Here is a 144,179-nt window from a genome sequence, read left to right on the forward strand (position 1 = left end):
CTGACAACCAGGGTCTGTCGGTATTACAGCAGCATGGAACTAGTCGGGAGAGGAGTTCTGGTGGAGTGTGGGAGAAAGAGTGGTTGGGATGGGCCATTAACGTAGGTAGGAGCAGAGCTAGCAGGTGCCTCCCCAGTAATGAGATGGTGCTGTGCGTTAATGCACTAGCCTGCTGTCTCTGAGGAGTCACGTTCAGATCCTTTCAGGTGGTTCCAAGTGCAATTGAATGAAGTGAACTCATTTGACTCTTTATTGAAAATGAGTCTGCAGCCCCCAAACATCCCTCCCAATAAGGGCACAATTGAGACTGTCATTGTCGGGGGTAGGAGGAAAGCCTGAAATATTGGGGAATAGGAGATTGCAGGTCAGGAGTAAGAGGAGTGCTGGAGGCATTTATGTCTGGGGCAACCCTGCATTATCTGCCCCTCACTGCTGCAATCAGCCAAGTTTTCTGGGTATATCCTCAGAGACTCACCCAGGGCCTAACCCTGCATTTGCCGATCAGGTTGAAAATGTACCTTGACTCTGTTCTGCTGTCAGCATTCACCTCTAGCGCTCTCCCATTTGTCACGTTATCCAAGATGATTCAACCCCCCCTCCCCCCGTATTTTCTCTTCCCTGCATGTTGTTTTTGGCACTTCTTAAAGGGTTCTAACCCTCAGCTTTGCTTTCAGCCAAAGCCTGTGTTGTCTGGGCCAAATGGCAGCTATAAACGCACACCCTTGGATGATTATTGCCTCTTTATATTCTCTTCTAACAGTTATTTCTCCAGGAGATGAACGATATCGGGTCAGATTTCTTAATCTCCCTACTGTGAAAAAACTGTGCATTGTTCCATGTCTCTGAGTTGTGCAGCAGAGCTGGAGGAGTTTGTGAAAACTGGCTTTGTGGTATCAAAAGCCAGATCCTCCCATTTACACCACCTGAGGATCCAGCACCCTATATGCATTTAAGGAAGCAAAATAAGTTCGTCTGATTTGGGAGCCCAGGGGGAATGGATAGAATAATATCATTATCATCAGATGAGAAATGAAAAGAGAGAAAAGATTTGGATGGCAAATAGGGCAAAAATGGCAAACAACAGGCGCTAATCCATGCCTCTCAGAGGCAGAGATTTGCCAGGAAGTAGGGTGTGGAGATAGGAAGTAGGGTGTGGAGATAGGAAGTAATGGCACTCTGAGCTGTACAGGGGGAGCAGTGAGTCTTAGCAGACTTTGAAAAGGTTGGACCAGTGCTCTGCCTTTCTCCTGGTGATAATTCATATTCATAACTCCTTTCCTGACCCTTTTAGCGTAAATGGCAGGAAAACACAGGACCATGCTTGATATTAAGGTGAGATGGTACACAGGATCATCTCACTGATCTGTTCTGAACTCTCCCATCAAACTACAAACTATATGTAAAATCACTTCTCTGGGTCCCCTCCCTGGCAATGGGCTGGGCCCACATCCTCAAAAGTACTGAGACTCCTAACTTCCACTGAAATCAGTAGGAGTTAGGTACCTAAATAGCTCTGAGGACCTGGGCCCTGCTCTTTAATATAACTAGACAGCTTGTTTCTTTAAATGCTGCGCTCGCTGAGCTCTCAAATCACAGTAAGAGGGGCCTGATTACACTAAAGTCTCTTTACACCATTTGTTGCAGTGTAGCAGCACGTTACAGTGGGAGTTGGATTCCCACTTTAAGGCCCCTTTGCACGGTGACAGCAGTGTAAAGGGGAGGGGGAGCTTAGCATGAATGAGAATCAGGCCCAGGGTGTTGAATAAAAAGATAAATTGCCACTGATCTGGCATCATAAATGATAGATCATTTGTCTGCCTTTCAGCTTTCAGAGCTGCCCGGTTGGACTCGGGGAAGGAAGAGAATGAGGGTGTGTGTGTGAGATGGGGGGGGGGAGGGCTGGCTGGGCACTGGAGAGAGATGAATTCCCTGGCTCTGTTCCGTGGAATCTTAATAACGTGCTAAGTTATTGTGCAGTGGAGGAATGCAATTAGCGCAGCGGCCAAATCCTCCTCCAGCAGGTCATTACTGCATTAGTAAATGGAGGCTGTTAAAGCACACAGCATCCCTAAACATACCAGAGAGGCCGCTGGCCCAACAGGACCTAGGATTGATGAGAAAACTCCTACCGCTCACTCCCCTTCTCATTCCACTTTTCATTATTGCTTTTCTGATCAAGCATATGACCATATATACTTGCTGGTCCTCCCCCAGCCTGTTCCTGAGATACTCTCCCAGGAGGCCTTTCTTGAAAATCAAATCACAGCCCACTGAGGGGTATCTGTGCTGTATGCAAAAGTGACTTCCAGCTGTGAAAAACTTAGCAGAGTCAGCAGGAGGCTTCACCAGTGGAGTCTGGCAGGCAAAACTGAGACATGAAGGTGCACTCTGAGCTAACCCACAGAAGCAGAGAAAGACTGCAGTGTACCTGACTCAGTTAAGGGGAGGTGATGCCCTCTTGTCCACTGGGCTTCTCAATGACTTGGCCTGCTGCAGATCCAGCTGCAATACCCGTGTAGGCTAGGAATACAGAGTGAGTTGGGTAACCAAAAATAAGAGGGATTGCACTAGTTGGCTTCACAGCCAGAAGCCATGCTGCAAAAGCAGCCTATTTTGGGCTCTTTTTCATATATGGATCAACAGCAATGACAGAGAAGAGACAGCACTGAGCTGTAATGAATAGAAAGAGCTTTCTTTACTGTTGCTACTAGGCACAGACTGACCGTATGCTTTTCTTGGTCTAACACATCCTTTGATATTTAGTGTCACCACCACACCTGGCCTCTCTAAGCCCTGAACTGGACAAGCCTTCTGACTGAACTGCAGATAATATAATGGATGATCAAAACCTGGTCATTCCTGGTTTTTACATCTGTTTTAAGCAGATTCTGAACTCCACTCCCCAACTATGCTCAATGGACATGACAGAACTCAGCTAGAGAGACTTTATTCATGTTAAAAAGTAGTATCCTGATATTAGACTGAATGTAGATGGGAAACCACATTGTGCTAATTTAGGGGATTCGATCACACTAACAATAGGACAGGGTAGTACTGACTGCTGCAGGCAGCTAATACTGTGTTTTTAACCCATGTACAGCATTTCGATACTTCAGCAGTAAGCACTTCAGAGATGCCAATAGACAGACAGAAACATGTTGTTATTATTATTATTATTTGTATTACAATAGTACCTAGAGACTCCAGGCAAGAACACAGCACATTATACTAGGCTTCTTAGAAATATAGTGAGTGACACTGTCCTCCAAGGAGTTTACAGCCTTAGGTTGGGATAGTCAAAGACATTTAAGATAATAAGCAACCGACTCTTATTGAATTTTAACAGGAATCAGGCACCTGACTCCCTAAGGCAAGACAGGGAAAGGATAGGAGAAAGGAAGTATTATTATCCCCATTTTACAGATGGGAAACTGAGGCAGAGAAAGGTGAGTGACTTTCACAAGGTCAAACAGGGAGTCTGTGGCAAAACTGGGAACTGCACCCAGATTTTCTGAGTTCTAGTCCAATGCCTTACCCACAAGACCATCCTTCTCAAATAAACAGATAAAACACTGTCATATGTTTAACAAGGTACTTCAGTCATGTTCAGGCACTGAAGTTACCCCGGCACTGCCTTACATTAGTACTGATGTCACTAGTAATCACTGTTCATCAAAGACCAACACAAAGCAAATTCTGCTTCTTATTTATTGTACATGCCCAACAAATGTGGAAACTTTTTGTCTGGTTTTAATGGTATAGGTAATAAGTTCCTCAGACACAATAAAGTATATACACCCACTTCCCTGAAAATTATAGTAGATAGTATATATTTATAATTTAATCATTACTTTAAATGTTTAAAACTGTAGTTCTAATATTTTTTACTGTAGCATCATTTCCGGCTTTTCAGCATTATAGAACATATTTATATTCCTATGCAAATTATTCCTGGTAGAGTTTACAAATTTCATGTTCATTATTAATAGTGTTCTGAGTTTCCCCACTCCCCCATTCTGGTCTATCTACATTGCTCGTATAATACATAATTAATGCAAACTGCCGTGCACCGATCTCTGTGCCAGTTTCCATTAGGATATTTTTCCATGTCTTTTGTCTCCGGATGATGGAAATTGGTCTTCAGTGTGAATAAAACAGCCAGTTTAGTTTGTGCACCCCCTCCCAGTTATTTCCTCTGCTTGACTGAAGGGATGTGGGTGGATTAATTCACTAGTCTCTCACCTTTGGAGACCTGGGTTCAAATAAAGTCTAAGTGCAAGTCTTGAGGGCACTTGGAGGGTTTTCTAGTGCAGACTAAGGCTTATAGTATCTAATAGTCACCTTACAAAATCCACCAATTCAGACTAACTGGCAGTCTCTGCTTAGGAGGCTGGAATAAACGGGAAGGGGAATGTTTGTATGTATGTGGTGGCGGGGCGGGGTGGGGCAGAGGGGGAGGGGATGTATTTCAGGTGAGGACTGAGATTCAGTGACAGAGCTCTGTGTGCAGTGGAAGACCCCTGCACCGATTCTATGGCCCCAGTCATGCACTGTGAGCTGCATGCATGCTGCAGTCTCCCTGCATAGCTCAATGCCAGACTGAGACCTACGTCTAGTGCTAGCCAGTGCATCTACCAGTTTCATGAATGCCAAATCCATTCTGAACAAAATAGCTGCCTGATAGAGAAGAATCTCAAAGCTGACAAGAGATATAAAGAGATCAAAACATAAATTTTGGTAGGCTCTGAGATTTATGATGAGAGGGCCTTCTCCATCAAATATCAACAGTTTTAGAGGCAGGGGAAATGGAATGTCCCTTTGTAGTGTCTGAAAGAAGATGACAGCAGAGCTGCTAACTGTGGAAACCTTTCCTGCTTGCGCTCTGCCTTCTGCCAATCCATCGAAGTTGCTAATCAAACTCTGGAGTGCGTTGTTGTAGTCAGCTAGACTGGAGTCAGATACATTCTGGAATGGATTCTTAGTTCATTGTGTCTACAGGTGTGGTATTGGAGCACCTGTCAACTAAACCAGGAGGTTTCTACTGAGGAGTTCAAGAAGAAGCCACTCTGCTATCACAGGAAGTTGGGTAAATCAAACTAAACCAAACCTTAAACTGAGCCTCTATCTGGTGCTTCTAATTTCCTGAGCAGGCACCTAGTTGAAATGCCATCTATTCTAGTAAAATTATCAATTTGAATGGAAATGCCAAGCTGACATGCCATATAGTGCTTAGCCCAAAGCAACAGGAATATCACATGAATAAAATAGTGTGTGTATGAGAAGAGTCCATATTTGGGATTGTCACTGTGCCCAGCCCCTGCAGAGATTGGAAAGGCTCCATGACTCTCTGCTCTCACCCGTTGCACACCTACAGAGCATTGGGCACCGCTGAGCCCTCTGACTTTAATACAGAAGGGATGTTCTCAGATATTTAGATACAATCAAACACATTTCTTTATCCACGTTACAAATATCCTCTTTGATTTTTTCAATCCAAAAGGATTTCAAAGCCCATTTCCCATCATTTATTCTGATGGTTTCCTTTTGCCTTATGACAATGAAAATTACTTTGAGTGTTGCCCATTTGCAGTCAATTTCTCTTTCGGGTTCTCTTGCACTAGACCAACCTGCTTTTGGCTTCTGCAAATCACAGGAGAAAATGTATTGGTTATAAATGGCAAAGAATAAAAACGTTCTGTTCCCCTCGGAATTTAAAAATACAATCATGGAAACATTTCGTATTGCCCTTTGGTGCTGCAATAGCTCGGATTTTACCTTCTTTTTAAGAGAAAAAATGCCTCTTTTGTTAAAATCTTGTGATATTCTTCATCAATATAGATCACAGCAAGGGAAAGTTGTGGGGACGGCTAAAGACCCAGGTGAGAGTCTGTTCTCATGCAGTGATGTCACGGATATACTTGATACATGGGAGTAGCTATAAAGATCACAGTTATCTATGTTGTCTCTCCCTGTCTCTCTCTCTCATAGTCCATGTCATGTTTGCTCAATTTACTACACAACAAGAGTTTCCACTTCTTACCCTGAAGGGTCAAGTGAGCTCATAAAAAAAAATCTGTCGGTCTCCATGCATCATCACAAGGAGTGCCCATCAGGCTGAAATCAGAGCTTGTTTTCTGTTGCCTAGCAATAGGTGATGATGTATAGAGTAGACAGGAGACAAAGGTTAATCCCACAGGGCTGAGAGAGTACCAGTGATATGTTTTAACTAGTAAGAGGAGCACCTACTATTTGGAAGCTTGTGAGTGAGTGTCTGTGTACATGTGAGAAAACAACATACACACACAATTACTAAGGACCAGATTAAGTCATGTGGCATATGGGTGCAGCTCCCATTGAATTGAATGGGAAAAAGTCTGCCCTCAATTACATCCAGTTCATCCCAATTTACACTGAAAGTAGAATTTTACCAACTGGGAGTTGCTGTGGTTGATTTTGGGCCAACACAGCAAACTGATTTTGTGAATGTATATAAAATGTTTGGATTTATCAATAGTTACCACTTCCAGCTAAGCCTCCTCTGGTGGTCTCTCTTTTACCAGCTAGAAACTACTCTCTCATAACAGACTTCAAAACTAGGGCTGACCGGAGAACAATCATTTCATTTTGTGAAAAATTTCAAGGTTTCAAAATTTGTTTTCATTCTGCATCAGAACAAAAAGGAGACCTTTCACCGTTTTTAATGAAAATATAAAAGAGAGAGACAATGACCCAAACCCTCCTCAGAATAGCCAATAGTTCAGGAGTTCATCACTGGGCTATCTCCTATTCTAGAGTGGCTTATAATCTCTTCTCCTTCCCTCTCCCTCTCTTTGACCAGAAATTCCATAGGAGATCTGAGGAACCTTCCTAACAAAACTGATACATTTCTGTGAAAAGTTGCAGTTTCGAGAAATTGTCATTTTCCAATGGAAAAACATTTTGTCCAAAAATTCTCAATCAGCTCTACTCAAAAACTGTTGCCCCGTTCCTTCTTTTTCTTCCAATGATATAATTATTCCAACTGGAAGTTACCGAGATTTGATTTTGCTTAATGTTACTGTCATGCATGTTTGTTTGAGGTTTGGACCATCCTGTTTTCTCCCATCAGTTGGCATCATCCATGCTGGTTCCATTCTCTTCTCCATGCTGGTTCCATTCTCTTCTCCATCCTGCATATTGGACAGCAGAATGCTGCCTTGGACCAGATTATAAACCCATTATAAATCCCACTGATTTCAGGAAAGAATCTAGTCCCTTAAATACACCCATTGATTTTCTAACCTCATGGTGGATACGGAGCACGACACCATGCACTGCTTGTAATTTTACCTTAAAAAGAAACCTAAATCTGTCTTCTGAGGTATTTCTATGGCTATAGTAGCTGGGCATCTCAGAATCTTTAATGCATTTATCCTCACAACATCCCCAAGAAGTAGGACATTTTATAGATGGGGAATTGAGGTACAGCGAGATTAAGTAACTTGGCCCTAGTTACGGAGGAAGCTTGTTGTAGAGCAGGGATTTGAACCTGGGTTTCTCAACTTCCAGGCTGTTGCCCTAATCAGTGGGCTCTCTTTCCTCTTTCAAAGGCTAAATAAACATACTTAAAAAAAAAAACACTTGCTAGCTGTGTAGGACAATCCTTTCTCAGTATGAGACAAGTTACTGCTCTCCTGGTATCCTGTCAGCTGAGTGTGTGACTGTGGGAGACAGATATTGCGCTGCTTATCTCAGTTGGAGAAATTATTCAAAGGCACCCACAGATGCTGAAGGATGTTGGGCCCAGGGCCGGCTCCAGGCACCAGCTTGGCAAGCAGGTGCTTGGGGCGGCCGCTCCGGAGAGGGGCGGAAGGTCCAACTATTCGGCGGCAATTCGGTGGACGGTCCCTCACTCCTGCTCGGAGCGAAGGACCTTCCGCCGAATTGCCACCGCAGATCGCGATCGCGGCTTTTTTTTTTTTTTTTTTGGCTGCTTGGGGTGGCCAAAACCCTGGAGCCGGCCCTGGTTGGGCCTGTGTTTGAGGTGTGGTGTTCCTAGAGTGTGCATGGGTAGAGCAGCCCCGTCCTCCAGGGGAGGTGATTATTGAATCTCTACTTTTCAGGGAGATGTCAGAGACAGAGCTAGCAGCCTCTTTGTTCTCAGAACATGAGTGAGTCAGTCTCCTCCTGTAGAAAAGGTACTAAAGGCCAGCTCCACTTGGAGATTCATTTTTAGTGGGCAACTCAAAGCAGAGCAGATAAGCTGGAGTAAAAGAGTAGATTTTGCTGTAGGCAAAGAGCAATGGGATGCTGTGCATTAGAATGTCAGTGTTGGCAATTCTCTTTCTTTTATCGTGAGGCCTACAATAATTGGTGTTTATGGTTAAAGCTCCAGCTTCTGAAGACAAATATAGATGTGAGAATCTCAGTTTTCTTTTTTTTTTCTTAAGTAGGGTTCTAGTCCTCATGGCTGTGGAGAAAAGCTTTCCAACATGAAGCGAGTGTGAACCAGAGGCTCAGAAACAAGAAGGCAAAGAAAAATAACCCCAAATTTATTATTTTTAAACAAATCTCATGATTTTCAGGGCCTAGGTCATGATTTTTGAACATATGGGGTTGCTACACTGGGATTTCTTCCCATCACTCTGGGGCTGAGAAACAGTTCTTGGGATTTGAAAGATAACTGCATCATAATACATGGAAGTTTTGTTGGGTGGGAGCTTTTGTATGGATTTGTAAAAGAAATCATTTGGTTTATGAGCCTTGCTCACTAGTTTGGAGCAATTCTGTGCCTATTAAACCCACAGCCAGTCAGTGAAGGTTACAACAGTGAAGGTTACAACACTCTTAGCCAGAGATAAATAAATATCAGCAGGGCAAGCTGCAATGACTTTCTCGTATTTTGGAGTGTAGGGTCTGTCATTTACTAGATGTTTGTACGATGAGGTCCTGATCTGAGTAAGGCCTCTAGTCGCTACCATAATATAAATGTTAAAATAACAACAATAATAATACAGAGTGGTTAGACTGAAAAATTAATCCTATATTTCATAATTTTCATGGGGTTAGCATAGTAGAATCCAACCCATTCTGGCCACCAGTCAGCCCATCTGGCATTCCACATACGGATGGGCTGGGAAAGAGGATGCTGCTGTTACGAGGATAGGGTTAGAATAATAGTGCTTCAAACTTTTGCTAATGTACATGCAAATTCTTTAGCTGTGTAGAATGGATGTCCTGGGAAAGGCCTTCCCTTATGGAGAAGACCTATAGAATATGAAAGGGATGATCCTAATAGGAGTGTTTAGAAACATGGCAGGGTTATTCTAGAAACCTAAAAGGTTCAGTTCTGAGTTAATCAGTGCCTGTGTTTGGGGCAGGTGTGGAGAGCGTAGGGTATAGCTGGCTTTAAGCCATCTCGATGCTCCATATATTCTCAGGCTTGTCTGGTCCCTGAGTTTACATTAGAATAGTCTCAGACCCTTACGAATCCTGGGAATCAGAGGACAGCCACAGCATAGTACATCCCAGCCACGCCCTCTACACCAAGTGCTAGGACAGGATCAGCGCAGAGCATTTATGCCAGCTCAGTACCAGCCAAAGAGAACCCTTGTGGAACGGATAGTCTCAGAGCACCATTTCAGCCTCCTTTAAGGCCCTTTCATACCATCAGAGCAGTGTAAAAGGTCCTTAGGGTAACTGAGATTTGGGCCCATTGAAAGAAAAAACATTTCTGTACCAAATCCTAAGGAAAAAGGTAAAGAAAGACTTGAGGTGACCCTAAAGGAAGCTTTGCCTCCTCCAAAGAAAGGGAGAGGAAAAATGGAGATCACTCATAAAACAGAGAGCCATGTCTTAAAAAGATGTAATAAGAGATTTAATGCAACAATCTTGCAATCCCAATCAGCTGATGCTACCCAAATGCTCAGTGACGTACTTAGGCACCAGGAGAGAATCATTAATTATGTGTCAGGACATTATGTAATAAGTTTAATGTTGTGTAAAAATATCTCAGTAACAGGGTAATGTACAGGAATTAATTACAACATCAGCTTGTGTTTGGAGAATTGGGAGGGGGAGAGGCTTTCTATTTAATTTTACATTTAAACCAAAGGGGAGGAAGTCAGCAGTTTAATAGATAACTTAATCATCTTGCACAATAAAGATATATTGTCGGGGTGCGGGAAGGGGTTTATATTTTCTCTTGTAAGTAGCTGGCTTTGGTCACAGTCAGAGACAAGATATTGGGACAGATGGCCCAGGAATCTGCTGTGTCAATGCTTCTGAAACTGGTCTTGGGGCACTTGATGATGGACCAGAGGCAGTTGGCTGGTCACATGATACTGGCTCCTCCTCCTTGTTCCTAGATACTAAACTGCATTAAAAGAAATTAAAAGCACATTACATGCTTTCCTAATACACCTCTACCCCGATATAACACAGAAAGGGATCTAGGGGTTATAGTGGACCACAAGCTAAATATGAGTCAACAGTGTGATGCTGTTGCAAAAAAAGCAAACATGATTCTGGGATGTATTAACAGGTGTGTTGTGAACAAGACATGAGAAGTCATTCTTCTGCTCTACTCTGCGCTGGTTAGGCCTCAACTGGAGTATTGTGTCTAGTTCTGGGCACCGCATTTCAAGAAAGATGTGGAGAAATTGGAGAAGGTCCAGAGAAGAGCAACAAGAATGATTAAAGGTCTTGAGAACATGACCTATGAAGGAAGGCTGAAAGAATTGGGTTTGTTTAGTTTGGAAAAGAGAAGACTGAGAGGGGACATGATAGCAGTTTTCAGGTATCTAAAAGGGTGTCATAAGGAGGAGGGAGAAAACTTGTTCACCTTAGTCTCTAAGGATAGAACAAGAAGCAATGGGCTTAAACTGCAGCAAGGGAGGTTTAGGTTGGACATTAGGAAAAAGTTCCTAACTGTCAGGGTGGTTAAACACTGGAATAAATTGCCTAGGGAGGTTGTGGAATCTCCATCTCTGGAGATATTTAAGAGTAGGTTAGATAAATGTCTATCAGGGATGGTCTAGACAGTATTTGGTCCTGCCATGAGAGCAGGGGACTGGACTCGATGACCTCTCGAGGTCCCTTCCAGTCCTAGAATCTATGAATCTATGAATCTATAAAATGCTGTCCTCGGGAGCAAAAAATCTTACCACGTTACAGGTGAAACCGTGTTATATCGAACTTGCTTTGATCCGCCGGAGTGCACAGCCCCACCCCTCTGGAGCACTGCTTCTATTATTATCCTTCGGAGAAAAAAAATAGGACCTGGTACTGTCGAGAAATTAGGGTTCAAATATGGCTACTTTCTGGACTGAAAGAGCTGATTCCAATTGTGACATTCCTGGGATACTCCCAATCTTCTTGTGTTTCATATGAGTTCTGCAAGATCAGCTTTACAATTAAGTTAAACTGCACTGGCACAATGTCACATCCCAACTATTATTTCTTGTAGTGAAAGGTTGACCTAAATCTGTGATGCTGCAATTTATGGCTTTGCCACCCTTTGGCTTTTCGCAAATGAAGTGCTTATCATCTCCAGTACATAGCTTTTTATTTCCCACTTATTTCTTCACTTTCTGAGCGCCATAAACCTGCTAATAATAATAATGATACAGTACTTTTCATCCACAGATTGCAAAATATTTTACAAAGGTGGGTAAGCACATTACTATCCCATTTTAACAGATGGAGAAATTGAGGCTCAGAGATGTTGAGGCCAACATTTTTCAAAGTGGCTTCTGATTTTGGGTGTGTCATATTTTGAGTGGCTAGTCCTTAGGCCTGATTTTCAGAATCCCTCAGCACCCTCAGCTCCTGTGGCTATGATTGCCAACAGTGACTAGTGATTCTGGGTGACCTACCTGAGAAACTTTAAAAAAATCCTGATTTTGCTGAGCAGCTGCTCTCTGAAAATCAGGCCCTTTAAGGTGTACCATGTACATCATCCAAAAAATCCTAGTTACTTTTGGAAATCTTGGTCATTGATTTTAACTGTAGTTATTTAAATCTCATATGGCCACATTGTGACTTCAGACAGAAGTTTAGTGCATGTACAATTTCTGAAGCTGGAATATGGCCTGTTGCTTCTGCTACTTTCCGCACTTACATCCCCAAAGACTTTGCAATGCTAAATCTTATTGATTAGAAACATGAGCAGTAATTTCCCCAGGACTCCACTGGCTAATACTTCCAGCTGTGTTTTTGCTCTCAGTGATGAGTCTACAAGGCCTCAGGCCACAGAGCTATATAGCTGATCATCTTTCCTCCCCCTCTTGATGCTGTTTTGAACCACACAGACTGGGAACATTTTCCAGTTGCATCCGGAACTTTCTCCCCAGTCTGTCACAGGGAAACCTGACAGGGCTTGAATAGGAAAATACAAATAAGGTCATTACGGTTCCTGCAGAATTCCCTTAGGGGAGACTTGGGCCTGGTCTACACTAACCCCCAAATTCGAACTAAGGTACGCAACTTCAGCTACGTGAATAACGTAGCTGAAGTCGACATACCTTAGTTCGAACTTACCGCAGTTCAGACGCGGTCCACACGCGGCAGGCAGGCTCCCCGTCGACTCCGCGGTACTCCTCTCGCCGAGCTGGAGTACCGCAGTCGACGGTGAGCGCTTCCGGGATCGATATATCGCGTCCAGACCAGACGCGATAAATCGAACCCGGAAGTTCGATTGCCAGCTGTCGAACTACCGCGGTAGTGTAGACCTGGCCTAAGTGTCACATGTTCAAACGTTAAAGGGTAAATGTAAAAGATTCTCCCTGCAGATATGGAAGGAACTAGAGTTAGTAAGACACAGGTTTTCAAGGACCCCTCTTTTACTTTAAATGCAGCTGTAGTATGAAAAGCAACTGCAAAGACCATACTGTGATGTTCCAGACTTAATCCTTCTCCTTAACTTCAGATTCAAGTCTGCTCAGTTTATTAGTCAAAGGTTGATTCAATCAACGATGTGTAAAGCAGAACAGAATGCAGCTTGTTGTTCTGTGAAGATCTGATCCAAAGTCATTTGAAGCCATTAGAAAAATGCCCAATGACTTCCATTGCAGAGCTGGTTAGAACATTTTTGCCAAAATGAAAGTTTGGTTGAATATGTAGTTTCATCAAAGCCAAAATGTTTTGAAGAGCTGTGTTGGTTTCAACAAAACTTTCATTGGGAATTTTTTTTGGTCTAGGGTACAGAAAGAAAGAGAGAAGGTGACTCTATAACCTGGTGGTTAGAGCACTGGACAGGAATATATGAGTCTCTGCTCAAATCCCTGTTCTGTGTGATCCATAGCAGAGTTTTTCATCCAACTCAGACAGAGAAGGAACTTGTACCTGGGTCTCCCACATCCCAGTCCAGTACCCTGCCCCCCCCTCTGAATTGCCCCCAACATGGCTCCATTTTCACAAAAACATCTGCAGGTTTTGTATTTGTTCTATAGAGGAACAAAAACAAATTTCACAGTCTCGGAACTTACTGCGGAGTGGAATTGTCTTCCTCTGGTCAGCTCTATTCCATAGACTTAGGATCAGGGTCTGGGTGCAGGGCTAAGGGCATGTCTTCACTACCCGCCGGATCGGTGGGTAGCGATCGATCTATCGGGGATTGATTTATCGTGTCTAGTGTAGATGCGATAAAATCGATCCCCGATCGCTGTGCCGTCGACTCTGGAACTCCACCGCAGCGAGAGGCATAAGCGGAGTCGGCGGGGGAGCGGCAGCGGTCGACTCGCCGCCGTCCTCACAGCCAGGTAAGTCGACCTATTCGCGTAGCTGAAGTTGCGTATCTTAGGTCGACGCCCCCCCCCCCCCCCCCGTAGTGTAGACCCAGAGAAATAAAACCTAGTTTTTGACAGAAAGGAAGAAGGTATGACTGGACTCAAAGAGTCTCATTCTAATTTTACACCTGCTGCTGAAGTAAATGGAATGACAATAGAGTAAGAAATGGTGTGAGATCAGAATCATGCCCACACGGTGCAGACTTGATGAGGGTGAGTGAGGGCCTTTCATTACATACTAATTAGAGCTGGCCAGAGACCAATAATTACATTTCATGACGACTTTTGAGGTTTCAAAATTTGTTTTAATTCCACATGGGAACAAACAAACCTTTCCAACATTTTTACAAAATGGAACTTTGTTGAAACAGCCATTTTTGGAGTGAGCACCTGAGGTTTGAGTCACTGGTCAGAAGTGAGCAGAGAGCCCTGGACCTCAGAAACCTCCCTGTCAAAAACTGACTCAAAACTGGTATGTCTCTGCAAAAACATTCAGCTTCAATGAAACTGCACATTTTGACACATTTCGTAAACAATGTTCCAACCACCTCTAATACTAATCACTTAGTTGACTATGGATCTGATCCAATGCTCAGTGAAGCCAATGAAAGCCTTCTCATTAACTCCAATGGGTACTGGGTTGGGCTTCATAACTGTGGATTAAATTATTCTACAAAGTTTTCTCAACAAATCGATCTATCAAAGAGCAGGTGCCTTCTTTATTATTATTATTATTATTAAACAATTCTCTTTACAGTTATTACCTAATTCTTACAACACCTCTAGAATATGGGGAGATAGGTATTATCCCTTCTTTTGGGTTAAATAGGATATTTATTTGAGTCATGCATAAAATGGAGAAAATGTGCCAGAGGGCTGAAGAGATTAGCTCTTGGACACACAGTGGGTCAGTAATGGAACACATAGGATCTCAGGTTTGGCAGGACAGTGGTAAACTTGAATAACAACCTTAGGAACCTGAAATAGGTTTGATTCTGCACTATACAATATTAGGCTAGATTTTATTTTTCAATCTTTGGAGCTGGTCAAAAATCATCATTTTCTTTTACATGAAAATATGGTTTGTTGACAAAAAGGAAAATTCCATTTTTGTCCATCGCCCCAAAACCTGAAATTTTTCAGTTAAAAAAATTCAGCATACAGTTGTTGAAAACCAAAACATTTTCAGTTTTCAGATTTTCTATAAAAAAAATAACAATCAACAAAACCAAAACATTTTCATTTTCTTCAAGATTTTTTGTAGAAAATAAAATACATTTCCCAATAAACTCCAATAATCTTTTCTTGCTATGAAAAAAGAGTTCTGTCTCTCTGTTCCAGACATGAATATATATATATATATACACAGACACACACGTTTAGATGACCTTGGTTTTTATGGCCATTTCTGTTAAGTGGAACTTCCTCAGACCAGAGGAAACCATTATATGTGCTCCATTTTCTCTTAACACCTGCACAGCATTTTTGATATAATTCAGCTCTATCAAGTGAACCGCTATGGGAGGAACAGGCAGTTGAGAAGAATACATTTCCTGTCCGCTTGAGAGGTAAAATGGAATCACCATTTTGACTCATTCAAGAAACAAACTTGTCTGAGGATCACATGCCTGTCGAGCCAATGTTATTTTTGGCAGCTCTCAATGGAAAGCCATGGATTTTGTTTTGCCACATCTGTTCTCTTGAACAGATTCTGCTTTAGATGGGGCTGTTTTACTTTTTTGGGGGGGAGGGGAAGGGTGCGTTTTGAATGTCGCACTGGAATAGCACGTTTTCATAGCTGAAACAGGCTGTCCCCTCTGGGCCTTAAACAGTATTTCCAGCTATGTGTATACTCCCATACCCTCACACTGATTCTAGGAGAAATTATTTCTTTTGCAGATGTTCAAAGAAAGATATATACACATAGAATTTGTGGATTTTTAAAATAAATAGGGAAAGAGGGCATATCAGATGCTCACATGTAAACTGGGCCGAAGAGGATACCTTATACTGTAACTAACATGGAGAACTTTGAATATCTGTTACACAGAATGAAAGTGGTGTTTGTTCACAGATCCAAGGTTTGTTGTCTCATTGAGTGCAGAGGTCAGGCTTCGTTAAGATGGGACCTTTTTGTTGCCCAGCAGGAATTTTACAGAGGCACGGTTCATTGAAAGCCACAGGCAGTTTCCATTCCTGGACTTACTGGACTTGGCGCACTCTTTGGTTATTAAAATGCAATTTTTTGAAGTTGCAAATCAATGTATAATATATATGTAACTGTGTGAGAGTATACGTGTGGGCATGTATGAATGTGTTTCTGTATGTGTTTGTGAAGGTATAATTACAATGCCCAGGATTTGTCAGGATCTTAGATTTCTCTATTCCTCTAATATATTTTATGTTTTAGATAAATGTTCCTTTTCATAGCATTTGCTGAATTATATCAGGGTTACTTCCCCCGCCACACATTTTCTTTTCAGAAATCCTAGCTCTCTACCCCCTGTTCTGATTCCTTCTCTTCTCCTTCACACCAAACATCCTTTCAACACTTTGCAGTGTAAACATTAGCCCTGTCTCTTGCTCACAAGATTATTGTTTTCATATCTCTCATAGTTAGACCCTGGGATAGTCCCACTGATAAATTAGGGGCTCTGTTGAATGAACAATTACATTGAGGCAGTATTAATCTGAGGCCTCGTGAGAGCAGAGCAGGTACCCAATTTCACTCTATGAGGAGGTGCTGAGAGGACATTCTATGTGTTCTCCTTAGATAACTGCACAGCACATACTGGTAGCACCTCATTAAGTCAATAATAGCTAGATATGTTCACACCAGCTTTTCACCAAAAATTGACTTTTTTATACCAAAAAAATTTCTCAGGAAAAATATAAATTCCTCTCCCTTCAGCACAAACAACTATACAGGACATGGTTTTATAGCCAAAAACAATCTCCCAAATGAGCAAATGTGTTATTGTAAGCCAACTACCACTTCTATTCCATCAACATTCCCATGGAAAGCTCCTGGTTTCAGGATATTTCAGTTAAACTATAAGACTAGAAGCCTGGTTTGCACTAGCCCCCAGAAGTTCTGGAGGCAATTGCTCCAAAGCGGGCCAGTTAGTCAGCGCTTACCTTATTTTCAGAAGTTGGCATAATCCATGAAAACTGACACCGAAAATATTTTCACATAAGCCCCTGCAAATCAAAACTGCTGAGTTTCCTATGGGTGTTCTACTGAACAAGTCTTCTCCCTGTTTGGGATGACTTGCATATCAGGAGAATTGTTAACTAAGAACTTGTCTACATGGGCAGTTATTTCAGAAGAGCTGATTAACTCACTGGGTGGACATCCTTATTCTAGAAAAAAGTGTGTTATGCCCTAAGGCTCTCTTATTCTGGAATCAGAGCATTTAAATTCACACCCTACTTCATTCTAGATTAATTTTCCTGTGTAGATAAACCCTAATTCCAACAGCAGAGCCAAATCTTGTCTTCATTTCCAGCTCTACAATTGCATTGGAGACAGTGGGATTATGCACAAGACAAGATTTTGATCAGCAGAATCTTTGGCCTTGGTTATTATCTCCAAGCCAGCAAGAATGCCTCCTGCCCTTCAGCTCCAAGGCTGGGGATCAAAGTGTAGCTGGCCTTGCACAGGTAAATGAGGGGGTGGAAGGGAAGGGAATTTGTACAAATACACATGCATTTGCATGCCTAATTTTTACATGGAATTACCACAATTGCATTCACAATTGACACTCAGATTCAATGGTTATATGGTCCAGGTAGATTGATAGATGCAGAAAGTCAGAAGTCAAGTACCTGAGAGCAAAAGTGAATAACAATGGCAATTTTGTGCTGGCATTTACCATGACTGTATACTCAACTGTTGCAACTGCACCTGCATTGGTGAGCACTAAATTCTGAAAATTTGAACATTAAGGACCTACATTTTTGGCTAGGTTGAGGCCCAACCTCTGGTTTTACTGGTGCAATTTCCATGTGTAAAATTACTCCCATAATTTATCATCCAGAAAACGAACTGTGGATGCAGATCAGAGTATCTGAGACTCTAAATTCTTCAGCTACATTTGCAATCTGGTAGTGACAGGCACACATATTTGGATTTGAAGAGCAGTGTAGCTAGAATGGCAATCCAGTTACGTTTTGATGCACTATTTGCATACTAGACTGAACAGGCGCCCTTTGGGTATATTTCAGAAGGAAATATTTTTATGCCATAGATGTGCACGCCACATGAGGCGGGCATATGGCAGTATTACCTTTACCTCTTTTACTTCACAGGCCTTTTCGGTCCTATTTCTTGCTTTAACCTCAAACTGAGATTAGAGCCAGACTCATGTCAAGTGTCCCACAGCTAACCTCTAAACTAATTTTTTATTGCCTCAAAGAGAAGGTTTGAGAAAAATATTTATAGGTCCTGGAAGAATAGTAAAAGTTTGCAAGCATTTAGGGCTTTTACTCAATAAACCTTTATGTGCCCTTCATGCACCCATTCAGGCTCTGAAAAAATAAAATAAAATAACACTGGGAATTTGTGCACTGACAGTAAGTCAAAAACTGTATAAAGTCCATATAAAGCCAGTACTATACCAGTCCAGATGTACAAGCCCCAAAGTAGAGAATGGGGTTAGAATGGTACACACCTTCCCAGATCCACACTGGACCTTGTTTTATCCCTTACTAGTCTGTCCAAAGCACTCCTGCAAAACTCATCTGCCTTCTTCCTGCCCCTCTGCAATTCCCTACACAGGCTCCCCTTTGCCTTTTGCATCATCTGGAAGCTCCTTGGCCTCACCTTCAAGCCCTGCGCTAGCTAAGCTTCTTCTCTGCCATAATCATTTTGTACTCCCTCTTGCCCACTCTGCTTCCCTGAACCTGCTTGTCTAACCTCATTCTAGCACCTCTTCCTCACAGACCTGTCTGCCTGGGACTCCTGGCCAAGCCCCATCTGCACTACCAACCTCTCCTCTTTCATAGCTGTCTCTTTAAAATATGCATCTGCCAGAAGGCGTGGGAACTCTCGGTCCCCAATAGAGGTGAGTATGTAAGTATGTATCAGAACTAAAGTCTGTATCAGCTCTACCTCACTTCACTCGTCTATCCCTCCTTTGTTCATTAGCCATTCAGGGTACAGCCACAGCCACAGCTAGCCCAGATCAACTGACTCGGGCTCACGGGGCTCAGGCTGTGGGGCTAAAAAATTGCTGTATAGATATTCGGGCTCCAGCCCGAGACTGAAAGTCTACCTAGCAATTTTTCAGTCGGAAAATTTTTCAGCCCTGCAAGCCTGAGTCAGCTGACCTGGGCCAGCTGCAGGTTTTTTTATCCCCGTGAAGACATAACCCTTAGACTGTCAGCTCGCAAAGCTAAGGACCTTGTCGCCTGTTTGCCTGTAAAAGGCCTAGCACACTTGGAGTGGCATATAAATAACATTAACATGATTATTAATAGTAGAAATTAATAAAAAAATCTTTCCAACCTCTCTGTTGCAGTGGAGCTGATTTCTCTGGGGAGGCACTGGAGGAGAAATGCAAGCAAAACCAGGGAAAATGAGGGAGAGAGTGGGAAAATAGGTATTTGTATTCATCATTATTAATTTGCATTATGGGAGCACCTAGGAGTCCCACCAAGCTCAGGGCACTATTGTGTTAGGTGCTGTACAAACATAGTTAGACCCAGTCCCTACCCCCAAGAGTTTACAATCTAAATACAAGACAGACAAAGGGTGGAGGGACAGGAGTATTATTATCCCCTCATTGTAGAGATGGGGAACCCAGGCACAGAGAGATTAAATGACTTATCCAAGGCCACACAGAAAGTCTGTGGCAGAGCTGGACACAACCCAGATCTTTCTTGGTTGATCTCTTTTTGTTTAGCTTGTGCAAAATCCAATCCAACAAGCAAATGTGAATTATTCAATAGCCGGAGAATCCCTCCATTTTGCATTGCCCCATATTGACCCATCAACAAATCATTTGGTCAGGCCGCCCAAGACCTTGCCCATGTACTGAAAATATGCTTTCATAATAATATGTCATTTAATGAATAACAATGTTCGTGGGGCAGATTCACTCCTGCCATTTCCTTTATGAAAAAAAGGGCTCAGTCCCTAATAGTTGCTGTTCACAATAAACATTAGAGGGGCTCAGGAGTTGCTCTAAAAGAAAATATGTCTAGAACAGATGCAGGACCCTTTTGTTGTAGCTCTCTTGTGCCCGCTGAACTTCTGCAGTTTCGCTGACTGTGGCTTGTCTGATCCTGTTACAGTTTCAAATGTGTCCTGGGGAGGGGGGATATTTTTTTCCCCCTGGGTAATTTCTCTGCTCAGCTTTATTCTCTCATTTGTCATTTGCAGTAAATATACTGAATTTCAATTCATATTTCTTTTGCAAACATACATCCGCAAGGCTCAGAAACCGACTATGGAGGGAACATGAAACAGGCTGGGGGCAGGACAAAAAACACCATCGTGCATGGAAAGGGAGCTCAAGTCAACTGGGGATGCAGGAGCCTGCCAAGCTGAAAGTCTAGTCAGTGCACAAGATTCATTTCCTGGCCTGGTAGTGGGTCTGAATCCACTGGAAAAGATTTCCCATGCAGCTGAGTCTGTGTAATCCACCTATCAGGACAGGCACCTGAGAAGAGCAGGTAAGTGGAATTAATGTCACATTAGCATTGCTTGGAGAAAGGATGTAGCCTAAAGCTCCACAGTGGATCCCGCCTCTCTCTGTTCTTTTCTTTCTTTGTACTAAAGCTTCTTCGTGAGGCAGTAGCTGTCTCACTGAGCAGGTTGGGAAAATAGAGTATGGAGGAGACTCCTGGTCACACTAGGAGAGTCAGTGTGACAGGGTTTCTGGGGGTAGGGTGTTAAAAATTCAGACAATCACTAGGGTGACACAAATCAAACTGGAAATAAGGAGCATATTTTTAACAGTGCGAGTTACCAAGGGGTGCAGTGGATTCTCCATGGACTAGATATGTCTTTAATTTAAACAACATGGGGTAAAAATTTCAGCTGTACCTACGTGATTTAGGAACCAAAGTCCCATTTTCAAAAGTGACGTTATGCACTTAGGTCCAGATTTTCAGAAGGGTGATTGACTTCAGTGAGATGTAGGCTCATAAAGGTCAGATTTTTAAAGGTATTTAGATGCCTAAAGAAGCAGATAGGAGCCTAGGGGTTTTTTCTGAAAGAAACTAGGCACCTAACTCCCATTGAAATCTGTGAGAGTTAGGCACCTAGGGCCTTTTGATAATCCCAGTAGATCCCTACCTACATCTTTAGGAGCCTGAACGCCTTTAAAAATCTGCCCCTTCGCTAAAAGCCATGGAGACTCCCTGCCAATATAGTAATAAGTTGTGGTAACACTCCTCAAAAAGTGATGCCAAACAGCCATGGAGAAGTAGCAGGGGAAGAGACATAATTGGAGAGAAGGGGCAGGAAAGGAGGAGAAGAAGACGGGCAAAGGACGATGCAAAAGGGCAGGTAGACCACAAAGAATAGAACAAGAAAATCTAGAGAGAATTCTCTATCTCCCTTCCGCTCTCCTGAGCCACAGAGGAGAAGTGGAGTTTTACAGCTGAGTCAGATACTGCAGGCTGTGGCAGGAGCAAGAAGGCACAGCCACGTGACCTGAGAAAACGCGAGAAAACTAAAACAGATAAAGGTGAAGCAGAGAAGATGATCATATTGGTGTGGGCATTACCGAGCTGCATGTGCTGGTGGATGATGCCTTGCTCCCTTGTGGGATTCAAAACTTGGACCAGATTTAGTTACTTCTCTTAGTGTTCTCTCTTTCCCACCTTCCTAATTTGAATGTAAAAAAGTGCACCCAATAGAGACATACCCACACTCTCATATCAGTTTATATATAGCTCAGTGGTTTGCGCAGTGGCCTGCTATACCCAGAGTTGTGAGTTCAATCCCTAAGGGGGCCACTTAGGGATCTGGGGCAAAATCAGTACTTGGTCCTGCTAGTGAAGGCAGGGGGCTGGACTCAATGACCTTTCAAGGTCTGTTCTAGGAGATAGGATATCTTTATTTATATGGTGTGGGCAATGGTGTGTATCATGCTGACCCAGGCCTTCAGAAAATGGATCTCTCCCTAGTTCTGACAACTTAATTTCAGCAGTGATCAAAACCCCATTTTCCTTTCCTCATTATTGATTACCACAATACTAGTGTAATAAGCAGGAGGGTACATTTATCTGCCTCCTCCAGATCTTCAGCTGGTATAAATGGACACAGCTGGCCAACTATGTATTTGCATTACCCCCATCACTGCAGTAAATTTAGCTTTCCTGCTCAAACCGTGCCTGCTTCAGAGGGTGTCAAAACAATCCACTGTGACAGCAAAATCACTTCCACCACAATATTGATGCCATAGAACACTGGACAAGGATCAGATAACAGGGACAATAGATTTAATTCTCCTCTCATGTACCCTGGTGTAAATTGGGAGTAACTCCATTATAGATCAATGAAGTTGCACCAGTGTAAACCAGGTGGAAATGAGAAGAGAACCAGACCCGTTGCATTCATTTCCATTTCTTGTTAATGGAAACATGGAGGAAATTTTTCTTGGCATTTTGCTGTTTCCAAATAATCGTGCTCAAGAATAGCATTAACACCACCAGCAAGTATAAGCCTAAAAATTATCATTGGCCCTGGCAGCCAGGTTGTCCGGATAAAAGTAGCTCAGATTCCAATCCCTATGCACTGCATGTCTTGCCTGAAGCATGGAGCATTTGGCCAACTCCCGGGGGCAGTCAAGTGAAAGGGTCTCACCTGCTACCTGCAATCAATCCTTGCCTAGAGTGTCAAGCCGACCTCATTGGGGGTCACTCAGCAAGGCAGATCCATTGCTCTCTGTTTGTCAGGGGGGGGATCGGTTCAATGCTTCCTGCAAGGGTCAGTGGCAAATGCTGGCAGTAATTTTCAGCTAGGTATGTGGGGAGGAGGAGGGAGCCTGAGGCATTACTGGCTTCAATAAATACTTAAGGAATTTAACAGTCTGGTGCAGACTGCATCAGTGCATGATGATGATGTGATGGAACGCTGGCACAATATAGCAAGCACCCTTGTCATTAAATATCCTTACTGCAGTGTGAGACATTGCAGCTGAGCTGCACTGGGGAATTGAATATGCATCTATTGGGTATCAGATCTATCAGGTTCATTCAGATGATTAGGTTAGGTACAAATCAGGACCAGTGGTGTCCAGCGTGCATAGAATTATACTGACTCATGTCAATGGAAAATAAAGGTAAACGCCGATGGTCAAGCTTAAATTGCACTACATCACAATAAAAGCATTACTCACAGCAGGTCATTTTAAATAAAGTAAAATTGTGCAATATTTTTAGGACTGGGGGCAAGCAAGGGCTCTCTCCCTCCCCATCAGGCAATCAGAGCTTTGGTTACTGTATAGATTTAAAGGGAGAGGATTTTAAATGATGGCTTCCATTTTTGCAAATTCCAAGCAAAATTAACTGCAGGAGGAAGGATGCTGTTATGAGCAAGGCACTGAACCAGGATGCAGGCAATCTTAGTTCTATAGACTGCTTTGCCGCAAACTTCCTGTGTGCCCTTTGGCAAGTCATTTAATCTACCCTGAAACTCAGTCCTGCACCCGTAAAATGGGGTGAGTAGCACATCCCTACCTCACAGGGGTATTGCAAAGGTAAATACAGTGTATTCACAGAGGGAAGCTATAGAACTACCTGGATAGATAGATTAATATAACTTGGATTTCTAAGTATGTCAGATGAGCTGCACAGCTGTCTAAATTACCTTAATGGTGCCAATTATTTGTACCCTGTTAAGACTGGTCAGAAAACTAGACAAAGTCAGTTGTATTTTTTATCCAGTACTGATATATTTTGCATAGCGATTTGATGATGGCTAAAACAGGGATAACTCTGCCGAAAGCAGCAGAGTTACACTGGGGTAAGTGAGGGGAGATCACGCCTAGTGAAGCTAGTGTAGTCTGAGGGAGGGTAAACTGATGTAATTTACACATAGGGAAGCCAGAATAAGGAATAAAGAGAGCAAGTTAAAGTATGGTCTACTTAAACCTTCATGTTAATTACTTTTCCTCCAGAACTTTCTTTCTGTATGCGAGTTACATCAAACTGGAGTCCTTTAGACTTGGTGGGCCAGATTTAGAGGGAATGCATAAGGGTTGTAGGTTGCATGGTGGTAAGTGAGCATAGCTATAGAGGCGTATATAAATTGGTGCAATATACGTGCAAAAGAGGCCAGAAGAAAATGTAAAGTACACCAGCTTTTAGCTTTCCTATATTAATTTACCAAATGAAGCTAAACCTATTTAAACGAGGGATTTAAGTGTGTTGGGTTGGCACAGATGCAACTCAATCAATTTTACATTGATCTAATTACACTACTGTGATTTTTCTCCAATATAGACCAGGCCATATTCATCCATAGACTCCCCATCCCCTTAGGTTACACCTCATAATTTGGCTCTTAAGGGATGAGTCCTCAACAGGATTTGTTTTAGACATGGTTTTGGATGCCTTTAATTATGGATGCCAGGTACAACTGGCACAAGACATTTTGCAAATTAGACCTTCAATGCAATAGTGATTTTCTCCTTTGCTTCTTTGTCACAGTGCTGATGGCAAATACACATACACTCACCCACACTGTGAACCAGAAAGAAATGAAATCTACACAGGGCCAAGGAGACACAGTAACTCACGATATTTCATTAGACAATATCTCCATTATGAGTATGACATTTGCATTCATGACTGAGCAGAGGGATAACTTCTGAGTGAGTTATCTCTTCTGTCTTTATGAGTAAAGATTAATGTCATAAGCGATCAGTAATCATATTATATATGCACATGTGATGTATATTATTTTCATCTTCCATGTTCTTTAGGAGTGAAAGCACTTCCGATGACAGTTGTGGGGAATAGGAGATTCTGAACGCTGTCAGATTTTGAATAAATTAAGTGACTGGTTATTTCATCAATTAAAAACTGACAAGTTTTTTCATCATTTACAAATAGGTGCATGTTAAACTAGGGACAATTCTGTTCCCCAGACTCTGGGTCTGTTACGTAGGTCTGGGACCTAAACAGCTCCTGGCGTAACTTAGAGCTTCTTCAAGAGCACAAGAAAAGTTATCACATCTACAACCAGCAATTGCAATGGCTGAGGATCTGCTGGATTGTTGTGTGCTCTGCCTCACCCCCATCCTGCCCATCTGTCAAAGGGGGGGAGGTGGTGAAGAACCAGCAATGCCAGTTTTGTTCCCCCTGAGGATTTTCCGTGAAATGGCTTTCTGGCTGCTTTGCATAGGCTTTGAGCTTGCATTGTCTGGGACTTGCTCATAGTGAAACTCCATTTATAGTATTGTAGCATGAAAATGCTGAATAAATTAGGGGTATCAAGCGATTAAAAAATTAATCACAATTAATCATGCAATTAAAATAATAAATCACGATTAATCGCGCTGTTAATAATAGAATACCAGGGAAGCATGTTCTCTGGAATGGTGGCCAAAGCATGAAGGGGCATATGAATGTTTAGATATCTGTCACATAAATACCTTGCAACGCCAGCTACAAATGTGCCATGTGAATGCCTGTTCTCACTTTCAGGTGACATTGTAGATAAGAAGCGGGCAACGTTATTTCCTGAAAATTGTAACCAAACTTATTTGTCTAAGCGATTGGCTGAAGTAGGACTTAGTGGACTTGTAGGCTCTAAAGGTTTACATTGTTTTGTTTGAGTGCAGTTATGTAACCAAAAAAAAAAATCTACATTTGTAAGTTACACTCTCACGACAAAGAGATTGCACTACAATACTTGTATGAGGTGAATTGAAAAGTACTATTTCTTTTGTTTATCATTTTTACAGTGCAAATATTTGTAATCAATAATAATGTAAAGTGAGCACTGTACACTTTGTATTCTGTGTTGTAATAAAAATATATTTGAGAATGTAGAAAAACATCCAAAATATTTATTAAATTTCAATTGGTATGTTGTTTAACAGTGAGATTAATTGCAATTAATATTTTTAATCACGATTATATTTTTTTAGTTAATCGCGTGAGTTAACTGCAATTAATCGACAGCCCTAGAATAAATACAATGTATCCCACAGCTTCCTAATTCAATACGGGGCTATCACCTGTGAGCTTTCAGATTTATAGTCATTAAGATGCTTGGACGACAGGTCTTACGTAAATCAACAATATTATTACTACTGGAAAGGTACTCTTGGATTATCCAATCCCACCTCATGCATTCCTGCAAATACATAGACAAGTTAAATGATTTGATACAAAAAATCACTGCCATGTATTGTCCAATATGACTGTTCCCTGAATTATCTACTAAATTGGGCTAGATTGTTGTTATTCTAGCTGATGCACATTTGTGCATATACAACTGGGCACACGCCCTGATCTGCAGCCCCCCCCCCCCCCATCTATTTTATGTGGCTGATAAATGTGTTTTGTTTGATTTCATTACACTGTACAGACATTCACTTCAAGGGTTTGAGGAGGAAGACAATAAAAAAACAAATACACAATAAACCCCGAAGCATGCACATTAAAGATACATTATCCCCTTTAATCATATGTTAGGCAAAGCAATCAACCAATCAAGAGCCGTGTGCAGGACTGGTTTTTTAATCCCACTCCCGTCCTACCCCACAATACCCATTCCCACCCTTATTGTTTCTTGCATTTTTGTCCAGCTCCCACCCACAAAAACCTTACATCCTGCAAATCCCGCAAGAGAGACAGGTTCCTCCATGCAACAAACAAAAACAAAAAGCAAAAAAATGCTCAGTTAATATTTTATATATATAAATGGAATTTCAGACATAATATTTACCACTAAAAGAATAAAACAAATCTTGCTTAAACTATGAAAAAAAAATTCCTGTTAGAATAGACATCAAATCTCTTTCTATCCCTTGCTTAATTTTAAGTATTAAAACCTTTATTTAAAAAAAGAAAAAATTGCTTTACATTGCTGAAATTCTATTGATGACAAACTGACAAGAGATTTAATATTTTCCCGCAAATTACCGCAGTCATATGGTTTTTTTGGTCCACCAAATCCCGCCTACACTTTAACCGCTCCTGCTATTATGGCAGCAAGTCCTGGGGGACCCATAGGATCCTGGGTCTACTGCAGGGCTCTAAACCAATGGTTCTCAAACTTTTGTACTGGTGACCCCTTTCACATAGCAAGCCTCTGAGTGCGACCCACCTTATAAATTAAAAGCACTTTTTTATATATTTAACACTATTATAAATGCTGGTGGCAAAGTGGGGTTTGGGGTGGAGGCTGACAGCTCGTGACCCCCCATGTAATAACCTCGTGACCCCCTCAGGGGTCCCAACCTCCAGTTTGAGAATCCCTGCTCTAAACCAACCACAGGACTCCTTAACAACTGAGAAAGAACAAAGGTCCAAAGATCCAGTAAAGCAACAGAAGTTCCTTCAATATTGACTAGCTAAGGCTTTGGTCCCAAAGTTCTCTATATTATTTTTCCACATACGGACCATTACCACATGACACCCTTCCTCAGAGCTTCAGGGCTTTAATAGAATATAGAGTTTCTCCACTCCCTCAGCCTGATTGCCCAGGGCATTATATGGGATTTTAAATGGTGGAACTCCATTGATTTCAGTTGAGTTCCCTCTTATGCTGACATAAAACTGGCGTAACTGAGTGGAGAATCAGGCCCTTTCTTTCCACCTACTTGGTCTCTTCTCTATGGGTTTGATAGAGCTTACTGTGTATTTTAGGAAGATTTAAGGGACAAGAAAATAATACAAGCGTCCCCTGGATTTTGCCATTTTTATATAGATGTACCAGCTACCTTTGAAAACAACATCCTGTCTGTGTTCAGGGTCCCTCTATAGGTTTCTAAGCCCAGTTTCCCACATCAGCCAGCTGCACTGGGAGACTTTCCCCTATCTAATGGGAATATCTCCAGCAGGAGGGGTCAGAGGCTCTGAACACTTTTCCTGTGTGAAATTAATTGAGCTCCAAGGGTCAGAAGGTTACCAGTAGGCTCATTATGACAAATGATTTCTGTTTGAGTAAAAAGACCTTTGGGGTCATTTCAGAATTCTACCTACATTTTGTAATTATGTCTGCCTCAGGCCTTAAGCAAACAAAAAGCGCTACGACATGTGGAAGAGAGGCAGTCTGGAGATTAGGGAGCAGAGGAAAACAAAGTGGCTTAGCCCAGTAGAACAGGTTTTTCAGCTGAAGCTGTTAAAAAAGCCTGACCCGCTCAACAGACTTGGAGCCAAGCTTGCAACGGGATGGGGAAAGATCTCTGTTCTAGTGTGACTTCATATCCCTGGGATGATTACCATGAATGAGAGTGACCTCCAGCTGGGAAAAGCTCAGCAAAATTCCTACTGGGATGCTTTCCCTTGCAAAACCCAGTAGAGATGTGGAACCATCTTATATGTGGAATTGTTAGTCACCTTATGGGCTAGATTGTGTTTCTTAAGACACAGTCCTGAGTGGGGAGCTGCACTGGAGAAATGGTGGGCCAGATTCTGGCCTCCCACAAGATGGCTTTGTACCACTAGTGAGATCTGTGAAAGAAAAGCACTATGTATGGGCTAAATTAAGCTAATTTTAATTTCCTTAAACCCTTTTGTCCTCTTTCTCAATAGAGTCTGGGTATTCCACCTTCAGGAGGTAGCAGTGAATATCAACTTGTTTTATAATCAAACATTAAAGAATGTCATAGTATTTCACTTCTGGATACCTAGGCTCAGATCCTCAGTGGGTGTCAATTAGTGTCAATTCACTGACTTCAAATACAAGCGAGAAAAGAATAAGGTCTTTCTACCCAATAGTTCAATCCTTAACTGTGTGCAATAAACACTGTGCACAAGCGAGCTATCTGCAGCTTTCCAATCCTGTGGCTCGTTCGCCACCATTGTTGTTCCTGGCATAGGTTAGCGCAACCTCAGGGCTGCTCTAAAATTACACTGGTTCGTACCAGTCTGCAAAGGGTCAGCCAGGGATTTACACTTGAACCACGCCTCCTTATGCCCTGGCACACTTTGATGCTAGGTGTGGGGAGATCTGAAGGAAAAATCTCCATCCGAGTTTTGAGCACGATTGATCCTACTTGTTTTTTAAAATCTAACGAGCTCATAGTCCCTGTTAATTAACTTGAATTTAAATATGTATGTACAAGTATACTATTTATTGCTATATTTTTAGATATCTGTGCAATACATTTTACAAAACACACAGCAAACATGTAACCTTGTTAAAAAACAACAGCTGTGAAACACTTAACTTATCTGACTCAGCAACTTGAACACCACTACACAGTATAAAACCTGGATTTAGCAGTAGTGATGAACAGCTGTCTCTCTTCTACCCCTTTGGATATCCCTTTCCACTTCATTTTACTTCCTCCCCCTCCAGCCCCCGACTTCTCCCACCACAGTGAGTTTTTCCAGATAAGGCTGAGTATAAAAGACTGTAGTTCTGAATGGGGTACAGATGGAAATAGAAACATATACTCTACCTACAGACAGAAATGTATGCACTCTCACCATCTCTATTCCCAGGATCAGACCATGTGTTTTGGCTTTATAGGGGTAATTAACTTTTGACAGATTAAATATAAAATTAATTAAGATATCAGGCCAGATTCTCACCTGGAATGAATCAGCGTAGATCCATTGGCTATGCTGATTTACTCGGCTGAAAATCTAGTCCATCTTTTCTAGACAAATGGAGGCAAACAGCAGAAGGAATCTGGGGGCTCATGTCCTGTCACCAGTGCAGATTCACAATACATTTTTGTTACTTTAGTCCTCAATCCTGCTTATGTTTAACACAGGCATTTCCACTGAAGTCAATCGGGCTACTTGTGCTTAAAATTAAGCATGTTTGCATTTGCAGGATTGGTGAGTTAGTTTGCATTGACAGAATTCCCTTCTCAGAGATATTTCAGCTTTTTAGCATTTAAATCAGAAATTCTGAATTATTTGCCCCTCCATATTCTTGCTTGTTGTTGTACAATTCAGTTTTTATTTCTTTATACTAACGAGGGACCAATATTGTAAAATGCAGAAGTTCAAATGAATACGTCTACAATATTTCAGATATGTTTTCAGATATCTATGTCTGAAAATCAGGCTAGGCATTTCACAAGATCTGGGTGTCTTGCATGATTTTCAGTATTTCTTCATCTTTTGCGATGGTATTTTTTTCATCTGATCCTGAATAAAAACTAGAAGTGTAGATTTTCATGACATTTATAAAAGCAGCCATGTACATTAAAGGAACACAGTCAGATTAAAAACTACATATTTTAAGAAAATCTTTCCACCTTAGATTATAAAAGTTGAAACATTTTAAATGTAATTCATTTTTTCCACTGGTACTGCTATTTTATTTTAATTTACTCAACTTGGACACTTAAAATAGTTCACAGTCAGAGTCACTTTTGCTCTTGCTTATATTCCATTTCTAGTCAATTTCATTTTCGCGTTCTCTTGCATTAGTGTGGATTACAAACATGACCTGAGAATATTTTTAAACAACTGTTTCCAATGGAATTTAAAAAACTCAGGCACATTGCTCATAATTTTAGGCATTATCATGAAACCTTATTTTTAACAATGTCTAAAGTTTGTGCTAAATTTGACCTGACTTTTTTTCCTTTTCTTTTATTCTCAGAAAGGTTCTGGTTTAAGTTCATTTTGAATTTTTAGTTAATATTGGGACATTTCTTACATCACCCAGATTCATTTAATTTACCTATGTCATTTTTAAAGCTGGTGGATAAAGGGTAGAATTACTGCACATATAGTGAATAAACAGCCATTAAGAGATAGTGCAGTTGGTATCCCAGAGAACTGCTGTGGGTTACACATATCCTTTAAATATAAGTAGGATTTTTTTCTGTCAATAAAGATGACCTCAGCTGGTTTTGGATTTCACAGGAAATGCACTTGATTTATAGCATCCTTCCTGTGTTGATCCATAAAACGATACCCAGATAGGTTGGCTTCATCTTCATTTTTATTATGTTTTATTTAAGTTGGATTCATTTTGTTTTGGATTTTAGGATTGGTTGGGAAATTTGGACATAGGTGTACAAGTCCAAGGGAAAGGTTTATGGGATATGATTCAGCCTATTTTCTTCCAAGATCGAGAATGAGGAGGTGGAAAATACTACACAACATTCAGAAAGAGACGGTGTGGTCTAGTAGAGAATTGGAATGGTAGCTAGGAACTCCTGAGTTCTAACCCCATTTTTGGCACGGATTTTATTTGTGGCCTTGCACAAGTCATTTATTCAGAACTGCACATGTGTAATTGCATGTTTTATTTGCCTTTGTAATTACTGTGATTGTGCACGCAGTTGTGGTAATCGCATACACGGACAATCAGTAAGACGTCTAATTGGAAGGTGGTAGTTCTTGAACTGCCACCACAGCGTCATTCCCAAATATACATTTTGGCTAAGTACCTACAATAATACTTCTTTAATAACTGATGTGTCCTCTGTATTCTGGGAGACTGCATTCTTCTCCAGCAAGGGAATAGATGGTGCTCTAAAGTCTTTTCCGTCATTCCCAGGAAGATGCGTTTTCTGGAGGCAGCACTTCAGGGAGTGAATGGAAAAATATGCTCATGTTATGATATGCTGAAGTTGGAAACAAAAGAATTAAGCAGTAAAACTGTTCAGTAGGAAGCTCTACTAAGAACTCAAGGGAGAAGTTGCTTTCCTGATTACATATAATATGCATTATGTACTCTCTTAGCGTACCCAGGAATTCTAATACAACTCTCAGGAGGATTATATAGTTCACTGGACCTGAGCCAAACCCGTCACACTTAAAGTTCAGTTCTACTCTGAAAAGTGACTCTGTAAAAATGGCATTGTTGGGTCTCATGTTAATTGTATCTTAATGGTTCTATATCAAATGTGCCCCGTTTACAACTAGTAGTTGGGTTTTTGTTTGTTTGTTGTTTTTCTTTGCTTTGTTTTCCCCTAACTGCTAGCCGCGTAAACTCAAATTTAGGATTAGAGTGTCAAGCTAAAATTCTTTCCTTCTCATGTATCATCACCACCAAGTAATGTTCTACAGGCAAAATTAAGCCCTTAGTTAGACCTCTGTAACCCCTTTGACACTCCCATTCAGATCTGTTGCTATAAACAAGTTCGAACAAGTCTAAATGATTGGAACTTAGTGAACAATTCTGTTGCTGATGCACATGAATAGAATCCAGCTCACTGTCTCTTGGCTGTTGTCTTGGCAGAGCAAACAAGAGTTAAAAACAGTAAAACTTATGTTAGTTATGCAAGTGAAGGGATAAATATTTAAGGGAAGGCTACATCATTCTATAGAATGTAGGATCATTCAATAGAATGATGTAGGATGATTTAAAAAACTTAACAGAATGACAATTAAATTCTATATATAGGCTTTTTTTTAGAGTAATATAGAACCTTATTGGTGTAGAACCTGACCCAAAATCCACTGAAGTAAATAGAAAAACTCCAGTTGACTACAAAGAGCTTTGGTTTAGGCCTTTAGTTCCTATTAAATTCTACAGGACTTTTTTCCATAAGGAAATGAGTATTGGGAGTTGCCATCTTTTGGAGGACATTGAAAAACAAGATCCTAACCACATGTGGCCACTGAAGATCTGATGGCACATTTTGCAAGGATGAAGATGTTAACCGTGATGTCCTGACTTATTCTAATATGGGTATTTACATCCTTCCTCCCTGAATTCACCCTTCAATTGGATACTGTATTCTTCATTTCCTATCTTAAGCTGTTGTTCAGTGTTGCTGTGCCAAACGTCAAAAGTAACAGCACTTCAGTGACAGGTAAAAGATCAGGTAAGCAAAAATGATTTAAAGTTTAAAAAAAAAGAAATGATTCCTCATCTTCACCTCCTCTTTATATTCCAACTGCCCCAGCTGGAAACCTTCTAGGCCTTTTTAAAACAGGATTAAAAAGGCAGTTTTCTGCATTAGCACAGCCCAAAAGGATAACCTCAGCTCTTTTCTCTGCCAGCCGGCTTTCTAATCCCGAATCACATGTCACTTCAAATTATGAATATGATTTTCATGTCCCCCTCGGGCCTAAATTTCACCCAAGTAAATCCTCTAATTCAGCAGCTGGAGAAACGTGTCAAAAGCAGTGATCTTCAAGCACCAAGAGTGCTCTGGGAGAGATCAAACTGTCCCAGCCTGAACTCTGAGTGCCAGGCATCTTTCTCCCTCTTGCTTATCGCTGTTGACACCCCTTCAGCCCCACAGTCAGAAAGAGGAGGGGGCAGGAGGGAAGAAGGAGGGGAGTTCCTTCCTAGTTCTAAATATGTCTGGGCTTTGATTGTCTCTTCATTTCTGGAGAGGTGGGGGGGAGAACAAAGACACATGCATTGAACCGATTCCATGGCACTGAGAAATGAAACAACCTGACAAGCTACTGCTTTCTTTCATCTCTTATTACAGTGCTCTAAGGCTATGTTCAACCACTCAGATGATTGGCTCAGACTACAGGCATTCAGCCAATCAGGTTTCCGGATTGGTGGCACATTCTGTTTTGAGCAGAGGACACTTCCTAACAGAGGACTCTTTATGGTGTGCACTGATTAAATAACTTTCCCCCCTCTTTAAAGTGCTTTACAAATATTACCCCTCACATTACCCCTGGCAAAGTAAGCGTGAAGCATCATCCCCATTTTACAGACTGGGAAGTAGAGATGGAGTTTAAGTGATTCGGCCAAGGCTACAGAGGAAAGTCAGTATCAGAACTGGGATTAGCGTTCAAGAATTCCTGACTCCCAGTTTTTTATATATTTACACTTCAGGAGCCTTAAAAAATCTATTATTGGTGCTTTATGAGAAGTTTTGATTCTGGGTCTTTTAAGGTGAGCAATTTTGGGTATCATCTTTGCTTACTTCAGCAGTGTGTGCTGTACCAAACCTTGTGATAAGCAGACAGATCTTAGCAGGTCTGTAGCCTGATGCCTGAACTCTGCGCAAGCTACAATAGCAATGGGATAGCAAGCCAGCCACAAGGATTTGCACGCTTATTTCATTTGGGATCAGTGCTTGCAATGCAGTTGCTTCTCTGAACCAGAAGTTCAGACCTCTTTGGTTGAGAAACCAGACTGAATAACTCATGAGAACTTCCTGCTTTTGGATCAGTTAGAAACACCACGAGGGAAACCTCTCAATGGCCCACAAATTTGTTTTCCAGCTGACTGACTGGTTTCAGTCCTCAGAAAGACTGAGCTTTGGTTCAACTCTGGATGTAAAATGTATGTCAATTGTAACATAACTATTAATTATCTCCATCAATACTATATTTATTTCTAAGGTGCACCACTACATACTTTAAAAAGTTTATGACACCCCTCAACATAGAGGATCAAAGCTTCCCTCTCTCCCAGATTAAAGCCATTTAAGAGGAATCAAATCTGAAACTGGTTGCCTATTTCTATGCCTCAGAGTGAATTATATGCATGGGATCAAATTTTCCATAGAGCTGAATGCCAGATTCACAAGTGCTCAGCACCCACAATTGGGGCCAGATTTTCAAAGGAGATCAGCTCCCACTTAGACAGCCAAATAAGGGCCAGATGTTCACAGCTGCTCAGCACCCAATGTCTTGGGCTCTTCGGATGATCAGGCCACTTATTTGCCCAAGTGGGAGTGGAGAAATTCTGAAAATCTGACCCTCATTGTCTAGGGAACAAAAAAGGAAAATGTCTTGAAGAAAAGGTTGGGCAATCTGAAATAAAGCTCTGAGTTGTTTGCTTTAAAAACTATTAGAGGGAAGATCACAGACAAAAACAGAATGACCAGTGCAGCCTTCTCCAAGGAACCATGATAAAGAACAAACACAAAGAGAACGGCTCAAAGGAAATGGTTGTGGGTATGGTTTCCATTTGAGTATAGAGCCTTTATCATAGGAGACAAGGATGGAGATCTGCTGGTGGCATCATGGAAAATACAGATCATTCAAAACCACATTGCACTGCATTTCAGCACAGTCATGTCGCATGTTTTGATAGACAGAGTGACAAAACCATATCCTATTAAAAAACCCGTGACAAAAATGTTTGCAGAAGAGCAAACACAAATGTGGAAATGGGGATGAGAAGAAAATTTTGCCCCCCCCCCCCCAACCTTCCCAAAGATTATAAACCACGGGAGTTACTTCAGAATACTCACCCTTCACCACATTCCCATGGTCACCAACATGCTAGTGAACAGTTGTACATGATGGGAGGACTTTTAATTTGCTGGAAGACATACTTTGACAGAACCACAGCATGTTGCTTTTGAAGCTGCTGCAGCAAAACAGGAGCATAGTAGTTGGCTGCCAATAGAGCAGGGTGGGAAAGGTTTTTTCCATCCTATGAGAATTTTCAAGATTTCAGAAATTTGTCCCATCCCAGCTTGAGACAAAAAGTCACAATCTCTAACGTTTTCACAAACTAAAAATACAAAATAAAAGAAAAAAAAAAAGATTTGATCAATCAAAATGTTTTCACTTCCACAATTTTGAAACGTTTCAATTTGATTTCAACTTTTTTTTTGGTACACTTTTACTATAACAATTTAAAATTCCAAACAAAAAGTAACTTCAACTCCCCAAAAACTAAACTGCAATTTTGAAACCTTTTTTCACTTTTTTTTTTTTTGGAAATGGGATATGTTTCAAAACCAACCCGCAAACAATTTTGGTTTCAGCAAATTGAATTTTTCAAATGAAAAAAAAAAGTTCCATTGAAAACATTCCCAGCTAGCAAATAGCTGCCACCTCCATTTTAATGGCTGCCACATTCCAGCGCAGAGGTGGCACCATTTTGATGACAGGTAATGAGAAGTGATCCCTATGTATTGAGTTAGTAATTTCTTAAAAGTGCTTTGAGGCTTGCAACCAGGGGCGGCTCCAGGCACCAGCGCATCAAGCGCGTGCCTGGGGCAGCAAGCCACGGGGGGCAGCCTGCCGGTCACCGTGAGGGCGGCAGTCAGGCTGCCTTCGGCGGCATGCCTGCGGGAGGTCTGCCAGTCCCGCAGTTTCAGCAGCAATTTGGCGGTGGGTATGCCGAAGGCGCAGGACCGGCGGACCTCCCGCAGGCATGCCGCTGAAGGCTGCCTGACTGCTGTGCTTGGGGTGACAAAATACATAGAGCCGCCCCTGCTTGCAACAGACAATATGCATCAATCTTTAGCCTAACAATGAATGCAAGTAATATTGGCTCCAGTGCTCCCTTGAAGCTAATCCCTCCCTCAAATGCTTGTAGAACTGAACTTCGATGGAATTGTTTTGTTTTTCTTTTGGCAGAAGACTTTGTGAACATTTCTAAAAGAAACACTGAGGGCCTGATCCCATGGTTTATGCAAAGTCAATACTCCCAGGTCTCGTTCTCCATGGTCACTACTACTTGTGTAACCATTCACACTACTGCAAAGGGAGTGCATAGCAATGTAAAATGGCATTGTTCTGATTCGGCAGCATTTTTACATCATTTTGCACTGGTGTGGCTGACTACTTTAGGTGTAGAGCAATGGAGAATCAGTTCTTCAGTCCTTACTCAGATCTTGATCCTGCTAGTCCTAGGTAGTGCTCAGAAAGGGGTAATGCTGCATTGCAACTCAAGTGATGATAAAGGCTACATGTGCATGCAAATAGGACGAAATGCTTGGTGTACTTCCTCTCCACTCAGTTGTGATAAGTCCCAGGACTCCTGTGTATCTGATCCTTTTGCCTCAAGAGCACAGGATAAAAAAGCAGTGGAGTATGTTTGCAAGCTGGGAATGTATGAGAAGACAGTCTCAAGCTTGAGACTGTGTTAATGAAACACTTAGCCATGTGGGCCCTGATTTTTAAAGGCATTTAGGCATTGCTGCACTCAGTTTAGCAACACCTAACTGAATTAGGAGCCTAAATCTCATTTTCAAAAAGGATTTAGGCACTTAGAAACCAAAATCCCATTAGCAGTCAACAGGATTTAGACTTAAACGTACCTAAATCACTTTTGAAAATGTGACTTGGGATCCTAAATCTGTTAAGCATTGAAATGCTGAGTGCAGCAACACCCAAATACCTTTAAAAATCTGGCCTGTGGTCCCCACTGAGGCCTCACTCCTTCTAGTAGGTTGGTGAAATTTTACCATGAGCAAAAAAAAAAGTGAATTTTCTAAAATTGTGTATCGTGTTTTTATAAATAGCCGCCGTTAAAATATTTTTAAAAACCACAAATCTCTTAAGTTACTAGTACTATGGCCTAGCATCTTTCTACTCCATTACAGTAAGTGCAATTATCTTTTCTTAAAGTTCTGGACCAAATCCAGATTCTGTTTATTATGATTAAGGACTGGTCTTCTCGATTTTGTCATCTGCTGTTTGCAAGTTGTGTTTGGGGCTGGGGATGGGGGTGGGGGGGAGTAGGTGAGTTGAAGATGTGCAGAAGTGTTGTTGTTGTTTTAAAAAAGTGTGTGGCTACCAAAGCCATTTGATTCTTCATACATTTGCAGTAAAACTGGGGGGGTGGGGGGAGAGCAAATATAAAAAATGGTGGTGTGTTCATCTTCATGCCACACCAGCCTAGAGGAAAATCATATGATGCATTTCACAAAGGTCTACAAATAAATGGCTTGAGAAGAGCATACCCTATTCTAAATCCCTTTGGTCCAATCTGTGCCCTCTTGCAGTCTTTTGTGCTCTAAGGGAACACTTCTTTACTAGAGTTTAATCTTTTGGAGAAGGAATAGAATCATAGAATCATAGACTATCAGGGTTGGAAGGGACCTCAGGAGGTCATCTAGTCCAATCCCCTGCTCAGAGCAGGACAAATCCCCAGATACATTGCTGCTGCACAGTCCCTGCATTTTCAGACCATTTTTATCCACAATCTTAGTCCCAGTACCATTTAACCATCAGAGGCCCAACTAGGACTATTAGTATTTCAGCTAACAGAAGATTCACTAGTAATTCCAGGGCCTTGGAGCCTATTCTGAGGGAGGTAGAGAAGATCAGAACACCCACTGAAAACTTTACACGTACCTCCTTCTGCTGCCTCTCAAGTTCTTTCATTCGGATCTCTCGTGCTTCTGCTCGTGCTGCTCGCTTTGCTGCGAGCCTTGCTTCAGGTGTGAGTCTGACAGTGCCGAGAGGAGACAGGCATCACACATCTTACAGCCTGTCTACATAATCTTTGATCAATGCACTTCAATTCTGGTTTTGCCTGTCCTCATCACAGCTCCATAGACCAACCTCAGTCATGACTTGTAGCAAGACACTGCTATTCTTAGGTCCTCAGACAGCTCTGCAGTATCTCGATAGTCTAGTCACTGTCTTCTTAGGCAGACATAACCCATTGTGTCAAACTGTCAGGTGCAGGTTTCATAATGTAAAAAAATTGCCCAACCACCAAATTCATTTTGACTTGTGACTCAAGCAACTGTCAGTGGCCGGCTGGCCCTTTAAGATGGAGTCTGGAATGTGAGCTCTTCTAGGCCAGCTTTGGACAAGAGCTCTCTTCTTACCCACATGCTCTGGGGATGAACTCCAGTAAAACCACATCTCTGCTGGCTGCTTCCTCACAGATAGCCTTGTAAAGGTACCCGTATTAGGCTGTCCTGACTAGCTGTTTCTCGACAGCTGGCCATATCCAGCTGCCCATGCTTTGCCACGAGTGCATTGGCTCCTTATTTACTCATTATTAAAGTTCAGGTTCAGTTAGGTAAGTTTGGCACAGCCAGTTTTGGATTCCTGCCTGAACCACTTGCCCAGTCCTATGGAAAAACATAGAACTAGAGGAATGGTGAGGGGATACAGCAGCTATTTAACTATCATACCCCAGGGATGGTACTCCGTCACCAAGGTGATCCACAGGATGAAATTCACCCCTGTGCAGAAAGCCAGCACAAAGTCTAAGCACCATTCAACTCCCACACTGGCCCTATTTTGAGGGGTCTCTGCACATGGGCAAATTTCCAGTAGAAAAAAGGGCCAGAAATAGGACGGATGATGGACAGAATGGAAGAGGACACTCAACTGGAAGTAGGTGGTGAGTAGTTACCCTGAGCCTCAGGAGATCGTGAGAATAGAGTCTGACTCTGGCTCTCAGGCCTAAGTGGTATCTTTTCCTGAGACATCAAAACACAAGTGTTTTGTTGTTTTATTTAAAAGAAAAAGACCAACACCAACAGAAAGCAGAGAGTGGTTTTGCTATGTTATTTGTATAACGGTTTTATACTCAATGTGGTATTAGCATCACTATATACTATGCTAGCCTCGCATTAAACAGATGGCTGGGGAATTATGACATCTGAAAAACCCGTAGCATCCTTCACTTTTAGCTGGAAGTTAATAATACAGGTGGCTCTGTGTGGAGGGAAAAGGCTTTGGCAGAGCTTGGGGATTGAACTAGTCCACAGGGTCCAATTCCCAGTTCGATTGTACTCCTCTCCTCCCCCTTACCACACAGACATCTGGTGTTATTAAAAGCCATTAAAAGCACTATTTTCAGAGCTCGGTCTCCAACACTGCCTGTGTAGCCATATGTGCTAAAATAGCGTTACATTAAAAAAAATAAAACCCAGCCTGCTTATTGAAGATCAGCAATTTTATTTTTTATCGGTATCCTTTTTTTGCTCATGTGCTTTTCTGCTTCATTCTCAGAAATGCTCACATAGCCTCAAACTATTTCACTAGATGTGAGTCCAAATTCATTAAAATGGCTTGCCCATTCTGTTCCTAAGACATCCAGGGGACTTACGGCTGGAACCATCCCAGATCTATATATCTCCCTCCCTCTCTACCTACCTATAGAGTATGGGCCAGATTCTTCACTCTGCTACTCCCAATACACTCCTGCAGAGTAATGTGGTCAGTTTCTGTCCAGAAATGTCTCATAGGGAATTGCTCCTGCTCAGGAAAATACTTTTGCTGGCATGAAGCTGCTGGAGGTAACATAGCCACCTCATGGACCACGGCCACCCAATCCCCAGTGTGTCAGGGGAGTGAGTGGAATAGGGGCATGACGGAGTTGAGTTGATTCTTCACTAAGGTAAGGTCACTTAGGGACCTTGCATCAGTGGTGTAAATTAAAGCCACACAAAAGCAGGGTTGGGCAGTGTTGCAGGATCCAGAAGCCATAACTAACTCCTTGTAGGATCCCCTCTTCCCTGCATCAGAGAATGGAGTGTCCAAATCAAGGAGAAGGATGGACATTGGCAAAAAAGAATAAAAAGAAAAAGGAAGATGACAGGGACAGGGGAGATCAGACTAGAAATGAGGTCAAACTAAACTCCTGGTTGAAATCCTTGGTACAGAAGTGGATTTTGATTCAAATTTATTGCTCAAATCCCTTTGTAAGGGGTTACAAAACCACTCACCAAACCTGAACCCACCCTGAAATTTGGGAAAGTTCAGATTCAGATTTTTATTTCAACCCCCTGACCTGAAAGTATTTAGATCTGAAAGGGGAGGAGGTATTTTGCTTGGGCTAGATCCAGAGTTTAGCATCCAGGTTTTCCCTTCCCTAGAATAAACCGGAATGGTGAAGGAGAGAGAGAGAGAGAGAAAAGAGAACTATAGGAAAGGTAAAAGGACAAGAAAAGAGATTTAAACTCCTTGGGGGCAGGAACCATTTTTTGTTCTGTATTTGTACAGCACCTAGCATAATGGGATTCTGCTCCATGGCTGGAGCTCCTAGACATTACCACAGTACAAACACTACTACTACTAATCTCTCTGTGTTTTTCTTGCATTTGGAACTACTGCTAACAGATATAATGGAAAGAGAAATTAAAGATACCAGAGAGGTGGGGCTCAGTTCCACCAATGTAAATCTGGAGTGACTCCTTTGAAATCAATGGGTTTAACTCCTGATCAGTGGCACTCACAGCTGTATGCACGTTATTCATATCATTGGCAGGGCTTCCCGGGGTGGGGATGAGGGAGGGAGGTAAAGGGGCAGTTTTCCCCAGGCCACCCTCTGAGAGGGCCCCCAAACCTGGTGGCGTGGCAAGCTGGTGCACTGGGTTACGCCACTCACTGAAATTTGGCCTGGCAGACCCTCCATATGACAGAGGGGCAACTGGGTCAAACCTGAGTGGCACCGTGCTAAGTTAAAGTGAGCGTGGTTCAGTTGTGCACACCATGTGAATCATTTCTGGGGTCTCCCCTGCTCCTGATTCACACTCATGTAACCGAGACCAGAATTTGGCCTACTATGTTTGTTGGATTGGGGAATCAGGCCATTGTCTTAACCATGATGTCACATGATGCTATGCAGGAAAGCCAAGAATGGGAGCTTACTTTCTGAAACAATGACCCTAGGCCTGTGGAAGTGATAGCCCCAGGCTTTAATGGACTAATGGGAAATGTAAATCATCTATTTTCTAATGCTTCCTCCTGAGTGTTTGGTAAAGAGGAGTTACAATGTGCATTGGGAGGGGAGACAGGAGAAAGGGTCTTGGATTTTTGTTCACTGTGTGATTGAACAAAGTTGAATCTACAGCTCTACCATCCACATTTCAGGGCACGGGGAGAACAACAAAGATTTGCTAGTGCATTAAGAAATCTCCTTCACTGCGGACAGGATGTGTATAACAGGAAGGATGTGGATATTGGATAACCCATCTCAAGAATTCTCCATCAGTAAGGAAATGGAGGTACTGGAATGTGGTTTGGTTCACACGCTGTTCTTATGAAAAGCCATTCAGCAATAAGGTGAGACACTGCTATTCTGCTGTCTAAAAATAAATTCTCTTTCATTCTCTCTATCTTCCCCATCCACCTGTTAATTTCACCATCTACCGCTGTTTAGTTAGAAAATTAATTTTGTTTCATTCTTGGTTTGCTCACTCCATCACAGACATGGGGTCATCTAAACTCTCCACTGCATGGCACCAAAGGGGTGCAGCTTTGGCAAATACCAGCTAAATTCAGCTGTCACTCAGGGAAAGGGGAGCAGAGCCAAAATATCATAATATCTTTCCACCCTCCTTCTCCCAATCCCATAGCTGCTTCACTGTGTGAATGCTATATGACTGGGGCTGTGGAGATGTTGGGGGAGACTAGCCAGGGCAGGAAACAGCTATAGCTCAGTGGTTTGAGCATTGGCCTGCTAAACCCAGGGTTGTGAGTTCAATCCTTGAGGGGGCCACTTAGGGATCTGGGGCAAAATCAGTACTTGGTCCTGCTAGTGAAGGCAGGGGGCTGGACTCGATGATCTTTCAAGGTCCCTTCCAGTTCTAGGAGATGGGATATCTCCATTAATTTAATTTAATTTACTGTTTGTAGTAGTGTCCCCTGACGACAACTTCAGAAACATCTCTCTTTTAAAATGAAAGCAGAGATCCTCATGTAATCATTTGATTCCAGAAACTGGAGCTTTAAGAAAAAACCCCACCAAATATCATGAGACTTGCAAAAAGAAAGCAAAAGTTGGCTGCACTGTACAGTGCATGTTCCTTAAAGGGATCAGAAAACTGAACTGTACATTAGTCAGTTTCAAAATCTTCACGGTGATTATGTCTCTATGAATTCTCACAATGATGTGTTCACTATTAGTTCATAGAGTACAAAAACAACATCATAAAATTGTGAGTATATTTGAATGAATGAAGCCATTTGAGGAAAGGGCTGTTTGTGTATATTGCACAAGTAGAAAAAGCAGCTAAACTCACAGAGCAACTTATTTGCTGTGAATTATTCAGCTGCAATGAGAGGTTTGAAAATTTTTAATACACACAGAAACACACTTCTGGAAGTGTTATTGTTTTTATTTTGGAAGTGGGGGAACCAAATGAGGCTAACATTGCTGCTGACGCTCCATTTCTCATAGCCGATCAATTAGATTTTGCTTTTTATATGGCCTCTTGTAGCTTTATATTGTTAACAAAATAAATAGATGAATTAATAAAAAGAAAGAATTTACAGTGATATAACATCTTCATCCCAGAGCACCCCAAGGCACTCGACAAACTATTTCTATTAGAACCACATTAATCTAAATCAAATGGGGTACAGAGAACCTTGTTGTCTGAATACATTCTAATAAGAGAGAATTGTTCTCATGTAAGTGACTCACTTTGTGAGACAAAATCCTCACCCTGCAAGATGCCCTGCTCAGGGGCAGCTCTGTAGCCCACAAAACCCCCATAAAGACAGTGGGTCTAAATTAAGTCACCGACCCTACTTTGGGGAAAAGGAGAATTTTAGATAATGTGGGTTCTATATTCAATTGTGAGCTCTTTGCTGCAGGAATCATCTTTTTTGTTCTGTGTTTGTAGAGCACCTAGCACAATGAGGACATGGCCCATTACTAGGAGTCCTAGGCAATACCACAATACAGATAATAAATACTAATAATACCCGGAAATGAAATGCACCCACCTTTGGGGAGCTGTTTAAAAACATGCAACAACACTGCAAAGTATTTTAGGATGAGAAATAAAGAAGATCATATCCAGAAGAAACTGCATTTTAGGTAGGCAGGAAATAGTTACTCAAATCAGAATTTAACCTGGGCATTGGGGCTAAACCCTTCCCCTCTTAAGAACAGGGATGTAAGATTTTTACTGGGCTAAGTTTTATTACATCTTATCAGGAAAGACCTAAGTTTAGATTTGACCTCCAAAAAGCATCTTACAAACAGAGGAGGAAACCCAAGAAGCAGTAAGATGTAGCCTTCCGTAGGAAAAAGCTTTCCCTTCATTAATGATTCCTATTCTAGATATTTGTTGCATCCTCTTTTCCTTAACAAAGTCTCACATTGTCATCCAGCCCTCTTAAACGTACACTGTGTGCCCATTATCAAAAATATCATTTTCAGCTTCACTGAACACGTGTAATGTAAAAAAAACCCAATAACAAAGAAAAAGATAATAAACCCAGATTGTATTGGTGTCATTATCCTCCCTAGAATAGCCTTTTGTAAAAGAATATTTTTAATTTTTGTTAAAGTCATAAATCTAAACACACAAATTGTCACTGATTAGATTAGTAACTAAACAATTGAAACCTGACACTGGACGGCTGCCCCCTCTCCAGACTTGCTTTTAATAAAGACAGAGTTAAAATGGATAAAGGGCAACTTCAGGTGTCATTTCCAGATCCATTTTTAGGGCCTCGCTAATAATTCTACACATCCAAATGGGAAATCATTTGCAATAAATTGGAGATGAGAACAAAACAGAGGCTGTGCCATTTTCTTTGTGGATGTATGAGGATAAACCTACACCGAAAATGTCCAGCCCACAGATCATCATCATCTCTCTCTCTCTCTCTCTCATTCCTTGCTCTTTATTTCTTTTTACCTTTTCTTCATTTTTAAGTGAACTTTGGGCCTGATCCTGCTCTCCTTCAGGTCAATGACCAAACTCCCATTGACTTCAGTGTGGGCAGGATTAAGTGCTAGACGGCAACCCTGAAAAATGAAATCCTCCAATTACTGACTAGTTACATCACAGAAAGTTTCCCTGCTTTTCCTTCGTCTCCCTGCATCCAATGTGCTTCAACCCTGACCTGACCTCCAGGGGACTTCTTAGCCTTTGAGCTGCTGATGCTGCCAACAGGGTGGCCAGTTAACCGATTATTGGTTATTGGTTAGTGAACACCTGTCCACTAGGTACGGAACCGAGAAATAACTCAGATCACATTCAGGCACCCAACACCCGTCAGACGGTAACAACGTTCAGTCACTAACCCCTTGGTTCATTTCTATAAAACACATGAGGTCAATTCATGAAACAAACCAGCAGAATGAAAACTCTGGGTGTCCAAGGGAAGAAATGCCAGAAAAATGGTTGTATCAGTGCACAGCACTCATGGCCTTCACTTGACCAGGGGACCTAGAGCAGGCCAGCACAGTCCCACAGATGAATGGGGCCAGCTAGTAGGGACAGGAAAATCAGCTCTTCTCCAGGGGAAATATGGCCTGAGTCCCTCCTTGTGGTGCAGCTGCCACCATGGGTGTGCATGGGGGAGGAATGTGATTGGCACTTCTTTGCTAGTGGGAGTAAATTGGATGAGCCAGTTATAACTGAAAAGTATTCCCCTGGATTGGATTGGATGCTATTTTACATATCTCCAACTCACAGCCCACTGCTCAATTTCTATTTGTCTCTGTTCTCAGAATCTGTTCTTTACTATATTTTTGTTAGAATTTGCTTGATTCAAGACTCGTTTTGCAAAGAGAAATAGGAAGAATTCTTCTTAGGTCAGGCGGAGAGGCAGGACTGTCTTTTGTGTACATGGCTGAATTGCTATTTTAGGAGCTCAAGGGCCTGTTTAGTTTTCAGATGAGGGGGTGGACATATCATAAACACAATAGTAAGTCCATCCATGGCTTACGGAGCTCTGCCAATGGCAACTGGGATACCTGGCAGCAGGTTAGCAGGCAGGACAATTCTTCATAGCGGTGGGGGCTAAAATAACAAACTTGTGCCTGTAGAACAGTGACTCACCAGTCACCACATTGTGCTAAATCAGGATCTCCTCATCTGGTATCCCCTATCAGTAGCCACTGGTCCCTACACTGGTCTGCTTCTTCTTGTGACTTAGCCCTCCAGCCAGGTCACTATAAAGTCTCACTCCTTCCAGGATATCAATATCCTATACAAAGTGTCCCATGCAGCTGCAGACATCAGCACAGCATTTTCTGCCCATCTTGGCCTCCTCTGTAGTCCCATTCTTCTCTCAGGGTAGCAGGTTCCCAGGCTTCCCCCCAGCATTCCCCAACACAATGCAGAAAACCCCAAAGAAAGCAAACCCAACTACAGCAATCTCCACCCACTTGAACTTGAGCTTTTAGTCCTGCTGGGTTCTCCGCAGCTCCCTGTTGCAGAATACAGATTCCCAGGACTACTTCCCTGGAGCCTTGCCCCTTTCCCAGGGATTATCACCAGGAATAGCCTCTTTCCTTCAGCTTCCCAATGGTTTCTTTCCCAGAGAGAAGGAACTCTAACCCTCTATGTCCTGGGCTCCTTTCTGGAGTCTCCCCTGTAGTTTTCATTTCTTTCCTTTATGAAGAAGACTCAGCTCCTCCCCAGCAGGGTTTGGTAACAAATCAAGCTTGAAACATCTTCCAGGTGCAGCCATGAGGGACAGCTGAGCTTTCAGTCTCCTGTTAACCCTTTGTTCATCTGTGTGGGGTTTACACCCCATCACAACTTTTAGTTTTGACATTTCTTTCAATTTATAAAAAATTGCTTGTCTTTGTCATTAGTGTTTATAATTATTATGGTATCATAGTGTGTGGAGTATCAGAGGGGTAGCCGTGTTAGTCTGAATCTGTAAAAAGCAACAGAGGGTCCTGTGGCACCTTTAAGACTAACAGAAGTATTGGAGCATAAGCTTTCGTGGGTGATTGCCCACTTCATCAGTGTGTGGGGCATTCTACAGACAAGCAAATGAGAGCTCCCAGCCCTGAGGAGTTTATAACTCTTGGGACCAATTGTAACCTTATAATCTGACCTGAGTAAGGGGTGGCACAGAGCTGCATTGCCCTAGGAGAAGAGCAGGGCATGAACTGTGACTGAGTCAGAATTAATTATTTGGTTGCCCTTTTCCTCTAGGAGGAAATAATCTGTGCCAGCACTTGTCCAGGAACAGATTGCTTCTCCTTCTATGCTGGCTAGTCTTGACCACCTGCTGCATTGGGAGTGAGGAAGCAGAGTCAAACCCATTTCCCACCCACCTGCATAAAGGAGCTAGTAGTAATTGTTACAAGAGTGCTCTATGCCTATACATACATAAATGGAGCTGGGCACAAATTTTCAGCCAAAACTTTTTTTCTGGCAAAAAATGCAGATCAGTGACATCAAAACATTTTGCGTGAGTTTTGCTGAATTTTTTGGGTTGAAACCCCTCTCCCCCCAATTCTGAAAAAGCCCAAATGTTTTGTTTCAACTTTTTTGAAAGGAAGCATTTGGGTTTCTCCATTTGAAACAAGAAGTTTTGAAATGTCTTTCAATGTATCCATTTTCTTTCAAAAACCCTTGACATCAAAATACAACATTTCATTTCAGCTCAGACAAAATGTTCAGCTTGATCCAAAAGGAATTTTTTTAAATCGACATTTTGAATCGTCAAGAATATTTGCCTTAGCATCAACCACATTTTTTTCAGTTTTTCAGAATTACCAGTGAACTGAAAAATCTATTATTCATCTCCCTCACTATGTAAATAGTAGTTCATGGACAAGGTGCTAGGTGATGGTGCACATGACTATATAGCATAGTTCGTTGAGTTTGTAGGACCAATAAAACTTTTTGTTGTATCCAGCAAACTGCTTCCTTGTGCAGCTCTTCACACCAGCTGTTAATAGAAGTAGCCTCATCATGCCTGCTCTCTCCCCTGTACCACAATGTGTGGTCCCGATAAAGGTGAGAGAGTGCTTTTCACACTCTTACTCACCTATGGTGGTGCATTGGGCCAGCAGCAGTCTTTCCCTTAAGAAGATTTAACACAGCCAGGGACGAGGATATAGCAAGGTAGGGGCATGAGGTGCTGTATGGGAAGACAAGGGTTACAGATGTAAAAGCTCACAAGGGAACCTTAATTTTATATCCAAATCATGGCAGTTCCTCTAGATACTTTTGTTAAAGACATTCATCGCCTGTATTAGAGTTTGTAGATGCTGCTGCCCGGGATGAATGAGTTCAGTTCTCAAATTATCGTTCAACATGAGACGATGGCCCACAGAGCCCTAATAACATGTTTTTTCATCACCCACAAAATATGTCCTCCCCCACCCCGCTCCCATAAGAGAAAGGAATCCTGCCCAAACTCTCAGCTTCTGAACTTTTCACACAAAATGTCTTTCCAGGCAGGAAGCTTGATTTGCTTGCATTCTGGTGCTCGGTTAGCCAACACTCCCTGTTTTCACTAACCCCTACTGGTTTTTGGTCAAACTCTTCTGTGGCTTTGCATCACTTAAGGTCTTTTTGAGTCACAGTCTTTTAACAAAGGCCGATATTGGAGAGAGTCAAGCCATGATGGGAAGTGGAGCGGATGTACGCTACATAGCACCATACCCAGGGAAAGGTCGGGTGGGAACTCTTGCTGTGAGGTTTGTGTTTTTCCATGGTATTTGTTTAGTTTACTGATTTCTTCCTTTTTGCTGTGCACTGCCCCCAAAGCCTTTGTTTGCTAGGGTTTAATTCTAACCATGCTGGTTTAGAGTGGGGCTCTTCTAATTTATAAAGGGACAGCTAAATTGAAGAGTGGTTTTGGTTGGAGAAATGACTGTACAAATGACATTTTGCTGTTCAACATCTAGGGATGGATTACATTTACACTTATTTTAAGGCCCCTATACACTGCCAGAGTGGTGTAAAATATCCTTAGTCTCCATCAACATCTTTCCAGATCAAGTTTGCTCAAAACAAGATTATTTCAGCAGCCAGCCCTGCAAACTCAACCCACTGTCCTGAAACTGAGCTGTGTTCTCTGCTTTGAGTATCTTCCCTAGCAACCAATGATGATGCATGCAGCAGAATAGACTATGAATATCTTTGTGAGCTTTCCAAGGCAAGGCACCTTTGTTTTAAGAAATGGGCCAGATCCTCAGCTGATATAAATAAAGGGCTCCAATGAAGTGATTGATGTCAATGGAGCTACACTGATTTACACCAGTTGAGGATTTCACCCAATAATAGTGACAACCAGTAACTATATTGACAATGCGGTGCAGATAGGAGTGCAAACTAGGGATGGACAAAATAGCCAAGAGAAAAGCAGAAACAATCTTAGACCTAAACACTGACCAAACCTGAAAAGTAGGAATATGATTAGTGGTAAAGAGTCAGTCTCTGACTGAAGGAGGAATGGGGTAAGTCACACTTGTGAATTTAGATTTCATGGGCCAAAATTTCAGCCCATCTAGCAGAGTTTCTACACCCACAAAATTGGGTGCAAAGTTACACCCAGAATTATCTGTGCTAGCACATCAGCCCCTTGGACATCAAAGGACTCGACTCCTCCCATAAAATATGCTAATCAGAAAACTCTCTAAGGCAGTGGGGCCACATTTTCTCCAGAGCTCAGAACCAGATTTTCAAGGGCCCAGCACCCACAACTGGGGCCAGATTTTCTATGGAGTTCAGGCCCAGCAGCTCACATTGTGATGCTTATGGACAGATTTTTAAGAGCTTAGCATCCATCAATCTGAGCTGTTTTGAAAATTCTGGCCATAGGGTGTTTTCTGAGCCCACTGCCATTGGAAAAAGGTGAGGCAGGAGTGGCCATATGTTATGCTCAAAGCCAGTTAAGATTTCTTCATGAGAGAGACTATCTGGGGAAATTTGAATGGAGTCTTTACTGAGAGGGTTGTTTTGTTTCAGTTTTACAATCTCCCAGATTTACTCTCAATCCTTTCAAGTTCTCCCATTCCTGGTTTAAAAGGCTGAAATTCTCTGCATTACAGCCACAAATATCACAGCCCTGTTGCCAACGTCCAGGCAGCTCAGAGCTGCAATTTATTTAAAGCTAGCCCGAAGTGAACCAGTTAGTAAGAGCTGGTTTCCTATCACACCTCATTCCGACTTCTGCCTTTGAAGCCCACTTAACGCAGCTCTAGTATTCCTCGGGGACTTCAGTGGATTAAAGCAGGTCCCAAGACAATGCAGTGACTGTTCTAGGGCTGTTGCCCTTTCTGCATATGAAGAAAGAAAGAAAGAAAGAAAGAAAGAAAGAAAGAAAGAACACTATTAGTCAGGGCTTCAGTTAGCATTGCCAAGTAGAAGGTTTGCTTGTACCCAAAGTTATGAGTTGCTGAAGGCAAGAAAGCTCCCTCTGTATTAGAGAGGGTTGCATTTACTGCTGTTACTTTGCCTGCTCATGAAGATCCAGGTTTAAAAATCTGATGCAGAGTTCAATTTACTGTATCTGAGCCATTCAGAAGTCATGCAACTGCTGTGTGGAGATGTTTATAACAGGATTGATCACTTTACCTCACCCCAGTCTGCTTGTAGCTGAAATAACGCCGAGGCAGCGTATAGCCACAAAGTCCTGCAGTGTTAGCTTCCTAACAGCCTCTTATTGCACTTACATTAGAAAGCCTGGATAATGCACCTTAGGAGTCACTGACACAGCTACCAACACATTATATAAAACAGGCTTGTTCGCCCTGGTTTTTACTCTGACAGTCTCTGGAGTTTACTGTTGACATTTAGCAACATTTACCTTTCAGTGCTTCCCTTTAAGGTGATCATGCAGACAGCCCAGGGGGTGAGGCACCTAAAGAGCTATGGGTGTTTATCAAGAGGGATTTGTGTGGAAGAGCGAGACAGAGCCTGTATATGTGTATGGGGTGGAGGTATGAAGATGAAATATAGGGCCCCAATTGACCCATCGGAAGCACATAATGCAGCAGAGAGAAAAGGTCTCAATCAGTGCAGAGTACACAGCGTGGTGAGAGCCCCTGGCACAGTGTTCTCTGGACCCCAGAGCTTTAGAAACAATACATACATAGGCAATGAACAGTGGCAGCACTGGGCACCTGGTTTGAAAAATAGGAGCTTCCCTGAATTCCTCCCTCTGCCTGCTCTCAGGGGTTCACATTAGCAAAGTGAGCAGAGGCAGTGTAATGAAAAACTGTTCCAGGTGGCTCAAACGTCTGGGCAGAGCAAATAGCCATTTCATGAAAAATTCTATGGCATATAATAGAGAATATAGACTCCCATTGGCTGCTATAGAATCCCATTGGCTGGCATAAGCACTCTACGTGAAGAATATCCTTCTGTATTAAATTCTATAGAATAATTTCTGTAACAACTGATTGATTTCATCCCTATAGAATCTTAAACCGATACACATAAAGGCAGACAGCATGGATATGAGATCCATGTAACATGCTATAGTGCACCTGGCCAAACCATGGAGAAGGTTGAATGAGCTTACAACGTGTGGTGTATACCACATGGAGGAATTGGGGGGAGGGGCAATATGACACTGATTATAGTTGCCATGAGGCACGATGCATTGTGTTCTGATCTCCTGCACATCCTGTTACTGCCATGTCTTCCTGAGGCACTGTAGTGCCCTATATGATTTCAGCAGCCATTGGTCCATATACCTGTGTATTAATGAGGGCGAGGGGACACTGACTCAGAGGCATGTCACAATTATCCAACTGGTTAGGAACTGGTATCATCTGCTGGCATGACTGGCTACTATCAATTTTTGTTTCCAGCTCCTATGGTTAATGACAAGAGGTTATATTTGGTTTCCAGCACTACACTGTACTATGTTTCAGTAACAGAATGGGCCTCAAACTCTTCATGCTGCCCTGGTACACCATCCTCAGAGGATTGCTGCTGTGTAGGACTGACTGGTCATTAGCTGACCTCACAGTAGCATCCTGCATGGTCGTCAGGTGCCATAAAAAGATTGTGGTTTTCTGTGACTGCTATAACTCTGGGAACCTGCGAGATCAGCCTTCTTCCCTAGATGACCCTTTGTGGGAAAATTCATTTCCCGGTGAGCAGTCCCATGGCCCTGGAAATCGCAAGACAACATATTCCCTGGAGTAGTACTGTGGACTTTGCAGGGTGGTGGTGAGCATTTTGTGGGCATTCAAAACCACAACCCACAGACCAACCTTATTGGGTGAGGTAGATGGGTTTACAATGGGACTTGTTTCCCCTTTTAGTTTTACTGGTTTCCTTCAGTAATCTTTAAGGGTCATGGCTTAACCATGCTTCTATGGCTTTCCCATGTGCTTCTGACATCCTATTGTTCTCATAATGTAGGAAGCCCTGTATGGATCCCATAGGCTTCAAGGCAGGGTCATTTATGTCCTTGGAATTCCTTGCATGATTCTGAATGCTTTGTTCTCCATGGTGTTCACCAGCTGAGGAGCAGAACCGCATGAATTTTTGATTTTTTTCTTCATTTTCAGCAAATCAAAAAGTTGGGGGGAAATGGTTTGGAGTCAAACAAAACATTTCATTTTGATTTTGACCATTTTAAAATGTTTTTAAAAAAAATAAAATTAAAAGACATTTTGAAATGAAAAATCAGAATGTTTCATTCGGAAAAGGTTGAAATGAAACATTTCCATTTGTTTGGATTTTTTTCTGAACAATTTGGGGCAATCGACATGAATTCACAATTTGTTTCTTCGCGAAGAATATCCTTCTCTATTAAATTCTATAGAACAATGAGTGTAATATCTGTTTAAGATTCTGTAGGGATGAAATCAGACAGATATTCATTGTTGCCGAAGCTGCATTTTACATCAAAAAGTTTTGTTTTAAAATTTTTGCCCAGCAGCATTGAGGTGCAGTTCTGAGAACTGCTCAGTGCAGCTGAGACAAGGGCAAGCTGCAAAGCTGGCGCCCCTGACCTGGAGGCTTCTGTGAAGTGAGCCAGATCCCTGGCATAAGTTAAAACAGCCTGGCCTTAAGGGACCATTACAACACCCAGAGATTGTAGCACACAAGGACTCCTGGGACACATTAGTCACAGAGAAAAGGTACAGCGTTTGGCTACCCTTGGATCCTTGTTATGTAACACTTGGCCGGCTACTCTGGCTTTCAGGCAGTGGAGTGGCCCCAAATTTGCCTATACATAGCAAAGGCTCTAGCCCTGTATCTTTTATATGAATTACCACCCCGATCCTAGGAAATATAAGGAAAAGAAAATGAAAAGACACAGTCCTGATTGACGGAGAGTAAAAAGCAGCAGGCTTTGCAGGGCATAAAATCATCTGTGATTTGCTGGCAACTTAGCTGCTGTGTGACACAGCGATCATGAACTGTTTCTGGGTCAATCTGCACAGGCGCTTTCCCATTTATCCTTTTAGCAAAACCCAAACTGCCCATTAGGTACAACAAATGGCTTCACAGTAACCAAGGTAGTCACACTTATCCTTGTGCAGAACCACGAACAAGTCCTTGTTACTATTGCCCCGGGTGTCACTTCATTGGCTTCTGTATAAAAGTCAGTCTTGCTTCAAATCCAATTCATTTTCCTTATAAATGGGGCTGGATATTATGTTCCGAACTTCCTGCAGTGAAAAAAAGTACTAACGGCGTCCACTGGTGATATGAAAAGATCAAGGCTCCAGAGTTGCTACCCAGTCATCAATATAAGGCATGAGTAATCCAGCTCTGAGCTCTGACATGGAGTGACATGATTTTTTTGCGTGTGAGCGCAGCATGGATGACTGGCATTAAAATCTGCTTCAAACCATCCACCAAATGTATTTTAAACAACTAACTGAGGTCAGTTGGATCTCTGCTCATCCTTCCAGCAACCAAATGCCTTGTACTTTTGGCTATGCAGATGAAAGAGTTAATGTATTCCAGCTGGAGAAAATAAGCTGGATTCTGGTCTCACCAGTGTGAATCAAGGGCAACTCCACTGAAGTCAGTGGGCCAGAACCTCAGCTGGTGTAAATGGGTGCAGTTCCACTGATGTCAGACTCTTTTTCCTTTTTATTGAGCCAGGCATATTGTGATCAGACATTGTACAAGATTTCTTCCCACAATGCCTTGTAATGCACAATAGGAAAGGTGGTCCTGGGTCTTGGATGATATGAATTCATTTTACTGGCTTGGCTATAGACTTCTTGTGTGAGCTTGGGCAAGTCACAAAACCTCCATTAGTCAGTTCCCCACCTATAAAATTGGGACAACTTTCTCCCACTCTTTGTCTGTCTTGCCTATGTAGACTGTAGGATCTTTGGGGGCAGGAGCTACTCTGTTTATGTGCATCTCCTAGCACAAATGCGGGGGGGGGGGGGAGATGTTTCCTGATCTCAGCTGGTATAATGCACAGCTGTAATACAAATAATAAAGTAGGGCATAAGCCAGCCAAAGGCTGGCCCAGAACACCAAATCCAAATACTGCCAAACTTGGACCCAATTCTAGCCCTAAACTGCATAACACGAGCCCATCTCAACTTAGTCTGTTCCTCCCAAGTCTCTCCTGGGCAGAGGTTGGCAGCTATGTCAAAACTGCGGGGTGGTTTGTGGTATAGGCAAATAAACATCCACTAGAGGACTAGGCTGAGTCCTCTCAAACTTATTTTCTCTGGTAATGTAATCAACCAAGAAGACACAGAGGCGAAAGGCTAATGCACTCCTTGGCTACACAGCACACAGTCCCGTAGGGAAAACATTGTTCTCATGAACATGGCACACTGCATGGCCAGTGCCAAGTGGTGGACATGATGGAAAGTTTGCTTTCACATGCCTCTTTTAGCAAGTGGCACCTCCTCATAAAATAAAAGTGAAGACGCAGAGTAGAGATAAAAGCTACAGAGAAACTGTCTAACCATGTACATAAAATTGCCAGAGAAGTAGCTATTAGATATATGAGTAAATTCTAAGGAGATTTTGCTGAAAAAGTGCTTACATTTTTTTTCCCAACAGAGTGTTCATATAAACCTTATAGGCAATAGAGGAAAAGGATGCAGTGTATATAACCAGCTCAGGCTGTTTCTCCCTCTGGGAGATTTCAAGTGATTTGATTCAGCTCTCTAACATTGTTCAAGGTAGACTTCATCTCCCCCAGCACTCATCAAAGCTGCTAATAGGTACTTCAGAACTCATAAAGAGATGACCAAATCTTGGGCATTGGGGACTCTGGCTCATTTATCTTCCACAGGCAGAATCAGATCTGATTTTTTACACTGCCTGCTTGGATGCTAATGCAGTGCATGGTCTCTGCCACTTCATGGGAGCTTCTCTTGCAATAACTGTCTGCTGCTAAAACATGGAAGAAGCTGACTTTGTATGGCTCCTATATCTAGTTATAACTATATGCAGGATAGACTGATTGATTGATAGATAGAAATAAGTTGTGGTTAGTTGGTGGTTGGTTCTGTTGTTGAGAGGATAGCCCAAAACAACCCAAACCTTCACTCACACCAGTATTCCTTAGCCATATAAATATTCCCACCGAAGCCAGTGAGAATAGCTCACTACTAGCCTGACTGGGTGTGCAGGGTTAGGCTCGCAGTTAACATGTAATGAGTTTATCTATGTTCCTATAAACAAACGTATAGGTAGATGTTGCTGATGTCTGATTTGTGTCACATCTCTTGAGTTATGATGGCCCTTTCCTCACTTTGCAGAGAAGACAGAACTCATATTACTTTGCCCATCATAATATGCAACATCTTGATTTAGACCTAGATATACACAGAGAAGTTGCCACGGAGGAGTCACAGGTATGTGATACTTGAAATAGTTGGACATATTAGGGACAATTTCATGGCTAACTAGTGCAAGAGAGAAGTGACACTTAACAGTCCTTTTCAGCAACATGACTGTTTTGATGAAAAAATGCTTTCTGTTAACGGCAAATATGTGCAAATCCTCACTGCCAGGGTTGTGATTGGGGTTGACTTTCTTCAACCTTTTCTTCAGGAAAGCTCAATTTCATTTGATTGGCAAAACTTTTCAAACGGCTCTGACTGCTGCCTGTATTTTAAAATGCACTAGACTGTGCTCTGACAGTCTGCAACGTATCCATATAGTCTATCTGTACAGCATATTACACAAGACATGCCCTAGACCGGAGGGTCTTGGAACGAGCTCAGAGGCTGCAAACACCTCATGCCTTGTGTATAAAATGGGAGGGTATTCAAGTCTTTATGCTTTGTGCAATTCTAATTATGGGGGAGTGGGAAGAGGTTCAGAATTTTTGTGCTTATCAGATGTTCAAGGCAGCAACTAGAGATACCTGGGTTTTCCCCCCGTGTCTGTGGTTCAAAATCCATAGTTTTAACAAAGACCATTTCCTGAGTAAGAATTTGAGATACACTGGGATTAAAATATCAGTTTCAGACTAGCAGATCATCTGACTAAAAACCTCAGACATTATAAGGAGCTAAATGGTTTATTTCATATTGGGATATTTGGGTTCAAATCATGGCTTAGGCTGTATTGTACAATGGAAATGAATTAGGTAGCCCTTACAGGGCATTTGTCTACATGAAAGACAAGCTGACCCATGATTAGTGTTGTCTTCCAAAAAGAAGCCTATAACTCGAATAGCAGAGTGGGTTGCAGGTCACCACTGAGGCATTTTGATAGAACTGTGTGAAGTAAAGCTCTTACTTATGCTCTGATGGCCCGATTTCTGAAGCGACTGTGATCAGCACTGCTGAAAATCAATCACTTAGTCCCTCACTGTCAGTGCTTATTGTTTTTGTTCTGAATTGCATAACATTCTTATTTGTGTCTGATATGCTACCCAGACCATTTTTGGTCCCCACATTCACATTCAGCTCTGCCTCCCATGTGCTAGCTTTGCTGTTCTGAGCTGCAATCTCTGTAGCCTTTGCTAATGGTTACATATGAACACTGTGCACAAAGCTTGGAGCTGGTTTCCCTTTCCTAGTGGGATCCCATTGCAAAGACATTGCTTGCTTTTTGTGGAAAAAAAGACAGGAGCCAGCTGAAGAGATGTTAATTAGGTGAGACATGGTCTATGGATAGGACATTGGGGAGGGCATCAGAGAACCAGGGTTCTGTTCATATCTCTGCTTTGAATTGTAATCTGCTGTTTGGCCTGTGGCAAGTCATTTCCCCTGTCTCTGCCTGTAATTCCCTTCCCACTCCTTGTCTGGCTAGGCAAGCTCCACAGGCAGAAATGTCTCTCACATTGTGATAGTCCAATGCCTAGCACAATAGGGACTTGGGCATGGTTGAAGCCTCTAGGTGCAAGATGAATAAATAAAATAATAATAATAATCAACTCCTCACAGGCAGAAAAACAAATATAGGCTGGATAGACAGCAGTAGGAGTAAGGCAAGTCTGGGACAAAAATATATATACACATCAGGCTAATACTGGGAAGGATACCAGAGACAAAACAGAAGAGCTCTTGGACAAGTAGGCTATTCAAGAACAGTCAGCAGCATCCATTTATAAAGAGGAGGTCATCCTTAACAAGTATGATTAACTTCCAGGAGGAGAGGTGACAATGAGAGCTGACAGGGGTGAAGTAGCAGACGTAATTGACTTGGACTTCCGCAAGGCTTTTTTGATACTGTATTGCATAAAAGATTTAAGGCTAATAAGTCTGGCATGGATAGTGAAATTCTGAATTGGATAAAAAAAATGACTTGGTAAGTGAGGTTAGACAAGTTAGAAAGTGATGGTAAATGGATACGGATGAGGTAATAGTGGGAGGTGAAACGTGCAATACAGGGAGCAGTCTGGAGCCCAGGCTTGTTCATGCATCAGTGACCCATGGGTGAAGGAAATTGGAAGCGAAGTGTGCATGTTATTAGATGACAGAAAACGGAGAGTGTTAGTGAACAGCAAAGAAGAGGGAGCCTTCATTCAAGGGCACCAGGACAAAAACCATAAGGATTGGGTCAACATAGAGCAAAAGGGATTTTTTTTTTGAATGGACATATTGATAGTGATCAAAAAAAGGATGTGGAGTGACAGCAGAAAGAATCCATCATCTCAAAGCCTAGCAATAATAGGGAAAGCAAGCATGCTGGGTTGCATTAAAGGACCTATCTGAGTGGTGATTGTTATGGGAGTCTACAAAAGGCTACAAAAATCTCATCTATGTATTGGACGTTAGAACTGGGCAGACTATTAGCACAAAAGCCAAGTTTACAAATTCCGCCCCTTTATTCCGTGTGCAAATGGTCCACAAACAGACTAACAATTCAATGAATTTGTCCATTATTTAGTAAATGTTTCAATCTATCTACCTACTTGCTTATATAGCCCTCCCCACTGTAGACGGGTATAATGCAGCTACATTCTCATTGTGATCATCCTTCAGAGGAAACCAAAGTTGCAACCAACAAACAGAACCTATTGGATCCTGGTTACTGTGGATCTACACAAGAACAAGGAAATGCTGCAATCTCTCTCTTTTTCTCTCTGTATATATACCCCAGTAGTGTCTGAACACCTCACAGTTATTAATGGACCCCTCTGAATTAGGGAAGTACCATCCCCATTTTACAAATGGAGAACTGAGGCACTGAGAGATTAAATGCTGTGTTGCCAACTCTTGCAATTTTATCTCAAGTCTCTCAATATGTGGCTCAGAAACCAGAAGTCAAAGAGAAAGAACCCCGCATCCATTATTTTCAAGCCAATCTCATGACTTTGGGAGGGACTGACACACAGTTCTTGAATTCTTGGGGTTGGAAATATTGTAAATGTCTTGTCTAAGTAAACTCAGTGACTGTGTCAGGAACTGAACTCAGGTCTCCTGAGTATCGGTGTCATAGGCCATCCTTCCTCCCATGGTTTATAGAACTGCATTTCAGCCTAAGAATTACTTGCCAATTATTTGCTACAAGTATTGCTTTGAGTATTACTAAAGCTGATTGAAACACAGATTTTTCCCCCATTAAAATAATTCTGTCAGCATTCCAAAATTTCAAAACAAGTCTGTGTGATTGGTCATCTAAGTCACACTGCATAGTTTCGCCTCTTTAATGACTGAATGACTCCCAAGCCCACAAAGAACTTTCAGAATGGCCAAGTGAACATTTCAGCTGCAGTCTAAACAAATATTACTTATACAAACGCTTGCATAAAGCAAAAACAAAACAAAAAAACAAAAACAAAAAAGTGGTGTGAGGGGGAGTGCAAATAAATGTATGGGGTTTATTAAAGAAATGTCCATGAATATTTTTACAGTATGCGTCCAGCTCTAATTTTGAGCACTGTCATGATGGGCAGGCCACCCACTGACTGGCACCAGCAATTGAATTAGTGAACTCCAGAACTATGAGTCTCTACAGCTTGAGTTAAGGACTGGACGCAGGTTCTCAAACCAAGAACAAACTCCTATCATCCACGGATACATACATACGGGGGATATGTAACACACACTGAACAGAGGACTACATACGTCCTCTGCAGTGAAGAAGCTCGTCCTGAGTTCCTGAGACTCACAGCAGTTCAAAATCTCAGACTTTAAAAATCAGGGGCCTGATCTAGGTCCCATTGGAAGTTAATGACAAAATGCCCATTAACTTCAATGGAAGCAGTACTGGAGCCTATTGGCCACAGCCAGACAGGTGCTAAGCACTTGCTGCTGAGTTATTTGGACTGGAGGGTGGGATTTCAGAAGCAGTTGTCCTAACTCTGCTCCCCATGATGTCAATGGTAAAACTCCCAGGAGCCGAGTTAGGCCAGAGCTGCATACTTCTAATAATCTCACCTGTAGGGCCATGTTGTGCTAGGAGCTGATCAAAACATATAATAAGACAAGATCCCTGCCCCCAAGAGCTTATTATCTAACTTAGGACAAGAGGAAACAAGTGTAACACATTAAATGGAAGGTGGGATGGGATCAGAGTAACAGTAACAAGACCACCCAGTTCCATAGGCTACCTATGTACACAACATACTGGGTCAAACCACGGGAGGCTTTCCACCTCACCGTATAAAGGTTTCTCAGATCAGCACCATGACCCAATATTAATATATAGCAACGTTAAAAAAATCATCTCCTTAAACAATCATTACATTTCATTAACTAATAACAATCCTCAGGCAGGCCCCAATTCAGCCAAGCACTTAAGCACATTTATCCTGAAGCACATACTTTATGTCCCATCAATATCAATGGGACTTGAACGTGGGCTTTATGCTGAATTTGGGTCACGGTGCTGATCTGAGAAACCTTTTACACCTCTCCATGTTGTGAGTTCAGCTGAGACTAGGCGGGGAATATATGATCATACAGCATTCCCAGGTCTCGTTTTCTTTAGCAGCAAAAGCCATTATACTGATGTCATGTTTCACTGGTGGTTACTCTTTGTCTGTTCCAGGAGGTGTGCATTGAAGTTCTTCTTCCTCCCTGCTCAGCATTCACCTCCTGCTTCTGATCCCTGGCATTATTATTTATGGAGAAGGAAGTGGGGGGACTTTTTTCTTCATCTGCACATTTTGAGAGAGATTTTTTTCCTTGTGGTTATGCTTCCTAAGTTAAAAAGCCCCCTTGAACTCTTATTTTATAGACATTAAAAAAGCATAATTTTCTTTGTGTAACTTGACACATCCCAGCGGCAGCATGGCGCTCAATTACTTGATGAGACAGCTTTGTGGATCACACACACAATGGCCCCCTGAGAAAAATACAACCTCCAAGGCCTCAGATAGAATCTCTTTGATGTAGAAAAAGTTATGATGAATAATATGTGGAGACTCAGGTCAAATTCTAACTAATTTAGGGTGGTTTTTTTTTTATTTATGTTCTCTCAGCTGTTTAGGTATTGCTTATACTAATGCAACTGCTTGTACAAGGGGCAAGGACTTGATCTAGCCAATCATTTAAGCATGTGCTTAGCTTTAAACACATGAACATCAGTGACTTTGCTGGGACTACTGATGTACTTAACATTAAGAATGTGCTTAAGTGCTTTTACAGTATAAGTTACATTGTAGAAATTAACTAGTTTTACTAATTGCATTTATCCTTGCACTGTAACAAAATGTTAATAAATCCTGTACGCTACCCACCATTAAAAACTCAACATTTCCCAACCCAGGTACTTGCAGTAACTAGCACAGCAGGCTGAATTATTCATTATGAGCAATTTATTCACTGAATTCATCCGTTTTGCTTGGTTCATAACCTGTATGTGAACATACCATGATTTTTACAGATTTGTCCATTATTCAGATTTGTTCAATGAATAACTGATGCAAACAAATTGCAGCCAATGCTTTTGATCTGCTCAGAGAATTTCTTCAAAAGTTCTCCCCGAAAAGCTATGTATTTTGTCACCTAAGTCACATGATCTCTTGCTCTATTTATTAGAGCTGGTCAACAAAATGTGAAACAAACACAATCATACATCTGGGAATTCCTCTGACTTACCATTCAGAAGAATCATTACCTTTTTAAGATTTGCCAGATCACTCACAGCATTGTTGCCTGTCATCAATATTTTGTTTTTTCCCTCTCTGATGATGTAATATTTCTTTGGTCCAATTAGTCAGTTCTTAGTAAAAATGATATGAGATCTACTACTATTTAATAAGTCTCCCAGGAGAAACAATTTGAGATCAACATGGGATATGTCTGTGCTTATTATCACGTTGAACCTAAATAGTGCCATTCCTGAAAACTCATTATTCCAGATCATATGTATCAAGTTGCAAATGTTACAAATTTGGTTATAGCATACAAGTTATTTCTTTTTTATTTTATTTTATTTTACATTTTTACTAAACTATTCAGGAAGTGAAATCTCACAGGGGTTTCATGTAGCTCTGGAAGTTTATTCATTACAAGACTTGTAACACTGCAAGCACCGGGGTATACAGTGGTGACCCTTTGATTAAAGGTTCATATTTTGTATGTTAACAGCGTGTTCTGTGATGCAAGATCTCTTTGTAGCAAATGACGTATATACATAATAGAGAGCTTCCTCATTCCCTTTAGGGTCTCTCAAAATCTGCCTGCCTGCAATGGATATTTCCTACACCTTTGCTTGTTCCACTGTACAATTGTTAGAGCTGTACAGATGACAGAAGTTTCATTTTGCAAAGGATTTCAAGAATTTGAAATGTGGCTTTGTTGAGAATGGGAACAAAACCTGAACATTTCAAAATACTCTGTGAAGGAAAAATTTTAAAAATTGTTTTGAGTTGTTTGAAATGCTTTGTTCCAATTTTTTTTTCAAAATACTAATTTATATTATATTATACATTTTTTAAAAAGTAAGAACAAAAAGTTGTGACATTTCAACATTGTGAGAACCTTTTTCCCCTCTGGTTTTCTAACAAACCTGAAATCTAGCAAAATCAGCCTGATTTCCTGAAACATTTCAATTTCAATAGAACGTCATATCCAAATGGAATATGGTTCCATCAAAATTTCTTTGACCGCTCTAGCAATTATACAAGTATGTCATTAATGATGAAGCTGTCACTTGTATCTGTATTTGGAGAAAGAAAAACAGGAAGACAGAAAGAAAAAGTTTGATTAAATCCCGTGGTGCATTAGCTTTTGCTGGCGTATCCCAGGGCACAGAGCCCTGGCAATAGAGTGCCTGCTTGGAGGGAATTTAAGGTACGATGGCCAGGAGCCACCCAGCACAATCCCTAACAAAACATCCTTGGCTGGAGAAATTTCTACCTCAGTGCAGGTAGGGCATGTGCTGATTCAAGTGAGGCGCCTATGGAGTCCTGTCTGCAAAGCTCCCATTGACTTCAGTGGAGCCAGCTGGTAGCTCCAGGAAGAGGAGAGACAATCATTGTCTATGTCTACTTCTCTCAATCCTTTTATATTCAAGATGAAGAGGGAAGAAGTCACTCAGAAGGAAGAGCACCCCCATCACAAAGGACAAATACCACTCTAGTCCCTTGAACGTGAACAGAGACGTCTTCCAATAAAGGGATAACCCTGTCCAAGAGCTTTGATGGTATCTGCTAATCTCACTGCATCCTGACACCTGCAAGAAACACTGCTGAGAAGATACCAGTAAAAGTTTGCCAAACGAGGCTTTCTCAGAGCCAGCACGTCTGTTATTAGTAATTCATAGACTTGGCATAGACACCTAGGATTTTTTTTTAATGGCTTGTTTTCAACCCTGAAATAGAGTTCAGACTTTAAAACAAAATATGTTTTCTTTTTAATCTGCTATTCTGGGAAGAAAAGGAAATCCCTAGACAAAACCTTTGGGGTGGGATACAATGAGGTTGGGGTGTCAGAAAAATAGCCCAAACTCATACACTCTACTATCATTCTGGGGGTGTAATTTATTTGTGGTTCTCTGATAAGGTCATGTTCAGAATATTACAAACGGTGCAGACCTTTGCACTAGTGACACTAAACCAATGCACACAATATCTGTTCTACTTGTTTTTGATTCTAGTTTGAGTTTTTGTTTCCCTCTCCAGTTCTCTGACTGTGCAGCATCCTTTTACTGCATGGGTGAACAATATAAAACACATTGGCATGACCCCTGCCGAAGCCTGTACCAGGCATTGGTGGAAGCCAGGCTGATGGAAAGGACTACTTAGCTGGAGATAGGGCTCATTCTTTTATTAATTCAGACAAGTCAGCAGTGTGTGGAGAGCTCCTCCTAGGTAGATGCAGTTCTGAAGATCACAAGAAGAGTAGGGGGAAGGAAAGATGTGCATTTATGCATGCTCTTTTTGGCATTGCATAGATGAGTGTGTGTGAGAGAGAGACTGATCATGTAGGTTTGGCCATGCTAAATCATACACCTTTGGGGCATTTGAAAGCAGGGCATTCATCACAGTCTATGGATAAGTATAAGTACTGTGTGAAATTGTTACCTTCTTTTCTTCTTCTAACTAGTGTAAGCCCTGAGGCCTGAAGCTTGAGAGGGTAAGGAACTCTCTGCTCCCATCTGTTGGTGAACAGGTTACAGAATAACTACAGAGCTGTATCTTCTGCGTAAGATATTTACTCAGAACCCCAGATGGACAGAAGCGCTAGAGGAAAAGAGCTCTCTGCCCCATCTACTGGTGAACAACGGAGTAGAGCTACAGAGAACTTCATTTGCAAAAGCGTTCTACCCAGAATTCCTCCAGCAATACTTTGGGAGTCAATGAACAAACTCAGAATTAGTTAAGCAGTTGATCTGAACGGAGAGAAGAGAGAGGGAAAATGGACTGCTGTCTTTAGTAAAGAGTGTATGCCCAGTCACAAGAACTCTGCTCAAAGGTCCTATGTTACTGGTTCCCCTCTCGTCAGGATCCTGTGCTATTGAAAGGATTTTGCGGTGATGGACAGTACAGATTGAGGACTTCTCTGCAAAGTTACCAGGGAAGAGTCCGGATGAGAGATGAGACAGATAGAGGTGGTGCTTGTGTAACACTGACAGACCCCAGTTGTCGGCAGGTGGGATTGAACCCAGGACCTCTGGTGCTTAATGCGTGAGCTAAAAGCCACGTGGCTCTTAGCTAAGGCGGTAGCAGACTCATTAATCTCTAAGTGGTTTCGGTACCACTAGAGGGGACAGAACACCATGCCCAGGAGGTACGTGGGATACATACTTTTCCTAGCTGAGGAAGTGCATCCCAAGCTTCAGAGACTTCCCAGTTGATATCCTGGACGAGCCCCCACTTGTAACACTAACAGATCCCAGTCCTCGGCGGGTAGGATCGAATCTGGGACCTCTGACGCTTAATGCATGAGCCTCTGCTGCATGAGCTAAAAGCCACATGGCCCAAGGCTGTAGCACTCATTAATCTCTAAGTGGTCTCGGTGCCATTAGAGGGGACAGAACACCACACCCAGGAGATGTGTGGGTTACACTTGGACGGGGTTCAATGGAGGGAGAGCTCTTTGCTGCAGCTTCAGTGGACAGCAGCAAATCTGAATGGCCTCCAGTAAAGCCCCTCCCACCCAGCCAGTACATAAAGCTGAAATTACTATAGCTGTGTTAGGTGGTGGTGCCTCAATACAGGACCAAGCAATGCTTCCCTGGGGCCTGGAGACAGGCCTGCTTGTGTGCACCTCGGGACTTTGTGACTGCACTACCCACCGACACCAAACAATGAGTGTGGTTAGGTGGATGGGAAAGGGGAAGTGATGTGGTAAAGGGATATTTTCCTATTGGATGATCACTCTGGTGGGTGGGACACCAAGTTAACAGACTACTGCCAACATTACTGTTGGGGGTGTTTAGTTATTCATTTAGATATACAGTTGCTGTGTTTCCCCCAAGCACTTTCAGTGGTCCCTTTCTCTCTAGTAAAGGTTTTCTTATTTCATACACAGATTCAGTCCTTGTGAGTGGGGAAGTATTGCCTATAAGGGCACCCAGAAAAGATATTTCATGACCTCAGAAATTCTGGGTGGAGACTTGAACACAGGGGGTTTGTTAGTTTTAAAGTGGACTCCTGGCTATTTGAACCTGACCCTTGATTCTGCCAATAGCACCTGGTAGCAAGGTTATACTAGTATTACAATAGTGCACTTAGTCCCCGACTGAGATCAAGGCTTCATTTTGTTAGGCCCTTTACAAACACAAACACAGAGTGAGACCAGACAGACCTGCTCTGAGGAGCTTACAATATAAATAGAGAAGATAGACAAAGGCCAGGGAACCAGAGGCCCAGAGACTTGAAATGAGAGGGGCCTAGCTCACAGCAGGTTACTGGCAGAATTGGAAATGGACTCAGGTTTCCTGGACCAGCATTCTATCCTCCATACTTAGTTGGTTTTGCTTACCCACTGCTGCGATATCTAAGGAACTTAACAGTATTGTTTTGCACATGTTCTTGTGAAACTCATTCTTGCACTAGAGTTGGATAAAATATTCACCAAGAAATTATTGTGGGGGAAACTTTGCCTGTTTTTGACCAGGTGAAACTGTGACGAAGTGGGAAGGTTCTTAATGTTTTCTCTGAATACTGTATGTGTGCCTCAGTTTCCCCTATGCATTTCTTAAGTATCTATTTGGTGGTATAAGGGTGTGTGATTGTTGCAGAACCTTAGAGAGCCAGTGTGATACTGTCTGCACAGAGAATGGCCGACACCCCGTCTCCTGGCAAATGATGGCCTGGGCCCCTCCCCTGCAAGTGCCATCTGAAGGTGTTGGAGAACAAAGAGATCAGGTGGCCTCCTGGCCCGGGAAAGAGACAAAGGTCAGAGGAGGGGCTGGAGAGTTTCAGTTTGGAGCTGGCTGGGGAAAGAGAGGGAGGCCCAATCCGGAGTCTGGCCTCCCTGCCCCCAAGATGGACCTGACTTAGGGGTCCTGTTTCTGTACCTACAAGCTCTGTTTCAGACTGTGTTCCTATTGTCTAATAAACCTTCTGTTTTACTGGCTGGCTGAGAGTCATGTCTGACTGTGGAATTGGGGTGCAGGGCCCTCTGGCTTCCCTAGGAGCCCTGCCTGTGCGGACTCGCTGTGGGAAGCGCACGGTGTGGAAGGGGATGCTGAATGCTCCGAGGTCAGACCCAGGAAGGCCGAAGCTGTGTAAGCTTCTTGCCCTGGAGACAGTATGCTCACAGAGAGGAGGCTCCCCCAGAGTCCTGACTGGCTTCACATGGAGTAGTTCCAGAGCACTGCCCGGTGACTCCGTGACAGAAACATTTACAGAATTGGAGCAAATTACATTACATTTAAACAATTCTTCAACTGCACGTATCACATGAAATATTTTTCAATAGCTCACATGTTTGCAAACAAAACCCCATGAAAAGTCGCATTGTTTTGTTAGCAAAATTAATCACTGGACATTTGGAAGCAAATTCCAAAACAATGGATTGTTTTTTTTTTTATTAAAATGGTCATGATACTCCTATTTGTCATTTTATAGCCACTTTCATTCAAAGATCACTAAGCACTTTGCAAACTAAAGACTTGATCTGACAAGCGCTTCCTCATCTGAGCAGTCCCCCGGAAGTCAATGTGATCACTTGCATAAGTAAAGAGCAAGGACCAGCTAGATCAACCCTACTGACTAAATGCTGAGAGACGGTGAGCATCTGCGCCCCTATATACTAGTTTTAATTAATTAAGCCTTTCATCACGCCTGTGAGATGGGTTTTACTCCATTATACAGATGGGTAAATGGAGCCACAAAGCAATGGCTAAAGCCTGCTCATCTTGAACAGGCAATTAGTGCCCTTGTGGTGACTGGGTCTGATCATGTTACTAAGGGTATGTCTACACTACGAAATTAGGTCGATTTTATAGAATTTGATTTTTAGAAATCGATTTTATACAGTCGATTGTGTATGTCCCCAATAAGCGCATTAAGTCGGTGGAGTGCGTCCTCAATACCGTGGCTAGCATCGACTCACGGTGCAGTGCACTGTGGGTAGCTATCCCACAGTTCCCGCAGTCTCTGCTGCCCATTGGAATTCTGAGTTAAGCTCCCAATGCCTGATGGGGCAAAAACATTGTCGCGGGTGGTTTTGGGTACATGTTGTCAGTCTCCCCTCGCTCCCTCCCTCCCTCCATGAAAGCAATGGCAGACAATAGTTATGCGCCTTTTTTCCTGGGTTATCCATGCAGACACCATAGTACGACAAGCATGGAGCCCACTCAGCTCAGCGCTGCTGTTGTGAGCATTGTAAACACCTCACGCATTATCCTGCAGTATGTGCAGAGCCTAGCTAGGAGCTGCCAGCACGAGGACAATTGTGAGGAGGACATGGACACAGACGTTCCTGAAAGCACAGGATGTGGCAATCGGGACATCATGGTGGCAGTGGGGCAGGTTGATACAGTGGAATGCCGATTCTGGGCCTGACAAACAAGCACAGACTGGTGGGACCGCATAGTGTTGCAGGTATGGGATGATTCCCAGTGGCTGTGAAACTTTCGCATGCATAAAGCCACTTTCCTGGAACTTTGTGAGTTGCTTTCCCCTGCCCTGAAGTGCAGGAATACCAAGATGAGAACTGTCCTGACAGTTGAGAAGTGAGTGGCGATAGCCCTGTGGAAGCTTGCAACACCTGACTGCTACCGGTCAGTCGGGAATCAATTTGGAGTGGGCAAATCTACTGTGGGGGCTGCTGTGATCCAAATAACCAAGGCAATCACTGACCTTCTGCTAACAAGGGTAGTGACTCTGGGAAATGTGCAAGTCATAGTGGATGGCTTTGCTGCAATGGGGTTCCCTAACTGTGGTGGGGCAATAGATGGAACGCATATCCCTATCTTGGCACCGGACCACCTTGCCAACTAGTATGTAAACCACGAGGGGTACTTCTCAATGGTGCTGCAAGCACTGGTGGATCACAAGGGACGTTTCACCGACATCAACGTGGGATGGCTGGGAAAGGTGCATGATGCTCGCATCTTTAGGAACTCTGGGCTGTTCAAGGAGCTGCAAGTAGGGACTTACTTCCCAGACCAGAAAATTACCGTTGGGGATGTTGAAATGCCAATCTTTATCCTGGGGGACCCAGCCTACCCCTTTGCTCCCATGGCTCATGAAGCCGTACACAGGCAGCCTGGACAGTAGTAAGGAGCAGTTCAACTATAGGATGAGCAAGTGCAGAATGATAGTAGAATGTGCCTTTGGACATTTAAAAGCACGCTGGCGCTGTTTGCTGACTAGGTTAGACCTCAGCGCAACCAATATTCACATTGTTATTGCTGCTTGCTGTGTACGCCATAATATCTGTGAGAGTAAGGGAGAGATGTCTATGGCAGGGTGGGAGGTTGAGGCAAATCGCCTGGCAGCCGATTTTGAACAGCCAGACACCAGGGCAATTAGGAGAGCACAGCTAGGTGTGCTGCGCATCAGAGAGGCTTTGAAAACCAGTTTCATGACTGGCCAGGCTACGGTGTGACAGTTGTGTGTATTTCTCCTTGATGCAAACCTGCCCCCTTTGTTGATATTAATTCCCCGTAAGCCAACCCCTCTCCCCCCTTCGATCACAGCTGGCAAAGGAAATAAAGTCACTATTGTTTTGAAACCATGCATTCTTTATTTATTAATGTTTTAAAAAGTGAGATAACTGAAAAGGTAGCCCGGGTGGGGTGGGGGAGGAGGGAAGCAGGGAAGGACAAGGCCACATTGCTTATTGTAGCCACATTACAAATCAAAACTGTTTGAATGACAGCCTTCTGTTGCTTGGGCCATCCTCTGGAATGGAGTGGCTGGGTGCCCGGAGCCTTCCCCCCCCCCTCGTTCTTGGGCGTCTGGGTGAGGAGGATATGGAACTTGGGGAGGAGGGCAGGCGGTTATACAGTGGATGCAGCGGCAGTCTGTGCTCTTGTTGCCTTTCCTGCAGCTCCACCAGATGCCTGATCATGTCCGTTTGCTCCTCCATTAGCCTCAGCATCGCCTCCTGCGTCTTCTGATCGCGCTCACTTAATGCTTTCCTGGCCTCTGTCACTGATTGCCTCCATTCAGCTGTGCCCTATCAGTGCGGGAGGACTGCATGAGCTCGGAAAACATGTCATTGCGAGTACGTTTCTTTTGCCTTGTAATCTGCAATAACCTCAGGGACGGAGATGATAGGGGGAGCATAGAAACATTTGCACCTGTGGGGGGATAAAAAGGAAGAGTAAAATTTAAGATGATACATTTCTGAAAACAAATGGGAGACTCTTTCACAGTGAATCAAGCAATTCAGAGCAGACAGCACATGTGCTTTAGGTACAAGGTTGCATTTTGCCTTTTATATTGAGTGCCTGCCGGTATGGTGACACATCACACACGGCTGGGCAACAGAATTCAGTTTCCAGGCAGCCATGGCAAGCCAAAGGGTACGAGGGTTGGCTTCTTCTGCCTTCATAACATGTGGGAATGGTTTCAAACTGCAGTGCCCTCCTGTCCCATAGCAAGCAATGCTGGTTGGGTTTGCCATTTAAAAGGAGGGGCTGCAGTTTTGGGGTGGATGTGCAGCACACCCCTCCCCCCACCCCACCGCATGGCTATTCCCTGGGATGATCCCTTCACCCCTCCCCGCACCGCGTGGCTGTTCTCAGGGATGATCCCTTTTAGCAAAGCGCAAACAGCCCAGCACGAACAGGGTCCTTTTACTGTTCCCTTACAAAAATTCCCCTATTTCAACCAGGTGACCATGAATGATATCACTCTCCTGAGGCTAACACAGAAAGATAAAGATCGAATGTTGCTTGAATGCGACCAAAACTCAGGACCATTCACTGCCATGCTTTGTGCTGCAATGATTCCAGACTACTTACTACTGGCTTGGTGTGGTAAAGTGTCCTACCGTGGAGGACAAAATAAGGCAGCCCTCCCCAGAAACCTTCTGCAAAGGCTTTCAGAGTACCTCCAGGAGAGCTTCATGGAGATGTCTCTGGAGGATTCCTGCTCTATCCCCAGACATGTTAACAGACTTTTCCAGTAGCTGTACTGGCCGCGAATACATCCCAATTCTTCAGGGCAAATCAAACATTAAACACAATTGCTTTTAAACCCTGTAGTGTAGTTACAAATGTGCACTCACCAGAAGTGCCATCTCCGGCTTCAGGGTCCGGGAACCCGCCTTGGGAGGGTATTGGCTCCAGGGTGATGAAAAGGTCCTGGCTGCCGGGGAGAACGGATTCTCCACTTGTCTGCTGCCCATTCTCCTCCTCCTCCTCCTCCTCTTCCACCTCTTCCTCATCCACAAAATCCTCCTCCCTGTTGCGTGAGACTCTCCCCTGGCAGGTGTCCACGGACAGTGGTGGGGTAGTGGTAGGGTCCCCCCCCTAGAATGCCATGCAGCTGATCATAGAAGCAGCATGTATGGGGCTCTGACCTGGAGCGACCGTTTGCCTCCTTTGTCTTTTGGTAGGCCTGCCTGAGCTCCTTAACTTTCACGCGGCACTGCTGTGTGTCCCTGTTGTAGCCTCTCTCCACCATGCCTTGTGCGATTTTGGCAAATATATTAGCATTTCTTCTTTTTGATCGGAGTTCGGCCTGCACAGATCCTTCTCCCCATACAGCAATCAGATCCAGTGTCTCCCGTTTGGTCCATGCTGGAGCTCATTTGCGATTCTGGGACTGCATGGTCACTTGTGCTGCTGAGCTCGCCACGCTGACCAAACAGGAAATGAAATTCAAAATTTCCCAGGGCTTTTTCTGCGTACTTGGCTAGTGCATCGGAGTTGAAAGTGCTGTCCAGAGCAGTCACACTGGAGCACTCTGGCATAGCTCCAGGAGGCCAATTCTGTCAAATTGCATCTGCACTACCCCAAATTCAACCCAGCAAGGTTGATTTTAGTGCTACTCCCCTCACCGGGGAGGAGTACAGCGGTCAATTTTAAGAGCCCTTTAGGTCGACAGAATGGTGTTGGTTGTGTAGACGCATTGCCTATAAAATTGACCTAACGGAGCTAAATTCGACCTAACCTCGTAGTGTAGACCAGGGCTAAGGAAAGGAAGATTCAAGGATATGGCACCAAGTAAGTGACTGAGTTGCCCTCCCTTCTCTAATCACCCAACGCACTGCCATCCATTACAAATAGTGATACTGATAGTGCTGGAAGGGTAGTTGTGGTTTGTGTCTTGGAAAGGCTTGTTAAGGACTTGTGCCCCCATTCAAGGATTGTCCAGAGATCTGTAGTCACACTCACACCTCCCTGAATGCTGGTGCTCAGAACTGTGTCATCATCTCTAACTGCTAGACAGGTGCCGACACCACTTTGACTCAGGGTAGAGTCATATGCTGGGCTTTCTGCCTGGGACAATCATCTCCAGACCCATTTTTCTCCCCTACATCTTAAATCAGCCAGAGAGCTTGGCAGCGTGTTTGAGAATCCAAAGCATGTGGCAATTGCCTATGTAAACCGGGTTAATTTAATTACTTCTGGGAGACTGATGTCTCTTACTGCTGAGCCACACTGCGATTACTTAATGTCAGCCACTCCTGCTGCACACACAGGTTTGGACAAGAGCACTGGCGCAGACAATAGCACCAACTCGGTCACAGGGCGCAAGAGTTTATTGTGATGAGAATAGGCAGGATTTCTGGGTTTTGTCAGAGTTGAGTAAATCAGACGGGAAGATGATTCCCAGGCACAGCCCTGCTCTTCTAACTCTCATCCAATGCTCAGATGAAGGAAAAAAGCATGATGCTGTGATCCCCATTCCAATCACACCCACCTCTACACGCCCGGTTTGAGCATTAGCTTCATCCGAAAGACTCCATGCACAATAGACAACAGGGGATTCATTTTAGCTCCTGCAGAAGGTTCAGACTAGCTTGCTACTAAACTTGTTCAGACCTCAACGAAGGTTCCATTTGAATCCAGATTGGTTCTTATCTTCATCCAAACCAGCTTGCCCGTAACTCTACAAATATCAATAAAATACAAGAATCTGCAGTAGGGTCAGTTAGGTGCTGCCTCCTCCTCACCCCCTTTGGGATGATGTGTGGTCTGGAGGTAACAGGAGATTGTGCTGGGATCATAATTATCCCTGACACTTGCATAGAGTGTGCAAGGCAGGGGATAAGGCCTCTTATATGCTCCCATCCTGCAAACTCACTTAAGGGCTAGGGACAATCTATTTCCCCTCTCCATCTACCCTCATAACAGCACAAAAGCATAGAGACCATCCAGAGCTATGTCTACAGTGCAATTAAAAACCCATGGCTGGCTTGTGCCAGCTGACATGGGCTTGCAGGGCTCGGGCTAACAGGCTGTTTAACTGCAGTGTAGACATTCAGGTTCAGTCTGGAGCCCAGGCTATGGGACCCTGCAAGGTGGGAGGGTCCCAGAGCTCAGGCTGCAGCTATAGCCCGAACATCTACAGCACAATTAAATAACCCATTAGTCCGAGCCCAGCGAACCTGAGTCGGTGGGTATGAGACAGCTGTGAGTTTTTAATTGCACTGTAGACATACCCAAAATTCCTAGGCTCCAGAGAATGCAGTAGTTTTGTAGAGAAGGGGAATTTCCATGTAGTTTTTAAATTGCATCATTTTCCAATCAAATCAGTTAATTTGTTCCATTTAATCCAAGTTCTGGAACAATCTTATAAATGGAAATGACACATTTTTTCATGCTGTTCTCAACAGCAGTATCTGCTTCTCATCGTTTTTGCGTCCAAAGATTTCCTGGCACCCACAAAAGGGTTAAATCTAGCTCAACAAACTACTCCTTTTCTTTTTGAGTTTGATTAACTAATGGTTGAAAAATGCTGTGAGAAGTGGTGTCAGACAGACAGACAAGCATTTGGAGAAATAAGAGTCTTAAGTTCCTGAAGCAGATCTGAATGAGATCTAAATTGCACCAAATAATGTGCTTAAATAAACTGCTAGCAAAGGAAACAGCTGTCAGAATATTACACTTCTGTGGCTCCAACTGTATACCCTCCAGTTATGGAACAGAACATTAGAAAATGTAGACTTAAAATGACAAGTCGTGTGTGTGGTGGCAAAAGCAGGTAAAACACAAAAGTCATTTAAACTGACTGTTTAAGTGTTCCAGCCACTAAGTGTTGAAACTTTTCAGTAGCTGGTTTCTGACACCACCCTTCCCCTGCCCCTATTTCACCCCCCTCCCCACACACAGTCCATTGAATACAGCAAGGTCAGGATCACACCTACAGCCCTAGAACAACAGTTGAAATTGTATTTGCTGCTCTTAAAAGCCTGGTGTAAGGAATATTGAATTTCATTGAACTAAACTGGGTTTTTTAGAGTTTGTTTCAAACCTCTCTTGCCGTGATGGTAAATTCTGCAACACAGATACATATTGCCCAAGGAGTATCCTAGAGAGCATGGCTTTGGGCATTTTTTTCACAACCAGGGTAACTCCTTTCCAGAGTTATTTACAAATCAGCGGCTTGACACACAATATGACACATCAGGGAGTGACAATTGCTTCCTAATATACCACACCTAGGCTGTGTTGTGTTCACTAGGTTGAAAGCTGAGTGTCTCTACCCTCTTTGGGCAAGACAATATTAAGTGGTATCACCCTCATAATACTGTATTTTGCACGTCTTCTATCTGCAGCTGAGAAAGTGCTTTCCAGTCCCTTGAGAGATACAGTATAATTATCCCCATTTTAGAGATGGGGAAGCGGAGACGCAGTGTGTGGTTGAATGATTTACACATCTCCCCAAAGGTAGTGGCAGAGTCAGGAATAAAATCTAGGGGTGAAATCCTGGTGTGACAGATACTGCAGTTTCCTGCAATCTTTGTGGGAGAACTTACTGTATTAAGTTTATGAATCATTGTGGGCCGGAGATTCTATGTAATGCAATGGGGGAGGGTGACCACAGCTCCTCCAAGAGCTAATAACAGTGCTGCATAATTAGGAAAATTCAGTAAGGTTGTAACACCTCCAGAGAAGTACCTGCACCTGGAGAGGCTCACATACAGTTCAAACTGGGTTCTCCAAAGAGCAACAGACAAAGAAAGGATTTTTGGATAAATAGCCTGAGTTTAAACTGACTCAGGGCCTGCTTTCTGATCCAGATAGGACCTTCTGTCCAAGGGAAGCCCCAATACTACTTGAAAAGGGTTGGAAGGATTTGGGCCTACTGAGGCCCTGTAAGATTGATGGGTGACCTCTGGTAAGCTTTTAGCACATATATAGGAATTTTTTGTGTGTGTTACCTTTGTAATACTTTCACCTTAAGAATAATTGTGCTTGCTTAAAAGAGCTGTGCGGTAACTTGTAACTGAGGGCAATTACAGCTGTTCATAATCTTCTAAGAGAAAGCAAAGTGCATATGCTGGCCTGCTTAGGCAGTCTAACTTGCTGGGGATATCACAGTGTAGACAGGGAATTGTGCAGCCTGGAAAACTGGTCAGGAAGGAGAGAGATGTGTGTATCTGCCCAAGAGAGGTGAGGGCTGCGGAGCCAGGATCCTAAAGGGACCATGCAGAGGGAAATACAGGTGCAGTTGCCCCGAACTGTTGACACCTGGCTCCATTGAAATCAATGACAAAAGTCCCATTTACTTCAGTGAGGCCAAGATTTCACCCTAGGAATCTTGAGTATGTCTACATGACAAGTGAAGATGTGATTTTACAGTGGGTAGGCATACCCATGATAACCTTAATTTAGTTAGTGCAGGTAATAGCAGCAGTAAAGACATGGAAGCACGGACTTCAACACCAGCTAGCAACCGAAGTACATACCCAGGGTCCTGGCTGGCTTCTATTGGGACCGCTAGCCCATGCTTAACTCATGCCTCTAGTCTATACTACTGTTGTTACCTGTGCTAGCCAGATTTAAGCTAGTATGCATATGCCTACCCAAGCTACAATCCCACCTTCACTTGCAGTGTAGACATACCTTTAGTCCCCAGTTCCATACTCCAACCACTGGACTATACAGCCTCCCAGCATGCCTATGCCTGAGTCTTATCATAAAACGAGAGATAACACCATATGTTAATACCACAAGAATCAATGTATATCAAAATGAACTTGCCAAAGAGATGTATGTATAATATCCACAACAGGGCAAAACTTGCTAACACTTTAAATTACAGACATACTGCCTAACTCAGGATCTATGAAACTGGACAAACTAAGCATGTGCTTAAGTGCTGGCTGAATCAAGGCACGTAGCAGCCCCTTTGGATGGAGAAGTTCGGCGTCCTAGAATGGAGGTGGTCTAAGATGATTAAAGTTTGACCCTGCAATTTTTAATGCCTAGGAGAGTTAGGCTGTCATGCCTGCTAGGGGTACGAAATGATCTGTCCCCATGGCATTGTGGTGGCTGTATTTCTGGAAACTGTGCTTCTTTGCATTTCTATTTTCTCATGGCTCTGCCTGTGCACCTCATTAATCTCCACAGTATTTGCAACAGAACAATTGCCCCAATTCCATCTGACTGGAGTGTAAAAAGTTTGAAACTTTCCTTTTTTTGTTCTTCTTCCCTTTCCTTTCCCTCCTTATTCTGGAAATGCCTGGCAATTTAACACTTAGCTACTTGCTAATGATATTTCCAGAGCTAGGTTGGTCAGTACCTTTTGAGAAATGGGATGATTAATAGCTGGGCATATGGAAACTCTCTGCGGGCCAGGCTGCTACTGTTGCATTGACCTTGTTCCATAGCGGATGATCTTTCTTAACATTACCGAATCAAAATTAGAATCTAAAGATGTGGGGCTAGTTTTTTTCCCCAAAGTTCTTCTGCATTTGATGGACTGGCTTATTCTCTTTAGTGATGAATGTATGAAAAAATTCCCCCTTGGGAGCCAAAAATGAGGGATATCTGTAGCTGCCTGTGGATGTAAATTAGAAATGAAAGCATGGTGACCAAAGAGGCCCTCTTCTTGTGACAGACAACTTGTCATTCATCCACTACAAAAGGCAAAGGCCCAGTGCAAGAGTAGGGCAGCTGAGAGTTGAATAAATTTACCTGGGGTTAGTGTTGCTCAAGTTACTTTTGTGAGAGTTTAGAAAGAAGTGGGGGTTGGGGGCAAAACTTTTCTGATATGAAAAGGTTTCCCAGGACATCGAGACAGAGCCCAAAACTGCACCTTTCAAAAAAAAAAAAAAAAAAACAGGCCCAACAGTGTAAAATCACCCAGCCCTCCAAAACAAGCAGGTTGTAGTTATCTTAAAATCCACCAGCATCTCTGCATTGTCCCAACATGTCCCCCTCATACCTCAACCAACTCAGGGCTGTGCTTTTAATACTCTTTTTTTGCTACTTAGGTTCTCTTTAAACATGGGGGGGGGGAAAACATGTTTATTGTGTCACTATAATTCCAAATTAAATATGCTCAATTCAGACTCCCCCCCCCCCCCCAACTCTCCAAACTCATCCTGGTATCTGAAAGTCAGGCTGGGTTGTTTCCTGATCATTAATCACTGGATCGTACAGACCAGATTCTACCCTTAATTACACGTTCACAAACACATTGTCTTCAAATGTTGCCCTCAGTTTGGCCCTGCAGCTGCATCTAACCCAACAATTCTGTTTATGATGCATGAACCAGTTTAAAATCCAACTCACTCTCGCAGTGCTGTACTGCATGCACTTATGGAGTCAAAGTCTGCTCATAGTTACCCTCATGTAAAGCCGGTACAACTCTACTGATTTCCATGGAGTGACTCTGGATTTACAGTAGGGTAATTGAGAGCAGATATGTTCAATATGAAGGTGTCTTTTTACAGTCTTATTTCTATTAGATTCACACTTACAGAACTTTAGTTCTCTTGAAAAGCACTGGGGGGGGGCTTAAGCCAACTTCTCCTGTCTCTGAAGCTCACACAGCCTTAGCTCCTGGAGTGCTGCTGAGATGCCCTTCTGTTCTCTGCTTCTCTCTCTTATGGAGTTCTCCACCCCTTTTCCTCCTTAAACTTGCGATCTTCTGAGAGCAGTTTTGACTTTGCAGAGAGGTTTTTTAATTATTATTATTTTAACATGACAAATGTAAGACATGGCTTTCCTGAAGGGATGACATACTGGCCAGTGTTATAATTCTTTCAAGCCTACATTAATCCTTATTAATACCGTTAGCATAATGTATGAGCTGGGGAGACAGCATGGTAGGAATGCAACTTAGTTTTAGGCAATTGCTATCCCCATATTCCTATAATGAACTTACAGTCAGGAGGAGGCCCCCACAACCAAAGCCACGTAAAGACACAAGGCCACATACCATCTTTGGTCCCTGTGCCCAAACTTTATTGACGTTGGTGAAAGCTGCGTACGCACTTTGAAGGGTGCGTGTTGCCCAACATTTTTATTCTGCACCTACTCTGTTTTCCTGCGCCATTATCTTTTCATGAGGAAGAAGCGATTAATCCCTGTAGGGAGACTGGATGGTTGAGGAGAAGTTTAAGGGGGTTTACTGCAATGCCTTTTGCTTTTGGGTAACTTAGTTTGGTCTTCAGAGGTTGCACGTTATTAACTTTAAACCTGTGTGTAAGTCCATTCCTAGTCAGCAAAGCATTTAAGCATGTGCATATCTTTAATGTGCTTAACACCGACTTCAATGGGACTTCAACAAAACACTTAAGCACGGTCCTCATTGGGGCCATAGCCAATGTCTGTGTTAACCAAACTCTTCATATTTTGTAGTCGTAAGCTCCAAGGGGCAAGGATCAAGAGTTTGTTTTTCCACTTGCATATTGTCATTACTGTAAAGTGCTATCTGCATCTATTACACTACGTAAATAACAATGATTAATAATTATTAATAATAATAATTCTTATTGCTGTAAACCCAGAAAAGACTACTTATATAAATGGATTTACTTCAGATTTCCACTGCCATTAGTGAGAGCAAAATCTGGCTCCTAATCTACTTTCTATTTAAGAAACAGATAGCGATCCACTGAGGGGTGTTATAAGGAGCTACAAAACAGCATTTCAACACAGGAGACAGGGTAACCTCAAAAAGCTACGAGACAAACTTTGAATCCATTCATTGCAGCTCTGCTTTTAAGGTATGTCAAACAATACAAAACCAGTGCAAGGGAAAGGAAACTAAAGGGCCAATGTGCCCTTTCATGTACAATGGTGCAATTTCATTGCTACCACTGGAGTTGCACCAGTATTATTGAGAGGAAGATTTGGCCCAGCATCTGTACATAAAGAATTTCAGTAAATAGAAGACTCATTGCAGCCTTGTGCTGACATTTTCTAACCATAGTCTCATTACCCTTGCTATTGTAGAAACTGGGCCATTACAGACCAGAAATTAACTGAGACATGAGATTCAAGCATGAGGCATGCACAGACACACACACACAGGAATACAGTGAGAATATTAAATGCATCTTAAAACAACCCCTGGTCAGCAAAACACTTCAGCATGCGTTTAAAGCCCCATATCATCAAAGTACATAGGCTTTGACTCAGCAAGGCACTTAAGCATGTTCTTAATTTCCACTGATACTAAGCATGTGCTTAAGTGCTTTGCTGAATTGGGGCCTTTAATGATTTTCCATCTGAATAAATGCAGAAAATGGTTAAAATATTTATTGGGTTAAATTCACCACTAGCATATGTGGCACCTAGAGCAGCACCCATCTAAGCCAGTGGTGGATTTTGCCATTTGGGTGCAAACAGATGCTGCAGACTATGAGTCCATGAAAATGCTGCAGTTCTATATAACATACTGTCTGAGCTCCTGATTCAATTTAAGTGATTTTAATTATTATTTTATTTCCCTCTCTTTGAGATGTGGCATTATACATGGTAAGCACTGGTTATTTTTGACAAACTGTGAAATTCAAAATGATGCAGAAAGAAGCAAGTAAATCTGCAAGATGTAAAACTGTTTTTCTTCCCCTTCTTCTCTTCTAAAGGACTGGTAATGAGAAGGAACTAGTCATATTCTGAGCTGCCAGGGCATCAGAGGAATGAGATTTGAGAGGGGAAAAATTAATGGCATGCTAAATATGTTGTTGAAATGCACTGGGAATATCTTCACTTAAAATGATGTAAAAAGCAGGGGTCAGGCGTGAGCAGAAATGCATCCGTGGAGAATTGAAAGCTGCCCACAGATTCCAAAAACACATATTTAACACAGCACAATTAATCTGTCCAAACTGAACGTTTAAGAGGGGGTTTTATTTGGATCTATTGTGTCCTTCTTGCATTATTCCACGTTTCATAATTTATCACAATACTATATTCAGTGTCATAAGCAAATCAGAGGGAATGATTCATTATAAATATTGGCATGCGAGCAGGAGTGTGATAAGAACAGAGTTTTGATTTGTTTTTTTTAAAGCTGTTGATTTTGATAGTAATGGCTAGCATTTTTGGTAGTGAGTTTAGCTACAGTAAAAGATAATGGAGAGTCTGAAGCCTGCTTTTTAAATGGAGTAGCCCCATAATCTTCAAAGCAGTCTATGTAGTGATTTAGCCCTATGACTCCAACTGACTTGATTGGGATGATAGTATCATAGGACTATTACCTAACATATAATGCTTGGAAAATTTGCCTACACACATCTAACCCAAGGGAAAAAAATCATAATCACTTTTAAATGTCTGTGTAATGCTGGCTCTCACAGCACTTTATACAGAAGAATCAAACAGGACTAAATAAAAGAACATCCAAGGGTGAAGAGCAATTGAAGCAGAGGTCCAGGAAGATAGAAATCCCATCCATAGAATTATAAAAGCATATTAAGTGACAGTAAGCAAAGAATGAACTGTACAGATCAATTGTAAACCTAAACTTTTAATCGGCTAGAGAAATGGAGCCTTACAAACTTCTCTAAAAGAGGCAGTTCTATCACCATGCTGCCTAATAAACATGAGCCTCACAGTTCCCAAGAAAATGCCATTTTGAAATTGGAACCCTCATGAACCTGTCTCTAAGGAAAAGGGAAATGAAAAAAAATTAAGAGTTGTAGTCCATTTTCCTCAGCTACTGTAAGGCAATCTAATGCCAAAAGCATTCTGTTTGGACCTGATCCAACTCCCACTGAAATCAAAAGGAGGGCCAGATAGAATGATTTAAAAGTCAATAGGAGTTGGATCAAAAGAATGATCATTATTAGAGGTTGCAAATTTTCTGACAGAACATTTTTTCCTTCGGAAAATGCCATTTCACCAAAGCCTAAATGTTTCACAGGAATGTGTTGATTTCAATTAAAATTTATTTTGAACTCCCCCTCCCCCAAAACTAAGTGTTTACAGAATGTTGAAATGTTCCATTTCAACACTATTGGAACGAAGAGTTTTAATTTTTCATTCTGAATTTTTTTTTAAGTCAAAATTGGGAAAAATTTTTTTGATCAAACCTATTTTTTTTTCCAAGAATTTTTTCATTGGAAATTTTGAATTTATTTTGAATGAAAACCAATGTCGAAATTTCCTGCAGAATGGAATATCCTACTTTCAACCAACTCAAATGATTATGCATCCATGAGCTAGGAAGGGTGGAGAAGGCGTAAGTGTGTAGTGGTTATTAGACAGTCTGCGTGACTGCCTATAAGGAAGGGTGCTCATGTCCAGACAATAACGGCACCCTAATAACAGCCACATTCAGGGGGTCAATGGGAGAGTCCTTATAGGCATACTGTATATTTTACTTAGTGCTTTTAAACTGAAGATTTTTAGCCTGGCAAGCCAGAAAGGCTTTTTGCATAGTCTCTAGACTCAGCCAAGTCTGCTCTCTTTAAATTGTATTTATATGGATTTTCTTTCTATTTTCTATTTGCTCCAGTGTTTTAAATAAACCTGGCTTTATTTAAGATAATTTGGATTTATTGACTTACTGGGGTCAATTACTCTGAGTGATGCCCAAGATGAGGAAAATGAACTCTGGTGAGAGCAAGGGGGGCTTTACCCAGGTTCCATGGGTGCAACTGCACCCACAGAAATTAGGCCTAGGTCAAGCAATATTCACTGGGTGCAATTGCACACAGCTTCCATCTCAGGTTTGGTCTGGCTGCCCCTCCATCATGACAGAGAGACGGCCAAGCCAAATTTGAATGAGTGGCAAGGGGCGGCTAGGCCAAACCTGAATGGTGCTGTGACCCCATGCGCCAGGTCACAATGCCCAGAGCGAGGAGCCAGGCCCAGTCCCAATGGGCAGGAGCAACCACTGTGAGTGAATGCGGGCTCTCTCTCCAGCCCCCTTTTGGGCCTCCCCTCCTCACCAAGCCAAGATTAGGGTTGCAGTGCTGGGGCAGAGGGTATTGCTGTGGGTGGTCAGTACCCCCTTGACAGTTTAGTATAGTGCACCCATTGAACCGGGAAGCTACATCTGCCCCTGGATGAAAGGCAAAGCAGCCTAAAAGTACTGAATCTGACACTTGTGGTCAAAGGCAAGAGGCTTTAAGAGGAGGCGCTGCAGTTACCCTGGCTGTGGTCACTGCAGAGTGGAGCATGAGGAAACCCTACAAGCCAAGCCAGGAGCCACCCTTAGGGGATGTGAGGAAACACCAGACAAGAGGAAGGCAGATGGTGAAAGTGAGGGGCTCGTTTGAAAAGGGGAGATGGCTCAAGCTGTTATTCAGCTATGGATGGTATTCACATTCAGGGGCTTTATTACTCTGTTCAGACCGCCATGCTGAATATTATCTGAATCCAGATGCCAAAATATAAAACTGAGGCGTAGAGACAATCAGGGTCAAACTGTTGCAGAGAAAATACGAATGTCCTCCCCTGCCACAACAAAAAGCTACCCAAACCAAATGATTAATTTTGAGGTTCAAAAAAAGACACTGATATCTTTAGCTGCTGGTCCCAGAAGTACTGAAATACCACAAGAACATTTGTCCTTGTTCCCCGCTGCCCCTCAGAAGCAGGTTGTACCAGTGATTTCATGAGAGCCTATTCTTGTGAGACTGTTCATCCCAGATTTTCAGACCTGACACTTCTGACAGTACAGAAAAACATCCTGGGCCAGATCCTCAGGTGGAGTGAATCAATGTAATTCCATTGATTTCAATGGAGCTACATGGATTCCTACTATCTGAGGATCTGACCCTTTGAGGTTTGCTCACTGTTATAGAAGGTTACCCAAGAATGTACATCTATTGATCTTGAAGGATGGAATTACCGAAGAGACAGGGGGGGCTGAACATGCTGCCTTAACCAACACTACTATACCCTTGTCCTTCTTAGCCTGGTTGCAGGACTCCTGCATTTTCATTCTTTATGTGGTTGAACTTCTGATAAATAGTCGAGCTGAATGAAAATTTGCCCGGGGATAAATGCAACCAATAAATAACAGGAAGGCGGTGGAATTGGTCAGATTGTTAGCGAGGTGGCCTAATGCCCTTGGCACACATAGACTGCCATAACCACGCTCTCCAGCTCCTGCTATCTCCAAAGAGGACTTGCCAGTCAGCCTTGTCTCTCAAGAAGCAAGTGAAGTCAACCCAGAAGCCGACACTCTGTCAAAGCATCTGCTTTATGGTGCCAACTCAGAGAGGCTGGGCATGTCTAATGAATATCATTTTGTTTGTTTGTTTGTTTTTGTAAGGGCCTAATAGGATAAAATAGATGCCAAGGGAAAAAACAGAGAGCATTATTCAGACACTGGGATGTGAATACCACCGCTCTCCATTTATCCTTGATCAGTCAGTTATAAAATTCTCACTTGCTTAAGTCCTGCAACCAAGTAGTAGCAATGTAAAAAGGCATCAGATAAATCCCTGGCATGTGCTGACATGTCTTGGAACTGTGTGTGTGTGAAGGGGGGAGAGAGAGTAAATGGGTTGGGGGGAGGCAGGATTATTTTAGCTTTTTTCCTCTCTCCCTGGGGTGGGATGTCTGGGTGAGCTGCTGCTCACTTACTTACCGTTAGCAGAGCCAGGGAGTGGGGGAAAAGCGCTGAGATTTATAGTGGTCTGAGAAATACATAAATCAGGGCAAAAGAGGAGACGCCGTCAGAGTCCACAGACCCCTGATGGTTTTTCCCCTGTATTTTGATTCTATAGTTAAGGGAGCATTGACATTACTCCCCTTCCCCCTTCCCCCAAACCTCTTTCTGACACGGGATTGTGGCTGAGGTTTAAAAAAAAAAAAAAATCCAGTTCAGTTTTACACTTAGCCTTCAAGGCCTCACCTGAATAATATTTAAGACTTGCCCAGTGCCTCTTTAGCCAGATATTCAAAAGCTACCTCCTTTTTGCACTCAAAAATATGCAGACACAAATAATTGCAGGCACAGCTTTAGATCAGCTAGGTACCTAAGTACCGACTGGCGGGTTTGGCGTGTACAAACAGTCACAGACAGGGGTGATTTTAGAGGCCCAAATTGTGTAATGTAAATATTTAGAAGAGAGAACCCTCATGATTCATTGAGTGTATCGTGTGAATTTCAATACCCAGCTAAATACACACCCAGAGCACACTTCCCTCAGCCAGTTTCAGAGGTGGAGCTCTGCCATTTTTTGAAAAACTAATACAACGTTTATAAAATGTCTAGAAATCGGATAGCTCAGGTGGCTGGCAATTGAATACAATAGGGTACCTTTCACCACTGGGACATGGGTTCCAATTCAGTCTGGGCTAGCAGTGAACAATCAAAAGGTTTTAATTTCTGTTTGGCTGCCAAAGAGCAATGTGAAATCAGTTAGTGGTCTCACTCCCTTTCCTGCCTTAGCTGTGGACTGAACGGGCCTGAAGACTGAAGGTATGTCTACATTGCAGCCAGGTTGTGAATAGCAGCGCGTGTAAACGTATCCACTCTAGCCAGCTCACTAAAAGTAGAAGCGAGAATGCCACAGCATGGGCTCCACAAGCATGTACATATCCAGAGGAGTGTAGCCTGCGCTGCAGTGTCTTCATTTCTACTTTTAGTGAGCTAGCTAGAGTATAGCTAGCACATATAAGTCTACACAAGCTGCCATTCACTCCCGCAGCTGCAATGTACTTTGAGTCTAAGGTGTAAGGTGAGGCTGGGCTGGGAAAGCTCAGTACCTGGGCTATGGTTAAACAAGTCTCTAGGGTGGGATTTTTTCTAAAATAAATGTAGCATTGGCCTAACTCTGCTCCTCCTGAAGTTAGTGGGAGTTCTAACTTTGACTTCAGTGGCTGCAGAGTTAGGCCAGCACTGAGTGATTCTGGAAATAGCACCCTCTGATTCTCCGGCTGTCAACTTGGCACCACTCACCAACACTAGCGCCCTAAGAAATACTGAAAAAGTTAAACAAAATAATCTTACTCCATATTTCAATGATCGGCCATAACAGCTGCAAAGGCCGTGTTTAAATCTGTTCTCTTGGTGCTCAAACATTTTGGGTTTGGGATAAGAATTTCATTCCCTTTAATAATTTAAAAAAAAAACTGAACTAAATCAAAGCATAAAGCACAATAATACAGTTCAGTGGAGGGTCACTTAGACAAACCCCCTTAAACCAGGAAGTACAGAGTTAAGGGTGAAGCTCTGTCCACTGTATTCTTGCTTTTGTAATTCAACACATATGGTATATACAGTACAGTAAAATTGTGTGCTACTCTCACAGCACCATTATATATACAGTAAGCACAACAGGAGGGATTGAAGATAGAGTTTCAACTTGGACTTGGAATTTCCTGCCTTTTGGGATCTCATGATCTTTAACCAGAGCTGGGATTCAGCTGCTAATGACAAAGGGACCCACTTTCATTTATTCTGAGAGGCGCTGTGGCTCTTTCTTCAACTGCTGGGTCTCAGCACTGGCTAACATCCAACACTGTCCTTAATGTTATTTTGAGACAGCTTTTGCAATTCTGCACTATGTAAGCGTGTGCGCTATGCAAATACACTACATGCCAAGAAGCACTGTACATCTTGGCTCCTGAATGATCGTGGAGCAAAAGAGAGGGTATGCTCTAATCATGAAAGTAAAAGTCCTTTAAAGGGCTGTGGACGATGCTGCCCTAATTGTTGTATGTGCTTGTAGGGTTACATCAGGGATATTTAAGTGAATTTCCCTGAGGTATGGTGATTAACTTTTCCTGTGACCTAAATGAGTGGCCTCTATGGAGTTTGCCTCTGATGTCCATAGCTGTGTAGTCAAATCAAAGGCAAAGATGAAATGCTGGGTTCTAGTCCAGTTTGAAACTTTATTGTTTTATACATGTATTTTAACCTAATTTTATCCTCCTTTACATATTGCCCTGGTCACCATAATATCTGAGCACTGGACAATCTAATGTATTTATCCTCACAATGCCCCTGTGAAATAGCAAGTGCTATTATCCCCATTTTACAGATGGGGAACTGAGGTACTGAGAGAAAGAGTGATTTATCCAAGGTCACACAAAATGTGCGAGGCAGATCTGGGGAATTCAACACGTCTCCAAAAGTTACATTCTTCTGTCCATATCTCCCTCCCTATACGTACTCTTTCTCCCTATATTGCCTTGCAGCAGATATGGGGGAAGCCAGGTAGCTCTTTGTATCCTGAAGGGACATGTTTTCCTCACCCACTGTTTCATTCCAGGTTTTTAATCAGGAAACAAACATATTCTGTGTTTCTTTGCCTGGTATGCAGGAGGGAGGGATTCACTGTCCTAGAAAACTTGGGCAATTTAGGTTTGAAATGGGGAAAAGTGAGTCACAAGAGAAGCAAAAGTATATTGTTTGGGAAGTTTTTAATAGCAGCAGTGGATTCTGAACAGAAGCCCGGCAGGCAGAGAGATCCTGCACAGGCTGCAAAAGATACTGCATTGCAAAAAACAGATCCAGGCCCAGGCGAGTACCAGAAGACATAAGGGTTGCAGAGTGGGTAAGCGCTGCTCTCTGGACAACAAAATCTTTAAGCATTAAGCCAGAACAGTGAATTTTCAGCATTTCTGCTTTGTGCTCCCCCCAGGCAAGGGAAACAATCTTCATTATGCTTAAAAGTAAACAGAAGCAATCTCACTGAAACCTTTAAAAAACAGAAACACCATGGCCTAACACACCACATAAAGCACAGGACTGGGATTCTGTGCTTCAGGCATAGCCCAGAAGGAGGGCAAGCAAAGGTGGCTTTAAGCCAACCTTATGCTCTCCTGATTCTGGGCTGGTATGACCCCCAACATAAACTAGAGCCTGTAGGGACTGCTCCAATTTATGTTCGCCTCCTAAAGGCTGAACATTGAGTACCCTGCAGCCCAAAGCAGCCCAGAATATCTGTAACGGTAAGCGCTACAGAGACCACCATGACACATACCTCCCATCTTCAGCCTTGTCCTTGGACCTGGGGTTTGCTCTCAGTCCCTCTGTGCTGGGGGCTTGCCAGGGAAGAGGGATGGGAGGGGCAGTGTAAGATCACTTAGGATGGCCGAGTGCAAGGGGAATTCTCTCCCAGTTGGCTGAGGATCCCTGAGTGCTGCTGGAGTGAACTAAATAAGCGACTCTGTTTGCTCTTAGCACTGGCAGTAGTTGGAGCTTGTAATAGGCCATTGACTCCTTTGTAGACTAGTCTGTAGAACGGGCCCTGACTCCCTTAGCTGGCTATAGCAAACTTTCTTCAGTAACAGCCGAGCTAAGGCCCAATTCAGGAAAATACTTAGGCACATGCTGCACATTATTAGTTGATGCTGTTATCAAATGGGCCATTTGCAGGCGCAGTAACTGTGTGTAAAAACTGTAGTAGTTGTGCATGCAAATTATGCACATACAGTTCTGAAAAAATTGGCCTATATACTTTGCTTGGCTTGTAAGAAGTAGAAGGGATTTCTGTCTCGTGGTCCAGACAGAGGACTTGGTGTCAAGTGTGGGGCATTCTATTCCTTGCTGCGCTACTCATTAGATGTAGAAGTAGGATTTTCAAAAGCACTCCGCGTGGGCCTAACTCTGCTCCCACTGAAGTCAATGGGAATGTTACTACTGAACTTCTATGAGAGCAGAGTTAGGTCAATGCTGAGCGCAACTCAAAATCTCCCCCACCCCCCCGCCTTCAACAAATTGCATAACCTCTCTGTGCCTGCTTCCCAATCTGAAATTTGTCCACATACTTATATATATTCACTGCCCCCTCCTGGAGTATATACATAAACTGCCAATACATGCCTGCCATTAGATCCACATAGATCAGAATGCAGTCAAAGGGCGAAAGAAAGAGTTATCACTGTGCTAACTGTAGTAAAAATTCTGGTGAAGAACAAAGATCTTGCTAATGCATCATAAAAAATGTTGTCCCCAGGATATTAAAATGGTGTGTCATGGCCTGAGTGATGTACGCCCACCTAAACCCAGACCGATTTGCATTCTGTCCCCAGAGACGATGCCAGAGTCTAGTGCACCTGTTATTCTAATTCTGAACTCTCCAGCCGTTCCACCGTACAGCACAGACACACAGACACACACACATACACACAAACAAATGTGCCTGCCAACACAATTCCAGAAGAGATCTGAGCCCCATTCCTGCCATTTTACGTCAAGTGTCTTTTCTGTAACTCCTTCCTCCGTAGGTTAATGAAGACTTAAGCACTCCGTCTCAGCAGCACTGATGTAAAACGGCTGCTTATTGCTTGTTCCATCTAACTGACTTTTATTGTGATACTTAAACCAAAATGGTGAACTATTACACTTCATAGCCTGCAAATAAAAGTGGAGTGTTAAAAAGCAGAGGCTATAACCTCTGATCCAGTCAAAATTGCTATAAACATCTGAGGCTCATAATCTTGAGACAATTTTACTCAAATCACAAGTGCCAGGGATTGGTGTGGATTATCACACTCAGCATAGGGAGGTATTTAATTGTAATACTGCAGCATCTTATTATCCTACCTGTGCTCAAAGACAGTGAGCCAGAGCTCTAACTGCTATAAATCAAGGTATCTCCATTGAAGTTAGAGGAGCTAAGTGAATATGTACCTGCTAGGGATCTAGCTCATTAATTAGAAACCCTGGGAGATCTGCAGTAGATGCGAGAAATTCATTCTCCCTTTCTACATGCACTGAGAGCAGCCTCCGAGTATTACATGTGTACACACCTTGCTTTCTGTTCTGCATCATATTGTAGTCATATGTACATCTGACTCTATATTATTAGCAGCAGGAGGTTATGGGTGAGATCGTCTGTTCCCATCGGAACTGTGCAGAGCATGGGATTTGAATAGGTGACAGTGACCATGGTGGCTTTTGACCAGCTTTGCAGATCCCTGATTCTGAGGAATGTCAGGGATCAGTTCATCCCACCTGCACAATTTAGAGCAGCACTGGGGTTGCTCCAAGTTACACCTAGCTGTCTATGACCCCAGGATTATTTTTTTTTTGGTAGCCAGGGATGACCCAATGATAAAGGTTTAATACAATTTATAGAGTTTAAAACCAGAAAGGACCATTAAATCATCTAGTCTGACCTCCTGTATATCACAGGCCATTAAGTTTTATAGATTCCCCAGCTGTGTCCCATTTCACCTGGGAATCTCTCTTACACCAGGATTTCAAGAGGGTGGTCGTATACAGTAGCTGTGGATTTCCCCTGTGCAAGGAGAATCCCCAGGTAGCCTGGCTTTATACCAGCTTTACAGCCCCTTTGCAATGCCCAATTAGAACAAAGAGGCCATAGCAGGATCAAGAACATGGCCTACTACTTTTTTTCACAGTTCAGTTCATGGGACTTATTCCAATCTCACTTATTCCAGATTTGTAGCAGTATATTTCCACTGAGGGCAGTAGAGTTACTCCTGTTTCACACCTGTGTGATTGTAGAATCAGGCGTTACGTACTCTCTTACGTACACCCTATTGCATGTCTACAGTATGATAAATATTGAGGTATATCTAATGCACTGATGGCAAAGTGAGAGTGGCCAATTACTTTGTATGCTGAGTAACAATACAACAAAAGCATTTTAAATCACGTAAAGTTTGGTTTATAAACTGTTTTATGCTAATCCAGCTACAGTCATGTCCCTGAATCATATGCCAGACCTTCTAGATGGGTCACATATCTTACACCCAGTTCTGACTTGATTTAGTTCACTGTCCATCTTGGACCTGTGCCGTGGCTATCATGCCTTCCAGTCAGGAAGTGGGGATGTGTTTAGTTTTGAATTAAATGCAGTTTCACTAAACAGCTAAATTGTATGAGCAAAACCATTTTCTGATTCAGTTTAACATTTCTTTTGCAGCAAACCGGGGGCATAGAACTAGGGTCAAGTGAACTCGTATGGAAGAAAGCATTTAAAAGCAATTATGTTTTTAATTGTAGTGCTGCCTCTAATTCCTGTTCAGTTTGCAGACCCAAGAGGTTTTGAGAGTTTTGATAAAATTTCCAAGCTTCTGGCACTTCTATGAGCTGAGCCTTCTAGCCTCTTCAAGCATGCTCACAAATAAACCTGAGGCTATCATTGGACGCAAATAAGTTTGTGTGTGCTGTATAGGAGAGATAAATGTTATACTCTACATAAAGTGCTTCAGTTCAACAAGTGGAACCAATTATCTTAAATGTCACAGCCAATGTAGAGATGACCTTTCCTGGTTTGAGCATTGCCCTGTCCTGATGTTCTGTGAACCTTCCATCAGCTTCTTGACTAGGACTTTGGAACATCCAAAGGAGAGGACATCCCCTGGAGAATCTCTCATGGTTGAGCTTAATGGATATTGGGACAGGACTTTAATCAGTGCCAGGTGAATGATCGTGGCAGATTTTCAGAAGTGACCAGTGATTCTGGGAACCTCCATTTTTGGGTGCTCAACCTGAAACATTTCAAAAGGGGCCTGGTTTTCAAGGGGAGGTACTGAAAACTTTTGAAAATTAGGTTCCTTTAAGGTGTCTCAATTTAGTCACCCTTAAATTAAAGTCCCCCCAAACCACTGGCTACTTTTGAAAAACCTGACAAAATCAAAAATGCTCAAAGTAATGCACCTCATTATTATGACTCAGTGCCTTGATTGGAGGAGCTCCCTGTAACCAGGGACACACCACCAATTCCTGAGTTGTCATTCTGAGAAAAAACAACCATTTTACTGGCACATGCTCCCAGAATTATGGTCTTTGACAGTATTACTTCTGATAAGGACATTGCTGCATCAGTCATAGTGAACTGGTGAGGTCATGTAGACCAGTACCAATTTTCCGAGGTTGATTCTTTAAGCAACAGTATTAAATACAATGTCAGTCAGGTGCTCTTAGGATACCTGCACAAAGATGGCAAATGGGTAACATGGATTCTGGCCACTGGGTTTTGGAAACTGCTTGGTTCAAGATGGAGAACTACATGCTGGCTGGGACCAGTAGTCTATGTGACAGAGAAGGAATGTACAGGGATTGGACCATCAAGAACTCCCAGAAAGACTTCAAAGTAGTTTTGCAAACTTCAGAAATGTGCAGAGTTAGATCTTGGTTCAAGGTCACACCAAAAGCCTGTGTCAGAGCAGGTGATTGAACCTTTGTCCCCTGATTCCCAGACTAGAATTCTAGCCACTGGGTTATCCTTCCCCTTGGAGACTACACCCCTAGGAAGCTGAATTATCATTAACTCTGCCTGATTTTTCTGGCATCCCATTCCTTACAGAATAATCCCAGTTTCCTACTCTATGCTGCATTCACCACTGTGTGACCTGCCTGTTGTACAGCCGTGGCTCAAAGCCAAAGGAATTCAACTTTCTCTTGAAATCCTCTCTCTCTCTCTCTCTCTCTTATGGTAATGAGCACTTTAATCTATCAGGAAAATGTAGAGCTTCTTGGCACTGCTTTTTATTTCTGATCTGTGTTTTTTTCACTCTCTCTCTCTTTTAGGTTAATTTATCTGATTACATGCAACGCACTGCAGACGTGTTAAGGCACCAGTCGAGTTTCCACTTGGAGGCTTGGAGGAAAGATTACTATTAAAACGTGACTTCCATTCACTCAGCTGAAATTACTATTGATTGCCAAAGAAAAATATTTGTGCTGTGAAGCTGGGAGCTATGATGTTGAACCGTATTAACATAATGTTAGCATAGCTACGGGTGTTTAGTGGCACGCAATCAGATTTGAAATGAACGTTGATTATAGATTGAGATTAATGTTCACATATTCATAGGAACACAATGAAAAGAGCAATTTCCTTTCTACTACAGATCAATGGTTTCCCCATTCAATTATACAGCTGTAATAATTGCATTATGCGGAAATATTTCTTAATGGCTTATTTCATTCTTTTTGTGTGTGTGTGTTGTGTGTGTGAGAGAGAGAGAAATCTTTTGTCAGTGAAATCTGCTGAAGTCTGTAGACAATGTAAGATGCTTTAATCACTGGTACAAATTTGCAAGCTTTGGCTCTGCCAATAATCTCTCCTCTCTTTCTCCTCCATTTTCATGATCCTATAGCAAACCCCTTAACTTCCTATGCTTGTCTGGGGGTTATGAGCTGGACTCACACCATGCACATGTAACCCACTGGTCAGCGTGATTTCCTTTGTGCCCTGTCCACAATGGATGTGAGTCTGTTCAAGTGTCAGAGAGAGAGTCTGGCTCGTTAGCTCAAGCAGCAGAGACTCATGCTTTCAGCTCTAGAGGTCCCCATTTGAATCCCTAGTGGGTTGGCAAAGATGCCAGCTGTCACACGCAGGAACCAACCTGCTTGCCTCATACTAGTGTGTCATGCTTGTGCTGCAGTAGCCAAGTCTGGGTTACTGTTGCGCTCTCGGCTAGGGGGTTTACACTGTGACAGTTGGAGATCCTCGTTATGTTGGTGTTCTTCCACCTACTCATGAAAAATAGCCCCTCTAAAAACAAACAAAAACAATTGTTTCTCATGATCATCTTACCTTGACCTTGACATGGGCTGTGCCTCAGTTCCCCCTCTGTCCTTGAAGTAGGAAGCACCTGCCAGGCCTCCCTCCTTTCTCTCTCCCTCAAGAGGAGAACAGCAGAGAACTGGAAGTGACTTGGTTCTTCAAGGTGGGTATAAGGGCTAGGTTGAGAGAGGCTGCCCCTTCCTATTCCTCTTCAGGGGCAGGAAGAGGTGACCTCTCCCATTACTCTTCTTCGTAGAGGAGGAAGGATCAGGCCAGGAGAAGCCTCCATTTCTCCTCCTCAGTGTGTAGGGAGATGAGCCCCATTTCCTTTCTTCAGCCAGGCCACTTCTCATCTCCATGTCTCATGAGGAGGACAGCACACAGGGGCAGTGTGACTGAGGAAGGACATGAGTCTCACAAGAGGAATTTATCTCATGGGGGTAGTTGTCTCCCTAGGGGAGTCCAACAAGTATATGAGAGGGGTAGGCATGGGAAAGACGAGAACACATCGGAGGGCACGTGTCTCAGAGAGAGAGGCTGTCTGTGCTATGGGGGAAGCATACACAGGGCAACAGGAGCTGATAGGACACTAGTGGCCTGAGGCCTCTACCCCATATGTGCCCTAGAGCAGAGCCTAGTGGTGCATCCCCATCTGTTCCATTCCTGAGCCTGTCTTTAATGGACTGGTTTACAGATGTTGCTGCAGAGATCTTTTGTTTGAGGCTACCATTAATGTAGCATACGTGTGAAACAGGACAATAGAGCAGGTCAAGATCTGGCTCTAATTGTAACTATAGTGCATGGTATAATCCTCAGCTAAATACTTCGGACCTTGCACCAGGAATGGCACAATGAGGAGAGTCCTAACTTGCATGACATTTTCCCCTTCTTGGGGCTTGATTCCGTAAGGCACATATGCACTTGTTTCACTTTAAATGCAGCCTAGGGGCATTCCCCTACCCCTGCCTGTGGCCATGCTCCTGACACTGGGGACAGGGAGGGAAGAAGATGGAGTGCTCACCTTGATGGATCTATGCCACCATAGCATTTCCTCACACTCACTGGCTCCCCCAGGTCTAGTTACACTGACTTTATGGTCAACTACTGCTGGCAGCACAGCAGACAGCAATCTCAGCGCACCCCGGGATATGGCTGGGTCTTGTCTTACTTAGATTGCAAAGATTCAAGGCAGGGCTTACCTCTCTTGCTATGTGTTTGTCTGTACAGCTCCCAGCACAATGGGGCTTGTAGGCCAGCATTTCTCGCATGCGGCCACCAAGGGCTTTTCTTGTGGCCACAGCCTCCTGGGCTGTGATGGCGGGGGTGGGGAGGGCGAGGCAAACTAGACCCCCCTCCCCATCCCTGTTGCTCCTGGATGCACCGCCCTGGTGTCGGTTGCTGGGGCCAGCAGCAGAGGTTGGGTCCTGCCCCCCTCTGGAGTCAGCTGGGGCACAACGCTGTAGGAGCAGGCAGCCAGTGAGTTCCCCACATTCCCATGGACAGTGGGGCTCAGGCTTTGGGCTTCAGCCCTGGGGTGGTGGGGCAGCAAGCTCTGGCTGTCGGGCTTCGGGCTCCAGCCCTGGGCTCTGGCTGTGCAGAGGCAGGCCCCAGGCTCCAGCCACACAGCTTCAGGCTCCATCCCTGGACCCCATCCTCCGGCCATGGGGCTTCAAGCTCCAGACCCCCCACTGCCTCCCCCAGCCCCATCTCCCCTGGCCCCCAATGTCTCCCCCAACCCTCCATCCAGGGCTTAATTTGTCCCCAGGCTTGGCAGGGCTGATTAAAGTGATACTTGTATGTTTGTTAATATCACTTTTCACAACAGACTTACTATCTAGCAATAAATACATTACAATGAGTTGGACGTGTATATGTGCATATTAATTTGGTTTTCTGAAAGCTAATTATTTTAGGAAAACATGTGAGAGCGGCCACCAGCAAGAAATGGTGGCCGCACTCTGAGGCCACCAAAAAATGTGTCCTGAGAACCCCTGCTCTAGGCACTTGCACAGTCCAAATAATAAATACTAACAATCAATGTGAGCACCACAACAGGGAGTATCAAAGCTGGGTGTCAAACTGGCTACAACTGCAAAAAAAACCAACACCCCACATCTCATGTGGAAAGCAAGGGCTGCCAGACAGGGTTTGCCAGAACTGCAGCATCATCGTTTCCCCTTATGATGCTGAGTCATCAGTTGGTGACCCATGAGCAACAATGAAGCAACATAGCCCACAAACTCAGCACTAAAGCCTGCCTCTCATTTCCCCCCTCCCTGATATTTTCACATCTGCCAGCAGAAGTCCTTTGATTTGTTGCCCTTCAGTATTAGTCACAAGTCACAAGGAGGGACAGACACAGAATGCTTGCTGCTCATGTGCATTTTTAGCATCCAGCAATGCTCTTTCAGGGAAGTGTGATCTTGGAAAAGCCTCATCTGGGGGACAAGGAGACTCAAATAACTTTCATTTTCTTCAGTCAGGGTGTTATTTATTGTTCTCTAACTGCCCCTCGAAAAACGTGAAAGAAAAAGGATGTGGGGATAGCAAGTTATTCAAGGGAATGACATAAGCATTATGGCTGAGATTTTAAAAAGTAAATAGTGATTTTGAATGCCTCGATTTTTGGAGACCTCATTTGAGACATCATATGAGAGTTTGATTTTCAGAATACGCTCAGCACACAACCTCAGAAAAATCAGGGCCATTTAAGGCTTCTCATGTTGGACCCCCAAAAACAGAGGCACTCAAAATCACTAGCCATTTTTAAAAATCATGGTCAGTATGTGCTTCTACTAGTCCCTGTAATGCACTTTAATCCTGGCTGGTGGGGGGATGACTTTCTAGAAATGTGGCAAATATATATTTATCTATAGCAGCGGTTATCAAACTTTAGCAACCTGAAGACCCCCATTTTGATTTAAACATTTTTCTGGACCCCCAACCTCCCCGCTCAGTACCAGACCCCACCCCCACCCCTTCCCTCAAGGCCACAGCCCCGCCCCACCTCTTCCCACCCACACTCCACCCCTGCCCCTCCTCTTCTCCACCTCTTTCCACCCCCTCCCTTGAGTGTACCCCGTCCCGCTCCTCCCTCCCGTCCCCACTCCTCCCCCTCCCTCCAGGGCCGGCTCTGGCTTTTTGGCTGCCCCAAGCAACAACAAAAAAAAAAACCTGCGGCATGGCTGGATCCAGAGTGCAGAGGGACTCCCTGCCCTGCAGCTGTGCCCCAGCTAGCGGGGGGAGGGGGAGGAAGCAGGGGGAGAGAGAGAAGGGGTGCGGCCAGGGCTTCAGCGGGGCGCTGCCACGTGGCCCCTCCTGCCGTGCCCCCTGCCGGGAGGGCTCTGCACCGCTCCGGTCGGCTGAGAGGGAAGGACACGGGCTGCCCTGCCGGGCTTGCTGCAGGACACTCCCGTCCTCCACGCCGCTGCCCCCTACAGGGCAGCCGGAGCGGAACAACAACAACAACAAAAAGCGGCCGTGCCGCCCTAGGATTGGGCGGGATGCCGCCTCCTACAAGCTGCCGCCCCAAGCACCAACTTGCTCAGCTGGTGCCTGGAGCCGGCCCTGCTCCCTCTCAACCCCTCCTGCCCGCCGCTGAACAGCTGTTCCCTGCTGTGCAGGAGGCAATGAGAGGGAGGGGGAGGAGTTGATCAGTGGGACCTGCGGACCACCTGGAGTGCGCTCAGAGAGCCCCAGGGACCTGGGGACCCCTCTTTGAGAAACGCTGATCTACATGTAAAATTCTGCTCACAGAGATACCTGTACATAGGCTTTAATAGAGTTACTTTCGATTCCCACAAGCATAACTGAGACCAGAACAGGCCCTGTACATGTCCTGCCTAATCAACTTTGTGGATCATATTCAGCCCTGGTGTAGGCAAAGGCAACTCAATTGACTTCAAGGCCTCTTTAGAGCCGCACCCTGAAAATCTCTCTGTCACATCTAATGACTGTAGTTTATAGTGAATTATTAACTAAATTTCAAATTTGCTAGTTGTAGCTAGAGTGCTTAAATACCTAAAGTGTAGCAACAAATCTGTTGGAGAAATTATACTATAGATTATCTCACCAAATTGGTGATCGCTGATAAGAGGCTAGAATTTCTTCATTAATAAATTACTGAAAAGACATGATGCATTATAACTGATGATAGAGATAGTTTGGGCCTGAACTTTTATCACTCTAGACAAAGTCCCAGATTTGCCTCTCCTATGCCTGAATCCTCCTTGAACTTTGGGAAAAGATGGATTCGAATCCAGGACCCGATGCAATGTTCATTAAACTGATAAAAAGACTCCGATGTACTTCAGTGAGCTTTGGATCAGTCCCCTTGTGCCGATCCTTGCATCGGGAGTCTATCTCTGTAATGAACCTGTCCAAAAACCTTGAGTCTGGTTTACATAACATCCTGGATAATATGCATATTCAGAACATCATGACTGAGGCCCATCTTCATTAATTAGACCCCGACTTGTGGAGGCAATCATATGAAGAGCAAGCTTTTTCAACACCCGGTAAATGCAATATTTTCTGAAATTAATGAACTGTACTGTACTGATTCATTTCGTTGCTGTAAATTAATAAAGCCCCAACAAACAAAACCACTGGAGGTTTGCCTACAGATTACTCTGAAATCACAAACAATTGTGAGTTTATGGTGAAGCAATGTTGCTCAATAGGTAATTTTCTGTAGATTTACAGAGTGGGCTATAATTTGATATAACACTTGATCTTGGAAATGTGGAAGGACAAGGTATGACATTCAACACCTAATAGTGTAAGAGAAGCTGAAGTCGGACCACTTGAAGTCAACTGAGAGATCAGAGGTCAAATTCAAGACCATATTGCAAATCTAGGGGAAATTACTTTTCCAGTAACTTATGACGTGACCTCTAGCTCCTATTAGTCTGAGGAGTTCTTGTCTGGCCATTCATACATTCATGTATTCAGAGTTTCCACATTGCATATCAGGGAAAGGTTCTTTTAACATGTTAGCTATGCTGGATTGTTTTTCAGATTGTTTTCTTCTTTCTGGGGGGTAGTTCAGTTTTCTGTAAAACAATTTGTATGTTGATTATTTTGTCAGCCTACACAGAGCCTGATTCTGATCTCACACTGTTGTTACATCAATATAACTATTAATTTCAGTGGAATTATCATACTCCAGATTTATATTAGTTCAAAAGAGAATAGAATTAGGCCTCGTAACTGGATGTTTTTGGACACATTCACCTTGGAGAGTAATTTATTATTGAAGTAGGTCAAGAATTGCACATTGGAGAAATATCCTGACAGTTTGTGAATATAGCTATTGTAGAATAGCTTTCTAGAAGAATGTGAATGAATATTCTAATATTTCATGCTTTATTTTTACTTATTTATGTGCCGTATCTTGTCTTTTATATGTGCCTTATCTTGTCTTTCATATGAACTGGCCTCAAACTGTCTTAGCAAAGGTGAGGTATAATGCTGATAGAGTATGGGTTTTAATTGCTGTAATAGATTCTTTACATTTATATTTCTAACTTCACAAATTAAACTTGGCTGAAAACAGACTTTTTTCCTCAATGCTGGTATGAATCAAATTACCTGAATCAGTGAATAGTTCTGTTTCCCTTTTCTGCTTGATTTTGTTAGTGGATTTATCACCTTCCTAAAAATAACTACTGTCATTATAGAAATGTTTTAGATAGAAACAGATTTCTGAGTGGCATACATGCTCATTGAACAGTATAAATGTAACTATGTACTAATCATTCTGCTCACCTGTCATTTGTGGAGCAACTGCCAACAGAAAACCACCATGATCTTCTTGCTATGTTTAAACAAAACAAAAAAGACACCAGACATTTCTTTTCTCATGTAGAGTTGAACTAACATCACAAGATAGTCAAGCAGGCTCCTGAAGAGCTTTTTAGTTTTCCAATTATATTCTCAAAGGCAAGATCTTGTGCTCAGAAAACTGTCTATACAAGATCATGTGTGTAATAAGAGAATTTTAAGAGTCACGTTAAGAATGTGTTTTGTATTGGTATCATAGTCTGTGTCTCAAGAATGTGAACCACTGGTTAATGCTGCATAGAGGGGACAGTCTCAAGACTGAGGCTGTTGGAAGTGCATACAAGAGATGATAAACAGCAGCATTCGTATTGTAGCATCCTGTGAAGAAAGGAAAGCAAGAAGGGAAACCCACTGTCGCCTATATAGAGTATTTGATAGTAAAGCACTGAGGAATTCCAGATTCCAAGTAACTAACAGAGAACGTGGATGAGAAGGGTCTCATTTCTAGTGGGTGCTCTAGGGAGGAGCACTGAGCAATGCTATTCGAGAAGCTTTCCACAAATGTGTGGGAGACTAGGAGGCCCCACTCCAGCACCCTGTAGCATACCCATAATCACCACTAGGGACCCTCTTCTGTAACCACTACATGCACGCAGGGTAGAGCCAAAGGATGTACCTTAAATCAAAGCTGCCTTCCTTGGACATAAATCCCAAAGATGGGCAGTGACAGACTCACATTCAATCTTTCACTAGGCTCAGAGCTCCCAGAGAGCTGCAGCCTTACACATCTGTGCACCAACTTGGGTGACTCTGGGATGTTATAGAATGCATATGTTTATTATATAAAAATAAATCATAAAGGGTAAAAACCAAAACACCCAAGGAAAGCAATCTGTATGTTTATTTAAACTGCAAACTATCCAGATACGGTCCTCTCTTCCTACATCTCTTAAGCTCCTAGCCCTTTTGGGTATTATATAAATGATATTAATAGCAATAATATTAGTAATATTTAATAGGTGCAGTCCGATGAAGACATGAAGCAGTGCTTTATTAACAGCCCTCATGAAGACCCAAAACCTGTCCATTGCCATCAGAACTATTGCCATGTGCCTGTCTATACCCATGCTGGTGAATCCCCAAACTGGAAATTTCTCACAGCTAATACTGAAGAGTTGGTAGAAGTATGTCATTCACACCTGTTCATTGAATTATGGAAACAGCTGAGCTTATGTCTTATGAAAGCGAAGCTAATGTCACTAACAGTTTAAACAGAGTTTGAGGAAGCAAAGCTTTAGTCACATCAGAGGCAATATTTTTGTATAAGACAAACACAATCATTTCCACCCGTAATGAATTTTAGGAGATATGCCCAAACTAGAAGAGTAAATCAGAACCCTATTGAACTCTAGGACATTTCAGATTTTGATCTAGATCCAAACCTTACCACACAGGTGCATCTCTACAGGATGGATCCAAAGAGGAACCCCTGGAAATCTGGGGAATTTGAGGCCTTGCTCTGATTTGCTATCTGAATTTCATGGCTTACACTCAGCTTTAAAGAATGTTAAAAGGCTTGTTGATCACTTTGGTTAATAGAAGTCTGCAAACGGAGATTTTAGTATGTACCTACTGCATTAGATTTCTAAGGCAGTTGTTGAACATCAGTACAGCAGGCATTCTGGTTAAGAGTTATCTTTATTCTCAATAACATCTGTAAGTAACCTCTTGTATTGTCTTTTAACCTTTTGTATTCCTGACTTGAATGCTCTGCACTTCAGTTTGTGTTTTCTTGCTATAGAGTTGTTTGTTCCCAAATGCAAGGTTTTCTCCCAAAACATCCATTTGAAGGCTGATGTGCCTCAGACATCTGTCCCTTTGAGCCATTCCTACTTTGCATGTATATCTTTTGCCCCTTGTTCTGGGTATTCAAAGACACAGTGTCAGCTTTTGCTGTTATGCTGATACAACAGAAATACATGGCTTTTTAGTTATTGTCTCTTCAGGTTTCAGAGTTGGAAAGGGCAGGTTCAGTGTCTGCATGTGATGTCTTTCCTCCAAGCTTTGTTAGAGCCATTCCCAGGGGGTGATTCCTACTGCAAGAGTCAGGACCAGGTTGTAGACCCAAATCCATCTGAAGACTGACCTACCTCTGCCTGTATCCATTGCTGGTGATGACTAAACAAGTAGAGCAAAGAAGTATGAATGTAGCCCTGAAACCCAATGGGACCACTCATGAGCTTAAGTTAAGCATGTGCATAAATCGCTGTAGAATGATGGCCCAGGACAGCCACTGTCAAAGATCCGACTGTTGTGTGTAGCCAGGTCTGTCTTGCAGAATAATTTACTAGAGTCGAGGTCAATTCACTGGGATGGATTTGGCCTTTTGCCATCATTTTGCATTCCATGCTGGAGGAGAGAGGCCTGGGTAGGAGGATGTAATAAAAATTCAGGGCAAAACATTGTAGGTGAGGATGAAACTTTCAGAGCGTAGGTCAACACTATGAAAGAACAGCCCTTCTGCTGGAGTTGTACTAGCTAGCACCTTCTAACAGGAAGGGCTGATATGTCACACCACATTGAGTTATGCAAACAGTTTTCACCTCAGCTCAGTAAGTTCTTGGCATCAATCACAACCGCCTCCTTCTTCACCTGAAGTGGTTTACACAAAACTGCCCATAATTCACACTTTGAGGCTCAGCAGCTCAGTGAACCAAATCAAACCAACCCTGTGCATTCCAGGAGGGAGTTATTGTTCCCTTCCTGGCTCAAAAGTGCAAGTGGAGAGGTAAGTGGGAAGTATACAGGACAGATGCAAGGTGCATATTTGAACTGAACATGTTCTTGATTTGACATTAAGTTCCTGAGTTCTCCTTCTTGTCTATCTCCTATACACTAGAGAAAACTCAGAATCAGCTTCCCTTCCAGCAGGGCACAACAGATGTTGATGTGCTGCTTGCTTTTACAGCAGTATCTCTACTGCCCCCTGCACAAAGGAGATGAGGGCAGTGGTCCTGGCATGTTTTTTTTTTTTCTAATCAAGACTTTCTTCCTATCTTTTTTCTCTGTGCAATTTAGTCTCGCCCTACCCCACTGTCCATACACCCACAGTGTGAAAGCCATCACAGTCTATAGATTAAATCCTTAAGTCCTCACGCAGGCAAAACTCCTATAAAACTCAGAGTGAGGAATGAATAAAGACCTCAGGATCAGGCCCTGGGAATGGTTTGCATAATAAGTGAATTGCTGAACTGGCCAGGCACTTGCATGGTGAGGATTACAACTGACAGCTGCTGCAGGCAGGCATGAGAGAGCTCCAGAAAGCCCTATCGAGCCTCTCCCTTCAGCTGGATTGCAAGTGGAGAAGCGGGGCACGTGGAATGGCCAAATATGGGTCCTGATGCTTTCCAGCAATTGAACAAGATTTTCTGGAGCAAATTTAAAACAGAGAGGATCTAGCTGCAATGTAAGGGAGTGCAGAATAATAGGACATGCTCTTGTCCTTTCTCCCTTCTGATGAGCTTTTAGTTGAATTGTAAAGTACTGAAATAATAGAAAACAATTTCAATTTGATGACTACCTTGGCCAATACAATCAGCTTGGTGAGTAGAGCGGCAGGTACCTTCCGGCCTGAGAGGCAGTTTGAGGAGATCCATAGCGATTACCTTGACAAATTCTGGGGAAAGTAGGCTTTGACTCAGTGAGTACCAACATTTAATACTATTCTTGTTCAGAGAGACATTCCCATTTCTTATTTTCCCCCTAGACTCTCCCTGTGTATCTGGCTCTCAATAGGCTAAGCTTAGTAGATCAGGATGTTACTAGTACTTTCAAAGCAGGCAGGAAATAGAAACTAACAGCCAATAGTGCTGAAAACACCTAACTGAAAAACATATTGGGTGGTGGAGGGTGGGTTGGAGAAACTAGGTGATGCACAGGGTTAAATGCATTAGCCTATTGCCGCTGAAGACCCTACTTTGTTTGCAAGTGAAAATAAGATTTATATAGTCTCAGCCTACTCCCGAATGATCGTTTGCCTACCAATAAAAAAAAAAATTAAACTGAGCAGAGTGTCTTGCATAAAGAAAGAACTTTGATTGAAAAAGCAAAGAATATTGCAGGTCAGGCTTAATGTATACTGCCAGAGCTGTGTAGGGGCCCACTGCAGGAATGAATACAGGATCACAGCCGAGTGAGACATTTGCCACAAATAATTTAATCAATTAATTAAGTCTCTTGTTTGTTTGCAGAATGTTCCACTGGCTGATTGCACTTTCCTCAAATGCATCAGTTATTCAAATTCACTGATTTTTTTTTTTTTGCCTTTTTTTTTTTTTTTAAAGGTTGATCATGATCAGTTCACTGTGTGGATTTAAAATTAAAAAATCAAAATTCAGTCTGTACTGGCTAGCAACTGGCTGAAAATCACATGGTATAATTTCTGTTCTGTGACTGGAAAGTGTTCTTGTAATCCAGAAGAGGACTGGAAGAAAGCCACGGGGCTTTGGATCTCTCAGGGAGAAGGAGCAGATAAACAGGATAAAGGAGTTTTAGAGAGTTTTATACCTTTTCTTTGGACCATCTTCTTGCAAAAATTAGGCAACTCATTTCTTGATTGGGTGCAGAGTTTACATTTTGTTTTCTCTCATCGTTTGACCCAAAGGGTTAGATTCTGGCAGGGGCTACAGACTTACACAAGGAGTAAGAAACTCCCTTACATCTGATGTAGGTAACCTCAATGTTAGGCACAGGCACACAGAAGAAGGTGGGAAGGGAGTGGTTGGAGTCTTGGGTCCACCCCTGTACTCAGAGGTAAATTCCTGCCCCACATGGAAAGGAAGAAGTAGGGGAGGAACTGGCCCTCCAAAGGGTGTATGAAGCAAAATGCCATCCGTGGCCATTCCTCAGTGGCTGCAGCTTCCATAACACCCCTTTCTCAGGGGCTGTGGCTAAGGTCAAAAACCAGTACAAACTATATTGTGTGCATGCATAGCTTTAATGTTTGTTATCATCAGCTCCCACAGCAGTGAAACTTGGTTAGCCCAAATGGTTGCAGAAAGCGATGATGAAAAAGGGGCACGAGCATAGACCATGTTTCACTTGAATATGAACATGAGTTTGCAAGGGACAGTTTTTCCCCACAGTACTCACCCAGGGCTAGACAAAGGGCTACTGCCAGAAATATGTTGCAATAGCACTGAAAGGGTTGAAGAGGTGCTTGGGAGAGCTGTATTGAGAAGATTGCACATCACCTAAGTCTGGGGCTCTATAGGCAGTATAGTTCAACTTCTGTTAGGCTTAACTTTACATGAAATCCAAATTTAGCAGTATAAACAATATGATAAAAGCATATGGAAAATTCTCAGAGGCCAGGCACATGTAACATTATGCCCCAATTGTGGTATTTCGAGGCAGCTGTTAGATGTATGGGGTATGTATGCATGAAAATCCTTGAAGAAGGTTTTATGGTGAGGAACACGTGCTCTATTTTTGCAGTTTCACCCTTTTGTCAAATTTTATTTCTTCCAGCCCTTCACTTTCCAAAGAAAGCAAACATGTCCCATTTCCAGTTAAATGCTTATTCAGTGCCCGTCTTCCCCACACTAATGACTTTCTCAGATGGAAGATATCGTGCTAGACAGAAACCAAATAAAAAATCCCAGCAATTAATGTGCAGGATTCATTGGGGATTTTTTTCTCCTCATGTCTTCATATTTAGCTCTCCAGATTGGCAGCACCAGGGGAAACCCTGCACTTGGATGCATGTGGTGAACACAGTGGAATGAAGCTGTAAGTCAGGTAAGTGAGAGATGAGCTCTTTTTTTCTCTCTCCCCCTTCCTCTCCTTGTCTTCCCACCCTTCTTCTGGCAGCGATTTTAAAGTACATAGCAGAGTATTAAACACGGCCTCAGTGCTGGGGTTTTCCACCTTTGACTCTCAGACTTAGCAACTGCTCCAAATAGCATTTTAAAATCTTAGTTGTATAGATACAAGACCTCCATGTTTCCCTTGTGGACGAGTTTATTAAAAGCATTAAAAATATTTCTAATGAGTTTGAGTAAAAAACACCCAGCAGATGAAGGACTTGATTTTTTTTTTTAAACTGACCCCTAACTTTGCACCCAATTTTAATTGTAAGCATAATTCATAGTAGCACAAATGCCATTGGTTTGCTTCTGAGGACATCACTGTAAGATCAGGGCCTAGATTTCTAACTACTTCACTGTGACTGCAAATCAGGTATTTAAATGTCTAAATGCTGCTGGTGTATCCAGTGTTGTTGTAGCCATGTCGGTCCCAGGCTGTTAGAGGTACCAGATGGCTGAGGCAGTATCTTTTATTGGACCAACTTCTGTTGGTGAAAAGTCCTGGGTGGCTCAAAAGCTCGTCTCTCTCACCAACAGAAGATATTACCTCACCCACCTTCTCTCTCTAAATGCTACTGTAGCATTTGTACCCATCAATTACCACAACCGTTTTGGACCCACAACATTGGAGGGTAAGTTATGACCTCTTTAAAAATGTCACCCTGAGTAATTCAAATAAGAGCAGCTTAATTCCACAGTAGCATAGATCCGAAAGCTCCCTTCCAGTGGTTCTCAAACTGTGGGTTGGGACCCCAAAGTGGGTCACAACCCCATTTTAGTCCGGTCTCCAGGGCGTTAGACTTGCTGAGGCCCAGGGCTCAAGACAGAGTCTGAGCCCCATTGCCCAGGGCTGAGGCCGATGCCTGAGGGCTTCAGCCTTGGGCAGCAGGGCTCAGGTTACAGCCCCTCTTCCCCCCCCCCCAGTGCTGAAGCCCTCAAGCTTTGGCCCCCCTCCAGGGCGGCAGTGCTTGGGCTTCGGTCCCTGCCAGGGCAGTGGGGCTCAGGGTTCGATCCCTCTTCCCCGGGTTGTGTATTAATTTTTGTGATCAGAAGCGGGTTGCAGTGCAATGAAGTTTGAGAAACCCGATCTAGCTTATCCTGCTGCCAGCACAGAATGGTTTCCTAAACTATGGCACGTAACAAGACTGTTCCAATGAAGTCAGTGGCAAAAGTGCTACTAAATTTAATGCGAGAAGGAATGAGCCCTGTGTTATCTTGCTTTGGCCAGTCCAATTTTAAAATGTCCAGCAATTAGACATTTGCTACTTCCAGTGAATTCTTCTACCCTCTAATAGACCTGATTATAATTTAGTTAATAAATCTTTGTTAAATATTAACTACTTACCCACTGCTAAATGCAATTTGAGTATTAACAAGTATCCAATAATGGATCCACATTTTATATCACTGTAAAACCTCAGTAAGTATTTTTAAAACACTCAAGTGATATTTAATTAGCAGTGTGATAACTAGATGGTTCCCATCAGATTTAGTCAAATCATTATTATATATTTAATAAGAATATACACTTTTGAGGATTTCAAGTTCGTTACAAACAATAATAAAGATCAATCTTCCTGCTTTGATGGACAAACAAAGGAGTCTGTAGCACACATGAGTTCAATCCTGCTGTGAAGTGCTGACCACTCAAATCTCCATTGAAGTTAGTGGGAGTGGCTTAGTACCTTGATGGATCAAGGTGACTTGGTCAAGGTCACTTAATAAATCAGTAGTAGAGCCAGCTGTAGAACTGAGAACTCCTGGCCACATGCTCAAACCACTCTATAATGCTGCCTTGTAATAAACAAGGATTATTGGCAACCACAGTTAATGGTTAGTTATGTAACAAGCAAGTGATCTTTACATGGGTGTTATTGATCAGCTGGTTATTTAGTTATACCAACATTTTCAAAGTGTCCACTGATTTTAAGGGCCTAAATTGGAGTTGTGGCCCCTCAGCACCTCTGGGGAAAAAACAAAAAACAAGCCCTACATATCTGAAGATGGGCACCCAAATATTAGAGGATCCTTAATTTTAGCCTCCTGCTGGTGTGTTCAAAGGCACCTAATGGATTTAAGCACATTACCCCCGTTGAAATTCAGTGGGGGAGGGTCCCTCACTCCCTGAAGCTCCCTTGGAAAGCCCACTTTCCAGCAACGGGGTTGACTTAAAGCATATCCTTGTGATCCAGGGTAGCTGCTCCAACAGAGCCTAACACAGCAGCAGCCACTTAACGTTCTATCCAAAGGCTAGTAGAGGAAGGGGAGGGGGAAAAACAGCTAACTGGGTGAGGACAGGGAAGTGGATCATGGAACCTGGGGGGTTGGGAGGAAGCAGTGGGATGGGAGGGATCCCGAGGTTTTTGACTCACTCCTGTCCCAGGTAGCTATAATCTCTGCACCTCCGGCCACACCATCTATCACACCCAAAATAAAACCAGAGGAGGATTTCAGATGAAGTTGCTGCATCCCCCCGAACCCATTGCTATGGGGCTCACAGCAACACAAAGTTTTGGTTTCTCCTGTGGGGAAAAAAGTAGACAGATCTATTAACTCCATAAGAAGCTGTGCCATAAAATTAAGCTGCCTCATTTTGTTCTGTGTGAATTAAGACTAAAGAGCTTAGCGGTTGGTGGGAGTGAGTTCTCCCTCCTTTCTCCTCCAGACTACCTAACATGACAGACTTGCCTTGCCTCAGACAACGTTCGGCACTGTCAGTAAACAGCTAGGGATCCTGCATCTTTAATCACCGGAACAGAGAGGGAGGAGGGGCCAGTGGAGAGAAGCAGAATAAGAAAAGAGCAAAACTGACTTAGATTGATTGCATGGCTTGAGCCAGGCCCAGACTGTACACCTCAATCCAGCGCCGACACTAAATAATGGCAAGCCCTGAGCTTATCAATAGACCGCAGAGTATGGTGTCTGGATATGGACTTTATCAGACAGAGACCTGGAGATTAACCTCCTGGCCTCCTAATCGGGATTGTGCTAGTACACCATTTATTACAATGGCTGGGCGTGGGTCAGGCTGCTAAGCAGAAAGCATGCCAGCTCAGTGCTTAGCCGGTCCAGTCCTGCACCGCGCCACTTTGTCTCATGCTGAATATCTTTGTTTTCTTCATCAGATTCTAGGGTAAATTCTTGAGCCTTTATTGATTGTCGAGTGGAGCCGTGTGGGTCCGGAAATAGCTGTCACCTAATTAAATCATCTAGAGAGGAGTTTTGGAAAGAGCTCCCAACTCAGGCGCTTAATTTAGGCCAGGCCCATGCACTGGGGCTCCGTCTTATTATTAAATGGAATTTTAATCATTACAGATCCCCCTCTGAGTTTCTTCCTCTATCCCCATCTCCTAACAACCTGAATCTGGCACAATTCCCTTCCCCTTTAACTCTCTGGAGCTAAAAATAATATCCTCTTGGAACCAGCCAATTTTTTTTTATTTTATTTTTTAAAAAGAGGGATGAACCAAAGGTGTTTAATTAGCACGAGTGAGCTGGAGATGGGATCAGCACACACATTTTACAGCAGTCTCTCTGGAGACAGGCCAAGCATGTTATGAAAAATTCAGGGTCACGTGCTCTAAGAGGAAGGAAGGTGTTTTATTATCCACATTCAGGGCTTTTATACCTCAGAGTTAGCAACCCTATTCTAAGCCTTTACATGTAAAGGCTATGTCTTTGGTCACATGGCGCTAGAGTTCCAGAATGCAGGCTGCCCCGTGCTGATGAAGGAGAGCACGGTCTGAGAGCACAGCACTTCTAGCTAGCATATCTACATGCTATTTACAACTCTGACACTGAACATATCATGGAGTAAGGCAGTCCATTTTTGTGCCTCAGTTTCCCCATAAGTAAAATACCCACCTACCTCATGGGCGTGTTGTGCAATACAAGTGTTAATTCATATTTACAATGCCCTTTGAGAACCTGAGACTGAAGCCACTAAAGATGTTTAAAGTGTAAAGACGAAGCTCTTTAGAGCAAGTGTTGTCTTTTTAATGTGTGTCCAAGCACAAGTGTAATAGAAAAATTATACTAGCACCTCTGGCTCATAATAAAAGAAAAGTGCATTTATCATATTCAGTGGAATTACTCTGGATTTACACCAGTGTAATTGATTTTGATCTGGCCCTGGGTATTTTACATTGGAAATGAAGTGAAATCCTGAAGCTTTCATTTTGCAGCAAAAAGGGCTGCTGTGTAATAGTGTTTCACCAGCAATATTGGAAAAGCCAAGGAAAGTGCTGGTAAGAAGTAAACAAAACCGTGCTAGATTATAACAAAGCATATTATCTCAGGGATTCTCAAACTGGGGGTCGGGACCCCTCAGGGGGTCACAAGGTTATTACATGGGGGGGGGGTCACAAGCTGTCAGCCTCCACCCCAAACCCTTTGCATCCAGCATTTATAATGGTGTTAAATATATTTAAAAGTGTTTTTAATTTATAAGGGGGGGGGAGGTCACACTCAGAGGCTTGCTATGTGAAAGGGGTCACCAGTACAAAAGTTTGAGAACCACTATATTATCTCCCCCTTTCTGTATTTGCAGTCATGATGCTCACATTCAGAATATTTGAGCATTATGCTTCAGGAGACCATTTTAATGTAGGTTATGCAGTGCACACAGAGATCCAGCTTGATTTGGTGTTTCCTGTCTCAACTGATACTAGAGAGTTAAGGTACAAAAGCATATAGTAGCTTAGTTCTGTGAGCCTGGTGACAGGCTTTTGTACTGTACATTGAAGGAAGAGACTCCAGGCATGCAATTGAAATTTGAGATTTCCTTCTTTTGAATGAACCCAGTCACCCCTCTTCCTATCTCATCAACATGACTTAGTCTGAATCCCCAGGGGTTCTCCTTAAGCAGAGGAGAGAATTTCTAATCTAATCTGGGACTCAACTTGTAGGCAAAACACACTACCGGGCTTCTACCACATATCAACACAGCTTTTAAATCCAGAGAGGGGAGGGGCCGGACAGCAGGCTAACATATTGGCTTCTCTCTGGCATAGATAACTAAAAATATGCTATATGCTTCCCTCGTCCTCACCTCCCAGAAGGCAAATGCATTCATACCTGGAGATAGCTCTAAACAGAACTTTCAGTTCCAGATTTCAAACTGTGGTGAGCCAAACCACAACCCTACATATGAACACCCCCAGACTTCGAGGCATGTAAAATCCAGATGGTGATCTAGAGCTGAATTTTCGACCCAGCACCCATCTTTGGTTGGATCCTAAGGACAGGCCTTTGGCTGAGAGGGTTTGCTCATTTTGAATGGCCGTATTTCACATTTGTGCCCACCAGATGAGAAAGCAGAACTGACACTGTTGACCTCCTGTAACTTTTGATTTGTTTTTTGTTTGGCTGTGTTCAGTACTGGCTGGCCGGCCTGCCAAGCCCATTAACCGTCGGCCATTCGTTGTATTATTAGTGCCAAAATGACTTTCTAATTGAGTTTGTAATTGCAGCTAAAAGCACCTTTAGCACTGCCTTGAAGAAGCCTTCCTAGAGGCCTCCCTGCTTCCTGTCTTCCATCTACTGTCATTGGAACCTTAATGGAGACGCTGTGTCGGGCTAGGAAACAGTATCAAATAGATTCTTTGCTTGTGCAGGATGTTTTATTTTGCATTGAGTTTTGTTTACTCTTCTGTTACAGGGCTTAGCAAGTGACTAGCTGATGTCTGTGTATTAAGAGATATTTGTCTGATAAGTGTCTGGCCCCAGCTAAAACATCCCAATGGCAACACAAGGAATATGTTGAGATAGTATGTTATGAAAAGCTCAGATTCTTAATTCCTTGTGCCAGTTTTTCTTGGTCAGTTCAAAATCCCAGTCAAGCCTTAAAAACAAAAACAAATTCATTAACAATTACTAGCATTGCTGTGAAAATGCTGCTGCTTTTATTAATGTTCGGTCCATATTATTTCCAACTCTGCTTACTGGGCCTGATTCTGCTCCTGTGAGCACTGCAGCAAATCAAGAGAGGCTCCATAGAGGCAATGGAGCTGCCCCAATGGAAAAGCAACATGAGCAAGTAGAATCATGTCTCCAAGCTGATAAGCCAGGCATTTACCATTTGCTTCTATTGCTGTTATTCAAGTGGATTGAAACAGAAGGGGGAGCTGCAAGAGAGCTCAGCTTATCTAAACCAGAGATAGAAGGCCAGCTATCCCTCTGCTATTATCAGAGGAAGAGGACTGGCACTTTCCCCTTAGGATTAACCCCTGCAAGTATGGAAGACAGACTGTGCAACTATACTAAAGCAGAGAGGAAATGAACTTGTGTGAAAATTACATGTTGCTACATCAAAGGAAGGCAGTTTGGGGATGACGGAAGACTAGTGCTAATTTATTAGAAGCCATTGATAGATCCAATTACTTTTAGACTTGAGCAGTAAACAATCAAGGCACAGGGCTTTTCATGGGGATTAATTGCTGAATTTGAGGGGCTGACATCCTGAGGTTCAGCTAGGGGCTATTAACCCCCGCTGGTCATTAGTCCTCCCAAAACACCCTCTACTGAGATCATTATTGCTGTTATCAGACAACTATAAAATAAATACACTATTGATTTTGTTTAAATGGGTGACGCACTTTCAGTTAGTATTTGCAGGGAATTAATGCCCCTATGTATTGGCCAATTAGATTTCTCAGGGCATTATCTCGACAGTCTCATCAGCTTCTGCTGAATGCTGAAGTAGATAGTCAACCACTACATAATGCTGTAGATTTGGGTTTTATTGTACGCTCAGGAGTGTCTGGCAGGCACAACCCCAATCAGCTGATTTGTAGCTTGTGAGGTTCTCCCATCCTATGACTGCATTTGTACACAAGTGTGAGAAAGTGGCCAGTTCACCCAGCCCATGGCTGTGGTTCAGAACCCATCAGGAGAGACATGCACAGGGGGGAGGGATAGCTCAGTGGTTTGAGCATTGGCCTGCTAAACGCAGGGTTGTGAATTCAATCCTTGAGGGGGCCACTTAGGGATCTGGGGCAAAATCAGTACTTGGTCCTGCTAGTGAAGGCAGCGGGCTGGACTCAATGACCTTTCAAGGTCCGTTCTAGGAGATAGGATATCTCCATTAATTTATTTTATTTAAGTTAATAAAAACACATCTACACTCCACAATGACACAGGAGAGGCTGGTCGGCCTTGCAACCACCTCAATAGAGCATGAGCTGGCCCAGACTGTGGACCTTCATGAAGCAGTTCAAATCTTTGCAACCAAGAAGGTACACAAAGCACCACTTTGATTATTCAAACAGATAAAAATGCCAGTGTTTACTATGCAGACAAGAAAAGTTACATTTGCTGTTCAGGTGTTTGAAAGTTAAATGTTACTTAAAATTTTTGAACAAGGCATTTTAAGTTGTTAGTTCTCCTTTATTGGGGTAGGTAGCAGAGCAGTACCATGAAAGGAGTAGAACAGGAAGAAGGCAGAATTGAGAACTTTCAAAGTTTTGGCCCAAGCAAGGGGGTATGGGGGCATCATTTGAGCACCTCGCCTCAGGTGCCAAAATATTGTGGGCCAGCCCTGATTGTGACCATTAAAAAACCCTCCCATTTGTCTGGGTTCAAGTTTGAAATAGGTCACTAGAACCTGAGGGCTACTTTGGAATTGTTTTCTCAAGAATCAACCTGAACACATTTGCAAGGGATGTGTGTGGGGAGGAGAATCAAAATGTATGTTCTGGATTCTTGACTTTCTAGTATACAACTTTAAGACGTGATTATCTGTTCTTATAAGCACACTGATAGGCTTGACACTTCACCACAATTTTTGAACATTCAGATTTGAATGTTGCCAACTCTGGTGATTTTATTGAGAGTCATGATATTTGATGTTTCTTACAGCTCCAGATCCTGGATTCATGTGAGAATCTCAGCTCAATGTCACATTACCTTCACTGGCTCAGCTCTGCAGAGGCAAAAAGATCCTCCCACACAGAGCTCAATGGAGGATCAGGGCCTAGGTGATGATTGAGTCCCTGATCCTGCAGAGTTATGAGCTCCGGTGGAAACATGCACCCACCTGGAGCCCTAAATGACTTTAATGGGATATCGGCACTAGTGCAGGATCCACGTGCATTCATTCCCTGAGGCTCAGTCCTGCAATGACTTTTTATACACTTCAAAATTAGGTCAACTTAATTTAGGTTGCCCTACAGCCACCGCAGTAATTAAATCAGCTGTTATCCACACTAGCCTCGTTCTACCAGTGGAGCATGTCCTCACCAGCAGGGCTGGCTCCAGGGACCAGCGAAGGAAGATGGTGCTTGGGGCGGCCAATGGAAAGGGGTGGCATGTCTGGGTCTTCGGCGGTGGGTCCCTCAGTCCCTCTCTTCCTCTTTGAGCTCCCGCCGAAGTGCCGCCTAAGAGGAAGAGAGGGAGCGAAGGACCCGCCGCCAAACTGCCGCCGAACAACGAAGTGGCGCGATTAAGCTGCCGCCGAAGTGCCGCCGATTGGCTTTATTTATCATTATTTTTTTCCCTCCGCTTCGCCGCTTGGGGCGGCAAAAAAGCTGGAGCCGGCCCTGCTCACCAGGATCACTTGCACTGACTAAAATGGGGCATTATGGGGCACTGACAGTCACGCAGGGCTCACAGCTGGAGCCCCCTGCCATCTGCCCCAGGAGGACAGCCCCATCTGTGAGCGGGGCACAGAGTTCACAGCAGGGAACCTACCAGCCTTTCTTGTCAGTTTCACAGCTGATGCAAGTGTAGACACTGCATCGCCCTAACTACACCGACATAAGCCGTATGCCTCTCCTGGAAGTGGAGTTCTTATGTCGGTGTAGTAGGGCACTTACATCAGTGGGAGCAAGCCTATAGTGCTGACACTCACATAGTTAGGTCAACATAAGGCAGCTTATGTCGACCTAACTCTGTAGTTTAGACCAGGCCTCAGTTAGGAGTAGTTATTCGAATAGGCCAGTGGTTCCCAAACTTGTTCCACCACTTTTGCAGGGAAAGCCCCTGGTGGGCCGGGCCGGTTTGTTTACCTGCCGCGTCCGCAGGTTCGGCCGATCACGTCTCCCAGTAGCCGCAGTTCACTGCTTCATGCCAATGGGAGCTGCTGGAAGCGGCGCGGGCCGAGGGACGTACTGGCCGCCGCATCCAGCAGCTCCTATTGGCCTGGAGCAGCGAACTGCGGCCACTGGGAAACGCGATCGGCCGAACCTGCGGACGCGGCAGGTAAACAAACCGGCCCGGCCCGCCTGGGGCTTTCCCTGCACAAGTGGCGGAACAAGTTTGGGAACCACTGGAATAGGCATCTGCTCTATGTCACCATAAGAGAATGCATGCATGTAGTTATCTGCCCACATTCAGACTTTGTTACAGTATAACTTTAAAATGGGAAGACATTTCTAATAGCTGGATTGATGCAAATATTTGACATTAGGCTAATGAATAATTGACTTCTCTTTGGTTGAAGGGTGCTAGCAGGTAGGAGCTTGTGTGCTAGGGCACACAACAATATAAGGCGTCTTCATTACGAATGGACATTCCATTACATAATAAACATCTACCACTGCGGGTGGGAAGGGGGTAAGTGTGAGCAAACCCTCCCCCCAGCCTCCATGCTATCTTTTTCTAGGTGGATTTCACACAAATCAATCTCCTTGTTTTCTAGCCAACATGGACTTGTCGAGCAAAATGAAAGTTGGTCAAAGTTTTCCAGTTTAACAAACTGGAAACCAAAAATCACTCAAAGTGTTAAAATAAATATATAAAATTGGGGTTTCAAAACATTTTGCTTTAAAAAGAGTTTTGAAAGTAAAAATTTCAATTTTTAGTTTCAGGTTTGTTTTTAAAAAAATTAGGACTCAAAAATAAAAAAAATAGGTATTTTTGGACCAGCTGTACTAAAAAGCATACATGATAGAACTCAACAGCTGTTAGGAATTTAAATGTTCATGAACATTGTTTTAGCAGCATCCGATGAGTGCTGCTTCCTGAGCAGCACTTGGCTTCCCAGAGTAGATATATCTTTCTCTTACTGTGACATTAGCAGACCCTAAATTTTACAATACATTTTCAAAGTGTTACTTGGGTATTAACAGCACAGCTTCTGTATTTGGGAATCAGGCATAATGGGAATTGGGCAGCTCAAATCCATACATAGCTTTGAAAGTATACCCTCTAAGTACACAATTAAAAACCAAAAAACCAAAAACAGAGAATGTAGCCATATGTGAGGGCACTACACAACATACTGTAAGCAAAGCCAGTGAATGCTAGAAAGGGAAAAGATCACTATGGGCCAGAAGTAGAGTGTGAAAAGGGGAGGCAAAGAAGCATTTCAGTCACCATTGCTGTATAAATGACAGCCTGAGAAAAAGTTCTAAAACAGTCAAAGCTAGCCCTAGAATTTTTAAGAGAAGAACTCAGTCAAACTCCGCTCTAGATCAGAGCTGACCTGGCAATCCAGAGCTGCAACCATACATGGGTCAGAGTCAATCCACCACCAGATTCAAACCTCTGGCAGAACTGACTCATCAGTCTAGGGCAATAGTCAGACTTGGGTCAAAGCCAACCTGTGATCCAGGGATGGAACCGGTTAGCCAGTACTCCACAACAGGTCTCAGACCATGGTGCACAGATCACCCAGCGCTCCAAAGTTAGAATGAGAACTTGTCAGAGCTTGGCAATCCAGACCCACAAAATGCCCATATTGGTATGGATTTGGGTTCTGGATTGCCAGGTCAGTACTAATCTGGCAATCCAGAGCTGGAATTGGACCGAGGTCACAGCCGATCTGGCAGGCCAGAAGAGGGATCACACTTACTCCAGAACTGAATTGGCCATCCAGACCTAGAGTGAGACCAGGGGCCAGATTTATAAAGGTATTTAGGTGACTAGTAGAATTTACAAAAAGCCTAAGGCCAGGTCTACACTTAAAATACTGCCACAGCACAGCTGCACCAGTGTAGCCGTAGCACTTCAGTGAAGATGCTATTACACCAACAAGGGAGCATCTCCCATTGGTATAGTTATCTGGGCTACAGCTGGCCTGCCTGCTCTGTGTTCAAACTCCATGTAGGGTTTCTGAAAGTCCCACCTAACAGGACCTTCATTTTCCTTCGAGCCAGCTGAAGGGAAAGTGTTGTTAAACTGTATTTTGCCAGGCTGGGAGTTTACACAGATGGAACAGTTAGCACAGACCACAGAACAAACACCAGCCACCAACCAGTTTCACACTTCTAAAGAAAGAAAGGAATGGCAGAGGCAGGCCAAAGCAAACAGGCCTTGGAAAACTCGAACCCGCTGCCTGGAAATTTCAGCTGTTACTATTCTTTTCACATTCAGGCTTTTTTGGAGGTCCCTCTATTCAGCAAAGCAGAGAGAGGGCTTCTGCATTCATACCAAAAGATTTAAGCCTCCTTGAGGAGCACTGCAGTCGGTCCCAACAGCCACAAAACATACATTGTTTGAAATTTTCATAAGTGTGGTTTCACTGAGAGCCACATGTTTAAAAAATAGTGTCTCTTTCCAGCAAATATGTTTTTGAATCATGACTCACTGCAGCACTGGGCTGTGTGTCATTTACCTTTTTAAATCCAGGAGCTAGTCCTATGACCTCAATAAAGCCCTAACAGTCTCTTCATTTCTCCCCGCTTCTCCCAACGCTATCCAGACGAGATGGGCTGGGCTCCCTTTGGGATCTACCCATCCTGCCCCTTTATTCAATCAGAAGGGTCACTGCTGAGTATCAAACTGAAACCTCTGGAACACCCTGAGCTGCTGTTAGCCCTGAAAGCAAAGGACCAGAACAGAAATCAAAGACTGGGTCTCTAAAATGGCAGTGGAAGCATGAAGGCCAACTTGAATGTATATTTTTTATTAAAATAAAGCAGTCATGATTTTCAATTCATATTACCAGCCTTGCAATCTTCTTTTCCTATCTTCCCCCTGCAAAGAATTTGCTAAGGAATAAGAAACCCCTCTCAGACCCTGTGCACACATGTGTGCATACACCTCCCCCCAGCTCAACCACCATCGAGGATTTCACACAGTGATTCCCAAGGGATGGCTAAATCAGTTCAGATATGCCCAGTAACCTGGTTTCCAGACACACATCTTAGTATGCAATCCAAACATCTCTTGTTGTATAAGCTATGAATTGTCTTCTCAACAAAGAGCCAGATTCTGCTCCCAGTTCCACTGATGTAAATGGGAATACAGAACAGTGACTCACCAGCCAGAAGCTTCCTCATGACTGGGCCTCATGTAGCAGGATCTCTTCATCTGACACCCACTGATGACAGCCACTCTAGCCCTCTGTTGAGGAGGGATAGCTCAGTGGTTTGAGCATTTGCCTATTAAACACAGGGTTATAAGCTCAATCCTTGAGGGGGCATTTAGGGATATAGGGCAGAAATCTGTTGGATGATTTAATTGGGGATTGGTCCTGCTTTGAGCAGCAGGTTGGACTAGATGACCTCCTGAGGTCCCTTCTAACCCTGATATTCTATGATTCTCATGGCTTAGTCCTCAAGCCAGGTCACTTTAAAGTCTCACCCCTTCCAGGGTATACGTGCCCCATAAAAATAAATCAGTGCCCTTAACTTATCAACATGGCATCTTCCACCCATTCTGGGTTCCTCTGCAGTTCTTCAGCATAGCACATTCCCAGGCTTCCTAAATGGCATCCTCTAGCACAACACAGAAAAATCCACACAAAACAAACCCAACTAAAGCAACCTCTACCCATCCAGACTTACTTCAACTTTTAGCCCTGCTGGATTCTCCCCTGTTCCAGAACACCCACCCTTAGGACCACTAGGGTGAACAGACAGCAAGTGTGAAAAATCAGGATTGGGGTGGGGGGTAATAGGAGCCTATATGAGAACAAGACCCAAAAATCGGGACTGTCCCTATAAAATCGGGACATCTGGTCACCTTTCTAGAACCCTGTGTTTGTTCACCAGGAGAGACTAGTTCCTCTTCTACAGCTTTACCCAGCTCCTTTTCCCCAATGAAAGAAGCACAGCCTTCCTTAATCCTCTCCATTCATGCCCCCCCCCCATAACTTTCCTTTACCTCCAGTATGAAGAAGATCCAGCTGGGTCTGATAACAACTGGAGCCTGACACACTCTCCAGGTGCAGCCAGGTGAGTTAATTGTGCTCTCAGAGACTCCTGTTAACCCTTTGTTCACTTATGTGTGGTTTATAACCCATCACATGGAGTAACTTCAGATTCTGTGCCTAGTTACTTGGGTGAAAATCCACAGTAACTCTGAGTTGCTCATGTCAGTGTAACTGAGAGCAGAAGCTGGCCCTTAATTATTCAATTAAAACTGGGCATCACGTGCTAGTGTCCTCCATTTTGCTGAAGAGTGGGTTTCTGTATATCAGGGCTTGGTGAAATTACTTTCTATTTTGCTTTAATAACAGCTTAACATTGGAAGGGGTTGACTACATAAATACGAAGAGTTGAATTATCCACCGCCTTGCACTTTGTGCAGTCGCTGAATCACAGATCCTCAAAGGTATTTCGACGCCTAACATCCATTAATTTCAATGGGAGCTAGGAGCCTAAATATCTTTGAGGATGAGGGTCTTATTACCCTGTGCAAAGTTGGTGTAAAACACTACCAAATCAGACTCCTCCACTCACTTACAGCAGTGATTGTGTTTTACGAAGACTTTTCACTGGTGTGAATGACCACACAAGGCAGTGGAGAATCGGGCCTGAAGGTTCTAATTTATTGGTGACATAAAAAGTGTGGCATGTCAAGTGCAACTTGAACTGATGTGGCATTCAAGGGATATGCAAAATATGTGTAATTTACATACTAGGGAGGGGGAAAAGGAGGAACAGAAAAAGTTTGTAACTAGTGTGCAAGACAAAGCAGCCCCCCTCTTCCATCTTGCACACTCCTGTTAATTGCTTTTCTGGCTACACTACTTCCTGCCACCTGCTTGCACATCCTCTGAGCATCAAGGACATGACTCTGTTGCCCTGCACCTTGCAAACTCATATACATCAGTGCAAAGTGAGTGCAACATGAGTGTAAAATGCCACCAAATCAGAATAGCATTATACAGCTCCTTTGCACTGGTGGAAACGACTATCCAAGGTGCAGGGCAAAGGAAAATAATGGCCACATTCTCCACTGGTGTAAACTAGCAGACCTCCATTGACTTCAGTGGACCTACACCAGTTTACACCGACAGAATTTGGCTCCAAGTCAATGTAGATTGTATTACTTTACCACCTGTGCTACCATTTACATCACTGCTGACTTTGGCCCAGGGATTTCCATGGGACCTACCTCCACTTAAACCAGGCCTGAGTTTGACATTAAATAGTTGGAATATTTATGGATTGAACCTGTGAGGGGGATATAGGGAGTCTGTAAAGGGAAAAATAACTGACTTTCATTCTTCCCTGTAGTTCTCTGTTGTTACTACCTATGGTGACTAGTCCCTCCCTTTCAAACAACCTTTGCTGACAGCAACCCACAATGATACATTGCAGGATGCACTAGAGTGCCGAGGAAGCCAGTGTAATATGACGCATTTACTGTACTACAATGTACTGTATCTCAGTACTAATGACGTCTGGGTATTGAACTAGCCTCCACAGGGAGCAACGCTGTAACACCTGCTCTTTGTGGATAACCTAGCCTTCATCCCCTGCTGCAAAGGGGGGGGGGGGAGACCTTTTCAGAGAGGTTGCTGAAGTGGAAGGTCACATTAGGGCATGCTTGTTAATGACAGGCCATTACAAGGTTGGCAAAGTGTTCCAAAAGCTGACCCCCGAACCACAAGTACTGGAACATTTTATGTAGTGTTGAATTATTCAAGTCTGAAGGTCTACACAATAAAATAAAATACAAACTTTTCATTCAGTGATTTTAATAATTGTCTGTTATTTATTTTGTGTACAATAACAATCCTGTAACAGGAATCTACACTTCATGGTCCAAGGGACTCTGAGATAGCAGTGAGCCGGTGAGAACTAAGGTCCAAATTCTGCCCTTTGTTACACCAGTGAAGCCCTATGTAAATAGTTAATGTTGCATTGGTGCAACTAAGAGCCAGGTTTGCTACTATGTATCTACATGAAGGCTGGTTATGCATAGGAAGTTTTTTTTTTTACTATATTTATGAGATTGAAATGTGATTGTATGGTCTCCATCAGGCTGCAGGCATTTTGCTGGCTGTACTGATATCTGGGAAATCTTTCATTCATGCAACAGGAGGTAAATATATATGTATTTCTCCATCTCTAATTTCATCTTGCCATTTAGCAGTGTAGTTTCAAAAGAAAAGATGGTGGTGCTCTTCCAAGATCCTCCAGAAAATACACTCTACCCGCTGGAGATATATAAATGTGGTGCTGCTCTAAACACATGGTGCAGAGGTTCAGCATCTGATCATGCGTGCCCCTCGAGCTCCAGGGGGCTCTTTGGGGTTGGTTTCTGTCAATGGATTTTGAATACATTGCCCATGGACAATGCTGGGCTTCTTGGGACTGGCTTCTATTGATGAAACTCAGATGGCCTTCTAAACTCTGATAAACTTCTTCATGATAGGAATAAAAATTAGTGGTGGTAATCCCTCAAGCACTGCCCACTCCAATGAGCTTTTGCTGGAGTTTGTGATCTTCCTTGTCATTCCTTACATGTTTTGATGAACAGTGAAATAGTTATCAATGGTGATTTTAAATTGTCATTGGATAACTAAATTAACACCTCACTGAGATAAATGGGGCATTTCATGCCTCTCAGAGCTACTTTTTCAGGCTCTTTTCAAACTCAGGCAGACATCACTGCATCCCTCACACTTGGTTCACATTGTCAAGGTTTTTTTCATGACCATAAGAACTGTAGGTTTACTTTGTTTTGTTTTATGAATGCTTAGATTCTGGGAGACCAGGAAGGCAGCTTGATAGAGGTGCGAGTATATTGTACTGCTGCAGGTGGTCCCAACTCAAGTTCTATTCACAGCCAAGCTGAGAGATTTCCAGGACATTCCAACTGAACAGAATTGGAAAGTATGTAACAATGCATCCACTGACTTTGGGTTTCAGTGACTATTGTGATCTATGGTAATCCAGAGAAAATGTTGATCTTAACTTCAACTTGGTCAATATTTTCCTGAACAGACATCAATATCTGCTTATGATTTCACTCTTCAACTGTATCTATGAAGCATTTTGTGGTGCATTTTGTATGAAAAAAATATAAAAAAGAGTCATAATATACTGGTCAAATCATGTTGCTGAAAATATAGGCCTCAAGTGCCTTTTTAGCTCAGACATTTTTCATAGCTGTTTTTCCCATTTCTAGGCTTTCTTGTTTTTATAAATACAGCATTTCATTTTTGCTCTGTACTTACAATCACCTACTGAAATATAAACATTTAATAACTTTTCTAAACTGTATGCAGCACTGTCTATAAGTGTATTTTTTCTCTCTGGGGATGTAATAAATGCATTAAAATGTCCCTGTGACTTTGATTCTACATGTGTGAAGTTGAGTGTAATTTTCCTGTGTAGTTTAAAGCCATTTGCAAATGATTCCTATTCATAATATATTCGTGTATATATATGTTCACTTCTCAATGCACACACCTAATTCCCACTAACATTAATTAACTTTAACTCTGGTTGCTCATATGACAACAGTGTCCCCAGAATGGGCAAAAGTTTCTCAAGGGTGATTTCCCTTTTGCAGCTGTAATTTGTGCTTCTGCACCCACATTTGAATTGTGGGTGCAAATTCAAGTTATTATACCTGTCACTAGCAGAAAGCAAGTCCAAATCAAGTAGTCAGAGGCACAAATACATTAATTTACATAGCATTCTGTGGATGCAGATATAGGTGCAAATTGCACCTGCAAAATGGTAGGCCAGATCTCAGCCAAACATTTAAGTCAATGGTTCTGAAAATTGCCTTCAGCAAAGGTTAAGGTCTGTCTCTTTCTCAGCATACACCAGGAACCAGCTAAGATGAAATATTCACAAATATCCATTGTATTTCATGTTGATGGCTGTGAAGGGAGTGTATACCACATCCTGGAGATAACAGGAGCTGAAGTGCTCAATTAGGGCACCTGGTTGCATCTGGAAGGTGGGCCTTGCCCAATTAAAGATGAATCCCAGCTGTGGGAGAAGCAAAGTGGTTAGAGGTAGTCCAGAGTAGAAGGAGGGCTATAGGGAGAAAGGGAATTCTGTAATTCTTCTCTATGTAATAAAGAGGCCCCTAGGCCAGGGAAGGTTTCAGAGCAATAGAGGGAAGAGAAAGCCCTGAGATGAGCTAGCCTTGGGTCTTCCCCTGAGTTGAAAACTCTGGCAAGCGATTAGGAGAAAGATGGAGAACGTAGCAGGGTGGATTCTACTTCAGGAGTGAGCCCTGATGTAAGGGTAGGGCTCAAACCACTCTGAAGGTGCTTGAAGGGGGAACCAGAATAAAGGGGAAATTTAAGAGGGGTGAAAGCTTGAGCCTGTGGAGTGATAAAGTGGCTTGTTTGTGTTTTCATTTGGGATTTGTTTGGAGGAGTCCAAGGGAACCCTGTGAGCCCCTGCCCTAAAAGAAGGATGAATTGTGCAAGGCCATGGGGCCTGGAAAGATAAAGAATTTGTGAAGCCCTGAAGTGAGGGGCTAAGGATCACTGAGCCCAGAGTTTGGGGCTGAAGACCTGTCACAAGGTCTTAAAATTGTTTGTTGGATTTTCTGTTACCCCAGAAGCGGGTGGGACTAAATGAGCCCAGGCTGTAGGGCTGAGTCATGACAAGAGGAAGAATACTGCAGGGCTGGGGTGATTGTCAGCAGGGGGCATTAGAGGAGACAAGACTTCTACACCATGACCAGCCAGAGGTGTGTCCACTCTTTTACAGTGGCATTATTCTTTGCTTGGATGTCTTTCCATAGACTCCTGTTCTCCTCTCTAAGGAATTCCTTTGGAATGAGGTTTATTGTTTCCTATGAGGCCTCTCATGTAAATGGGGTGATATGTGCAATACCTTAAACACATAATGTAACTTACCAGATCTCACACACTAAGCGGAGTTAGACCTGGTCAGTATTTAGAGCAGAGGCCCCTAAAGAAACCCAAGATCCTGTAGGAGGCAGGGGCGTGCATAAGGGGGGAGGGCACAACGGGAGCACAGAACTCCTCTGGCCGTGGGAGGCAAACAGAATGTGCCCCTCCAAAAGTGGTGGAATTTAAATTCCTGTGCATGCCCCTTGTAGGAGAGGAGGCTAGTCATTCAATAGAAAGTGCTTGTCCCAAGGCGTGAACAAAATCTGGTATTAAAGTGGGGCCTGACTACTGTGAATGAGGCATAAAACCACGGACCTAGGTCCTTGTGCTATGAGCGCTTTAATTACTACTTTGAATAAGAGTTAGAGGCATTTGCTCCAATATCCTAGCCAGATTCCATTGTGGCTAATTCATCAATTTATAAGGCTAGAAGGGACCACAGTGGTCATCTAGTCTGACCTGTGTAACACAGGCCATGAAACTTCCCTGAATTAATTCCTGTTTGAACTAGAGCCAATCTTTTAGAAAAAAAATCCAGTCTTCATTGTATGTATTGTATTGTCTTTTTAAAATCTCTCTGTAGTTTGTAGTTTGAAACCGAACATAAAATTTTGTTACACTTCCTGTCCTAATGTACTGTGTAATGCTGTGTGTGTTAGCTGCCATGTTTCAGCCCAGAGGTGGCTTCACTTCAGTGCTGGGTAAAGCATTTCCTTTATATGGACTGGAAAGCTCTTTGGGATAGTCTTGGAAGACAAATTATTATTGCATTTAATTTTTGAAACTCCACTGGAAAAGTTAAGCACTTAAAGAAATCCATGCACTTACTACATTCAGCATTTTCCCTTGTAAGAAATGACTGGTGAGTTTGTGCTTTTAATTATTATCATTCTCCCTTGAAATTATAGGCAAAGCACTCAATGATATTTGAAACATAAATTACTGGCCTGAAGCCTCATGCTACTGTTTCTCCACATCCCTGCCAGGGCTGCAAATCAATTTTCTGCATTTCTTTCAGATTTTCTGAGCAAAATTGTGGAAAATAGCTGTTGGCGCATGGCATTTTTCCCACAATGGTTAGTTATTGAGTTGTGCAGTAATGTGCTGCCATCGCGAAGCCAATCCAGTTAAAAATGCCAACCTCAGAAGGATCAGAACACTTTCTCAATCTGGATTTCATAATGTTTCCACAGGAAGAGCAAAACAATCAGCTTAGGTTTTGCCGGTGGCCCCCTGTCATAGTAAAAAAAGATAAAATAAAATTTAATTTCATTGGCCCTTAGTTTGCTTCTCCTCTTGGTTCTCTCCATTTCCCCCCCTTTCCCCATCCCCCTTCCACCCTGTGTAGTTTCTTTCTCTTCCCCTCCTCCCCCTTAGGCTCCTGCTATGGCTTCCTCTGACTGCAGAAGATTTCAGGAGGGTTTTGTTTTGTTTTCATCTATGTAGTCATTCTTTGGTATTTTTAACGGGAGACCTCAAACTTCATCTAGGTGCTGTAGGGAGTAGTACTGATCACTGAATCAACTCCCCAGCATGGTGCTGTGACATTGGTCCATCTTCTGAAGGAATGTGGTTCAAAAGAAGCTCCTGACCACTGGCTATTATAAACCTTTAGGACGCTGCCCAGCCCTGAGGAGCTTTACACCTTCAAGGCTAGCCAATTTCCCAGGCTTTTGTGGCTACAGCTAAGATACTGTGCTGAGAAAAAGAGAGGGTGTTTACCCAGTGGAACAGGGATGGATCTAGGACTCCTGAAGGGAGCTACTGTAGTCTGCCCCTACCTTTTGTAGAAGAAGCAGGGGGCAGCTGGACCTCAGCAGTGTGCCCACCATAGCCATGGAATCAGGACATGGCTACAGGCTGAATAAGAAGTCCTTAGTAAGAGGTGACAGAGGCTTTCGGTCTGTGCAGAAAATGGGGCAAATTCAGTACTTGTGGGGGACGTTCTAGGCAGGGCTTGAGTTTCCCTGCTGGGAGGGAATGGGAACCAGTTGGAACAAATAGATAAGAGCTGAGTTTCCTCCACTTTGAACCCTAAGGATGAGTCAACTCCATTTGTGGAGTTCTAAGGATTAAAGATGCCATGGGACTCAGTTGCAAGAGTATTGTTGTTAATCCTGGTGGCCAAATTCTAGAGCTGGTCAAATAAAGAGAGAAAGCTGATTTGAATTTGATTCAGTTAAAGCTTGAGAAACAAGGTCATAGCTCAGATTCTTACCCACTGAAAAAATGGTTCTTCCAAAACCTCTGGAGAAAGTCAGCATCTGGGTTTTTGATTATATGTTCTACTGCAAGAGAGTGATGTAATGTCAGACATGATAAAACAAGGGAACTGATCTTGAATTGGAGTTAATGGAAGCTAACTACTTTAATCCAAGTCTGGGCACTTCAAATTTATCCAGCCATAATTTTAGGAGCAAATATTTTGAGGTTGGAATAGTTTGACATAGGCTGTCGGCTGGTTTAGTCTGAATCCTATTTTGCCACGGCAGAAGGAACTGCTGCCATGTGGTTGTAAAAGTCATTTTAAAAGGGAAAACCAAGTTAACCTTTGGGTCCTTTGGCTAGTGTAAAGTAATGAATTGCTATCTTTGTTAACAGAGAGGATGCCAAATAGGCTACATGAGTCAGAACAGGCATAGAGACAATCCGGCAGCTCTTAATGAGTCAAACAGGACCTGATTTGTAATGTGGAGTTATTGATGATCCCTGAGTTTATATAACTGTTTTTTGCTCCTCGATCTAGAATCACTTTCTCATCCCCCCCTCCCGGCAAACTGTTAGATGACAAACTCCTCTGAACAGATGGCCTGGGTTAAGCATCTGCAATCTGAAAAGGTGACATTTTCAGAGGTAGGGCTTCTCGTCTGCTCCTATAGCATGACATGTAGGGCAGATGTTGATTTTTCAGTTAACAGGTTTAAGGATCACTAGGAATGTTGTGGTACTTGATCAAAGTAATTCATCCCAAGAGAATCAGAGTTCGAAGACAATTTAAAAAAAAAATTCTCTAAGATCTTGCTGCAGCTTGAGGAACATGCTGCTTCTTTCTTACACTAAATTCCTTCCGTGAATCGGGAATTCAATACGTTGGGTGGAACTGTATTAAGGGGTGGGAGAACCATTGTGGATAAAATAAACATTGAAGCTTAGGTCTGATCTAAATACAACTTTTGTACCGGTGTAACTAGCACTTTGGGGGTGTTTTTACCAATGTAGTTATACCAGTACAACTCTTAGTACTACTACTCTACAAAGTTTTGTTGACATAGCTATGAGGGTCAGGGGTGTGTGTGCACAGGGGAGGGGAAACACAACCAGCCACCACAGCTGTGCTACCAAATTCCACAGTGTAGACACAGCTATGCTGACAGAGGGCTTCTGTCAAGTTAGCTAATGAAGTTTGGGGAGGTGATGTTACTATGCCAGCAGAGAAATTTCCTTCCATTGGCATACGTTGTGTCTAGACCCTCATGACTACTTACAAATCCTTAGAACTGTTGGTGACACAACAGCCATAGCTTCCGGAAGTGCAAAGACTGTGGACTCTGAAATCATGAAAATGGATTAAGCTAAACTGAATTAAGGCCACTTTTTGCGACTGTGTGTCTACACAGGGGTTTCATGCAGTTTAACTAATTCACTTCAAATTGACACTTTTTTAGTTCATTTGGATTGTTTCCTGAGTGTCCCCATGTAAATAAACTAACAGAATATATTTGAAGGAGCTGGAGAGATGGGTTCTGTCCAGGAAGGCTGTAAAAGAGACATTCTTGAACCCAGGAGACCTGCTCTTATCCGAATTCATGCAAAGTTGGGAATATATTTATTTTTGAATTCAGAGACCTACAGACATATATGTGAAGCATGCATTTTCCCAAATGGCAAAGGAACTGGACAATGGGAAAGAACAGAGGGAGTGGTCAGCCTAAAGAAAAGGTATTCAGGCTGTTAGAGTAAAATGGGTGCCATTAAAGAATTACTGCTATTGATAAATATCCAAGTTTTAATAGGGGACACATGGAAACTGATAGGTTTCCATAAATGGAGGTTTAGATTGTTATTGTTCATTAAGAGGGCACCATCAGAAAAATGCACACTCTGAACATCAGAGGTTAGACTTGGACTCTGGTGAGTAGTATTGGCAGAAGGCAGAGATCAGCACTGAAACAGGGGGGAAAATGTCACAATTGAAGATGGGGGCCCCAGTGAAAGTTGATGGTGCAAATGTCAACACCTGTGCATGGTGCAGGCGTTAGACTGCTCCAAGGGCACACACAAGTGTAAGCATGTTCAGGTGTTTGTGACTGCAAAGTGCAGGTATCCGTTTGAGCCCGCATGTATGAGTGAAGCCAGGCATTAGAAAGTGACCATTTAAAGAGTCTGCAACAATACCTTACACTGACAAGGTCTGCGATTCTGTTTACCCTAATGTACATACCAGGCACCCTTTTAAAAAAAAATTGTGTACTGCTTGATGAGAGCCAACTTCAGTGCCTTCACAGGAAGGGGCAGGGTGTGTCACTTTAATAATTTTGCCTCCTTCAATAACACTCCTGATTATTTTTTGTTGTTAAGTGATTCCTAGAAAGCATGGTGTTGAGCCAGAAATGCAGCTCAACTGGTGTCCTGTTGCATTGGCAAGAACAGTGATTGCATATCATATCACTGAGCCTGCAGAGCTCTTAGTGCTGCAACAGAGTACAGGAGGAATTTCTCTTCTTGGGAAAAACTGATATGCTCCCTACAGCTATAGGAAAGAACAATGAGGCAGATGATCAAGTGTTATGATAACTACACAATGCATGTGTCCCTTTCTTTTCAATATGTCTCCCTCACAATTAGAAATGTAGGTAATTATTACAGAAGGGACCATGCCACAAACTTCATATCTCAATCTAACACATGTATGGCTCCAGGGAATTGGTTTGGCCCACTAACAAGAAAGGGTTTGCTTGCAGAATTTGGATCCTGATATGGGTTCAGATTTCAAACACTCCAAAAGCTTTGAGGCATCTTGTCTGAGTGTCCTGGTTCTAGTTTCTAGTGATGGGTGAAACTGACTTTTGTGCAGTAGATCTGTGTAGCACTGATGCCATGCCCCCCGTTAAGCCATTGGATGAGGTTGTACATATGCGTTGTGCTGTCTCTCTTCACAGAGGGGCATAGCTGGTAACCCAGGAGGGAAATTGTATCTGCCTCTTCCACAAATATTTAAACAACTTCTCGTCTTGTCTCCAAATCTATCTTTATTCCCCACAAAAGTGAAGAGGAGGCATTTTGGTTTTGAGATAAATAGCCATTTTCACGGGGAAAGTGGTACTTTTTTTAGCTGGCATGAAAGTTTGCTCTTTATTCCAAGGTGGAATTTCATCACTTTTTGGAAGATACTTTCTTTTTTTTTTTTTCCCTGGTGGGGAATTAAATCCCTGACCAAATTCACAAACCTCCTAGTTCCTACAATCTCTAAGACCATCTCAACTGCTAAATGGCTGTGATTGTCTATGGTATTTGAACTGTTCCTCTTGCTGGGGTAGAATATAATAGGACGCAGGACTGGACTGCCCCCTAAGAAGGGAGGCATCAAATTGACTATCCTTGGTCCAGAATTCAAAAGGCTTCCGGTATTTTGGATGACTCCCTTCTCAGCACAAGTGTATGGTGGGATAACCTCTCTCTTCTGTGGGCCGCTGCTACCTACCACTTCATGCTAGCCATTCCTCTTAACCTCTGGAGCTCTCCCTACTAAAATCTGAGTGGAGCAATGGGGTTGAGTTTTAAACTTGACAATGAGATCTAGCATGATCAGGGTTGGACACCAGACCCTTAGTGCGTGTCTGTGTAGAAAATAAATGACTGGTCATAAGGAGGGAGCTATATTAGATTCCAATAATATGTTACATAGCGTGCTTCAAAACCCAGGGCCTGCCCTGCAGTCACCATTTCACTTTGCTCCTCCTTCTGCAGCACAAACACCCCCCCACGCACACCTGCACTGTCACCTTTTGTACAGCACAACTGTGATGGGGAATCAGGGCCACTGCATTGCACTGCATTCAGCCAGAGAGAGGCTGAAATAGTTCAAATGAAAGTGTGTGGCAGCAGAATGAGAAAAGTTACTGCTCTGATCCATTGTCAAGAGGTAAAAAGCTCAATTCATGTAGCAGAGGAGGAGCAGAAATACTATGTTGGGGTGGGGGCAGAAGTTGTGGGGAGTGTGTGTCTGCAGGCAACTTCTCTTGCTCCCTTTGTGTGTTTAAAGGAACGCTGTCACAGGGCTTAGGTCCAAAATTAGTTTTGTATCTGATCACACAGATCCAGTGCTGCCTCCCCTTCTCTTCTCCCCCCTCCAGTCCAAGGGCTAGAATAGCTGCTAGGAGACCCATAGAATTGCTTCATTTCTTGTCCTTGCATTAAGGCTTTGACTCGTACCCGCTTACCTCCAGATAGTTCTCATACAAAGTCCATTTACTCTGGTTTAGGGCAGGGAATGAATTTCCTCCTATCAGAAAATACGTAGACTTCAAAACTATAAATATACTTACCTTAGTAAACAAAATATTTGAAAACCAGATCACCCTTTATTTACCTTCCATTGAGAGCATAAGCCAATCACTTGCTGATGGGAGTTGAGGAGAAACTTTCCTTACCTGCTGCAAGGTTCTTATCCTGTCTCTGGCAAGTGTACTGGAAAAGATGGGCCTCTGGTCTGACAATTTCTAAGTCCCTTTGAGAACTCTTGTGTTAAAAGATGGGTGAGCAGGAACATGCTATGGGTTCTTTTGAATGAGATTCAATGGGCATAGGTAGTAACATATCCTAAACCAACCACACAACATGGAAAAATGAACTGACCTAGATTGGGTTGTGTGTGTGTGTGTGTATATATATAAACTGCATGGATTTAATATATTGGTAAACCCCATGCAGATGGATGTGACCTATGGATTTAGAATTGCTTCACATAATATATGTAAATTGTACTTAATCTGTCAGTTTTCAGTTAATGTAACTATGTGCAAATCTCTCACTTGCACAGGGTTACTTAGTTTTCCTGGCTGAGAATGCAGTCATTTACACTGCTGTGGAGATCACGTGCCCTTAACTGTGCTTTTGAAACATTGACACATCCAAGGTGCGTGTGTGTGTAAACTGGGGAATTAGATCTCATTCCCAGGGCCTCTAGCTTACAAATATCAATTTCGCTTGTTCCGCAGTGACACCTTCTGTGCATTCTTAGCGCTTATCTGTATGTAGAATCTTAGCTGTTTAGCTGCCATAGAGTGGTGTTCCCTTCTGCTGCTCTACACCAGTCACTATTGGGACCACGTTTTCAAACAGACACATGCAACTGCATCTGCATTTACACATGCAGTTACTGTGATTGCTTGTGCCTAGTGGGTTTATGTATGCAAATAGTTATATACTGTTGGACTCTAACATTCATTGTATGTCTAATCACCCCATATGCAAAAGCTTGGTGGTAATGTTGCCTGCAAAGCTACATGCACAGTTATACATGCTTTTTTTTCCCCCTTGGGGACCTCAGGCTTCCCTGTTAAATGTCTTTTGGTGTTGTCAATGAAAGTCACAGGCTTTCCCAGGTAGGGTGGACCAGGAGAAGTATGCAGGCTGCTGCTGCCAGTTCTTTTGATAAAGGCACATTAGTCATCAGGGAAGTAGCTTTTATGAAAGAAAGAAATTATCATGGGGTGGCTGGCCCCTTTTAGGAGAAGTCAGAGCCCAGTCTACCTGTGATGAGCTTTGTTAAAGAGAATGAGCCCATCTCAGCCTCCCTGGAAGTAATTAATTACCTACGTGGCTGGTTGGTAGCTACTTGGCTAATGAACACCTGACTTAGATAACAAGCTGGCCCTCACCAAAATCTATAACCTCTTCTAAGTACCTCTAAGATACGGATGCTATATAGATAGTTTGATCCTAGCCCATAGTGGGCAAGGTTCACTGGTAGTTCTAGCAACTTTTGTGCCACTCCATAAACCTGATCAGCCAGTTAATTAGACCAGGCTGACAATGGTCTTTCATTGTCAAAATGTTGCTTAGGAGGTAGAGTGCAACTGTAAATCTAGCCCAATTAGGAGAAACTCTTTCTAAGACTAAAAAAGAGATTAATTCTAATCAGGAGCCACTCCCTATCTGTCCCAGACAACTCTCCCTTGGTTGCTGCCTCCACCCCTGGGGCCAGGGACCGGTTTCCCCATCTGCCCCCCACAAGTCTCCCCTGGTGTCTTCCATTTGGACTCCAGACTGCCCTTGGACTCGCTCAGATCAATCACAACTGCACTCTGGCATCCCCCCATGCTCCACACCCTCCACACTTCCAGCTCACACTACCCAGCCTGGCCCTGGCACTCCATACCCCCAGCCCATCCCAGCCTGCACACCCCACTTGGTCCCCCTACCCTGCCCCCTGCAACCCTCCACATCTTTCTGGGTGAGCAACTCCCTGTTGAAGCGACAGCTACCATGCAAGTCTGGGGGTGGCTAGGAGTTGCCTTGGCAGTAGGGACCAAGACTGCAATAGCAGGTGTGGGCTGGGCACTGCTAAGAGCAGCCCTCGCTGGGGACAGGGTGCGGCTAGGGAGGAGATGGGAGCGATTCCCTCAGCAACCCAGGTGGCAAGGAGCTGCGTCCTGCTCCTCAGAGCTTTGTCTGCCTATAGGTAGGCTGTGGTGTAACTACAATGGTACCTAAGGTAGAGCAGCCCTAGCTAGTTGGGCCCCATAACCTTGTAGCCCATTGTAGCTACGCTCCTGGAAGGAGTTGCTCTATGAAAGGGGCCTGGAGGCAGATGAAGGTGGGAAGTGGCCCAGGGAAACAGCAGCAAGTCTGAGAAAGCAGATCTTATCTGCTTAATACAGGGTCCATGGGCTGGAATCCAGAGTAGAGGGACTATCTGGCTTCCCCTACTGAAACCTGCCCTCAAGAAGGGGATGTAAAAGCCCCTTGATGTGAAGGGAGACAAGGACTATCAATCCCAGGCAGGGCAGAAGGCCAGGGATACAGTCATTAGACTTTGTTTTATTGGACACATTATTACCCCAGAAGCGATGGGACTAAGTGAGCTGGCTGGAGGTCTCAGTCATGGGAAGGGGCAAACCATCCCAGGCTTGGATGGCTGTTAACAGGGAAGCCAGAGTTGAAGAGGCTGCTACACCAGCTCAGCCCCAAGGGGGCACAATAGAGAAGTGACACAATCATGTATTTGTTCAGGGAAGTGTCCTCCATTTCTGAGGATGGAGGCTACTGAGAGCCTAAAGCTCTTGCAAAGACATACTAAGGCCACGTTTTCAGGCAAGCGTGTGGATAAGTTACTCCCTAGCAAGTGTGCCAGTCAGGGGGGCATGAATGTATACCTCTATGCATGTGTCCATCCCCAGCTACAGGGGATTTGTGCACCTACCTAACAGGGGCACATACAAAAGTGTTTGCTCGTTTAATGCACACCTGAAGAGGCTACTTCCTGCTGAACCTAGTTTGTTACAGTTGCTAGCTGAGCCAGAATAAGACTTCCACTTAGCTTATTCTGTCCATATACCACAAAGGCCTAGGTTCAGGGTCTTGGCAAATATGTCCTCTATATATGCCCAGCTATAAACATCTTGAGGGTGGACTGTCTGTGCTCTCAGAACTCCAGCTGGTAGAAAGATATGGTAGCTACTGTGTTTGTGGTGATGTATGTGTGTGGGTGGTTCAAGGTGTGGATCAATGTCTCCCTTCCAGTTAAAACATGCTGATCATGATGTCACATTGAGGAATCCCAGCTTGTAAAAGGATAGGCAGATGAGTACTAGAGCAAAAGACAACAGTGTAGTATGTGCATGTAGCGTTTTAGTGCTGGCCTTACAGTGAACTGAAGTCATGGGCTTGCCCACAGAAAAAGGGACTCCATACAACTCTGCCCACGAAAGCTTATGCCCAAATAAAGTTGTTAGTCTCTAAGGTGCCATAAGTACTCCTCGTTCTTTTTGCTGATACAGACTAACACAGCTACCACTCTGAAATCTGAACTCTGCCAATATTAGTCAATCTTGTTCTAGAGGGACCAACTTTAGGGGAAAGAGCCTTTTAGTCTCTATTCCCATTTAAATCCTGGGCCTTCTGCTCACACTGCCAATGAGGATCCAAAATGCCAGTTGTCTGATGAGGCCATGTATCCACTAGAAGCTGGACTGACACTACCAACTCACTTCTATACTACCCAGTTGGCCACTGGAGAGATGTCAGACAGAAACAACTGTAGGCCCCTATGGGTCTAAACCAATTTCATAGTGGTAGTTCATTTATTGTTATTACTACTCAAAGACTAGACTTCAAAATTCTGGCACAGAAAATATTGTCAACTTTAAACAAAAAAACAAAAAAAACCCAAACCCAGCCTTGTGAACATATGGGTTTCTAGCAGGAATGCTGGCATAATCTTACTTTAACTGTGAATTGAAACATACATGCATAGTATACCCTGTACTGACAGTCTGCCCAAACAGTAATATCTGCACATAGGGTTAGATATTAACCCTTGCTCTTGCTTGTTTATGATGGATTAAGGGCCTGGAGCTGTGTAAAGGGGCACTAAGGACCAGGTCCACAAAGGGACTTAGCTGCCTAAACTCCAACTAAGTCCCGGTCTTGGGCATCACTGCAATGCACAAAACCTCAGCTTGAGTGCTGCCTAATCCTGTAGGCACTTAAACTCACTCCGCACCTATATATATATATATATATATATATATATATATATATATATATATATTGCTGTAAAAGTCCTCTGGGCACTTGTTTCTATCTTGAAGCATGCACACAGCTTCCTCCCTCTAGGTGTCCGAATGCCTATCTCACACCAAAGCTTCAGCGTGATCCTCTGACTGGGGAAAGACAGGCATTCCTCTGCTTCTCTTGCCTGCAGGGCTCGATCCAGTAGGTATATAACTCCACACAAATAGCCAGAGGAAACAGACTCCCTTATATCCTTTAGCCAGTGGTAAGGTCACTTACCTGGGATGTGGGAGACCCTGGTTCAGTTCATCCTTCTGACAGACGAGGAGAAGGGATTTTTATTGAGGGTTCCCCCCCTCCACCTTTCAGGTGAGTGCCCTAACCACTGGGCTATAGGATGTTCTGATGTAGTGCACTCTCTCTCTCTGTCTTGTGGAAACCATTCAATTAAATAGATTAATAATTTAAATATTGGGCCAAAAACAGTGAGATTCACTCTATAGTCCAGTGGCTAGGGCATGTACCTGAGGTGTGGCAGCTCCCAGTTCATATCCCTTTTAATCAATCAGTGGGGGAAATTGAATTGATGTCTTCCACCTCCCAGGACTGCCCTACCCAGGGGGCTAATGGTCATGAGAGGCAGTTTCCGCTTCCTCCTTCACCCCCTTTCTCTGGCCATTTTGTGTGGTGTTAACTTATTCTTGCAAGAAATGGCTTAGTCACCTGCCTCCAGCAGAGGGTTGTCAGCCGTGGAATGAAAGTAGAGACAGGCACCTCCCTGCAGGCTGGAGTTATGTGCTGAACACCATGGACACAAACCCCTGTCATCAGCCTCTCCCATTGGCTAGCTTAGGTGGCTTCCCACCTAGCAAGCTGGTTTTTGTGGATCCCATTCTGTGCCTCCCCCCCATTCATTGTATAGGGAGCATAGGGGCTTGGCTCAGGCTTTGTGAATTCCATTGTTGCTCCAGTGGCTTTCTGGGTGCCTGAAAGTTAGGTGTTGCAATGCTTGGTGTTGCAACACCTAAGCCCCTTTGTGGATCCAGGCCTAAAAGCCCTATATCCAACTGGGGGCCGATTCCCTCAGTGCAGGACCCGAGGAAAGCAACCATGAGTCTTCCTTTGAAATATGTCATTGAAAGTCATGGTGTAGAGGAGGGATTGGCAACCTTTGGCACATGGCCCATTAGGGAAAGCCGTTGATGGGCCGGGACAGTTTGTTTACCTGCAGCGTCCACAGGTTCGGCCAATCACAGCTCCCACTGGCTGCGGTTCACCATTCTAGGCCAATGGGGGCTGCAGGAAGCTGCGGCCAGCATATCCCTCGGCCCGTGCCGCTTCCCGCAGCCCCCATTGGCCTGGAACGGCAAACCGCAGCCAGTGGGAGCTGCGATCGGCCGAACCTGAGGACGCTGCAGGTAAACAAACCGTCCCAGCCTGCCAGCGGCTTTCCCTGATGGGCTGCTTGCCAAAGGTTGCCGATCCCTGGTGTAGAGGGTGTGCTGGGTTGTGGCTTGGTGCAGGGGGGCATGTCAGGCTAGGGCTATATTCTGCAGCACTGTGAAGATTCTGGGCAGTTCAGCAGCCCATAGGCAGCTATAATTAGATAGATAGGCCCCCAGATCTATCTATGTTACTATAGGGAGACAGAGCAGCCCTAGATTGGGTGAGTGCACAAGTGGCTTAAAGGTACCTTAGCCCAGCTCCCCTAGGTTGTGAGTTCTGTGCTCCACCTCTGAGACAGTATAGAATCTCCCCTGTTGTATTCTGTGGCTACAGTGATTGACTCCAGCTGAGGATCTTTAGAGATTCTATGGGCCAGAAGTTAATCAGTGTGTGTGTGTATATAGCAGGAAATGATCATTCTGATTTAGACCATGATAATCAGCTCAATCCTGTGAGATATTGGGCACCTTCAGCTCCCAGTAGTGTCTATGGGAACCAGGAGTTGTTGGGAGATGCTCAGTATCCTGCAGGATCAGGGCCCTAAAATGACATTACAGCAATGGACTGTGACTGTCCATTTTTGAACTCTCTAACATCTGTTGCATGGGGATTCTGGGAAATATGTCACATGACTAAAGATGATTAAAACTCTGGATTGGAGTGCCTAAACTCTGGATTGGAGTGACCAAACACTGGATGTGGACTTGAGTGGTGAAGTTCAGCACTGGACCTGGATCTAAAGTTCAGATGCAGTGTTCCAGTTTGATCCTCTACTGAAATTCCATTATACTTGCATGCAAAAAGCTCTGTACTAGTTTCATTTCCTGCTAACATAGCTGTTGTTTAACATGAATTAACCATTTATTAAAAGTTCTACACCAGCAGGGGATTTATATAGTTTAAAAAACCCAACCAAAAGCATGTTACAGAGAATGAATTCTGCTTCAGCAAGTCTCCAGCTCTGCTCTTGTGGTTTGTGATGTCACCAGATCTCTTGGTGGAATTATTCCCTTGTAAGTCACTAGACCCGTTTGTTGTTCTTGTTGCATTCCATCTGTCCATATGGCTCTGTCAGCTGCTTGGCAGAGCAGGTGACTAGGTGAGTGTGCATGCCCAAACACTGAAGACATGGTCAGAAAGGACACTCGCCCTCGAGCAAAATAGCCACAAACATATGAATGATTCCTTAAATTCCCTAATCTTTAAATCAGATGTTTCTATCATGTGGGTAAGCACGACAATCATCTTTAAAGGGGAATCAACAGGGTTAGAGCAACTTTAATGAAGGTTCATTTGAGGTAAGGCAGTAAGCTAAAAGCCACATGTTGCTTTTATTGCAACTTTTCCCTCCTGCTTACCATTCTGAGCCAACAGCTCCCTTAGAGCCCTCAGTGCACACGCACATGGGCGCGCGTGCACACAACCAGTATAACAGGCTTCCTTGCTGAATGCATTTAATATGCTGTCTGTGCTGGCATGCTCTCGTCTTGCTTCATAAAACTTGTTGAAAGCCAGTCAATTCACTCATCTTTTGCCAAGAAAAGTTCAATGCCAAAAGGAGGAAGATGATAGGGCCCAGTCCTGTGAGGTGCTGAGAACTGAAACCAATGGGTGCTTAGCCTGCTGCAGGGTGGAGCTCTTTGTATGTTTGCCCTCCTCCCCTTTTTCTCTGCCTCTGAGATACAGCTGCTAAAATGAGTAAAGGAAGCAGCTCAGTGACTGGAGCCATGAGACACAGATACTGACTTTGCCAGCTCTTTGAGGAGGTCTCTATGCTAACAAGAGCAATGTTCCCCTACCCCACAGACAGAGCTAAGGATAGGAAAGTTAATGGGATCGACTTTTCAAAACATGCGGAGGAGACATAGGGACAGTCTGGCCCTAGGCCAATATCAATCCAGCATTTCTCCTCCCTTCCTGAACTAACTGACAGAAAATCCCTGGCAATGGAAACTTCAAACTGTTTGAAAAGAAATGAGTAATCACTTGAGTTGCCTAGTCCAGTTCTAAAGTGCACTATCATCAGACCATAGGCTTCTGGCACTGCTGGTAGCTCTTGGTCAGCAGTGAGCTTGCCAACATTCCTGTCCAAGCTGTTCAGAGTGTGCGTGTGTGTTGGGGGCTGTAGGTGCTACCATAATACAACAAAGAATAATCGAATTTGCCACTCTCGCTTCTTGTGAATTGTAGGCTGGGACTCTCGCTCCTTCCCACACAGAGCAAATCTGAAGGTGTCCTTTTAAATGCTACATTGATCAGAAATGTTTGCTTATGCTTTTAAGTCAGCGTAGGCTCCGCCAGACATAAGTAGCCTTATTCCTGAATTGTTCAGATAAATGTTTATTAAATGGCCACTTTCTGTGAAAATGATCTCTTTCCAGATACTAAACCAGATTTTTATCTTGTCAATAATTTAAGATTATTTTCTTTCCTGCACTACAGTATAGTAAACAATCTGGGGCCAATTTCAGCTATATAGATCTAGTTGGAGATGTGAGAATCAGGCCCCGCGTGTCTGATTCTGCTCTGCTTTACACCTCATGCAGCCACTTAAACTTTTACACTGACTTGTACTTGCTTTGCACAATAGCAGGCAGTGGTTTATTCTGTGCAATTCACTCACCGGCCTGAGTCAAGGGTGGCTCGGCCTGATAACCCCATGAGGAACTCAAAGAAGAGTTGTGCATCAGTTTGGCACAAGCTTCCCCCGGCTCTTGCCTTTAGTATGGTGCAGCTGGTTGCCCATAGCCTGTCCTCCTTGCTTCACAGGCCAGTGTAGAGTGAGTGGTAGGGACGTATACAGCCCTTTCCCTGTCCCCTTTGCGGTGCTTGTGTCCCTGTGGGGGAGCACTGAAGAAGCAATCCCTACCTGAAGAGCTCCTTGAGTGGGTAGCACACAGGCTGGGGGAGGGAAGAGGGGCAGACTACCTGCATGCTCACCTCAAGCAGGCTGCCCAATAGGGAGGTGTCACAATCTGACTCTGCATATCCCTTGCCTTCAATGGGAGGAGGAGCAGGCCCAAGGGTCAGAACTCTCCCTGGTGATCACATTCCTTCTCCTACAAACCCTCCTCAGTGAGATGGGGAATCATCATTGAGCGGGTGTGTTTCTAGTGGGGTCCCACAGGGATCGGCTCATGGCCCTATGCTATTTAACACTTTTGTCAGTGACCTGGAAGAAAAATCATCACAGAGCAAATTGGCAGAGTGGTAAATAATGATGCAGACAGGTCACTGACACAGAGCGATCAACTGGGAGCAAGCAAGCAACATGCATTTTAATACAGCTAAATGTAAATGTGTACATCTGGGATCAAAGAAGATAAGCTATGCTACAGGATGGCAGGGCCGGTGCAAGGAAGTTTCGCGCCCTAGGCGAAACTTCCACCTTGCGCCCCCCCCCCCCAGCTAACCCCACCCACCCGCGGCAGCTAACCCAGCCCCCCCAGGGAGCCGTCCCCCCTGCAGCAGCGACCCCCCCCCCTCCACGGCAGCTAACCCCACCAGGGGAGCCCGCCTCCACGGCAGCTAACCCCACCTGGGGAGCCCCCCTGCGGCAGCTAACCCCACCTGGGGAGACTTCCCCCCACACTCCGCGCAGCTAACCCTGCCCGGGGAGACCTCCCCCTCTGTGGCAGCTAACCCTGCCCGGGGAGACCTCCCCCGTGAAAGCTAACCCTGCCTGGGGAGCCCCCCCTCTGCGGCAGCTAATCCCGCCTGGGGAGCCCGCCCCAGCTCACCTCGGCTCCGCCTCCTCCACTGAGCACGCCAGCGCCGTTCTAATTCTCCTCCCCTCCCAGGCTTGCGGCGCCGATTGGAGGAGACTTAGAGCGGGGGCTGTGTGCTCAGCGAAGGAGGCAGAAGTGGAGGTAATCTGGGGGCTGAGTTGGGGAGCGGTTCCTCTGTGCGCCCCCCCCCGTTACTGCGGGTGGCCCTCCCCGCCCCAGCTCACCTCCACTCCACTCCACCTCCTCGCCTGAGCGGGCTTTTAGGCGCCCCCAACCACTAGGCGCCCTAGGCGGCCACCTAGTTTGCCTAAATGGTTGCACCGGCCCTGCAGGATGGGGGTATTCTATCCTGCAAAGCTGTAATTCTCTGAAAAAGATTTGGGGATTGTGGTGGATAATCAACTGAACATGAGCTCCTGGTGTGGCCCTGTGGTCAAAAGGGCTGATGTGATCCTGGGATGCATAAACAGAAGAATCTTGAGTAGAAGTAGAGAGGATATTTTTACCTTTCTATTTGGCACTGATGTGACTGTTGCTGGAATATTGTGTTCAGTTCTGGTATCAACAACTCAATGAGGATGTTGATAAATTAGAGAGGTTCAGAGAAGAACAATGAGAATCATTACAAGATTAGAAAACATACCTTATAGCAGGGGTCTCAAACTCCCGGCCCACGGGCCATCTGCAGCCTGCAAGCCTCCCCAATGTGGCCCGTGGGGCTCCAACGGTTTTGGGGCCGGGTCTCTCCCTTGGCCCCACCTGCCATCCCTGGGCGCTCCCCCCTCAGGGGCCATGGCAGTGCAGCGGAGCTGAGCGGAGTCTGCCTGCTCGCTCCAGTGGCTGCCAGCCCCTCCCTGCGGCCAGGGGTGGGGCGGGGCTGTGCCTCCACGCACTACCCCCGCCCAGAGCACCCCTGCGGCCAATGGGATGCTGCGGGGCGGTGCCTGGGGGCAGAAGTGCGCGGAGGCCCCCCGGCCAGTCCCGCCTTGGAGCCCCAGGTAAGCACCGCAACCCCGACCACCTCCCAGAGTCTGCACCCCCACCCCCTCCCGCCCTCAAACTCCCTCCCAGAGCCTGTACGCCCTCCCCACATACCCCCAAACTCCCTCCCAGAGCTTGCACCCCTTCCCCTTACCACACACCCCATCCCAACCCGAAACTCCCTCCCAGAGCCTGGACCCCATCCCCACACTCCCCCAGCCCCCAAACTCCCTCCCAGATCCTGCACCCCAGACCCTCTCCCCCATCCCCACCCAAACTCCCTCCCAGATCCCAACTTCTCACCCCTTCTGCACCCAAACTCCCTCCCAGAGCCTGCACCCCAATCCTCTCTCCCACCCAAACTCTGTCCCAGAGCCTTAGGCAGGTGGGGGCAGAGTTTTTGGGGGGCGTGTTCTGGGCAGCATGAGGGACATTGGCCCGTTGGGAGGATTTGAGGACTGGCACTGGCCCTAAGGTAAAATGAGTTTGAGACCCCTGCCTTACAGTGATAGACTCAAGGAGCTCAAACTATTTAATTTAGCAAAGAGATGGTTAAGGGGTGACTTGATCAATCTGGGGAACAAATATTTAATAATGGGCTCTTCAATCTAGCAGAGAAAGGTATAACGTCATCCAATGGCTGGACGTTGAAGCTAGACAAATTCAGACAGGAAATAAGGAGTACATTTTTAACAATGAGGGTACTTAACCAGTGGAACAATTTATCCAGGGTTGTGGTGGATTCTCCAGTTCTGGCAATCTTTAAATCAAGATTGGATGTTCTTTGTGAAAGATCTGCTCTAGGAATTATTTGGGGGAAGTTATCTGGCCTGCGTTCTACAGGAAGTTAGACCACAATGGTCCCTTCTGGTTTTAGAATCTCTATGACTCTAGCAAATTTGTTTGTTTTACAGCTAGATGTATCAGGAGACAGGGATTGGGGAATATCCCAAATGACCCATGGATGGGTACTTGTTCAAATTGATGAGACAACCCAACAGTACAGCTAGTTTTCCCTCAGAAGGATATCCAAACTCTTAGGACTACAACAGTTGTGAGGACAAGCTCCCCTGCTTGATTTTTCAGAACTCCTTTGTCACTAGTCAGGCCAGAAGTACTTATATACGAAAAGGTTTTGCTGTGCTAGTCAGGCACCTCTGCTGGAAACCAGAGCCAGGAAAGGAAGAAATACATTAGGGGTGTAGAGGAGCTAACCAGACTTTTTGATGTTCATGAGAGTTTGCATGTGAACTGTGGGTAAAGTTTGGGTCTATTTCCTGTTTCTTCCCCACCAATTTGTCTGACCGACCCTAATATTAACCTGATTCTCTTGCACAAGCCAATGTTTCCCTGTGTCTTTTGTGAGAAGGTATTTCCCTCAGCTAAACGTGTTAAATCAACACAGAAAACAAGGCAAACCTTTATTCTGGGGGCACCATCCTCCCTGCATCTATATGGATATGAGCATCCATGTCTCTGCTTTGAATTATATTGGAAAACCTCTTTGGGTGTCGGGTGGGGTGAATGGGGGAGGATGTACTGGAGGGCTGCCATGCAGGCTGTAATACTGTGGAGAAATCTGAATTTCCCGGATACACCCTTGTCTTCAAGCTATCTGTTGCTCACGAGTAATTGTATCAGCCAATCCTGGAGTCTTCGGAGTACAAAGCCTCAGCCAGGCCCCTTTCTGGCAGGCTTGTTTATCTGGGAGTTACGTTGCTTTAGGCCAAAGCTTAGTTTCTGTTGTATTTGTGCCAGTGTACACAACTCTGGCAGCCTTAGGCACATGGGAGGAGTGTCATTATACCCCAAGTCTGTCTCTCTCTCTCTGGAATTGATAACTGTTTGACTGCAGATCAAGGTGGGCATTGGGATAGGGAGGGGTTCCAGGAGTGGAGTGGTGTATTCAGTTCAGCTAGATACTGAAGAAGAGCTGGACCTGGAGTATATAAAAAAATAAATCAAGATTGTTTTTATTTTGGTTGGCTTTAGACCAATTAATGAATCTCCTGCAAGTGTTCTACTTTGTCTAGATGTGGGGAAGACTGTATTATAAAGGGGGTCGGGGGAAAGCACCACTTATCTGTGTGCATTTACAGATCAGAGTTAAAAGGTGTAACCTGATGAGACCGCTTTCATTTCAGACAATGCCAGCATAGCTGAGTCCATCTTGCTCTCTTAAGCTGAGACCTAATAAGCAGGTTGGAGTCTCTCACAAAGACGCTGCATTTTGGAAAGTGGTATGGGCTAATTATGCAGCTGACAGAAGCAGCCAAAGTATCAGCATTGAAACTGAACGTTTTTGCACCAGAAGCAACACTGGGGAAGTTTGGTGTTTCATAGAGGTTTGCAAAAAGATGACACTGTTGCCCTTTTCACCCTATAGCATGCAGATACTTACACATAAACTGTCAGTGCAGTTTTGTAAAAATGTAAGTCACTGGGAATTTTCACCCACTTTTATGAAAACAGACACAAAGCAATGTTGCAATGACATCTGTGTAATCTGCAAAGACGCCTGTGGAAAATTGCAACAGGATCGCCCTTTGCAAAACTTTACACTGGAGAAATGTGACACTTTTCATAAAGAATGATGGGGACTGCTCCCTTTTGAAGTCAAGAGCAAAACTCCCACTGACTCAATTGATTGGTATCCAGGACTTTTCCACAACACCGCTCCCCGCATAAATGCAATTTTGGATCCTGGCCATATCAGCAAAGTGCTAGGTGCAGACAGGGAGACACAGCTGTTTAGCTTGCAACAGAGGTTTGTTTGTTTTTTGGGGTTTTTTTTTGTCTTGAAGGCCTACTGTTGGGGGGGGGGGAGAGTGGGGGAGATGCCCTCCATAGCTGGAGAATTTCAGAGAAGTCTCCACCCTCTTCTGTGTGCACGTTACAGCTGTTTGGGATTCACATCTGCCAGCTGAACAATTAAAACCAAAAACCTGTTTTACAAGCTGTCAAGTCAAGTATAACTTTCTAAAGCCCTTCATAAGGCAGCAGAGCTGACACGCTATCGGCAATAGCTCTGGTTAGTTTAAAAAAAAAAAAAAAAACCCGCACAATGACATTACAGTTCCTGCCTCTCTCTGAGGTTTATCTCCCCCATTACACTAGTATCCAAGTGCCAGGCTAACCACACTCTAGTTAAGGTTGTGAAAGGGGTTTTTATACAGACCCTTAGTTTCAACCCATCATACGTTTGAGAAACACAGCACTTACAGACTGGATTGTTCCATGTTTGCGCCCTGTTTCTTCCCCAAATTTTTGGGCATGTGGTAAGTAGTCCCATCGATTTTATACAGGAACTACTCACATGGCATAAAGTTCAGCACATGCATAAAGCTTCTCACTGTTTTATATTCCTGAGAATTGGGGGGATGGGAGGAAAACCGGTTTCTGTACAGTTTTGTATTGAGGGAAAGGAGGAGAGGAAAGAGATAATTTCACCTTTACATTTCAGGTACCACAGTGGGTATGGTCTTAGGCCTGGATTTGTAAAAGTATTTAGGAATTTCAAAATTACTTGAGCCAATCTCCTCAAAGGTATTTAAGCACCTAACTCCCACTGATGTGAGAATGTGGGTCTTAACAGCCTAAGTCTTATCAACTTTCAGTGAGACTTAAGCTCCTAAATCACTTTTGAAAATGAGCTGTTAGGCTCCTAAGTCAGTTTGGCATTGCAATGCTGAGCAAGCAATGGCTAAATACCTTTAAAAATCCAAGCCTAACGGCCTAGATATAGAGCTAGAATAGAGTACACGCCGTACCCACACCATGCACTAGAAGCTGGATCCCTTTCCACTCATTCTTGGAGCATTTTGTTATTTTCAGACATAACCAATTAAATGTTTATGCTCTGACGGGAGCTAGGACCCAAGATACAACCCCAGATGCTGCTACTGACCTCCTTGCTCTTTGTTCCTGGTCATGCCCACCTGAAAATAACACTAGAGTTCTGGGAAAGAGCTGGCAACACTGGATGCTGATGAGAAGTCTGGGAATGCAGCCTCCAGGAAGCTACCTCTCCTTAAAATTCTGGCAGCCCCCCACCATGTTAGAAATGCCTAGATGATGATAATGTGAAAAGCTATGGCATCTCTTCACCCAGAGGCGCACTAGGATAACCACCAGACAACACACGATGACTGCAACTCTACCCCAGTAGGGCTTCCAGCACCCTAAACAGCTGACTCCCTGTCCAATATCTGTGCTGCACACTTCTGGAAAATCACACTCACTCATTGCTGGGGAAGAGGGTGCTCCAAGACTGGTGTTAATTTATTAGAACTCAGAAACAAAATAACTGACTTTCTTGAAATGCCTCAAAAAATTCACACTTTATTCAGAGATTGTGGTGAAAACTTGGGGCAGATGCACTATTTTCCACATAAGGCAGGCATTCAGCCTTTGTGTTTTTAAGGATAAAACTGAATGCAACCTTAAATAGGGCAGTGTAACAGTAGATAGTATAGTAGCACTTTAAGTCCCCAACCAAGATCCGTGCCCCACTGGGCTAGGTCCTGTACTCGTGCACATTCAGAGACAGTCCCTGCCACAAAGAACTTGCAGTCTAAGGCTGTGTCTACATTGTACAGTTAACCTAGGTGATTGGCACATCTATGTGTTCTGTGACTCTGAAAGTAACAGCCATCCTCAAATGCTGGGGACGTAGACATGAGCAAATCATGGCAACGAAGAGGTTAATCCTTTGCCTGCAGGCCTTGCAAGGGACTGGACTGGTTTCATTCAGCAAGATTTGACAACAAAGCCCTCTGTTTGAAAAGAGTTCCAGATACAATATGTGCCTCTAAGCTCTTAACCTGCCAAAGCCTCAATGTGAGGCACAAATTATATGCAGACCCAAAATAAAGGCATGGCACCCAAGTGCTGAAGTGCAGGAGGGAACCTGGAATGGCAGGCGGTTCATTTCTATAATGTAAGGGAAGCGTTCTGCAAGTTCAAATTCATGAAAAGAATCACTTACAAAAATAGTGATGCAATACTAGGGGTGAGGGAAAGGAAAGGAAAGGAAAGGACAGACATGGATGAGGGTCCTTGTAACGGGATGGTTGGAGTTGATTTTTCAGAGAGCGCCAGCTTCGATAGCAAAGAACCTTTGTCGAGAGCCTGGGAAATCCTGCACCAAAATAGTGTAGTGTAACTTAGTGTAATTTTATTGACTCCAGTGGAGTCACACCCAGGATGAACTTGGCCGTACAGTATACCTGGGATTTTTAAAGAAGCCTAAAGGGAATTAGGCCCAAAGTTCAATGGTCTCTGAATGTTCTCCATTGAAAATCCCTACATTTTAAGTCACACCAGGTTCAGTTTCAGAGCTCCTATTAAAATCAGTGGCAATGGCATGGGTAAATCCTGCGCAACTCTTTGAACTTCATGTGACCAGGTGATCTTAGTGGGTGAGTTTAGCTAAATCCAGCTATTTCAATAGGCCAGCAGCACTATTTCTTTTATGGAAGGCACTGCACTGCTGGAGTGGAATTGGGGGGTGGCATTCGAACGTGCTTTGATATAATGATACAGAGTCCCTTTTCCAACACTGGGGAGTCCTGTCTCCTAATATTATTCTTTCTTCATTTTTGGATTCAAGCCAAAAGTGAAAACAGAAAATAACTATTTTTTTCTTTTCTCCCCCCCCCCATTCCCATTGCTGCAATGGTAGTGGGGGAGGGGGATATGGAATGGGCTAGAGCCACTTAGACCAGTTTCATGCACAGGAGAAATAAGACAGGAATTATTTTTCTTGTTAGCCTTTTTGTAAGAAGACAGACAACCCTTTCAGCCCAAATACAATATTGTAATTGCTCATATTCAACTGACAGAGGTTCCCAGATGAGCTTCACTGAAGCGTCATTTACTAATCTGTCATGTTCTATAGCACCCGGCACAGAGCGCTGTAAAAGTGTCTTCTTCTCTTTAAGTTATTTATATAGTTGGCTGAAAGCGCTTTGCTTGTACAAACTAGAAACTATTAGATTAGACCAGTGGAGACAGCCAGAGGCAATCTTTTTAACAAAGTGAGTGGGATTCAAAGTAGGGTTGGAAAGCAAATATTATTTCACTGGAAGTCTATTAGAGGTAGTTCCCTGGATAACAAATAAGTGCTTTGTTAGCTTAGCTTGGAGAAATGCGCTGGTCAGGTTGGCACCAGCTGGGTCTAATGGTAAACTGCTTGATAGCAGATGATAATTCTATGATCAGTGGGATGTTTAAGCCAATTTTGCTCCTTTCCCTCCACATCCCCAGGTTTACTTATTTAAAGTACATGTCAGAACTTAGCAGCTGGGGATGACTCAGTTTGTTTTAAAACTTCTCATCATTACACATACGCAC

The sequence above is a fragment of the Emys orbicularis genome, chromosome 12 (assembly GCF_028017835.1).
Source record: "Emys orbicularis isolate rEmyOrb1 chromosome 12, rEmyOrb1.hap1, whole genome shotgun sequence".
Classification (NCBI taxonomy): Eukaryota; Metazoa; Chordata; order Testudines; family Emydidae; genus Emys; species Emys orbicularis.